The sequence below is a fragment of the Crassostrea angulata genome, chromosome 8 (genome assembly GCF_025612915.1).
Source record: "Crassostrea angulata isolate pt1a10 chromosome 8, ASM2561291v2, whole genome shotgun sequence".
Classification (NCBI taxonomy): domain Eukaryota; kingdom Metazoa; phylum Mollusca; class Bivalvia; order Ostreida; family Ostreidae; genus Magallana; species Magallana angulata.
Genome location: NC_069118.1, coordinates 19,758,601 through 19,902,779, shown reverse-complemented (window position 1 = coordinate 19,902,779; position 144,179 = coordinate 19,758,601). Strand labels below are relative to the sequence as shown.

Here is a 144,179-nt window from a genome sequence, read left to right as displayed (position 1 = left end):
AAATACTTTACCGTTCATACAACAAAAATGTCAGATATAATTTTTTACTCTTTATTTTGTACCCAAGAACACAGATTGAACAATGTAATATGCATTTTTTTGTTAGCTTGCTTTCTTGCAATATAATGAGCTGAGTGTTACATGTATTAATGTCCCTTAGGAAATTATACAGAACATAATCAACATAAATTTTTACTCTATAAAATGTTTATTTATTTACCCCTTTTTAAATGTAAAATAAAATGAAATATGAAAGCAGTATTATGACTCCCAAATCATTCAAGCAGATTTATTTTCAAGATTAGTGTAATTTTTAGAAAAGGTTCAATGTCAAGTGCCCATCAACACCTGCAAGCTTTATTCATATCATGGGTAAATCTTCTTTTTTGATATTCATATGACAAAAAATGAAGATTCATACATAAATTCTTAAGATATCACCTCCTTTAAAAGATTATTAAAGTTTATATAAAGGATTTTTAAATGTATATCAAAACCTGAATGTGGTTCCATCCTTTATAAAATTAGCAGTTAATTTCTTCTGCCCCCAGTGCTGCGACAATACGTTGTCTCCTATTCTCAGTTTGTAATCAGAAATATCAGACTGGTAGATGAGTGGAACCGATGATGGCTGTAGGTCTCCCACGCTGATTGAGATCTTGTCTACATATTTATTCTTCGAAGACAATAATTAATATATCATAATTTATTTCAACCATACGATCAAAATGAAATAAGTCCGAGAGATAAGTAATATCAAAGTCTAGAAAAATAGATGTTCAAATGTACAATAATAAGACTTGTTACCCAGTTATCGACTTTTAGATACTGAGGATTTGTTGTATTGCCAACTTTGGATCCATACACAACATCATTACGTTTCATATCAAGTGTTGTTGTAAAGCTTGTTTGACAATGATTTTTGTCTCTTATATAAAAAACGATAAAGAAAACAATTATTAGATCTCTTACATATTCTTCCTTACATATACAATAATTTGTAATGCATGTTAAGTTCATGATCTGTCGTCACGATTAAAAGCTAACAACAAGCGAATCAAATTCTAAGAACCAGCGCACGGAAGAAAGCTCGAGCTTAATTAATAGATTCGCCGAGGAAAAACTTTTCGTTAGCATCTTAGCTTTTTTTTAACTTCCGCAGTGCTATGCCTAAAAAAAGGCTGACCTTTCACTAGGATTTCATGGTTTCTTGAGGTATGTCAAATTATATAGAGTATCGAAAAAAGTCTCATTGACTTCGCCCATTTTTCCAAACTGTAGAGATGGATCACAATGCATCTGTACTGCAGTTTACGTGTTATAATTACGTGCTATATGAATTTAATCTGCTATCTCACGGTTAAATAGTTTTTGTTTTAATTTGTTTATGGCAAAGATAAGTTGCTTAAGTTTTCAAAAATTAAAAACAAATTCATGTAGAAGTTGCAAATTCATCTTAAAGTTGCAACTTTTTAATGAAAATTGATAAATGACACTCAAATAACACAAGGGAACAAACAAGGAACACTTATAAATATGAGAAAATTCACGTTTACGAATTTTACTGATCAAATTACTGAGTAAAAGACTGTTTTAAGGTACAGCAAGTCAATAGGATGTAGATGACAGGGATGCAAGATATCTGCAGTATTGTTGCGCTCGCCCCAATGGTCACAACGTACAACATATAACTATATAAATATTTTACTTGAGGCATACAGTAAGGACCGGTTTACACAGTTTTGTACAGTGTGTCCCATTTACACCCTGACAGCAGGCACCACCGTGGAGTCGTCCATCGCTTTTCACTTCATCAACGTGGATAAAGAAGGTTACGCTCCCTATTGCCACCTTAAATATAACTCTGTTGATGTACTATCATATCGTGTATGCAATAAAACTCTGTCTTTGATTGCTTTCAACTTTTAAAAAATGTGATAACCGGTCAAAGCTTTCGGTGGTATACCATATATCAGGGTTTTTTTTCCTGCGTGTATCCAATTTCCGCTTTGTTTGCGACGATTTCCGAATCACGGAAAATAAATCATCGTAAATTTAATACAAAGTTTTGTTCTTGTAATAGAGTTTTCTCTTTCCTTATTTATAAAGTAAACAGGTAAATTACGGTACGATAAACTGTGATCAGTTAGTTTATGTAGAGGCTGATATTGCGGCATGCGCCAGATAAGAGGTATGTAGACCTCGTTGTTTCTTTAAAATTCCATTGGCAAGCTAATTAAAACGGTCAATGTCCTTGCGTAAATCGACGTCTAATAACTGAGCTATTGGTATATGTAATGGTACATGATCTATGACTGTTTGCGTCTCTCAAAAAAATTATCGGTAATTATACTACATTAAGGAAATCGTGTAAATGGTTTTATTGTCTGAATTTTTCATTAATTAAGGATGACAATTTAGATACTTTTTTTACCTCTTACTTCACAGGTTTAAACAAACGTGAATTATATTTTCATTATGACCTTGTAATAGTGAAAATTTGATTATTTCATGTACCGTATAGTTTTGATTCGTGAAAAAAACATGACGCGAAAAAACCCCTGATATACGGTACATTTCGTGATAATAACAATTTTAGTTATCCTTTATGGATATTAGAACATATTTAAAACACGGAAATCTGAATTATTAATTGCAGTGTTTGCGTGACATTAGTTTTTAAATACAAGTTCTAAAACTCTGAGACACAATATAAACTTTCATCTTGATTTGGAGACAACTTAATGAATTTGAAAATAAAATTCTCGACTTTTTTAGATAATTTGTTTTATAAAAAAGTTGAAGTTTTCTTTATTTTGAAACTGTTTGCTGTATTTAACATTCTTTTACGATCATATACAATTTTATACGAGGACTTCAAAGTAATATTCAAATGTAATAGGTTTAATATTTGAATCATGTAGTCAAATCAATGTTACGATTAAAATAATTTAAGCAATGTTTCTAAATGCCTCTTTGAAAATATCAAAATTGTCTTACCTCAATTATTGCCGAGAAAAAGATCAGAGATGTAAATTTCAACCCAACCATAATGAAACGATGTGTGCACTATTTGTTATTCGATATATTGAAGACTTCATATGTTATCTGGGGAAATGATAACGACAAACAGTTATATTTGATCTGTTTGCTCTGCCAGTGTAATCCTTATGTCAATTTACCAGTTGATAAAGTTGTAAAATCACTGTGAAATCAAATTGAGACCAATTAAATTAATTTTTTTTAGTTTAATGGCTGCTTATATTCATAAAAACGGTGTACAAGACTAAAATTCTTTTTATCTTTTACTGCGTAAAAAAGTGTCAAATTGAAGAAAAATGACGTTGGCAGACTGTAAATCTCCGGATCGGTATCGATAATAATCTGTAAATTTTGCAGCAAAGAATGAGAGGCAAAATTAAATACCAATCGAAGTCTTTGTTATTCTATTAATTAAAACAAGGAAGCATGCTTGCAAATATTATGTTTTGAGTGTATATATCATATAGTATTCCCTTGTCAATTGGAGACCACTTCTTCAGACAATCCTGATTAGGTTAAATAATCTAGGAAGCAAACGTTATGCAAAAAAATACATTCAGTGTATGTTTCCGCGTATGTTTGCATTGAAATTTGAGACATTCAATGTCCTTTGAATAATTAGCTAATTCATGCACCATGAGCACAAATATTAACGTCCTCACGTGTTTTGAGTTCATTTGATATTTTATGACTGAAGAAAACGTTCAAACTACCTAACAAATTTGATATGAAATAATGGGCAAAAATTGTTAAATTATATCTAATCGTCATTAAAAAAGATTTGTTTAACAAAGTTTCTGGTACTATGTTTTTGTCGCTCTCGTTTACCAATATAAAATTAAGCTCAAACCAATAAAATGATTTCATGGTTTATCCAAAAATAAACCAAATCGTAACAGAAGTGAAAATGATAATAATTTAATCATAAAAGTTTTGACACAAAAACCATCTTATGTTTTGAAGTACAGTGTTGATAATTTAATAAATCTTAGAATTCACGATATCAAATTGCTTGTTGTAAAAATGACAATGAATGATTACTCTCGTTAAAAAATTTCGAAATTTTACGCAACAACAAGAAAGGAATTTACCTTCAATGCCTAACATCATTTAAAAATATTCTGTCAATTTTTACCCTAACGAAAGAACGTCAGAAATCTTCAATATCTTCTTTGGAATCATTGGCTGCATCTGCTTCTTTAATTTTGTATACATATTTCACTGTGATAATACTATAATGTATGTTTCCAGACTGCGAAAAACAATAATTACACCGATATTATTTTAGTTGCATTAAAATTAATATATTTGTAATGATGTTGAACTTAATGCACATATAAAAATTAACTTTGACTTCTAAAACATATGTGGCATTTGTTAATATGAATGTTTCCCAATAAATGTTGTTTTTTTTAAATCTGAAAAAATATATTAACGTTTTTAACTAATACGCTTCAATATTTCTTATTTTTTAGTGGAAAAATGCATTAAAAATTCCTACAGCCAAACAAATACCCATTAAACTTGTTATATATTTTTCATAATTTAAATATTTACATGTATATATTCCTAATATATGTATATCGAGCAGAAGAACGTGATCATGATTTTAATTCACTTGAATACTTTGTTCTAGTTATATTACGTCGACGACACATTTTCCCGTCTCTTCCATTTGAACTATGAAGACTTTGGACAGGATTAATCAATATTCTAATTCTTCGTCATTTATTTGAATGCTGCAAATTCCCTTATCCTTAAACGTTGCCTTCATTTTAAATTAGTGCACCTAGCTATTCGGAAAACGTTTCCTTAATTTTAATGTTTCAGGTATTTTAATGGATCACTTCTGATTTATAAAATGCCTTGTTTTAGTTTAATCAATTTTTGTCAATATCAAGCTATTGCAACAAATAGTTTTATGAAAAGTAAAATGTACTTCCACAGAATATATGTTGTAAAACTACCTCAATCAAAACCGAAATGGCAAAACTTATGTGACAACGTTTATTAATTTTTAGTATGTTTATTTTAAAAAAAAATATGCATATCTCATATCATAACTGACAAAATGTTGTAATAGAGAGGTTGAGATTTCAAACGTGTACGGGCACGTGTACGTGTACTAGGAGAATCACCAAAATTCTTCGCGTATTACGTCATCAGTTTTTGTGACAACAAAGTTTTTACACGTTTTCTAAAACTGTAGAGTAAGTACAAACTTGTAACTTTTACAACAAATATAATCTAATTGATGGGTAAATATATTCTTCTGATATATTACATAGATATTTAAACTTCATTTGCATGCACATTAATAAGAAATTCACCATTGATTTAGAGTTAATTAAGTAAATTCATGTAAAAAAAACTGCGTCGAAATTTACGTACACTTTTATATCCTACAAATTATGAAATATCAACTGATGAATTACAAAAACGTTTACTAGTACGTGCAGTTGTTACACACGTACGCGTACCCGTACTTGTTTTAAATCTCAATTGCAACCTCTCTATAATAGAGCATTTTTTACCTAATAATTAAATTACACAGAATGACATTGCTGCGAGAGATTCCTTCACCTTACACTAATAAAGTTTGATAGAGAATGACAGAAAATAGACCTAGGATGATGTGTAAATTTTTTTGTCTATTTTATATATATGTACTTAATAATAATGAATTGGGGTATGCATAAACACGATTCCAATGCAAACCTTTTATGCTACAAATTCAAAGCCCTGTGACTGGAATGCTTTCATATTCATAACATATAATTCAAATTGATTTAATGTACGGAAATAAATGATCATTGTTTAACTCAATTTTTGTTGTTGATTTCCTTGAGTACGTGTTTTAGCATTTCATGTCTATCTTGGCAAACTTTCGGACACACTTACAGAGTTGTGTTCCTTCTATTCTCTATTACATACTTTTGATTTATATTTGAATTAAATTTTAAAGTTGTGTTTTTAACTCATTGAATTTAGGCTAAGTTTTTACATGTATATTATTTGCGCTTGAATTAATATATTTACTGCTTTTCTGTTGCAATTTATTTGAGAATAGGCCAAAAATTAAATTTGAAAGATTGACTAGACTATTAAAACTTAAATTACAATGATTTTAGTTTACAACTATTGTTTTTATAATGTTATGAAAATGAAATGTTCTAACCCGTTTGTGGTTATTTGGCTCACAAATCATATTTTTCATTATCAATAGATATAAATTATTATCGTGTGTTCATTTATATTCATTGGCATTATGTTATCCCAAAAAGTACTGTGTAAACTGTTAATCAAATTCAATCAACGAATCGACAAAGATTATGCGACCTTGTTTAAAATTGATTCTTGATAAATATGACAATCATATTGTTTAACTGTTCTTCAGACAAGCAAAGCCAAGCATAAATTTACAAGTTAAATATCTAGAGAAAAACATGACAAACTGAGTCTTAGTCTATAATTCCACGGTGTCAAGTCATCATGCGAACTAGCAAGGATGAGCATGGCCGAAACATTGCAAATAATTATGAAATGAAATAAAATTCATGTAATATATTTCCCATTTAAATCTAGTGTTTATTAACATATTTTACCGTTTAACTTTCAATATTGACCTTACTAACCGTAAATATTATCATTTAGCCGATTCATTTTTCTTAAACCTTATCATTTGCAATCTGGTCGTTTTAATGAGTAAATGGGGATTGCTTTAATATTTCACTTTCATTAGCTTTAGAGAAAACACAATGTTATTTTAAATAATATGAGCATACTTGAAAGTATATCAATTCTGATCTTAATTATCAATTTGGACCACTTTGGTCATGTACTGTAATGTTTGAAATTTTATCGTGTGTTTTTTTAGTTTACATTAAGGCATAACAGATGTTAAATTTCCTAAAATGAAGCGTATTTATTGACTAACATTCGTTAGTAGATAATAAAAAAAAAGAAACAGCAACATGAAAACAAATTGTTACCTGAAGTAAAGCTTATTCATTTGGATATATTTTCGATGTTTCGGACATCCCAATCTTTGCTTCTTTGTATGATGTTTTGAACAGAAGAGGATGTTCTACGTTTCAAAACAGTTAGTTAAATGGAAATGATAAATATTCATTTGTCTTCCTTTTCATTTAAAAGTTTATATATTTTTTCAAATTACACAACATTGATTTTAACTTTATTTCAGAAAGCCTTGATGGGCTTTATAAAGTGTGAAATTTTGCGAGCTTAATCACTGATTCATGGCAAAATTAATGCAAACTCAAGCATGTTAACTATATATCTTATGTCAAATACGACACAACTGTGTAGTAATTGTTTAATATAAATAGATCACACTTATTAAATCTGTTTAAAAATATTAAATTCAAATTATTTTTGTAAATAAAAGTGGATTAGAAGGATACAACACTATGTCAAATTAGATACATTTACCACGCTTCATGCTAAATCGAATTATTGTGTTTTGAATAGAAACCTAACCAATCTAATGATTGATGTCATGACACACCATACATCTGTGCATGTTTAAAATGTTCTTCTGTATTATGAAATAGTTTTTCATCAATTTATCATCACATAACAAATGGATGATGGTTCAATTTCATTAGTTACTTTAATCATATCTTTTTATCAAAAATTGGTCTGCAATTGGTATGCTTTTCTTTGCACAGGATATGCAGCTTCTGAATTGTGATGTTTAAGATCGTTTAGATATTCTGAGGATTTAAAATTTAATCATATATCCAATCGATAACATTTCGTCAGTTTCTGTGGTTAAGAGGACTGGGTGGTCGTGTCCATTTTTAGACGTTTTTAATCTCTTAAGAAGAAAAGCTCTGTACAAAGATAAAGCAAATGTTGAAATTTGAAAAAAAAACTAATTTATTTTAAATTGTTTTTTACCTAATGATAGATTTTAGCAAAACAAATCATATCTGAAAATTTAAGAAAAAATTGGTGGTTAATTTGTTGACCATCAAACCTTCTTAACACATTGTTTTTTTCCTTCTTTTTTGTCACTAATATGTAAAAGAATCCAATAGATGAATTGGTGCACCTAGTTTAACAAGAGGTCCAAAGGCCACATCGCTCATATGAGCAACAGTAGCCTTGACTCTGATCAAATTAGCATTACAGTATCAAAAACAAAATATCTTGACAACTAAGTACAGAAGATTTTGTTCTTAAAATTAAAAATAAATCTGACAATTTTATTCACATTTTTATGGTAAATACCAAGCCCCTTTTGTTGTTGTACCTGTAAGAAGATTTTCCCTTTTCCTACATAAACCCCCTCCCTCGCTTTATAAACCACTTTTCTCTAGGGAATAATGGTTTTATCCAACTTTAATCTGCACAACCTGTGTTTTTAAACAAATTACTGCTTTTTGGACTGAATACAATTCAAAAATATTTTTTACGATTTTCTCTTTATATTCCTATATAAAAATTCATTTCCCCAGTGTGGCCCCATCCCTACCCCCAGGGACCATGATAAGAACAAACTTGAATCTACACTACCTGAGGATGCTCCATACAAGTTACAGCTTTCCTGACCCAATAGTTTTTAAGAATATTGTTAAAGATTTCTCATTTTATACCTATGTAATATTCATCCATCATTGTAGCCCCACACTGCCCCCGGTCCCCATTATTTTAACAAACTTCACTACCTGAGAAATACTCCACACAAGTTAAAAGTTACTTATGTAGCAATATACCTTCATCACCTGCATATGTTGTTTTTGCCTATCAGTTGATTTGATACGCAAGGGCGAGCTTTCCGTATGAACAGTTTCTTAAACGAAGCAAGCTACTGACAAACAAGTTGATAAAACAGTCTCGCTTGAAATCATCTTTTCGTAAGTTATATGGTCGATACAACGACCTTGTCAGCAAATACAATATTCCACTGGGTCGCATGCTGACTGACGATTTTCATACTAATTGTTAGACCATAATTAATTAATCCCCTAATTGTCTACGGACTTTTCCGATTTTTTCCCATTACGACAAACAGCACACAGCGGGTGTGACCGGTCAGCAGAGGATGCTCACTTCTCCTGGGCGCCTGATCCAAACTCTATCTATTTGGAGGTCCGTTTTGCTCTGCTTTGAATTTGTTTTCCGTTTTATGGATTTTTGAGATGGTTCACGGTTTGTTATTATCATTTAAAATATTTGACTCCATACACTTATATATACATAGAAAATTAGGCAAAGGTCCAAGGTACTTCGATTAAAACGTACAAAGGTTTTCGGAAAGTTTTAATAAAGGGTATCCCAGGATGGAACTCTATCATCTGATTGGCATAGTTATGCCATTCAGTCACAATTTCAGACTTCAGTTTATTGAATGAAAGATCATCATCTTGTGTATGATAAAGGATGAAAAAGGATAATAAAAGAGCAAAAAAAAATTTAATACGGGCGCCTCTGTTTATATCAAGAGTGCAAATATCCCGTATCTTATACGAAATATAAAATAAAGTACCATGTATAGATGATATCTTTACTCTTAACAAAATGATCATTTATTAGTAATTATTACATATTTTTTTGTTATTTGTAGCATTGTTTTCAAATGGACAAACTTTCCTTTAGAATCTTGAAGGTAGATATGTGTGCTGCTTGATTCAAAATCACACAAAATAATCATTCGAGTGTAGAAAAAATGCACAATCAAAGAATATCTTGACTATCGTTTTGAGGGATATTTCGTCCAGTGTAATTTTTCCCTTTCTACACTTATAAACACTTTTGCTCAATCTTTAATTCGTCAAGACATAATTATGTTTAAAGAAAGATAATATGGGACTTTAAGATTCGTTAAGTTTTGGATTCACCAAATGAAAACAAGTTGGTAAAGGTTAAAAGGGATGAAAATAAATGGGCGACTATTCCATTTATAAAGGAAATTATAACATATTATATACAATTGTATGACAAATAATTAAATTGAGAAAAAAAAACCCAAAAACTTAAAGCTGGCACAATGCGTTGTATTTTAGGTAAATGGCGTGTTATCTGCAAAAAAAAAATCAAATTCATCAAAACGTTAAGAGAAATATATCTAGTATCACAACAACGGAATTCAAAATGAATGTAAACCAAGTAATGTGTGTCCTTACCATGTCACAACTGTTAAACGCAGTGAATGTAACTCAAGTTTTCTGTTGCCTTTACAACCATTCAATTTTTGTTTTAACAGGCCCATAGTCAATACTGCTTTCATTCCATCAGACGTAAATGTAAGTTTGATAGTGTAAACCAATTTTCCTAAAATATACAAAACCATCTTTACAATGCATGAAATAATAAACTACTTGCATTTTCTTCATTTTTTATTTGTAATTTACATTGAGAAGTCATGAATATTGTTTCACGAAAGAGGTGATTAATAGATAAATGCAAACATAAGTACACACAATTTAGTAAGCTTCTTTTGCGACGGTTATCTTCCCAAACACATGTAAATCCACCAGCATTATTATAGCATACCGATCTTGTTGGGCATAAATTAAAAGCACATTCATCCATGTCGAGTTCATAGTTTTTCCCATCATATCCTGCATGGCAGTGGCAAATATATCCATCTGATTCTGAAGCACATGATCCGTTATTTTGGCATAGATTAGATACACAATGATCAGTTATGCTACAAGAGTTTCCCATGAAACCTTGATTGCAAAAACATACATATCCTGTATTGTTGTTAACACATACACCTTTATCGTTGCACGGATTAGTGAAGCAATAATCATACAATTTCTTTCTAACCATTGAGGTGGGCAAATACAAGAATAGGACGTGTTCGAATTGACACAGATGCCATTGTTTAAACACATCAAACTATTGCAATAATCACTTGTTTCACAATTCGAACCTGTCCATCAATATAGACAATCACATTTATAGTTACTTCCAGCAGTTTGACAGACCCCTCCATGTTGACATGGGTTTGAACTACGAAAGTCATATTTATCACACGTTGTACAATACCATTTATTAGAACAAAAACATTTGAAGGATGTATTCGTATTAAAGCATGTACCATTATTAAAACAGGTATCAAACAAAAAATAGCCTCTTTTTTCACAGTTTTTCCCTATCCATCCCATAGAACAATTGCAAAAGTAACTAAAGCCAGACTCAATGCATTGACCATTGTTTTGACACGGTGAGCTTATACAAGGGTGATACTCACAAGCATATGCTGTGGGTTTGTTGATGCAAATTTCTAGAGGACCACATGAATTATTTGAGCAAAAGTTTCTTTGCTTGCATGTAGAACCAATCCAGCTTTTTGAACAATTACATGTTGGTCCATCTATCGTATCAATGCACTGACCTTCATTTGCACACACAAATGTGCTACAGTCTTGACAGACACTACTGTAATGAAAAAACCCTGAGGAAACCCTGAGTGGCACTGAGAAAACCCTGAGAGACTCTGAGGTCGGCACTGAGAATACTGAGGAAACCCTGAGAGACCCTGAGGTCCGACACTGAGGGTACTGAGGAAGCCCTGAGAGACCTTGAGGTCACTTTAATAGAAAAAACTATCCAAATTATTCGATTAAAATAAAGTTATAAAAGCTAATATAATTAACTTTTATAATGATAACATTGTATTTATATTTTTATTTTGTCGAAATTTCTTTTTAGCAACTCTAAGAAAAAGAAATAATGTTCGGGTATGAGCCATGTTATATTGTCTGATTATATTAAGGCTTTATTTTCAAAAAGGACTTCTTTTATTTTACAATAAGCATGCATAAAAAATAATTTAAATAATGACATTTATTTCAATTGGACATCTGATTAAAATAGAACTTCCACTGTACCGTTTTTCTTAAACACTGCATATTACCTTCTACTTAAACCCCCGTTGTGTATATCAATTGTCAATTCTATTGTTTGCCCATGATCAGAAAAAACCACTGGCACTAACACAGAATATACAAGATATACACACGCCAGTTTACTGCATGTAAAGAACAGGTGCCCGAGGCAATGTTGGAAATATATTACAGCTGTGAAATTGTCGCGAATTGATTCAACAGCAAAAGTCAGTTGTGTATATTAATATATATTTACATTCTACTGTGTTTTTCCATTAAATTCCGTGATGTTTAAATGCCTCTAAATGCAACACCTATTCACTGCGTATGAATTTACATGTAATTTACATAAGTAGTTCTCAAACAGTGATTTCTATGTAATCGGTTAAAAAATGTATTTCATAAATGTTGTCAAAACACCATGTTTTATAATTATTCAACAAAACAGTTGACTTTATTGTTAAAAGCAACATTTCGATAGTTATTTTTCATGGATTATATTTTCATGCTCGTCGATCTCATCTCAACGGTCTCTGTGAAAACCAGTTTAAACCGGTATTACAAATCAGCTGTTCTTGCTGTTACTAATTTACTCCCTCCGTGGTCTTCACTTTATATCGATTTATTTCAGTAAACAATTGATTTCTTAAGTAAGGGAATGTAAATATAAACATTAAATGATTTATTTTTGACGTCGTCGTGCCAATAACTGCCGTCAGGTGAGCAGACAAATTATCATAACGCGCTAACGCGCGTTATTCAATTTGTCTGCTCACCTGACAGCAGTTATTGACACGACGACGTCAAAAATAAATCATTCAATGCTATAGTAAACAGTTCTTGTAAAAGAAAAACTTTAAATAGCAAACAATATCAAAGTTTTAACACAACAGATTGTTTCATGTAGTGCATGTAACAGGTGCCCGAGACAATGTTTGAAATATATCACAATTTTAAAATAAGATGTAGTTAATTTCATTTATATGCATTTAATGATACACATGTATCTATAAAGATAGATACATGCACACATTTAATGAAGTTTATTTGATAAAATGTGTTTGAGAAATTAGGATTATCTAGCTAAGCGATGGGGTTACTTAATATTGTATAGTTTTTGTGTAAATCAGTATCTCTATTTTGAAAATTGAAATTTGATATCAGTTTGAGATTTCTCTTAATTTACAAAGTTAAACCAACTTTTAAATAAAAAAAAACTACACTTATAACCGTGTTCGGTATTTTGATGTTGTAAAGTTAACCGGTCATTAGTTTGACACGTAGTCAAAGTCAACAACTTTCTGCCTCGTCTATATCACAGCACAAACAACAAAACTGAATTTTACAGATGATCTTAACTACCTACTGCAGGATTGTACATGTGTCAATTTCAGTCTAAGAAAGATGTTTGTGAAATGTAATGTCAAAGAAAATCTCCATAGTAGTAAGTTTTAAACACTGCTTCGTTCTACACACTAAGTTTTCGGCTTGTTCTTTCAACCTTAATTACTAATAAAGGCTACAAATTTGAGCATAATTTTTTCTATTACTGTACTCATTCATTTACAGGCTTAAACACGTTCATCCCAGGCAGGTAGCATCGATTTTTCTCTCAACAAACATTAAACTTGGATTACAGATGAATCAACATGCATATGGAGTCCCCTCCTCTTTTTAGGAGCACGTAAGAAATTGAAGTAAAATGAAAGAAATTAAGAAGGAAAATCTGCTATAAATACGCCCCCTCCCATACATAGCAATAAATATAATTTTCACGATTTTGAAAAGTTGCATTATTCTCCATATTGTCAAGATGTATTTGATAAGGTTGCCCCCCCCCCCCCCCCCCCCCAGTCTTTTCAAAAACGATGCAAGTAGAAATTCAATTTCAAAATGTTTAACTTTCCAAATTTAGAAATATTTTCCTCCCGATTGAATTTTGATATTTCTTGTTACCGGAAATGCCGAGGCAGTGGAAGGGAAATTCCGAGGTCTGTCTGTCTTGTATTAATAATTTTCATTAAAAGACCAGTTAAATAATTCAATTTTAACATAGCACGGGAATCACAGATATCAAATTTTGAATGTTTACAATGCACAACAGAAACTGATAAGTTGAATCAAGTTGAATCAAAATTGATGTTTATACATGAAAAAAAACAACTCCTCTAATGAAATGTGTGTGTCATCAAACGAAAACAAATCTGAAGTGCAATGATTTTGTTTTTTTTTCTTATAGTACCATCAATACAAATAAGTGCCAGTAATTCAAGGTAACATTAAATAAAGAAAAAAATTAGACACATCCTAAATAATCTTCATTTCAAGTCAAATTCGGTTCACAAAACCTCGGAAATAACAGACAAGGCTCAGACTATACACGCGACAGAGTGACCGCAGAGAGGTGTGAATATTGGCCACCTGTGTATATGTCTTGTAGTATCAAAATAAACAGCGGCAAACGACGGGGAATTACGGTTCACCGGAATTACACCGTTAAACTATAAAAAGTGATTTCGCCCGGGTCTGCATGGAAATCAAATCATAGTAAAGAATATGATTATTGAACAAGGACTACATTTATAAAGTGTTCGCTCAAAATTGGGATTTAGGAAATATGTATTATAATAGCGATCAAAATCAGTTTATTCCATAAGTATTCGGGTTTGTAAATGAAGTTCTATTTCGTTTTAACTTACCTACGAGAGAGAGAGAGAGAGAGAGAGAGAGAGAGAGAGAGAGAGAGAGAGAGAGAGAGAGAGAGAGAGAGAGAGAGAGAGAGAGTACATGGAGTTGTTTAACCAACTATTTCATTTCGGAAGAATACTTTAAATGTAATTTAGCGGGTTTTTTTAATTTTTAAATAATGAATTAATTAAAACATGGAGTCCCTCGCTTTTCGCATGTTAAACCAGTATACAATGTACATATAATAAGTACATAATACATACTTATCCTTTGTGTTTCTGTATTTATACCCGCACTTTCGAAAGAAAGTTCGGGTATATTGTTGTTACCCTGTTCCGTCCGTCCGTCCGTCCGTCCGTCCGTCTGTCACGTTTTACTTTCTCAAACTGCTCTTACATCTTATGAACCAGCAAACTGAACTCTTGGAGTTTGATTTGGGGTATCATGTTGTTTTGTAAAAAAGTTTCAAAAATTCTCTGTTAGTCCTGGGGGTCAAATAATTGGTAAAAAATGACGTTTTTTCACAAAAAACCTTCTTCCTCGAACTCCTCCTACATTTTCAAAAGTAGACAAATCATCTTTTGGAATATGTTTTAGGGTATCCTATAGATGCACAATAAGGTTTCGGAATTTTCAATTTTGTCCTGGGGGTCATTTAATGGCTAAAAAATGACGTTTTTTTTACAAAAAAACTGGTTTAAAAAACGTCATTTTTTTAAGCAGTGATCTTCTAGAATATGATTGGGGGTGTCATATTGAGGCATGATCAGGTTCCAGAATTTTTTTTTTAATTAAGGGGATCAGTGGGCAACAAAAAATGACGTTTTTTGGCAAAAAAAATATGGTTCCCAGAACTCCTCTTACAACTTTTGGAGTAGCTACATCATCTCATGGGATATAATTGGGGCTGTCCTATAGATGTGCAATAAGGTTTTAAAAAGTTAAATTTCATCCTGGGAGTCAAATAGTAGCAGAAAATTGACGTTTATCACTAAAAAATCAAACATTGATCCAAGAGCTCCTCTTATGATTTAATGGATAGACAATCATATCTTGGGATATGATAGGGACTGTTCTATAGATGTGCAGTAAGGTTTTCAAAATTTAAATTTCATCCAGGGAGTCAAAATGTAGCAGAAAATTGACGTTTATCACTTAAAAAAAAACATAGATCCTAGAACTCCTTTTATGATTTAATGGATAGACACATCATATCTTGGGATATGAAAGGAACTGTTCCATAGATGTGCATTACGGTTTTGAAAAATTAAATTTAACCCTGAGGCCCATTACCTACCGGTACATACCTTTTGATGCCCTTTAAGGATCAAGAATATATATGGTTAAGGGGTGGGGATCTCAACCGTTTTCGAGATATTCGTGCACTTCCTGTTCAAGGGGGGTCATGACAACCCCCGGGGCACATGACCTACATACCGTTTGATGCCCCTTGACACAAGGTACAAGAATATATATGGTTTAAGGGTGGGGATCTCAAGTGTTTTGAAGATATTAAGGGACTTGCTGTTTGAGGGCGTCAGGACCACCCACAGGGCCCATGACCTACATAACATTTGATGCCCCTTGACATCAGAAACATGAATATATATGGTTTAGGGGTCATGATTATAACAGTTTCTGAGATATATGGTAATTTCAAATTCCTGGGGGGTGGGGATGACCCCAGGGGTCAGATCTAATAAACCCTATATATTGCCAGTAACAGCCAATATATGATTATGAAAACCCTATATTATTATCTTTGTCCGTTTTCAAGTTACCATTTACAATAGAGTCTATGATTCTTTCTACAAGGTTCAATGTTAGACCCCACACCCTTTTGACACCCCCCTCCCCCCCCCCTCCCCCGAAAAGTGGTTGTCTAACCCAAAATGAGAAAAATCAAACCAGGGTGCACAACTAGATTTGTAGGCCTATCATATCCTAGAGTTTTGTACAATTATGTTCAGCCATCTCTGAGAAACAAGTTCAGAGCGGGAAAGAAGAAAAAGAAGATGAAGAATATATACATGTATTAAGAACCGTACAAAAACAATAAGTCTCCAAACTTCATTCAGGAGACTTAATAATTAATAAAGATTAAATAGAGATAGGATCATCAAACATCAATAATTTAAAGATAATTGACAATTTCTGATTCTAAGGGGGTCAGGATGACCCCTTAGGGTCATGACTTACATGCCATAATGATCTGATGCGCCTGCATGACCTAAGGAGGAATAATATCTTTGGATTAAGGTGGGGATCTCAATGGTTTTTATGATATTTGATAATTTCAGGAAGAGCACTTGGGATCATGGCCTACATACCATCTTAAATGCCTTGAACAAAGAAACAATAATATAATATGTACATGATATATGATTCAATTTAAGAACCCAGATATAGATCAATCATCTGTTTTGTAATACTTCCTATGTATATATACATGTACATGTATTAGTTTGTGTTTTGTTCTATACTATTCATGTTCATGACTGTAGTATGGCTTAGTCTTATTTTAAATTACATTAAAAAATTGTCAAATATATGACTTGGAACCCCCACTCCAAAACAAACTCAAATATAAACTGTTCTCTCTCTCCCCCCCCCTTTCCTTGTCGAATAATCTATTAAAATCATCAAAATATAATTTGGGTGTTTAAAAACTTTTATAAACTGGTAAAAAATGTTATTCTTAAAAAAAATTACATTACACCTTGCATAATTGACAAATGATCTATTGAGATACGATCAGAGGTCATATTTCTACCTTGGGATCAATAAGTAGTATTCATTGACAAGTTAAAATTAATTAATAGCAATAAATGATTCAAATTATAAATGTTTATACTCCACATTCATCCCCCCCCCAATCTAACCTGCTTATAAAGATTCAGTCTTCTTAATACATTTTTACATGTGTACAGTAGCAAATTTTAAATCATTTCTTGATTGCTTTTTCTCTCGTGATTCACATTAACATTTTGGAAATTGCTTAATTCAATTTTTAAGATTTATAAACAAAATGTTATATGCATCACTGCCATGTGTATTCACCTATTTGGGGCAATTGTAAAGTCTCCTAAACAAAGCAGTGACATCATTAGGCTAGGAATTACCCACATGGATCAAACACTACTGTATAACATATGAATAAGATAAAATACATTATTATTTCTAGTTCTAAAATGTCAGGGTGTCTCCAAGGGGGCATAATCTTACAATACAATTTTACGCGCAATGACACAAAGAGCAAAAATAAATTAAACGGTTTAGGGATGAGGATCTCAGATCTCAGAAGTTAACAAAATATACAGTGTATCATATCCCATTTCATAAAGGCGGGGGGGGGGGGGGTTAAAGACAACACCTGGGGGTCATTAATGTACTTTACACCAGTTGATGCATCATAATGACTTTAGAAGATATTTTGTATTTTCCTGTTTTGTGGGGTCAGAACAGTCCCATAAGGTCATGACCTACATTGTATTTGATGCATTAAAATACATTAAGAAAGAAATACTCCTTCCTTCCTATTATTACTCATATAAAAAATATAAGTGTCTTCACTTACTTACATATGAAATACACAAATTTAATAAGAAATTGTTTATACAGGGTCAATATGGGGTCAACTCAACAGTGCATGCAGTCTGACAAATGAAAAAAATAACTTTTGCAACTAAAATGACAGAAACTTTACAAATGCGATAGGATAGGTAACGATGATAAGCTTATTTAAATATTAAAAGATGATGATACAGTATGCTGTCAAAGGGAGATTACATTTAGAAAGTGAAAGTAGAACTTATATACATGTGTATGTATGCTGGCAGGAATCCCATGCTGGCATCTTATTATATTGTGCTACTGCTACTACATGTATTATGCTTACCTAAATTGGTCAACATCATAATGATAATCCAATTAAAACACAATAATGAATTCCTTTAGCTGATCTTAACTACCGTAATCCTTTTCACAGGGGCTTGGTTGTTGGATAGTGAATTTCCTAATTATTTGATCCCGAAGAAAAAATTGATTAAAATTGGTAATCTTATATGTATTTCTGTGTATTGCAATAAATAAGTTCACTGAAACCCCCCCCCAACCCCCCCCCCCCCCGTTTCAGTCATGTTATAAAAGTGTATTCAATGTACATTAAAAAAAGTACTTTTTTAAAGTACATTGAATACACTTTTTTAACATGACTGAAACGGGGGGTTTCAGTGAATTTATTTAATGCAATACACAGAAATACATCTAAGATTACCAATCTTAATCAATTTTTTCTTCGGGAACAAATAATTAAGAACTTAATTATCCAACAACCAAGCCCCTGTGATCCTTTTCTGCATTCGGAAAACACAGACATGTATGTATGGGTGTTGCTAAAACGCGGAACGGAAAACGGAACGGAATGGAAAATATCATCACGTTTATCCCTTAAAAAGGGTATAGACTGGCCAGAAACGATTTACTTTGTATCTTTTATTTATATCTAATGAATGATTATCAACATGTTGCTATCTTATTAATATTCATATGAATGTCTATCAATTATAGCATTGTATTCATTCGGCTTTAGTTGAGTACGAAACGGAAAAATCAAATGTATACGAATTGTGAAACATTAACATGATTAAACGAGCAAATTAGCTATAACTTTTTACTTATTTCTCTTATATGGTATTGCTGGCATATTAGCGTAACGTACGCAGTTAGTGAAAGCGTTTTATGCGTGTTTTGAGTATTTTTATATTATTTTCAAACATGATGCACATGTATATACTTACATCAAAATTGAATTTTCGGTGTTCTAGACGATCTTTTGTCATACAGACGATACAGTATCATTGAGATGGAAGAAAAAAACTGTAGGACTGACGACATTAAAAAATTAAAATACAGTAAACATTAAAATACCCGGTAATTTGTGAAACTAGTAATTTGTGAAACTAGTATTTTTAGCAATGCAATTTTGTTTACGTTTGCTTTACAAAGCATGCAGTTGTTTATTCCAGCAGCTATATACATATGATCCGAATAGAGAGCTCTAGACGTTGCCTGGTTTGATTTTCCGATTATATATTGGGACTATAGTCTGTCGATCCCAAAATATTCATGCAGCACATTTGGACGATTTATAATGGAAAATGTTGACATCTTTTCTCCATTTGGAAGTCACTCAGAAGACCTTGCACAATTTTTCAACACCATCATCCGGGTCTGTTAAAATGCAAAACCCCGTAGACTTCTTTATTTTTAGCCGTGTATTTATACCAGCTGAAAAGCTAGATAGGACGTTTTAAAGAAAGAATAATGAGAATGTTTAATGCTTCTAAAAGAGAATCGCTTGAACCCTGAGGTATATATAAATATACAGCAAAAAGTGAATCGAGGATATTTTGGGACAGAATATAGTGGTCAATGCATGTACTGTTAATTTTGAGGAAATAAATATTCTTGAATAAATAATCTAATATTGCTAATCTTTCAAAAAAAATTAAAAAGGTACATAAAGTATATCGTTTTAGCATACTTAACAAATCTATGAGGTAAATAACATTAGATAAGATTTTCCGTTTTCCTTCCGTTCCGTTTTCCGTTCCGCGTTTTAGCAACACCCATGTATGTATACACGTGAACCCATCTAATCGAAGAGCTGGGTAAAACTAGTACCCGCTAATGAGACATGCAAACCTGTGTTGTGTACGTAACTTCAGACAAAGATCAGTCATTTGTAACATGCATGTATTTTTATGACCTATTCTTCAAATCCACTTGCACTATTTTATTTAGTAAATAACAGCTTTAAGGTGGTGCAGGACACCTGCATATTGTGATGTACATGTATACTTCCTATTGAGATAAACAATAAAGTATGTTGACTATTGATTAAATATTTACCCCCCAAATAATGTTACCTAACATTGAAGCGCAATGGGTTAGAGCGTTTACATGTCTGTAAGAGTATTGGGGTCCAAGGTGTATTTTTGGTAATTTACGAATTTTCATGGGGAGGGGGGGTCTGGACCCCTCACTCCCACCCCTTCTCTAAATCTGTGCACACGATGATGTTCATGTAGGCACACAGAAGCAAATCTAAAACCGGCAACCGCCACGGGGAGGGGGCATAATTTAATTTTTAATTTTGTTTGTAATAATTATATAGACCATTATACTTCCTATGACATAAAATGTTAAGATTATTGATTAACTGAAAATTCACTGCAAACAGTTCTACCCCAAATTGCACATAAAGTGCTGCTCATGTCACGATGTGTATTATCATATGGGCAGGGATCTCATCCTTCAGTTATGAAAATTATAATTTTTAAATGTATTACCGGAGTTTGCATGTAGCCTTCATTTTTAATTAAACTGGTATAAAACAGTGTTATTTAGGGGCAAACACATGGTGCGGGTATTACTGTCTAATGACAGCATCTAGTTTCCCTTTACAATCAATTAAAAATGCTGTTTAAATGCGAAAGTCTGATCATATGCAATTACATCTGTAAAATAAATTTATACCAAATGAATGCAATGTTATTCATTTTTATATTTATATTTGAATATGACTACGCCAATTGTTGGATAATGAAGGATTTTTTAAATTTTCTCAAGGTCTCTCAGGGTGTCCTCAGTACCCTCAGCGCCGACCTCAGGGTCTCTCAGGGCTTCCTCAGTACCCTCAGTGCCGACCTCAGGGTCTCTCAGGGCTTCCTCAGTACACTCAGTGCCGACCTCAGGGTCTCTCAGGGCTTCCTCAGTACCCTCAGTGCCGACCTCAGGGTCTCTCAGGGTTTCCTCAGTACCCTCAGTGCAAACCTCAGGGTCTCTCAGGGTTTCATCCGTATTCTCAGTGCCGTCCTCGGGTCTCTCAGGTATTTTCAGTGCCTCATGGTTTTTTGATAGTCTCAGGGTTTTTTCATTACAGTAGTGAGAGAAAGCCATTTTATTTGTTAACGCATACTGTATTTTGAGGACACGGGTCCCTGGTGCATTCATTGACGTCAAGTTTGCCATGAAAACCAGTCGATTGCTCAGAGCATTTGCAGAAGTATGACCCATGAGTATTAAAGCAAGTGCCACTATTTTTACAGGGAGACAATAAACACTTATCAATATCAAGATCGCAATGTCGACCTTTAAATCTATTGTCACAATTACAGTAATATGTTTCCTCTAGGTCAATGCAAGTAGCGTTGTTTTTACATGGATTATAAGAACATGATTTGATATGACTTTCACAGTGTCGACCAGCCCACGAAGTTTCACATAAACACGAAAAGTTACCTTCACTATTCACACACGTCCCATACAATCCACATGGCGAGTACTTGCATTCATCAACATCTTTTTGACAAGAATCTCCTTCCCAGTGCTCTGAACATGAACAACTATAACCGTTTATCTTATCAACGCATGAACCATTGTTTTTGCAAGGGCCTGATATACATTCGTTGATATTTACCTCGCATTGTAACCCTTCCCATCCATGTTCGTAAAAACAAGTATAATTTCCTAGATAATTAAAACAAAGTCCATGTCCGTTGCACGTGTCTTTTATCAGACATTCGTCTACATCTATTTCGCATCGTGGCCCTGTCCACTCTTTGATACATTTACATTCAGCTGTAACTGACCCATTAATGATTTCAGTATCATGATTGTTAAATAACGCTAAACTGACTGAACTATTTGCATGGTTCAATATTAAAGGAAAACATTACCTCCATTTTCAAAAATGTTCGTTTGACAGGGATCTGGAATATCACAGTTATGACCAATCCATCCATCTGTACATTCACAGTGGTACGCCGAAGTTGACAAGTCCGCTGAACAGATTCCGTAGTGACTACAAGTGATATTTTCGCATGCATTGAGTTGACAAGTTTCCCCTAACCACTGCGTATCACAAATGCAATGATATGAACCAAGCCTGTTTTTACAAGCTCCATGCTTTCCACAAGGTGAACTGTAACAAAAATCTGGAATACTGCAAACTGAACCAATCCAACCAGATATACAAGAGCAGCTAACATTAGACTGAACAATGGAACAATTGCCGTGCTTATTTCAAGGGTTATCCAAAACACAAACGTTCCTTTCATTGCACTTGTGACCCGTCCACATGTGCATGCAGTTGCACTCATAACCATTTGAATGTGATATACATGTTCCATTATTTTCGCATGGATTTTCGAGACAAAAATCAATCTCTTCGCATTGATGTCCAATGTAACCGTCGTCACAAAAGCAGGTAAAGTTAAGAGGATTATTTTGACATAAACCTTGATGTCCGCATGGTGAACTAGAACAAAAATCAACCGATGAACAGTTGTCACCAGCCCAACCGACATCACATATGGATGTAAACCCGCTTTCTGTATTACTGCATTTTCCGTGCGCCCCACATGGACTTTGAGAGCAATAATTAACCTTAGTACAGTAGATACCATATAACCAAGTAGGGCAATCGCATGAGTATCCATTTAAGGTTTCTTTGCATAAACGAGGAAATGCACAAGTGATGTTTTTACAAGAATTAGTTATATTGCACGATTTTCCGAAACGGTCCTTTTCACAGAGGCAAAAATAATCGTATTTTCCAGAAAAACATGTCCCATGGTTGGAAAAGGTAATGTTATGACAGTAATCATAGTGTTCGCATTCTGAACCTAGCCATCCTTTCTCACATTCACTCAAATAACCCTTTGAATTGCTTTCTGGATAACATTTTTTTCGATGATTATTGCAAGAAGAGAATTTACATTGTTGTTTAATTAGTGACGTAGGGGTAAACGGAAAAAATGATGATGTCGGATAATAACCCACTGATTGACAAACGTTTCCAAAGAAACCTGGAAAACAAATACACGTATAATTAGATATTCCGTTTAGACACGTTGCGCCCTTCTGACAATTATTACTAGAACAAAAAGTATGTTCACAATTCGTTCCAGTATATCCTTGATTACATGTACAATTGTATGAATTGCGGTTATTGCGACATACGCCTTTATTAGAGCAGTTATTGGTGTAGCAATAATCCATTATTTCGCAGTTTTGACCGGTATAACCACCAATACAGACACATTTATAGCTGTTAATTTCGTTATGGCACCGACCATGATTTGAACAATGTTGATTATGGCAGTGATCTACTGCATTACAGATACGATCCGTGAATGCAATTGGACATGTACATTGGAAACCATTATGAGTATTTGTACAGTTTCCATGTGTACACGGGTTAATGTGACAAAAATTTCTGTTTTCACAGTTTTGTCCATAGTAATCTGGTAAACATTGACAAATATAATCATTTCTATTGTTAAAACATTTTCCATGACCGTTGCTATTGTGCCCATTTCAAAAATTACGTGTTCCACACAATACTCCGGTGTAATCTAAGGGACATGTACAAGTATAATTTAAAGATTCTGATACTACTTGACAAGTTGATCCATGCTGACTCTTGTTATTATAGCAGCTGTCGTGCTCCCAATTTTTTCCAGAGTAACCAGTTCTACAGTGGCACGAATAAGTATTCCCACCATTCTTACAAGTTCCTCGAGAATGACAATTTTGGTCGTGACAGTAATTACGTGTTTGACAGTGACTTCCAATGTATCTAGGATCACATTTACATGTATAGTTTGAATGACCATTTACACACGTGGCATTATTTTGACATTGGTTCGTATCACAGTAAGTAAGTTCGCAATCGTGTCCTGTATATCCAGCGTTGCAGTGACATGAGTAGTAATTTATTCCATTTTGACACAAACCTCGATTTGAACATGTTTGTTAAAACAGTAATCATGTTCACAGTCTTTGCCAGTGTATCCAGAGTGGCAATTGCATTTGTAAGTGTCGTTTTCATTCTGGCATGTTCCATGATGAGAGCAATTCCTATTATAGCAATGATTGATTGTCTCACAGTCTTTGCCAATAAAGTTAGCACGGCAATGGCACGTATAGCTATGAGTACCCCTGATACACGTTCATTGATTGTTACAGTGCTTACCAAAACAGAGATCTACAACATTACAGGCACGACCCATGTATTTGCCTTGGCATGTACAATTGAAACCATTGTGAGTATTTGCACAATTTCCATGAGTGCACGGATTACTGTGACAATAGTTTTTTAGTTCACAGTTTCTTCCTACGTATTCTGGTAAACATTGACAAGTATAGCCATTTTTATCGTTGGTACAATTTCCATGACCGTTGCAGGTTTGTCCATTGCAAAAATTATGTTTTTCACAGAAAGCTCCGAGGTAATCTGAGGGACATGTACAAGTATAGTTCGATGATCCTGATACTATTTGACAAGTTGATCCATGCTGACACTTGTTATTATAGCAGCTGTCATGCTCCCAATTTTTTCCAGAGTAACCAGTTCTACAGTGGCACGAATAAGTATTCCCACTATTCTAACAAGTCCTCGAGAATTGCAATTCTGGTCGTGACAGTAATTATGTGTTTGACAGCGATTTCCAATAAACCTAGGATCACATTTACATGTATAGCCTGAATGACGATTAACACATGTTGCACCTTTTTGACACGGGTTTGAATCACAGTAAGTGTGTTCACAACCGTGTCCTGTGTATCCAGCGTTGCAGTGACATGAGTAGGAGCTTCCCCTGTTTTGACACCTGCCATGACGAGAACAGGTTTTACCAAAACAATAATCATGCTCACAGTCTTTACCAGTATATCCAGAATGACAAGTACATTTATAGGTGTCGTTGATTACACGGCATGCTCCATGATTTGAGCAATCCTTTCTATAGCAATAATTTGTAGTTTCACAATTTTGGCCAATATACCGTGCATCACAATGACAAGTATATGTATTAGTGTCACTTGTGCAGTTTCCTTTGTTGTTACAGTTCTTTCCAAAACAATGATCTGTGAATTCACAGTCAGTGCCTTTGAATCCACCAATACAATTGCATCTATATCCATTGCTTAGTATCTTGCATGATCCATGGTTGCTACATTTATTTCCTGCACAGTAGTTAAAAGCTTTGCATGTTGGACCCATAAAATTATTTACGCAGTTGCATGAAAAGTTGGATGCAGTGTTTATACATATGCCTGAATTATGACATGGATTGCTGGCACAAAAATCATTTTGTTCACAAAATTGTCCATAAAATCCCTTCGGACAATAACATGTATAATTTGATTCCCCGATTACACATGTTGAATTATTTTTACATTGATTGTTTAAACAAAAATTGTTTACGGAACAATCCGATCCAGAGTAGCCATCGTTGCATTGGCACACTGGTTTTGTGTGTCTCACAATGCATTTACCATGATTACTACACGTGACACCATTGCAGCTGGTCCCAGTTAAATGTTCACAGTTTACCCCCCACGTTCCCTGTCGACAATGACATTGATAACTACCTATTTTGTTAACGCACTCTCCTCCATTACAAGGTTCTAATAGACACTCGTCTTCATCTAATTGACACTTTGGACCGTAGACAGATGCCGGACAGGTACAGTGAAAACTACCAGCAGTGTTTGTACAGGAACCAGCACTGCAGAAATGTCTTGTATTGCATTCATTGATATCCTGGTCACAGTTTCTACCTGTCCAACCTGTTAAAGTAAAATCAACTTTATTTTAAGATAATACAAAAGAGTAACAGAGGATAAAACTTGTTAGTTTCAATAAATAACGTACCCACTGTACAGTAGGTGTGTCCATTAACGACACATTTTCTTGGATTACCGGGACAATGAGCGCGACAATCTGATCCATAGTAACCTTCAGAACAGTAAGCCTTGTATGTGATCTGAATGCTGGAATACATACAATTAAAAATATGATGTACTTTTATTGAAAACATTATATTACAATTAATCGTAATGATACCTGTATGAACGAAGGGATAAAAAATCTTATAGAAAATGTTATTTGATCTTTCATGCTAAAGTGATAGAATAATTATTTTTCAATTTGTTCTGCATTTTATGTTTTGTATTTTTCATTTTAAAAACTGTTCGCTATCACCACATTTAATTAAATACCTTACCGCTCATACAATAAAAAATGTCAGATATTTTTTTACTCTTTATTTTGTTCCCAAGAACACAGATTAAACAATGTAATATGCATTTTTTTGTGAGCTTGCTTTCTTGCGATATAAAGAGCTGAGTGTTATATGTATTAATGTCCCTAAAGTAATTATACAGAACATAATCAACATAAATTTTTACTCTCCCAAATGTTTTGTTTTTACCCCTTTTTAAATGAAAATTATAATGCAAAATGAAAGCAGTATTATGACTCCCAAATCATTCAAGCAGATTAATATTCATCATTTTTAGAAAAGCTTCAAAGTCAAGTGCCGATCAAAACCTGCAAGCTTTATTCATAGCATAAGTAAATCTACTTTTTTGGTATTCATTTGACAAAAAATGAAGATTCAAGCATAAATAATTAAGATATCAGCTCCTTTAAAAGATTATTAAAGTAGAATGGGTTTTTAAATGTACATGTATATCGAAACCTGAATGTGGTTCCATCTTTCGTAAAATCAGCAGTTAATTTCTTCTGCCCCCAGTGCTGCGACAATACGTTGTCTCCTATTCTCAGTTTGTAATCAGAAATATCAGACTGGTAGATGAGTGGAACCGATGATGACTGTAAGTCTCCCACGCTGACTGATATCTTGTTTACATATTTATTCTTCGAAGACAATAATTAATATATAATAATTTATTTCAACCATACGATCAAAATGAAATACCTCCGACATATAAGTAAGTATTAATCTAAATAAATAGATATTTAATTGTACAATAATAAGACATGTTACCCAGTTATCGACTCTTAGATACTGAGGATTTGTTGTATTGCCAACTTTAGATCCATACACAACATCATTTCGTTTCATATCAAGTGTTGTTGTAAAGCTTGATTGACAATGGTGGTTGTCTCTAATATAAAAAACAATAAAGAAAACAATTATTAGATCTCTTACGTATTCTTCCTTATATATCCAGCAATATGTAATGCATGTTAAGTTCATGATCTGTCCTCACGATTAAAAGCTAACAACAAGCGAATCAAGTTCTAAGAACCAGCGCACGGAAGAAAGCTCGAACTTAATTCATAGATTTGCCGAAGAAAAACTTTTCGTTAGCATCTCAGCTTTTTTTAACTTCCGCAGTGCTATGCCAAAAAGGCTAACCTTTCACTAGGATTTCATGGTTTCTTGAGGTATGTCAACTTGTATAGAGTATCGCAAAAAGTCTCATTGACTTCGCCCATTTTTCCAAACTGTAGAGATGGATCACATTGCATCTGTACTGCAGTTTACGAGTTATAATTACTTGCTATATGAATTTAATCAGCGATCTCACGGTTAATTAGTTTTTGTTTTAATTTGTTTATGGCATAGATAATTTGTTTAAGCTTTCAAAAATTAAAAACAAATTCATGTCGAAGTTGCAAATTCATCTTAAAGTTGCAACATTTTAAATGAAAATTGATAAATAACACTCAAATAACACCAGGGAACAAACAAGGGACTCTCATAATAATGAGAAAATTCACGTTTACGGATATTACTGATCAAATCACTGAGTAAAAGACTGTTTTAAGGTACAGCAAGTCAATTGGATGTAGATGACAGGGATGCAAGATATCTGCAGTATTGTTGCGCTCGCCCCAATGGTCACAACGTACAACATATAACTATATAAATATTTTACTTGAGGCATACAGTAAGGACCGGTTTACACAGTTTTGTACAGTGTGTCCCATTTACACCCTGGCAGCAGGCACCACCGTGGAGTCGTCCATCGCTTTTCACTTCATCAACGTGGATAAAGAAGGTTATACTCCCTATTGCCACCTTAAATATAACTCTGTTGATGTACTATCATATCGTGAATGTAATTAAACTCTGTCTTTGATTGCTTTCAACTTTAAAAAATGTAATAACCGGTAAAAGCTTTCGGTGGTATACCGTATATCAGGTTTTTTTCCTGCGTGTATCCAATTTCCGCTCTGTTTGCGACGATTTCCGAATCGCGAAAAATAAATCATCGTGAATTTATTACAAAGTTTTGTTCTTGTAATAGAGTTTTCTCTTTCTTTATTTATAAAGTAAACAGGTAAATAACGGTACGATGAACTGTGTTCAGTTAGTTTAGTGAGAGGCAGATATTGCGGCATGCGCCAGATAAGAGGTATGTAGGTGTCGTTGTTTCTTTAAAATTCCATTGGCAAGCTAATTAAAACGGTCACTGTCCTTGCGTAAATCGATGTCTAATAATAACTGAGCTATTGGTATATGTAACAGTACATGATCTATGACTGTTTGGGTCTCTCAAAAAAATTATCGGTAACTATACCACATTAAGGAAATCGTGTAAATGGTTTTATTGTCTGAATTTTTCATTAATTTAGGATACCAATTTAGATACTTTTTTCCCCTCTTACTTCACAGGTTTTAAACAAACGTGAATTATATTTTCATTATGACTTTGAAATAGTGAAAATTTGATTTGCGTAAATTTCATGTACCGTTCTAGGTTTTGATTCGCGAAAAAAAAAACATGACGCGAAAAAACCCCTGATATACGGTATATTTCGTGATAATTGCATAACAATTTTAGTTATCCTTTAAGGATATTATAACATATTTAAAACATAGAATCCGAATAATTAATTGCAGTGTTTGCGTGACATTAGTTTTTAAATACAAGTTCTAAAACTCTGAGACACAATCTAAACTTTCATCTCGATTTGTAGACAACTTAATGAATTTGAAAATAAAATTCTCGATTTTTAAAAAAAATTGTTTTATACAAAAGTTGAAGTTTTCTTTATTTTGAAACTGTTTGCTGTATTTAACATTCTTTTACGATCATTTACATTTTTAAACGAGGACTTCAAAGTAATATTCAAATGTAATAGGTTTAATATTTGAATCATGTAGGCAAATCAATGTTACGATTAAAATAAATCAAGCAATGTTTCTCAATGCCTCTATGAAAATATCAAAATTGTCTTACCTCAATTATTGCCGAGAAAAAGATCAGACATGTAAATTTCAACCCAACCATAATGAAACGATATGTGCACTATTTGTTATTCGATGTATTGAAGACTTCATATGTTATCTGGGGAAATGATAACGTCAAACAGTTATATTTGATCTGTTTGCTCTGCCAGTGTAATCATCATGTCAGTTTACCAGTTGATAAAGTTGTAAAATCACTGTGAAAACAAATTGAGAACAATTAAATTAATTTATTCTAGTTTAATGGCTGTGTACTGACTACCATCAAGGAAGAGTCAACTTGTTGCTAATGCACATCTTTATTCAGTCATTGTATAACTAGAATGATGATTTACGACATGATGACGTGACTTGATGTAATGACACGTGATGTGACTAGATGTGATGATGTGATTAACTGGAAAAACAAAGAAAACATACATAAGTTTTGATGCTATGAATAAACAAGCAAAACACACTCAGCATATGACAAATATCACTCTAGTAAATATATATGCCCCTGCTCTTGTAAACAATACTTTCACTTATATATATGCTCTAGTAAATTAGCAAATATAACGAAACTCGTACTACTAGCAAATTACACAATTCAAAATGAATATATATGTACGCCTATGGTAGAGTGCACAAAACATCGCATCCAAACAATGTAACCTTAAATTCCGATATATCATACAATAGAAACATGCTACGATGATACTTATAGCTTTAAATTTATATAACATTCTAGATATATCCCTTATGCCAACATCTAACATGTTACTAAAAATATATCTTCACAGTTGAACGCTTTTGTTTACACATTTATATCTATCGTTTATACATAACTTTCTGCACAAAACAATACACAAGCAGATTTCATGCTAACTTACCAACTTAGAAGTTTTCTCTCGTAGAAACAAACATAGTAAACATGGTAAATGTAAATGGTGTTCAGCACAGGGACTAGGAAAAAATCTAAACTGCTCTAAACTGCTCGTGCCCCGCGAAAAATCATAATAAGAAAACCAAATCCGGAAATCCGAAATATTCTAAAACTCAATCCGGAAAAATATATAATGTTAAATTGGCTATAACAATCCAGCCCCCTAATTGTGGAACATTATGTGACACAATTATACAAATCATAATACTTGATATATAATCTAATTATACACATTGAAAAAGTACCCGTGTCAATAAAATGTCATAGGTTGCCTTAGATAAGCAATAAATATGAAAAAGCACAATGAATGTTTGATAACACATCACACAGAAGGTTCGTCCATTTCCAAACTAAGACACAGTTTATCTATTGGACGCATCAAAGTGTTCGTTGCTCTCTATACTTTAACTTCTTCCACCAGTCCAAAACGATCGGGAACAGTCTCTAATACCACACCCATGGGCCAGGAATTACGAGGAGAGTTCAAATCCACCACTAAAACCACATCACCGATTTTCAGGTTCCTCTTCACTTCGTGCCACTTTTGACGCTCTTGCAGTAATGGTAGGTATTCTTTCACCCATCGGTTCCAGAAGAGGTTGGCCATATATTGAACCTGCCTCCAACGACGTCTGCAGTAGTTGTCAGATTTCACACCTGGCGGTAAATTTGGCTATTGTCTCATTAACAAGAGATGATTTGGTGTCAAAGCCTCTAGGTCGTTGTGATGATCGGAATTCATGGTTATTGGTCTGTCATTGAGAATGGCCTCTATTTCACACATAAGTGTATTGAGTCCTTCATCGTCTAGGTTCTTTTCTCGAAGAACACTGTTCATCACATTTCTTATGGTCCTGATGATTCTCTCCCAGACACCTCCATGATGGGATCCTGCTGGGGGTTGAACTGCCAATCTATGTTTTTCTGTAGCATTGCTTCATGAATCTGTGACACATTCCAGTCGTTTATCGAGTTTCTAAGTTCACGATCAGCCCCAACAAAGTTTGTCCCATTGTCCGAGCGAATTTTCTTCACCTGACCTCTGCGTGCAATGAAACGACGTAAAGCATTGATGTAGGAATCTGTAGTCAAAGACGCAACTTCTAAATGCACAGCACGACTGGCAAGACATGTAAAGATAACACCATAACGTTTGACGTGACTTCTCTTCAATTTCACTTCAAAGGACAAAATAGTCCACGCCAACTCTAGTGAATGGTGGTTCATCAGGTATTAAACGATCCTCTGGTAATTGAGCCATTTTCTGTTCTCCAACTCTAGCTCTTTGGCGGCGACATACTATACACTTTGAAATCAACTTCCTGATAGAAGAAGGCGCATGTATTAACCAGTATTTTTGTCTTAACATAGAAAGCATATGATTTCTACCACTATGTTTCAGTTCACAATGGATCTGTCTCAATATCAGATTTGACACGTGGTGATCCTTAGGTAAGATGATTGGATGCTTTGTTTCTAACGGCATACTTGCTCTGTGCAATCGACCACCAACACGAATGAGTCCATCATCAAGAATAGGGTCTAATTTTCTGACATTGCTACTAAGTTTCACAGGATGTCCTTTCTTCAGCTCATCGATTTCTGATGCAAATGATTTGATTTTCTTTGAATGAATTTCAAAATAGCAACTTCAGCTTCCTGCAAGTCCTCAGCTGATAAACATGTCTCAGCTGCTTGATTTTCTAGTTGTGTTTTGCGTTGAGTTCTGAGAAACAGTTTTTTCTTTATTTTGAGAATCCATGCCACACTTTTCTTTAACTTGTACCATGAGGAATGATAGTTCAAGAGTCTTTCAACACTATCAACATGATTATCACTGGATTCACGTGTATGAATAACTGCCCTCACTGTGATCTTTTTTACCTCTGGATCGTCAACAGGTATCTCATCAGAAAGTTTCATTGGTTTTTCAGCCCAACTATCATTTTTTGCTAACAAGACTTCAGGTGCTGTTATCCAATGTTTTCCTTGAAGAATGTCATTAGCGGACATGCCTCTTGATGCAAGATCAGCAGGGTTTTGTTTGGTATTGATGTATCGCCATTCATCAGGTAAGGAGCCTTCGTGAATCACTGCAAGTCTATTTGCGACGAAAGCGTGAAATCTAGATGAGGAATTTCTTATATACCGAATAACTGCCATGCTGTCTGTCCAAAACACAGTTTCATCTATAGGTACATCTAACTCGGACTTCAACATCTTATCTGTGCGAACTGCTACTGTAGCCGCTGTCAATTCTAGTCGAGGAATTGTCGTCTGTTTTAATGGAGCGACACGTGACTTGCCTATAAAGAATGAGCAATGGACTGCACCATCAAAGTTCTCCTGTCTTAAATAGGATACAGTTCCATATCCACGTTCACTGGCATCTGCGAAATGATGTAGCTGTACGGACTTTATTTCTCCGAATCCAACAGGTTTATAACATCTTGACACTTTAAAGTCAGAGAGTCTCTCTAGATCTTGTAGCCATTCGTTCCACTGTAGTGCGAGATGTCCTGGTATCTTCTCATCCCATCCTAGCTGAAGTTTACAAAGTTCTTGTAGTAAACACTTTGCTTTTAGAGTGAACGGGGCCAAAAATCCCAGTGGGTCAAACACACTGCTCACCATGGATAAGATACCTCTTCTCGTTAAGGGTTGATCTTTAATGTCCATCTTTTGAAACAAAAAACATCATTTTCAACACACCACTGAACTCCCAGGGCTCTATCGATGGGAAGGGTATCATTTTCCAAATCCAAGTCTTTGACTTCCTTTGCTCTCCTTGAGACTGGAATATAGGTCATAACTTCTCGGCTATTACTAATCCATTTAGTAATATGAAATCCTCCTCTCATAAGAAGATCTTGCAAATCACACAACAGAGAAGATGCTTCAGTTACGGTTTTCACTGATTTCAAACAGTCATCCACATAAAAGTTTTTAAGAACAGTGTTGATGACTTCAGTGTTGTAAAGTCCTTTGTAATCTTGCGCTGTTTGCCTCAAAGCATAATTTGCACAACTTGGCGATGATGTCGCACCAAATAAATGTACTACCATTTGGAACTCAATTATGCGTTTTCTAGGATTTACATCCTCCCACCATAGGAATCTAAGGAAACTTGCATCCCCCTGTGGTACTTTCACTTGATAAAACATGCAATCGATGTCTCCCATGATCACTATCTCATCTTGTCTGAATCTTAAGAGTGTACCAATCAGAGTATTTGTGAGATTCGGTCCTTGTAACAGTTGTTCGTTTAATGAAGTTCCCTGATATCGAGCTGCACAATCGAACACAACTCTCAACTTCTTTTTCTTAGGATGGTATACTCTATGATGAGGTAGGTACCACACTTGTCCGTCATCTTGAATAACTTTCTCGTCTGGAACTTTGACAGCATATCCTTCTTCGAGAATCTTGTTCATGAATACACAGTATTCTTTGTGGAAGTTTTCATCACGACTAAATCGTTTCTGAAGTGAAGACAGTCTTTGTTCAACTTGTTTCCTGTTGTTAGGTAAACACGTTTTCTGACTTAAACGGAAGGCTTATAACGTAATGTCCGTCTTCAAAATTAATAGAATTTGACACACATTCTAGGAATTTTCTGTCTTCCTTTGAGGGTTCACACTTGTCATCAATAGTTCTTTCATTAAAGTCATGATTAAACTGATTGCGAATCTGTTCCTCCAAGTTGTTCATTAGTTTTGCATCTACACGATTAAAGGACACATATGTTTCATTCGAAGTCGCATGAATTTCGAGTGCTCCATTTATCACCCAGCCTAGCAAAGTTTTTACAGCGAACGGTCCATTATCAACACTGGGTATAACATCCCAAGGCTCCATTGCCCTAGGCACATTGACTCCAATCAGAATTCCAACATCACTGTCAATCCTGGGAGGTTCAATATCACTGAGATATGAATAGTTCTCAATATCCTCTGGAGAAATCACATTTGTCCTCGATGCAGGTAAAGTAGGTTGTGTGTAGACCGGAGGAAGTTCCAACACATTCATACCACTGATGTCGGATATTTCTAACCCGGAAATCACATGAGAAGTCTGAGTATGCTGTTGGCCCATTGTCGTAAGGTTGAGGTTCATCTTCCTTCCTTCCTTCCAGTTTTAACAATCTTGCAATGTCCTCAAACAGAATGTTTGCATTGCTTCCTGAGTCAAGGAAAGCATATGTTTCCAGGTATTTGTCACTGAACTTTGACTTGACTCTGACCGGCACAATAGGTAGCGCTTGTTTTCCAGCCCCCATATGAACTGTAGATGACATAGGGAACAAAGGGTTTTCACTGTCAGTATGTTCTCTTGAAGTTGAAGCTCCATTTGTTCCTTCATTCTGTCGAGGATCAACGTGAAGAATGGATGGATGATACTTCTTACAATGAGCACATGTCATTCTTTGTCGACAATTAGTTTTCACATGTCCATATCTCAAGCATGCAAAACACAGTCCATTTGTTTTCAAGAATGCATATATGTCTTTAAGAGGTAGAATAGTAATGCTCAAACACATGTCCAATGAATGGGCTCCATTACAGAATGTAAAATATTTGAAAACTGGTTTCATCTGTGTAGCACTGTTATCATAGAAAGATCTTGTGTTGGTTTTCACAGCAAAGTTTTCATGTGCTTCTGATTTCTTCTGGTCTTGAAAACGTTTGTTGGCTGAACTGCTCATAATTTCTCTTCCGTATATAGGATCTGTTGCTTTTTTGGCTTCTTTGCGAACAAAGTCAGCAAGATGGTGAAACTTCACAGCTTGTTTCTTCTCTTTCAGTTCATATACACAACTTCGCCATTTGTCGTGAAGGTAAAATGGTAATTTCTTCACTAACAGTTTCAAATTTTCTGAATATTCCAGTACACGACCGGTATCAATGTTTTAGACAGCATATTGACACTCACGCAAAAATATAGCAAACTGATCTAAAGTTTTTGCATTGTCCGGTTTTACTGGAGGCCAATCGAGAGCTTTCTTTACATATGCTTGCGCTATAATGTCAGGGTCTCCATAACGATCCTTCAACTCTTCCAGTGCTGCTTTGTAGCCACGTTCAGCATCCAGAAATGAATAACCAGAAACGATTCTTTGTGCTTCACCAACAGTAAACTGTAATAGATAGTTCAACCGTTCTTCATATGATTCCGTATTAGAACAAATTCTGGCATTGAATTGTCTGAGGAATCTTGTGTAATTCATAGGGTTTCCATCAAACTTCTGTAGATCAGCTTTTGGTTTGTTCAATTCACGAGCGACAGTCTGTATTTCACTGCTTGGTTCATATATGGGTGTTGACAATTCTGGTCTAACTAAACGTTGCACAGATCGATGAGGAATGCGCGGAGTAGAATTGTCATATGTGAACTCATTCTCACGATCAAGATCAAAAGTTACAATTCTGTCTATATTTTCATTGATGAGGGAGTTTTCTAGTTCTTGGTCACGGAGTTCAATTTTCTCTAATTCTTCCAATGATTTGGATCGTGCATCACTTATCTGAAGTTCAGTTTTAATCTTCAATTCTTCTTCTTTCATTTTCAGCTCCAGTTTAGCTGCTGCTAATTTTCGTTGTTCATCTAAAGCTGATGCTTTGGCCAACAGTTCTGCTTTTCGTTGACTTTCTTTTAATTTCTCGAGTGAAATTTGACTTGAAGTTTTCGATGCACTCGACAGTCTCGATTTCACATCAGATGATATTTTCTTTGGAGTAGGTTGCATTGAATGTTTTGCGAACCACTGTTCTACAGAATCTTTCACTTTATGAAATCGGGAATTCCTGTCCTGTCATCACTTTCTCCACTTCCGGTCAAAAGTTTCAATAAGCCCTGAAGACTTTCATGTGTAAATAAAAGTTCATCATAAACTTTCAGCCAATTCTTGTACAGTTCTTTGACTTCATTCACATCTGTTGATGTTGTCAATAATTCTTCGATATCCTCACTCAAAGACACCAATTTATTTTCACATCCCCGACGATACTCAGACTTACGATCGAGATGACATTCTGAACCTTTCTCGGTATGAGTTCTAGGTCTTGTCTCTCCTGTAGCACCATCCTCCATGACGAAGTACAGCTTCTTTAGGGACAAGAACTTCTAAGTTGTTAATGTTGTACTGACTACCATCAAGGAAGAGTCAACTTGTTGCTAATGCACATCTTTATTCAGTCATTGTATAACTAGAATGATGATTTACGACATGATGACGTGACTTGATGTAATGACACGTGATGTGACTAGATGTGATGATGTGATTAACTGGAAAAACAAAGAAAACATACATAAGTTTTGATGCTATGAATAAACAAACAAAACACACTCAGCATATGACAAATATCACTCTAGTAAATATATATGCCCCTGCTCTTGTAAACAATACTTTCACTTATATATATGCTCTAGTAAATTAGCAAATATAACGAAACTCGTACTACTAGCAAATTACACAATTCAAAATGAATATATATGTACGCCTATGGTAGAGTGCACAAAACATCGCATCCAAACAATGAAACCTTAAATTCCGATATATCATACAATAGAAACATGCTACGATGATACTTATAGCTTTAAATTTATATAACATTCTAGATATATCCCTTATGCCAACATCTAACATGTTACTAAAAATACATCTTCACAGTTGAACGCTTTTGTTTACACATTTATATCTATCGTTTATACATAACTTTCTGCACAAAACAATACACAAGCAGATTTCATGCTAACTTACCAACTTAGAAGTTTTCTCTCGTAGAAACAAACATAGTAAACATGGTAAATGTAAATGGTGTTCAGCACAGGGACTAGGAAAAAATCTAAACTGCTCTAAACTGCTCGTGCATCGCGAAAAATCATAATAACAAAACCAAATCCGGAAATCCGAAATATTCTAAAATTCAAACTCAATCCGGAAAAATATATATAGTTAAATTGGCTATAACAGGCTGCTTATATTCATTAAAACGGTTTACAAAACTGGAATCTTTTATCTTTTACTGCGTAAAAAAGTGTCAAATTGAAGAAAAATGACGTTGGTTTCTCGGCAGACTGTAAATTTCCTGATCGGTATCGATATTAATCTGGAAAGTTTACAGCAAAGAATAAAAGGCAAAAATAACTACAATTCGAAAGTCTTTGTTATTCTATTGATTAAAACAAGGAAGCATGCTTGCAAATATTATGGTTTGAGTGTATATATCATATAGTATTCCCTTGTCGATTTGAGACTTTTTTCCACTTCTTAAGACAATCCTGAGTAGGTTAAATATTCTAGGAAGCAAACGTTATGCAAAAAAAAAATACAGTGTATGTTTCCGCGTATGTTTGCATTGACATTTTCGACATTCAGTGTCCTTTGAATAAATTAACTAATTCATGCGCCATGAGCACAAATATAAACGTCATCATGTGTTTTGAGTGCATTTGATAATCTAAGATTGAAGAAAACGTTCAAACTACATAACATGAAATAATGGGCAAAAATTGTTAATTTATATCTAATCGTCATTAAAAAAGACTTGTTTAACAAAGTTTCTGGTTCTATGTTATTGTCGCTCTCGTTCAACAATATAAAATTAAGCTCAAACTAATAAAATGATTTCATGGTTTATCCAAAAAAAACAAACAAACCGTAACGGAAGTGAAAATGATAATGATTCAATCATAAAAGTTTTGACACAAAAACCATCTTATGTTTTTAATTACAGTGTCGATAATTTAATAAATCTTTGATTGCACGATATCAAATTGCATGTTGTAAAAATGAAAATGAATGATTACTCTTGTTAAACAATTTCGAAATTTTACGCAACAACAAGAAAGGAATTTATCTTCAATGCCTAACATCATTTTAAAATATTCTGTCAATTTTTACCCTAACAAAAGAACGTCAGAAATCTTCAATATCTTCTTTGGAATCATTGGCTGCATCTGCTTCTTTAATTTTGTAAACATATTTCACTGTGATAATACTATAATGTATGTTTCCAGACTGCGAAAAACAATAATTACACCGATATTATTTTAGTTGCATTAAAATTAATATATTTTTATGATGTCAAACTTCATGCACATATAAAAATCAACTATGACTTCTAAAACATATGTGGCATTTGTTAGTATGAATGTATCCCAATAAATGGTTTTTTTTAATCTGAAAAAAATATATTAACGTTTTTAACTAATACGCTTCGATATTTCTTATTTCTTAGTGGAAAAATGCATTTAAAATTCCTACAGCCAAAAAAACCCCATCAAACTTGTTATATATTTATTCATTATTTAAATATTTACATGTATATCTTCCTGATATATGTATATCGAGCAGAAGATCGTGATCATGATTTTAATTCACTTGAATACTTTGTTCTTCTTATATTACGTCGACGACACATTTTCCCGTCTCTTCCATTTGAACTATGGAGACTTTGGACAGAATTAATCAATATTCTAATTCTTCATCTTTTATTTGAATGCTACAAATTCCCTTATCCTTAAACGTTGCCTTCATAGTAAATTATTGCACCTAGTTATTCGGAACACGTTTCCTTAATTTTAATGTTTCAGGTATTTTAATGGATCACTTCTGATTTATAAAATGCCTTGTTTTAGTTAAATCAATTTTTGTCAATATCAAGCTATTGCAACAAATTGTTTTATGAAAAGTAATGATGAATTACAAAAACGTTTTGTCTAGCACGTGCAGTTGTTACACACCTACGCGTACCCGTACTTGTTTTAAATCTCAATTGCAACCTCTCTATTAAAGAGCATTTTTTACCTAATAATTAAATTACACAGAATGACATTGCTGCGAGAGATTCCTTCACCTTACAATAATAAAGTTTGATAGAGATTGACATAAAATATACTTAGGATGATGTGTAACAATTGTTGTCCATTTTATATATATGTATATATATATATATATGTACTTAATAATAACGAATTGGGGAATGCATCAACACGATTTCAATGCAAACATGTTTTAATGCTACAAATTCAAAGCCCTGTGATTGAAATGCTTTCATATTCAAAACATACAATTCAAATTGATTTAACGTGCGGAAATAAATGATCATTGTTTAACATTTTTTTTGATTTCCTTGATTACGTGTTTTAGCATTTCATGTCAATCTTAGCAAACTTTCGGACACACTTACAGAGTTGTGTTCCTTCTATTCTCTATTACATACTCTTGATCTTTTCTGTTGCAATTAATTTGAGAATAGGCCAAATATTAAATGTGATAGATTAACTAGGCTATTGAAACTCAAATTATAATGATTTTAGTTTACAACTAGTGTATTTTTAATGTTATGAAAATGAAATGTTCTAACTCTTTTGTGGTTATTTAGCTCATTAATCATATTTACTGTTATCAATTGATATAAATTATTATCGTGTGTTCATTTATATTCATTGGCATTATGTTATCCCAAAAAGTATTCTGTAAACTGTTAATCAAATTCAATCAAAGAATTGACAAAGATTATGCGACCTTGTATAAGATTGATTCTTGGTAAATATGACAATCATATTGTTTAACTGTTCTTCAGACAATTTTATAAGTAAAGCCACGCATAAATTTACAAGTTAAATATCTAAAGGAAAACATGACAAACTGAGTCCTAGTCTATGATTCCATGGTGTCAAGTCATCATGCGAACTAGCAAGGATGAGCATGGCTGAAACATTGCAAATAATTATGAAATAAAATAAAATTCATGTAATATATTTTCCATTTAAATCTAGTGTTTATTATCATATTTTACCGGTTAACTTTCAATATTGACCTGACTAACCTTAAATATCATCATTTAGCCGATTCATTTTTCTTTAACCTTATCATTGGCAATCTGATTATTTTATTGAGTAAATGGGGATCGCTTTAATATTTCACTTTCATTAACTTTAGAGGAAACACAATGTTATTTGAAATAATATGAGCATACTTGAAATTATATCAATTCTGATCTTAAGGTAACTCTGTACCTATAAAATTATGGGTTCAAATTTCAAAAACTTATTGGACTTGAATTTCATCAAAACATAAAGAAAATATATATGTATCCATACTATTTAAGATGTAAGGTAATAAAAACCAAAGGCTGAAATTATCATCTGAAAATCACACTTTTTCTTGTTTAAAAATTAAATAAAAGTTGATGGATACTTCTTTATATATTAAAATTTTATTACTTACTATGCCAGAAAACTAAAATTAATGAAAAAGAAAGAAAAAAATTGTTTACATTAGAAAAATTATAGCATTTAGATATATCACTTAGAGAAAAATAGAAAAGAGTTATTTACCTTTGTCATTATTGAATTATGTCAAATATAAGGATGAAAAACGCTTATAAAATATCTCGAAGTAAACACCGATTTGAGTTTTTGATGTGCACCTATAATAACTTAGAAATTACAAATCTACTTGCAAGAATTTTAATGAATTCATGGTTTATGTAAAATGTATGACGTCACAGAGGGTGGATTTACTTTAATTATCAATATGGACCACTTTGGTCATGTACTGTAATGTTTGAAATTCTATCGTGTGTTTTTTTTTAAATTTTACATTGAGGCATAACAGATGTTAAATTTCCTAAAATGAAGCGTATTTATTGACTAACATTCGTTAATAGATAAAAAAAAGAAACAGCAACATGAAAACAAATTATTACCTGAATTATTCATTATTCATTTGGATACATTTTCGATGTTTCGGACATACCAATCTTTGCTTCTTTGTATGATATTTTGAACAGAGAGAGGATGTTCTACGTTTCAAAACAGTTAGTTAAATGGAAATGATAACTATTCATTTGTCTCCCTTTTCATTTAAAAGTTTATATTCTTTTTCAAATTACACAAAATTGATTTTAACTTTATTACAGAAAACCTTAATGGGCTTTATAAAGTGTGAAATTCTGCGAGCTTAGTCACTGATTCATGGCAAAATTAATGCAAACTCAAGCTTGTTAACTATATTTTTTATGTCAAATACGACACAAGTGTGAAGTAATTATTTAAAATAAATAAATTGCACTTATTAAATCTGTTTAAAAACATTTTTTTTGTAAAAAAAAAAAAAGTGGATTAGATGGATACAACACTATGTCAAATTAGTTACATTTACCATGCTTCATGCTAAATCGAATTATTGTGTTTTGAACAGAAACCTAACCAATCTAACGGTTGATGTCATGACACACCATACATCTGTGCATGTTTAAAATGTTCTTCTGTATTATGAAATAGTTTTTCATCAATCTATCATCACATAACAATTGAATGATGGTTCAATTTCATTAGTTACTTTAATCATATCTCTTTATCAAAGATTGGTCTGCTTTTGTTTGCACAGGATATGCTGCTTCTGAATTGTGATGGTTAAGATCGTTTAGATATTCTGAGGATTTAAAATTTAATCATATACATGTATTCGATAATCGATAACATTTCGTCAGTTTCTGTGGTTAAGAGGGCTTGGTGGTCGTGGCCATTTTTAAACTTGTTTAATCTCTTAAGAAGAAAAGCTCTGTACAAAGATAAAGCAATCGTTGAAATTTGAAAAAAAACTAATTTATTTTAAATTATTTTTAACCTTATGATAGATTTTAGCACAACAAATCATATCTGAAAAATTAAGAAAAAATTGATGGTTAATTTGTTGACCATCAAGCCTTTTTAACACATAGTTTTTTTCCTTCTTTTTTATCACTGATATGTAAAAGAATCCAATGGATAAATTGGTGCACCTAGTTAAACAAGAGGCCATAGGACCACATCGCTCACTTGAGCAACAGTGGCCTTAACTCTGATCAAATTAGCATAACAGTATAAAAATCAAACTATATTGACAACTAAGTACAGCAGATTTTGCTCTTAAAAATTAAAAAAATCTGGCAATTTTATCCACTTTTTTGTAGGTAAATAACAAGCCCCTTTTGTTGTTGTACCTGTAAGGCGATTTTTCTCTTTTCCTATATAAACACCCTCCCTCGCTTTATGAACCACTTTTCTCTAAGGAATAATGGTTTTATCCAACTTTAATCTGCACAACCTGTGTTTTTAAACAAATTACTGCTCTTTGGACTGAAAACAATTCGAAAATATTTTTTACGATTTTCTCTTAATAATCCTATCTAAAATTCATTTCCCCAGTGTGGCCCCACCCCTACCCCCGGGGACCATGATTAGAACAAACTTGAATCTACACTACCTGAGGATGCTCCATACAAGTTACAGTTTTTCTGGTCTAATAGCTTTTAAGAATATTTTTTTAAAGATTTCTCACTATATACCTATGTAAAATTCATCCATCATTGTAGCCCCACACTGCCCCCGGTCCCCATTATTTGAACAAACTTCACTACCTGAAGAAGACTTCACACAAGTTAAAAGTTACTTATGTAGCAATATACCTTCATCACCTGCATATGTTGTTTTTGTCTATCAGTTAATTTGATACGCAAGGGCATGCTTTTCGTTTGAACAGTTCCTAAGACGAAGCAAGCTACTGACAAACAAGTTGATAAAACAGGACTATCAACAGTCTCGCTTGAAATAATCTTTTCGTAAGTAATATGGTCGATACAACGACCTTGCGAGCAAATACAATATTCCACTGGGTCGCATGCTGACTGTCGATTTTCATACTAATTGTTAGACCATAATTAATAACCGAATTGTCTACCAACATTTCCGATTTTTTCCCGATTAAGACAAAGAGCACACAGCTGGTGTGACCGGTCAGCAGAGGATGCTCACTTCTCCTAGGCGCCTGATCCTACCTCTAACTATTTGGAGGTCCGTTTTGCTCTGCTTTGAATTTGTTTTCCGTTTTATGGATTTTTGAGATGGTTCACGGTTTGTTATTATCATTTTTTATTTGACTGCATACACTTATATATGCATAGAAAATTAGGCAAAGGTCCAAGGTACTTCGATTTAAACGTACAAAGGTTTTAGGAAAAGTTGTAATAAAGGGTATCCGAGGATGGAGCTCTGTCATCTGATTGGCATAGTCATGCCATTCAGTCACCATTCCAGACTTCAGTTTATTGAATGGCAGATCATTATCTTGTGTATGATAAAGGATGGAAAAGGATAATAAAAGAGAAAAAAGTTTAAAGACGGGCGCCTCTGTTTATATCAAGGGTGCAAAGATCCCGTATCTTATACGAAATAAAAAATAAAGTAACATGTATAGATGATATCTTTACTCTTATCAATGATCATTTATAAATTATTTATTACATGTTTTTTTGTTATTTGTAGCATTGTTTTGAACACAGACAAACATTTCTTTAGTATCTTGAAGGTGGATTATGTATCCTGCTTGATTCAAAATCACACCAAATAATCATTCAAGTGCAGAAAAAATGCACAATCATAGAATATCTTGACTGCTGTTTTTATTGATATTTCGTTCAGTGTAATTTTCGCCCTTCTACACTTATAAACACTTTTGCTCCATCTTTAATTCGTTAAGACATAGTTATGTTTAAAAAAAAGATAATATGGGACATTAAAATTCGTTAAGTTTTGGATTCACCAAATGAAAACAAGTTGGTAAAGGTCAAAAGGGATGAAATTAAATAGGCGGCTACTCCATTTATAAAGGAAATAATAACATGTTATATACAATTGTATGACAAATGATTAAATTGAAAAAAAAACACCAAAACTTAAAGCTGGCACGATGCGTTGTATTTTAGGTAAATGGCGTTTTCCCTGCCAAAAAAAAATCAAATTCATCAAAACGTTAAGAGAAATATATCTAGTATCACAACAACGGAATTCAAAATGAATGTAAACCAAGCAATGTGTGTCCTTACCATGTCACAACCGTTAAACGCAGTGGATGTAACTCAAGTTTTCTGTTGCCTTTACAACCATTCAATTTTTGTTTTAACAGGCCCATATTCAATACTGCTTTCATTCCATTAGACGTAAATGGAAGTTTGATAGTGTAAACCAATTTTCCTAAAATATACAAAACCATCCTTACAATGCATGAAATAATAAACTACTTGCAATTTCTTTTTATTTGTAATTTACCTTGAGAAGTCATGAATATTGTTTCACGAAAGAGGTGTTTAATAGATAAATGCAAAAATAAGTACACACCATTTAATAAGCTTCTTTTGCGACGGTTATCTTCCCAAACACATGTAAATCCACCAGCATTATTATAGCATACCGATCTTGCTGGGCATAAATTAAAAGCACATTCATCCATGTCGAGTTCACAATTTTTTCCATCATATCCTGCATGGCAATGGCAAATATATCCATCTGATTCTAAAGCACATGATCCGTTATTTTGGCATGGATTAGATGCACAAGGATCAATTATGCTACAAGAGTTTCCCATGAAACCTTGATTGCAAAAACAAACATATCCTGTATTGTTGTTAACACATACACCTTTATCGTTGCACGGATTAGTGAAGCAATAATTATACAACTCACAATTTCTTCCTAACCATTGAGGTGGGCAATTACAAGAATAGGACGTGTTCGAATTGACACAGATGCCATTGTTTAAACACAGCGAACTATTACAATAATCACGTCTTTCACAATTCGACCCTGTCCATCCATGTAGACAATCACATTTATAGTTACTTCCAGCAGTTTGACAGACCCCTCCTTGTTGACATGGGTTTGAACTACAAAAATCATATTTATCACACGTTGTACCATACCATTTATCAGAACAGAAACATTGGAAGGATGTATCCGTATTAAAGCATGTACCATTATTAAAACAGGTATCAAACAAACAATAGTCTCTCTTTTCACAGTTTTTCCCTATCCATCCCATAGAACAATTGCAAAAGTAACTAAAGCCCGACTCAATGCATTGACCATTGTTTTGACACGGTGAGCTTATACAAGGGTGATACTCACAGGCATATGCTGTGGGTTTGTTGATGCAAATTTCTAGAGGGCCACATGAATTATTTGAGCAAAAGTTTCTTTGCTTGCATGTCGAACCAATCCAGCTTTTTGAACAATTACATGTTGGTCCATCTATCGTATCAATGCACTGACCTTCATTTGCACATACAAATGTGCTACAGTCTTGACAGAGAAAGCCATTTTCTTTGTTAACGCATACTTTATTTTGAGGACACGGGTCCCTGGTGCATTCATTGACGTCAAGTTCGCAATGAAAACCAGTCGTTTGCTCAGAGCATTTGCAGAAGTATAACCCATGAGTATTAAAGCAAGTGCCACCATTTTTACAGGGAGACAATAAACACTCATCAATATCAAGATCGCAATGTCGACCTTTAAATCTATTGTCACAATTACAGTAATATGTTTCCTCTAGGTCAATGCAAGTAGCGTTGTTTTTACATGGATTATAAGAACATGATTTGATATGACTTTCACAGTGTCGACCAGCCCACGAAGTTTCACATAAACACGAAAAGTTACCTTCCTTATTCACACACGTCCCATACAATCCACATGGCGAGTACTTGCATTCATCAACATCTTTTTGACAAGAATCTCCTTCCCAGTGCTCTGAACATGAACAACTATAACCGTTTATCTTATCAACGCATGTACCATTGTTTTTGCAAGGGCCTGATATACATTCGTTGATATTTACCTCGCATTGTAACCCTCCCCATCCATGTTCGCAAAAACAAGTATAATTTCCTAGATCATTGAAACAAAATCCATGTCCGTTGCACGTGTCTTTTATCAAACATTCGTCTACATCTATTTCGCATCGTGGCCCTGTCCACTCTTTGATACATTTACATTCAGCTGTAACTGACCCATTAATGATTTCAGTATGAAGATTGTTAAATAACGCTAAATTGACTACACTATTTGCATGGTTCAATATTAAAGGAAAACATGTCCCTCCATTTGCACAAATGTTCGTTTGACAGGGATCTGGAAAATCACAGTTATGACCAATCCATCCATCTGTACATTCACAGTGGTACGCCGAAGTTGACAAGTCCGCTGAACAGATTCCGTGGTGACTACAAGTGATATTTTCGCATGCATTGACTTGACAAGTTTCCCCTAACCACTGCGTATCACAAATGCAATGATATGAACCAAGCCTGTTTTTACAAGTTCCATGCTTTCCACAAGGTGAACTGTAACAAAAATCTGGAATACTGCAAAATGAACCAGTCCAACCAGATATACAAGAGCAGCTAACATTAGACTGAACCATGGAACAATTGCCGTGCGAATTACAAGGGTTATCCAAAACACAAACGTTCCTTTCATTACACTTGTGACCCGTCCACATGTGCATGCAGTTGCACTCGTAACCATTTGAATGTGATATACATGTTCCATTATTTTCGCATGGATTTTCGAAACAAAAATCATACTTTTTGCATTGATGTCCAATGTAACCGTCGTCACAAAAGCAGGTAAAGTTAAGAGGATTATTTTGACATAAACCGTGATGTCCGCATGGTGAACTAGAACAAAAATCAACTGATGAGCAGTTGTCACCAGCCCAACCAACATCACAAATGCATGTAAACCCTCTTTCTGTATTACTGCATTTTCCGTGCCCCCCACATGGACTTTGAGAGCAATAATTAACCTTAGTACAGTAGATACCATATAACCCAGTAGGGCAATCGCATGAGTATCCATTTAAGGTTTCTATGCATAAACGAGGAAATGCACAAGTGATGTTTTTACAAAAATTAGTTATATTGCACGATTTTCCGAAACGGTCCTTTTCACAGAGACAAAAATAATCGTTTTTTCCAGAAAAGCATGTCCCATGGTTGGAACAGGTAATATCATGACAGTAATCATAGTGTTCGCATTCTGAACCTAGCCATCCTTTCTCACATTCACACAAATAACCCTTTGAATTGCTTTCTGGATAACATTTTCCATGATTATTGCAAGAAGATGATTTACATTGTTGTTTAATTAGTGACGTAGGGGTAAACGGAAAAAATGATGATGTCGGATAATAACCCACTGATTGACAAACGTTTCCAAAGAAACCTGGTAAACAAATACACGTATAGTTAGATATTCCATTTAGACACGTTGCGCCATTCTGACAATTATGACTAGAACAAAAAGTATGTTCACAATTCGTTCCAGTATATCCTAGATTACATGTACAATTGTATGAATTGCGGTTATTGTGACATACGCCTTCATTAGAGCAGTTATTGGTGTAGCAATAATCCATTATTTCGCAGTTTTGACCGGTATAACCACCAATACAGACACATTTATAGCTGTTAACTTCGTTATGGCACCGACCATGGTTTGAACAATGTTGATTATGGCAGTGATCTACTGCATTACAGATACCACCCGTGAATCCAATTGGACATGTACAATTGAAACCATTTTGGATGTTTGTACAGTTTCCATGTGTGCACGGATTACTGTGACAATAGTTTTTTAGTTCACAGTTTCTTCCTAGGTATTCTGATAAACATTGACAGATATAGCCATTTTTATCGTTGGTACAATTTCCATGACCGTTGCAGTTTTGTCCATTGCAAAAATTCTGTTTTTCACAGAAAGCTCCGATGTAATTTGAGGGACACGTACAAGTATGGTTTAATGATCCTGATACTGATTTACAAGTTGATCCATGCTGACACTTGTGATTATAGCAGCTGTCGTGCTCGCAATCTTTTCCAGAGTAACCGGTTCTACAGTGGCACGAATAAGTATTCCCACCATTCTGACAAATTCCTCGAGAATTGCAATTCTGGCCGTGACAGTAATTACGTGTTTGACAGTGATTCCCAATAAACCTAGGATCACATTTACATGTATAGCCTGAATGACCATTAACACATGTTGCACCATTTTGACATTGGTTTAAATCACAGTACGTGTGTTCACAATCGTGTCCTGTGTATCCAGCGTTGCAGTGACATGAGTAAGAGCTTTCCCTGTTTTGACACCTGCCATGACGAGAACAGGTTTCACCAAAGCAATAATCATGCTCACAGTCTTTACCAGTATATCCAGAATGACAAGTACATTTATAGCTGTCGTTGATTACACGGCATGTTCCATGATTTGTGCAATCGTTCCCATAGCAATAATTTGTAGTTTCACAATTTTGGCCAATATATCGTGCATCACAATGACAAGAATATGTATTATTGTCACTTGTACAGTTTCCTATATTGTTACAGTTCTTTCCAAAACAATGATCTGTAAATTCACAGTCAGTGCCTTTGAATCCACCAATACAATTGCATCTATATCCATTACTTAGTATCTTGCATGATCCATGGTTGCTACATTCATTTCCTGCACAGTAGTTAAAAGCTTTGCATGTTGGACCCATAAAATTATTTACGCAGTTGCATGAAAAGTTGGATGCAGTGTTTATACATATGCCTGAATTATGACATGGATTGCTAGCACAAAAATCATTTTGTTCACAAAATTGTCCATAAAATCCCTTTGGACAATAACATGTATAATTTGATTCCCCGATTACACATGTTGAATTATTTTTACATTGATTGTTTAAACAAAAATTGTTTACGGAACAATCCGTTCCAGAGTAGCCATTGTTGCATTGGCACATTGGTTTTCTGTGTCTCACAATGCATTTACCATGATTACCACACGTGACACCATTGCAGCTGGTCCCAGTTAAATGTTCACAGTTTTCTCCCGACGTTCCCCGTCGACAATTACATTGATAACTACCTATTTTGTTAACGCACTCTCCTCCATTACAAGGCTCTAACAGACACTCATCTTCATCTAATTGACACTTTAGACCGTAGACAGATGCTTGACAGGTACAGTGAAAACTACCAGCAGTGTTTGTACAGTTACCGCGGCTGCAGAAACTTTTTGTATTGCATTCATTGATATCATGGTCACAGTTTCTACCTGTCCAACCTGTTAAGGTAAAATCAACTTTATTTTAAGATAATACGAAAGAGTAACAGAGGATAAAACTTGTTAGTTTCAATAAATAACGTACCCATTGCACAGTAGGTGTGTCCATTAACGACACATTTTCTTGGATTACCGGGACAATGAGCGCGACAATCTGATCCATAGTAACCTTCAGAACAGTAAGCCTTGTATGAGATCTGAATGCTGGAATACAAACAATTAAAAATATGATGTACTTTCATTAGTTTTATTGAAAACATTATATAACAATTAATCATAATGATACTTGTATGAACGAAGGGATAAAAAAATCTTATAAGAAATGTTATTTGATCTTTCATGCTAAAGTGATAGAATAATTATTTTTCAATTTGTTCTGCATTTTATGTTTTGTATTTTTCATTGGACTTTTTTAAAACTGTTCGCTATCACCACATTTCATTAAATACTTTACCGTTCATACAATAAAAATGTCAGATATAATTTTTTACTCTTTATTTTGTACCCAAGAACACAGATTGAACAATGTAATATGCATTTTTTTGTTAGCTTGCTTTCTTGCAATATAATGAGCTGAGTGTTACATGTATTAATGTCCCTGAAGAAATTATACAGAACATAATCAACATAAATTTTTACTCTCCAAAATGTTTATTTATTTACCCCTTTTTAAATGTAAAATTAAATGAAATATGAAAGCAGTATTATGACTCCCAAATCATTCAAGCAGATTTATTTTCAAGATTAGTGTAATTTTTAGAAAAGGTTCAAAGTCAAGTGCCGATCAACACCTGCAAGCTTTATTCATATCATGGGTAAATCTTCTTTTTTGATATTCATTTGACAAAAAATGAAGATTCATACATAAATTCTTAAGATATCACCTCCTTTAAAAGATAATTAAAGTTTATATAAAGGATTTTTAAATGTATATCAAAACCTGAATGTGGTTCCATCCTTTATAAAATTAGCAGTAAATTTCTTCTGCCCCCAGTGCTGCGACAATACGTTGTCTCCTATTCTCAGTTTGTAATCAGAAATATCAGACTGGTAGATGAGTGGAACTGATGATGGCTGTAGGTCTCCCACGCTGATTGAGATCTTGTCTACATATTTATTCTTCGAAGACAATAATTAATATATAATAATTTATTTCAACCATACGATCAAAATGAAATACGTCCGACAGATAAGTAATATCAAAGTCTAGAAAAATAGATGTTCAAATGTACAATAATAAGACATGTTACCCAGTTATCGACTTTTAGATACTGAGGATTTGTTGAGTTGCCAACTTTGGATCCATACACAACATCATTACGTTTCATATCAAGTGTTGTTGTAAAGCTTGTTTGACAATTTGTTTTGTCTCTAATATAAAAAACGAATAAGAAAAACATTATTAGATCTGTTACATATTCTTCCTTACATATCCAATAATTTGTAATGCATGTTAAGTTCATGATCTGTCCTCACGATTAAAAGCTAACAACAAGCGAATCAAGCTCTAAGAACCAGCGCACGGAAGAAAGCTCGAGCTTAATTCATAGATTCGCCGAGGAAAAACTTTTCCTTAGCATCTCAGCTTTTTTTAACTTCCGCAGTGCTATGCCAAAAAGGCTGACCTTTCACTAGGATTTCATGGTTTCTTGAGGTATCTCAACTTGTATAGAGTATCGCAAAAAGTCTCATTGACTTCGCCCATTTTCCTAAACTGTAGAGATGGACCACAATGCATCTGCACTGCAGTTTACGTGTTATAATTACTTGCTATATGAATTTGATATACGATCGCACGGTTAAATAGTTTTTGTTTTAATTTGTTTATGGCATAGATAAGTTGTTTAAGCTTTCAAAAATTAAAAACAAATTCATGTAGAAGTTGCAAATTCATCTTAAAGTTGCAACTTTTCAATGAAAATTGATAAATAACACTCAAATAACACAAGGGAACAAACAAGGAATACTCATAACTATGAGAAAATTCACGTTTACGGATTTTACTGATCAAATTACTGAGTAAAAGACTGTTTTAAGGTGCAGCAAGTCAATTGGATTTAGATGACAATGGTGCAAAATATTTGCAGTCCTGTTGCGCTCGCCCCAATGGTCACAACGTACAACATATAACTATATAAATATTTTACTTGAGGCATACAGTAAGGACCGGTTTACACAGTTTTGTACAGTGTGTCCCATTTACACCCTGACAGCAGCCACCACCGTGGAGTCGTCCATCGCTTTTCACTTCATCAACGTGGATAAAGAAGGTTATGCTCCCTATTGCCACCTTAAATATAACTCTGTTGATGTACTATCATATCGTGAATGCAATAAAACTCTGTCTTTGATTGCTTTCAACTTAAAAAAATGTAATAACCGGTTAAAGCTTTCGGTGGTATACCGTATATCAGGTTTTTTTCCTGCGTGGATCCAATTTCCGCTTTGTTTGCGACGATTTCAGAATCGCGGAAAATAAATCATCGTAAATTTAATACAAAGTTTTGTTCTTGTAATAGAGTTTTCTCTTTCCTTATCAATAAAGTAAACAGGTAAATTACGGTACGATGAACTGTGTTCAGTTAGTTTAGTTAGAGGCAGATATTGCGGCATGCGCCAGATAAGAGGTATGTAAGTCTCGTTGTTTCTTTAAAATTCCATTGGCAAGCTAATTAAAACGGTCACTGTCCTTGCGTAAATCGATGTCTAATAATAACTGAGCTATTGGTACATGTATATGTAACGGTACATGATCTGTGACTGTTTGCGTCTCTCCAAAAAATATCGGTAATTATACCACATTAAGGAAATCGTGTAAATGGTTTTATTGTCTGAATTTTTCATTAATTAAGGATGACAATTTAGATACTTTTTTTACCTCTTACTTCACAGATTTAAACAAACGTGAATTATATTTTCATTATGACTTTGAAATAGTGAAAATTTGATTTGCGTAAATTTCATGTACCGTTCTAGGTTTTGATTTGCGAAAAAAAAACATGACGCGAAAAAAAAACCCGGATAAACGGTATATTTCGTGATAATTGCATAACAATTTTAGTTATCCTTTATGGATATTAGAACATATTTAAAACACGAAAATCCTAATTATTTATTGCAGTGTTTGCGTGACATTAGTTTTTAAATACAAGTTCTAAAACTCTGAGACACAATCTAAACTTTCATCTGGATTTGTAGACAACTTAATGAATTTGAAAATAAAATTCTCGACTTTTTTGAATAATTTGTTTTATAAAAAAGTTGAAGTTTTCTTTATTTTGAAACTGTTTGCTGTATTTAACATTCTTTTATGATCATATACATTTTTATACGAGGACTTCAAATGTAATAGATTTAATATTTGAATCAAGTAGTCAAATCAGTGTTACGATTAAAATAATTTAAGCAATGTTTCTAAATGCCTCTATGAAAATATCAAAATTGTCTTACCTCAATTATTGCCGAGAAAAAGATCAGACATGTAAATTTCAACCCAACCATAATGAAACGATATGTGCACTATTTGTTATTCAATATATTGAAGACTTCATATGTTATCTGGGGAAATGATAACGACAAACGGTTATATTTGATCTGTTTGCTCTGCCAGTGTAATCTTCGTGTTAGTTTACCAGTTGATAAAGTTGTAAAATCACTGTGAAAACAAATTGAGAACAATTAAATTAATTTTTTCTAGTTTAATGGCTGCTTATATTCATGAAAACGGTTTACAAGACTAGAATTCTTTTTATCTTTTACTGCGTAAAAAGTGTCAAATTGAAGATAAATGACGTTGGTTTCTCGGCAGACTGGAAATCACCGGATCAGTATCGATATTAATCTGGAAATTTTGCAGCAAAGAATGAAAGGCAAAAATAATTACAATTCGAAAGTCTTTGTTATTCTATTGATTAAAACAAGAAAGCATGCTTGCAAATATTCGTTTGAGTGTATATATCATAAAGTATTCCCTTGTCAATTGGGGACCACTTCTTCAGACAATCCTGATTAGGTTAAATAATCTAGAAAGCAAACGTTATGCTAAAAAATTTACATTCAGTGTATGTTTCCGCGTATGTTTGCATTGAAATTTGTGACATTCAATGTCCTTTGAATAAATTAGCTAATTCATGCACCATAAGCACAAATATAAACGTTATCACGTGTTTTGAGTTCATATGATATTTTAAGATTGAAGAAAATGTTCAAACTACCTAACAAAGATATGAAATAATGGGCAAAAATTGTTAAATTATATCTAATCGTCATTAAAAAAGATTTGTTGAACAAAGTTTCTGGTACTATGTTTTTGTCGCTCTCGTTTAACAATATAAAATTAAGCTCAAACCAATAAAATGATTTCATGGTTTATCCAAAAATAAACCAAAGCGTAACAGAAGTGAAAATGATGATAATTCAATCATAAAAGTTTTGACCCAAATTAAAAACCATCTTATGTTTTTAAGTACAGTGTTGATAATTCAATAAATCTTTGATTGCATGATATCAAATTGCATGTTGTAAAAATGACAATGAATGATTACTCTTGTTAAAAAATTTCGAAATTTTACGCAACAACAAGAAAGGAATTTATCTTCAATGCCTAACATCATTTAAAAATATTCTGTCAATTTTTACCCTAACGAAAGAACGTCAGAAATCTTCAATATCTTCTTTGGAATCATTGGCTGCATCTGCTTGTTTAATTTTGTATACATATTTCACTGTGATAATACTATAATGTATGTTTCCAGACTGCGAAAAACAATAATTACACCGATATTATTTTAGTTGCATTAAAATTAATATATTTTTTATGATGTTAAACTTCATGCACATATAAAAAATCACTATGACTTCTAAAACATATGTGGCATTTGTTAGTATGAATGTTTACCAATAAATGTTTTTTTTTAATCTGAAATAATATATTAACGTTTTTAACTAATACGCTTCAATATTTCTTATTTTTTAGTGGAAAAATGCATCAAAATTTCCTACATTTGCATGCACATTAATAAGAAATTCATCATTGATTTAATTAAGTAAATTCATGTCAAAAAACTGCGTCGAAATTTACGTACACTTTTATATCCTACAAGTTATGAAATCTCAACTGATGAATTACAAAAACGTTTACTAGTACGTGCAGTTGTTACACACGTACGCGTACCCGTACTTGTTTTAAATTTCAATTGCAACCTCTCTATTATAGAGCATTTTTTACTTAATGATTAAATTACACAGAATGACATTGCTGCGAGAGATTCCTTCACCTTACAATAATAAAGTTTGATAGAGAATGACAGAAAATAGACCTAGGGTGATGTGTAAAAATGTTTGTCTATTTTATATATATATGTACTTATTAATAATGAATTGGGGTATGCATAAACACGATTCCAATGCAAACCTTTTTATGCTACAAATTCAAAGCCCTGTGATTAGAATGCTTTCATATTCAAAACATATAATTCAAATTGATTTAATGTACGGAAATAAATGATCATTGTTTAACTCAATTTTCTTTTTGATTTCCTTGATTACGTGTTTTAGCATTTCATGTCTATTTTGGCAAACTTTCGGACACACTTACAGAGTTGTGTTCCTTCTATTCTCTATTACATACTTTTGATTTATATTTGAATTAAATGTTAAAGTTGTGTTTTTAACTCATTGAATTTAAGCTAAGTTTTTACAAGTATATTATTTGCGCTTGAATTAATATATTTACTGCTAAATCTTTTCTGTTGCAATTTATTTGAGAATAGGCCAAAAATTAAATTTGAAAGATTGACTAGGTTATTAAAACTCAAATTATAATGATTTCAGTTTACACCCCTAGTGTTTTTATAATGTTATGAAAATGAAATGTTCTAACCCTTTTGTGGTTATTTGGCTCACAAATCATATTTTTCATTATCAATTGATATAAGTTATTATCGTGTGTTCATTAATATTCATTGGCATTATGTTATCCCAAAAAGTACTGTGTAAACTGTTAATCAAATTCAATCAACGAATCGACAAAGATTATGCGACCTTGATTAAGATTGATTCTTGATAAATATGACAATCATATTGTTTAACTGTTCTTCAGACAAGCAAAGCCAAGCATAAATTTACAAGTTAAATATCTAGAGGAAAACATGACAAACTGACTCTTAGTCTATAATTCCACGGTGTCAAGTCATCATGCGAACTAGCAAGGATGAGCATGGCCGAAACATTGCAAATAGTTATGAAATAAAATAAAATTCATGTAATATATTTCCCATTTAAATCTAGTGTTTATTAACATATTTTACCGGTTAACTTTCAATATTGACCTGACTAACCTTAAATATTATCATTTAGCCGATTCATTTTTCTTAAACCTTATCATTTGCAATCTAGTCGTTTTAATGAGTAAATGGGGATTGCTTTAATATTTCACTTTCATAAGCTTTAGAGAAAACACAATGTTATTTTAAATAATATGAGCATACTTGAAAGTATATCAATTCTGATCTTAATGATCAATTTGGACCACTTTGGTCATGTACTGTAATGTTTGAAATTTTATCGTGTTTTTATTTAATTTTACATTGAGGCATAACAGATGTTAAATTTCCTAAAATGAAGCGTATTTATTGCCTTACATTCGTTAGTAGATAATAAAAAAAAGAAACAGCAACATGAAAACAAATTATTACCTGAAGTAAAGCTTATTCATTTGGATATATTTTCGATGTTTCGGACATCCCAATCTGTGCTTCTTTGTATGATGTTTTGAACAGAGAGAGAGGATGTTCTACGTTTCAAAACAGTTAGTTAAAAGGAAATGATAAATATTCATTTGTCTTCCTTTTCATTTAAAATTTATATTTTTTTTTTTCAAATTACACAAAATTAATTTTAACTTTATTTCAGGAAGCCTTGACGGGCTTTATAAAGTGTGAAATTCTGCGAGCTTAGTCACTGATTCATGGCAAAATTAATGCAAACTCAAGCATGTTAACTATATATCTTATGTTAAATACGACACAACTGTGAAGTAATTGTTTAATATAAATAAATCACACTTATTAAATCTGTTTAAAAATATTGAATTCAAATTATTTTTGTAAATAAAAGTGGATTAGAAGGATACAACACTATGTCAAATTAGATACATTTACCACGCTTCATGCTAAATCGAATTATTGTGTTTTGAATAGAAACCTAACCAATCTAACGGTTGATGTCAAGGCACACCATACATCTGTGCATGTTTAAAATGTTCTTCTGTTTTATGAAATAGTTTTTCATCAATTTATCATCACATAACAATTGAATGATGGTTCAATTTCATTAGTTACTTTAATCATATCTTTTTATAATTTAATTCTAGTTGTCACGCGTTTTCTGATTGGCTAAAAAATTATTAGGGTCTTCCGTTTCCAACGGAAGACCCTCTTGTTTTTCTTCGGTTTCTTTTTATTATTATTTTATTTTTTATTTTTTTTCTGACTCCTTCTCGGCTTTATATCTCAAAAAGTTTTCATCCGATTTCAATGAAATTTTCAGAGCTTTTGTAAACTTACCGTGCCTCAAAGATGTTAAAGTTTCAGCATTTACGTCACTTCCGTTCAAATTTGGCGGCCATTTTTTAATTTAAAAAAAGTGATTTTGTCCGGAAGAGATCTCCGTTAACTTTAAAGATATCGCTTTGAATTTTTTACTGATGATAGATGTATCAATTCTATAATGTACTGGGGGGTTTAAAATTTTGTTCATCAATTTTGCTCAAAACCGGAAGCAGTTCCAATTTTTGGAAATTTTCATTTTTTTGAACAAAATAAAACAATACTACAGTGTTATAGAACTTGCCATGGTGAATTCAAATCTGAAATCCGTTTGAAAATCAAACAAAGCATTACAGAGATGTCGGGGTTTAAAAATTGATTTTTCCGGAAATTTTGATTCCGCGTCCTTGGTTTAAGGAATAGCGTAATGTTCAAAGTAAAATTAATTTGTACCAAAAATAATTGTTAAGTCGTGCTTGAACACATTCGGATTTTTTTTTGTCAAGTCGTTCTTGAAATCAGAAAGGTTTTTGTTAATTCATACTTAAAATCATTCGGATTTTGTTAAGTCGTACCAGGAAGAATTCGATTTTTTCATCTTTTTGTTTTAGTTACTCTTGTTGTTGATTTAAGAGCTCTGCTTCTTACAGGAACTTCCTGCTTTACTTCCGACATTACCGGAAGACCCACTCGTTGCTTTGCAACGAGCTTTGCTCTAGTTTTATATCGTATAAAGAATGTTGCCTACGTCATAGTAAGAATAACGTCAAAAACGTATCAATACGCCTGACGTTATGTTTGAATTTTGTACAATTTTACATCATTTTAAAGGTCAAATGACCGTTTTTATCTACAATGAAAAGTTAAAAAAATTAAATTATAAGCAATGAATTTAATATTTATTAGTTTTATACGATATAAAATGGTTTGAAACAGTTTACGCTTTTTTATAAACCGCTTCGCGGTTTATAAAGCATAAACTGTCCCAAACCATTTTATATCGTATAAAACAAATAAATATTGAATTCATTCCTTAAATCAAAAATTGGTCTGCCATTGGTATGCTTTTGTTTGCACAGGATATGCAGCTTCTGAATTTTGATGTTTAAGATCGTTTAGATATTCTGAGGATTTAAAATTTAATCATATATCCAATCGATAACATTTCGTCAATTTTAGGAAGAAAAGCTCTGTACAAAGATAAAGCAAATGTTGAAATTTGAAGAAAAAAGCTAATTTTTTAAAATTTTTTTTTACCTAATGATAGATTTTAGCAAAACAAATCATATTTGAAAATTTAAGAAAAAAATGATGGTTAATTTGTTGACCATCAAACCTTCTTAACACATTTTTTTTTCTTTCCTTTTTGTCACTTATATGTAAAAGTTTGTCACTAATATGTAAAAGAATCCAATGGATGAATTGGTGCACCTAGTTAAACAAGAGGTCCAAAGGCCACATCGCTCATATGAGCAACAGTAGCCTTAATTCTGATCAAATTAGCATTACAATATCAAAATCAAAATATCTTGACAACTAAGTACAGAAGATTTTGCTCTTAAAATTAAAAAAAATCTGGCAATTTTATTCACATTTTTATGGTAAATACCAAGCTCCTTTGTTGTTTTACCTGTAAGAAGATTTTTCCCATTTCCTACATAAACCCCCTACCTCGCTTTATAAACCACTTTTCCCTAGGGAATAATGGTTTTATCCAACTTTAATCTGCACAACCTGTGTTTTTAAACAAATTACTGCTTTTTGGACTGAATACAATTCGAAAATATTTTTAACGATTTTCTCTATACATTCCTATCTAAAAATTCATTTCCCCAGTGTGGCCCCACCCCTACCCCCGGGGACCAACTTATGTAAAATTCACCCATCATTGTAGCCCCACACTGCCCCCGGTCCCCATTATTTGAACAAACTTCACTACCTGAGAAAGACTCCACACAAGGTAAAAGTTACTTATGTAGCAATATACCTTCATCACCTGCATATGTTGTTTTTGCCTAACAGTTGATTTGATACGCAAGGGCGTGCTTTTCGTATGAACAGTTTCTAAGACGAAGAAACCTACTGACAAACAAGTTGATAAAACAGTCTCGCTTGAAATCATCTTTTCGTAAGTTATATGGTCGATACAACGACCTTGTCAGCAAATATAATATTCCACTGGGTGGCATGCTGACTGACGATTTTCATACTAATTGTTAGACCATAATTAATTATTCCCCTAATTGTCTACGGACTTTTCCGATTTTTTCCCATTACGACAAAGAGCACACATCGGGTGTGACCGGTCAGCAAAGGATGCTGAATTCTCCTAGGCGCCTGATCCTACCTCTATCTATTTGGAGGTCCGTTTTGCTCTGCTTTGAATTTGTTTTCCGTTTTATGGAGTTTTGAGATGGTTCACAGTTTGTTACTATCATTTTTGATATTTGACTCCATACACTTATATATACATAGAAAATTAGGCGAAGTTCCAATGTACTTCGATTAAAACGTACAAAGGTTTTAGGAAAAGTTGTAATAGTAGGGTATCCCGGGATGGAACTCTATCATCTGATTGGCATAGTTATGATATTCAGTCACCATTCCAGACTTCAGTTTATTGAATGGAAGATCATCATCTTGTGTAGGATAAAGGATGAAAAAGGATAATAAAAGAGAAAAAAATTAAATACGGGCGCCTTGGTTATATCAAGAGTGCAAAGTAACATGTATAGATGATATCTTTACTCTTAACAAAATGATCATTAATTAGTTATTTATTACATAGTTTTTTGTTATTTGTATCATTGTTTTCAAACATACAAACTTTCCTTTAGAATCTTGAAGGTAGATTGTGTATGCTGCTTGATTCAAAATCACACATAATAATTATTCGAGTGTAGAACAATGCTCAATCATAGAATATCTTGCCTGTTGTTTTAGGGATATTTCGTCCAGTGTAATATTTGCCCTTTTACACTTCTAAACACTTACTTTTGCCCCATCTTTAATTCGTCAAGACATAGTTATGTTTAAAAAAAGATAATATGGGACATTAGAATTCGTTTTGGATTCACCAAATGAAAACAAGTTGGTAAAGGTCAAAAGGGATGAGAATAAATGGGCGACTTCTCCATTTATAAAAGAAATTATAACATGTTATATACAATTGTATGACAAATGATTAAATTGAGAAGAAAAAAAAACCAAATCTTAAAGCTGGCACAATGCCTTGTAATTTAGGTAAATGGAGTGTTCCCTGCAAAAAAAATCAAATTCATCAAAACGTTAAGAGAAATATATCTACTATCACAACTACGGAATTCAAAATGAATGTAAACCAAGCAATGCGTGTCCTTACCGTGTCACAACTGTTAAACGCAGTGGATGTAACTCAAGTTTTCTGTTGCCTTTACAACCATTCAATTTTTGTTTTAACAGGCCCATATTCAACACTGCTTTCATTCCATAAGACGTAAATGGAAGTTTGAAGGTGTAAACCAATTTTCCTAAAATATACAAAACCACCTTTACAATGCATGAAATAATAAACTAATTGCATTTTCTTCATTTTTTATTTGTAATTTACATTGAGAAGTTATGAATATTGTTTCAGGAAAGAGGTGATTAATAGATAAATGCAAAAATAAGTACACACCATTTAATAAGCTTCTTTTGCGACAGTTATCTTCCCAAACACATGCAAATCCACCAGCATTATTATAGCATACCGATATTGCTGGGCATAAATTAAAAGCACATTCATCCATGTCGAGTTAACAATTTTTTCCATCATATCCTGCATGGCAATGGCAAATATATCCATCTGATTCTAAAGCACATGATCCGTTATTTTGGCATGGATTAGATGCACAATGATCAATTATGATACAAGATTTTCCCATGAAACCTTGATTGCAAAAACAAACAAATCCTGTATTGTTGGTAACACATACACCTTTATCGTTGCACGGATTAGTGAAGCAATAATTATACAACTCACAATTCCTTCCTAACCATTGAGGTGGGCAAGTACAAGAATAGGACGTGTCCGAATTGACACAGATGCCATTGTTTAAACACAGCGAACTATTGCAATAATCACGTGTTTGACAATTCGACCCTGTCCATCCATGTAGACAATCACATATATAGTTACCTCCAGCAGTTTGACAGACCCCTCCATGTTGACATGGGTTTGAACTACAAAAGTCATATTTTTCACACGTTGTACCATACCATTTATCAGAACAAAAACATTGGAAGGATGTATTCGTATTAAAGCATGTACCATTATTAAAACAGGTATCACACAAACAATAGTCTCTCTTTTCACAGTTTTTCCCTATCCATCCCATAGAACAATTGCAATAGTAACTAAAGCCAGACACAGTGCATTGACCATTGTTTTGACACGGTGAGCTTATACAAGGGTGATACTCAAAGGCATACGCTGTGGGTTTGTTGATGCAAATTTCTAGAGGACCACATGCATTATTTGAACAAAAGTTTCTTTGCTTGCATTTCGAACCAATCCAGCTTTTTGAACAATTACATGTTGGTCCATCTATCGTATCAATGCACTGACCTTCATTTGCACATACAAATGTGCTACAGTCTTGACAGAGAAAACCATTTTCTTTGTTAACGCACACTGTATTTTGAGGACACGGGTCCCTGGTGCATTCATTGACGTCAAGTTCGCAATGAAAACCAGTCGTTTGCTCAAAGCATTTGCAGAAGTATGACCCATGAGTATTAAAGCAAGTGCCACCATTTTTACAGGGAGACAATAAACACTCATCAATATCAAGATCGCAATGTCGACCTTTAAATCTATTGTCACAATTACAGTAATATGTTTCCAGTAGGTCAATGCAAGTAGCGTTGTTTTTACATGGATTATAAGAACATGATTTGATATGACTTTCACAGTCTCGACCAGCCCACGAAGATTCACATAAACACGAAAAGTTACCTTCAATATTCACACACGTCCCATACAACCCACATGGCAAGTACTTGCATTCATCAACATCTTTTTGACATGAATCTCCTTCCCAGTGCTCTGAACATGAACAACTATAACCGTTTATCTTATCAACGCATGAACCATTGTTTTTGCAAGGGCCAGATATACATTCGTTGATATTTACCTCGCATTGTAACCCTCCCCATCCATGTTCGCAAAAACAAGTATAATGTCAGATGTATCTGACCCATTAATGATTTCAGTATGAAGATTGTTAAATAACGCTAAATTGACTAAACTATTTGCATGGTTCAATATTAAAGGAAAACATGTCCCTCCATTTGCACAAATGTTCGTTTGACAGGGATCTGGAATATCACAGTTATGACCAATCCATCCATCTGTACATTCACAGTGGTACGCCGAAGTTGACAAGTCCGCTGAACAGATTCCGTGGTGACTACAAGTAATATTTTCGCATGCATTGACTTGACAAGTTTCCCCTAACCACTGCGTATCACAAATGCAATGATATGAACCAAGCCTGTTTTTACAAGTTCCATGCTTTCCACAAGGTGAACTGTAACAAAAATCTTGAATACTGCAAAATGAACCAATCCAAACAGATATACAAGAGCAGCTAACATTAGACTGAACCATGGAACAAATGCCGTGCCAATTACAAGGGTTATCCAAAACACAAACGTTCCTTTCATTACACTTGTGACCCGTCCACATGTGCATGCAGTTGCACTCGTAACCATTTGAATGTGATATACATGTTCCATTATTTTCGCATGGATTTTCGAAACAAAAATTATACTTTTCGCATTGATATCCGATGTAACCGTCGTCACAAAAGCAGGTAAAGTTAAGAGGATTATTTTGACATAAACCGTGATGTCCGCATGGTGAACTAGAACAAAAATCAACCGATGAGCAGTTGTCACCAGCCCAACCAACATCACATATGCATGTAAACCCGCTTTCTGTATTACTGCATTTTCCGTGCCCCCCACATGGACTTTGAGAGCAATAATTAACCTTAGTACAGTAGATACCATATAACCCAGTAGGGCAATCGCATGAGTATCCATTTAAGGTTTCTATGCATAAACGAGGAAATGCACAAGTGATGTTTTTACAAAAATTAGTTATATTGCACGATTTACCGAAACGGTCCTTTTCACAGAGGCAAAAATAATCGTATTTTCCAGAAAAGCATGTCCCATGGTTGGAACAGGTAATATCATGACAGTAATCATAGTGTTCGCATTCTGAACCTAGCCATCCTTTCTCACATTCACACAAATAACCCTTTGAATTGCTTTCTGGATAACATTTTCCATGATTATTGCAAGAAGATAATTTACATTGTTGTTTAATTAGTGACGTGGGGGTAAACGGAAAATATGATGATGTCGGATAATAACCCACTGATTGACAAAGGTTTCCAAAGAAACCTGGTAAACAAATACACGTATAGTTAGATATTCCATTTAGACACGTTGCGCCATTCTGACAATTATTACTAGAACCAAAAGTATGTTCACAATTCGTTCCAGTATATCCTAGATTACATGTACAATTGTATGAATTGCGGTTATTGCGACATACGCCTTTATAAGAGCAGTTATTGGTGTAGCAATAATCCATTATTTCGCAGTTTTGACCGGTATAACCACCACTACAGACACATGTATAGCTGTTAACTTCGTAATGGCACCGACCATGATTTGAACAATGTTGATTGTGGCAGTGATCTACTGCATTACAGATACGACCCGTGAATCCAATTGGACATGTACATTGGAAACCATTATGAGTATTTGTACAGTTTCCATGTGTACACGGGTTAATGTGACAAACATTTCTGTTTTCACAGTTTTGTCCATAGTAATCTGGTAAACATTGACAAATATAATCATTTCTATTGTTAATAAAAACATTTTCCATGGCCGTTGCAATTTTGCCCATTACAAAAATTACGTTTTTCACACAATACTCCGGTGTAATCTATGGGACACGTACAGGTATAGTTTAATGATTCTGATACTACTTGACAAGTTGATCCATGCTGACACTTGTGATTATAGCAGCTGTCGTGCTCACAATCTTTTCCAGAGTAACCAGTTCTACAGTGGCACGAATAAGTATTCCCACCATTCTGACAAGTTCCTCGCGAATGGCAATTCTGGCCGTGATAGTAATTACGTGTTTGACAGTGATTTTCAATAAACCTAGGATCACATTTACATGTATAGTCTGAATGACCATTAACACATGTTGCATTATTTTGACATTGGTTTGAATGACAGTAAGTGTGTTCACAATCGTGTCCTGTGTAACCAGCGTTGCTGTGACATGAGTAAGAGCTTTCCCTGTTTTGACACCTGCCATGATGAAAACAGGTTTTACCAAAACAATAATCATGCTCACAGTCTTTACCAGTATATCCAGAATGACAAGTACATTTATAGGTGTCGTTGATTACACGGCATGTTCCATGATTTGAGCAATTCTTCGTATAGCAATAATTTGTAGTTTCACAATTTTGGCCAGTATATTGTGCATCACAATGACAAGTATATGTATTAGTGTCACTTGTACAGTTTCCTTTGTTGTTACAGTTCTTTACAGTCAGTGCCTTTGAATCCACCAATACAATTGCATCTATATCCATTACTTAGTATCTTGCATGATCCATGGTTGCTACATTCATTTCCTGCACAGTAGTTAAAAGCTTTGCATGTTGGACCCATAAAATTATTTACGCAGTTGCATGAAAAGTTGGATGCAGTGTTTATACATATGCCTGAATTATGACATGGATTGCTAGCACAAAAATCATTTTGTTCACAAAATTGTCCATAAAATCCCTTTGGACAATAACATTTATAATTTGATTCCCCGATTACACATGTTGAATTATTTTTACATTGATTGTTTAAACAAAATTGTTTACGGAACAATCCGTTCCAGAGTAGCCATTGTTGCATTGGCACATTGGTTTTCTGTGTCTCACAATGCATTTACCATGATTACCACACGTGACACCATTGCAGCTGGTCCCAGTTAAATGTTCACAGTTTACCCCCCACGTTCCCCGTCGACAATTACAGTGATAACTACCTATTGTGTTAACGCACTCTCCTCCATTACAAGGCTCTAACAGACACTCATCTTCATCTAATTGACACTTTCGACCGTAGACAGATGCCGGACAGGTACAATAAAAACTACCAGCAGTGTTTGTACAGTTACCGCGGCTGCAGAAACTTTTTGTATTGCATTCATTGATATCATGGTCACAGTTTCTACCTGTCCAACCTGTTAAGGTAAAATCAACTTTATTTTAAGATAATACGAAAGAGTAACAGAGGATAAAACATGATTAGTTTCAATAAATAACGTACCCATTGCACAGTAGGTGTGTCCATTAACGACACATTTTCTTGGATTACCGGGACAATGAGCGCGACAATCTGATCCATAGTAACCTTCTGAACAGTAAGCCTTGTATGTGATCTGAATGCTGGAATACATACAATTAAACATATGTAGGTACTTTCAATAGTTTTATTGAAAACATTATATTACAATTAAACATAACGACGATACTTCTATGAACGTAGGGACAGAAAAAAAATCTTATAAGTATGATAGTATCAAACATATTTCTATATTTATACATTATATAACAATTAAACATAATGATACTTTTATGAAAATAGAGATGAAAAAATCTTATAAAAATGTTATTTGATCTTTCATGCTTAAGTGATAGAATAATTATTTTCAATTTGTTCCTCATTTTATGAGGATTGAAAGATTATCAAAAAAGTTTACAAAATAAAATTACAACAGCCTCGATTGAATTAATCATTTTGTGAGTTCGATACGGAGACCTTGCCAGCAAAAACAATATTCCCCTAGTCGAATACACTTATACTTATTGTTAGATCATTATCAACCAACAAAGTGCCTATTGACTTTTCCGTTTTCCTGACTTCAACTAAGAGCACCCGGCGGGTGTGAGCAGTCAGCAAAAGATGCTAATTCCTCCATGGTACCTGCCCCTACCTCTAATTCTTGCAAAGGTCCTTGCTTCCTCTGCACATGTTTTGTATTTTTCTTTGGACTTTTTTTTTACATTGTTCGCTATCATCACATTTCATTAAATACTTTACCGTCTATACTATAAAAAAATGTCAGATATTTTACAATTTATTTTGTTTCTAAGAACACTGATTAAACATCAATTCTTAAGATATTAGTTCTTTTAAAAGATTATTAAAGTTTATATAAAGGGATTTTAAATGTATATCAAAACCTGAATGTAGTTACATCCTTCGTAAAATCAGCCATTAATTTCTTCTGTTCCCAGTACTGCGACAATACGTTGTCTCCTATATATTCTCAGTTTGTAATCAGAAATATCAGACTGGTGGATGAGTGGAACTGATGATGGCTGTAGGTCTCCCACGCTGATTAAAATCCTGTCTACATATTTATTCTTCGAAGACAACAATTAATATATAATAATTTATTTCAACCATACGATCAAAATGAAACACGTCCGACAGATAAGTATTATCAAAACCTAAAAAAAAATAGATATTCAAATGTACAATAATAAGACATGTTACCCATTAGTCGACGTTTAGATACTGAGGATTTGTTGAGTTGCCAACTTTGGATCCATACACAACATCATTTCGTTTCATATCAAGTGTTGTGGTAAGGCTGGTTTGACAATGATTTTTGTCTCTAGTATAAAACAAAAGATAAAGAATAAATAATTAGAGCTCCTACACATTCTTTTTTACATATCCAATAGTACATGTATGTAATACATGTTAAGTTTATTATATGTCCTTATGATTAAAAGCTTACAGCAAGCAGTGGCTAAAGAAGCAAATTCTAAAATCGGTGCGCGGAAGGAAGATCATGCTTAATTCATAGATTGCGAAGAGAAAGAAAAGCCTTTTTGTGAGCATCACGGCATTTTTTTCAATTTCCGTTGTGCTCTGCCAAAAACTGGCTGACCTTCACTCGGATATTATGGTTTCTTGAGGTTTGTTAACTTCCGTAGGATTTCGTAGAAAGTCACATTGACATGTTTCTTAAATGTAGAGATGTATCATTATACATCTGTACTGCGTGCAGCGTGTAATGATTACTTGCTATTCAAATGTAATCTGCGATCCATCGGCTAAATAGTTTTTATTTTAATTTGTTTAAGGCATAAATAACTTCAAATTCAAGCATTTAAATGTTAAAATTTATCCATGTGGTAGTTGCAAATCCAAAAATTTGGATCAATAATTACAAGCAAATTATCGTTTACTGATTTTAATAATCAAATTTCAAAGTAAAAGACTGTTTAAATGTGGGGCAAGTCAATTGGATGTAAATGACAATGGTGCAAAAATATATGCAGTCCTGTTGCGCTCGCCCCAATGGTCACACGTGGACCGGTTTACACAGTTTGGTACAGTGTGTACCAGAAACACCCTGACAGCAGTCGTCCATCGCTCCTCACTTCATTGACGTGGAAAAAGAAGGTCATCTTCCCTAATGCAACCTTGAAAAAAAAATTATTGGTGTACAATTATAAAGTGAATGCAATAAAACGCTGAAAGTTTTTTTAGTAAAAATTGTATTAACCGGTAAACCTTTTCGGGAGTGTATATTTCGTTATAATTGTTTAACAATTTTTGTTATACTTTATGGATATTATACCATATTTAAAACACGGAAATCTGAATTATTAATTGCAGTGTTTGCATGACATTTATTTCTCTGAGACAGGTACTAAAACTCTGAGACAGCATCTGGCGAACTTTTATCCCCATTTGTAGACAATTTAATGATTTTGAAAAAAAAAAATTCTCGATATTTTTAAAAGTAGGTATTTTTTTGGATGGGGGTTACTTGTATATATAAGAAAAGAGTTTAAATTTTCTGTATTTTGAAACTGTTTGCAATAGTTAACATTCTTTTACGATGTTTTACAATTTCATCTGAGGACTTCAAAGAGATATTAAAATGCAATAGGGTAAATAATTAATCATGTACTCCAAACAATGTTATGATTAGAATAATTCAAGCTATGTTAAGCCCCTTTCACAATTGGCGCACGAGCAGAAGCGATTGAATATTCGTGCGATCGATAAAATTAGATATGAATCGTAAACTGTTGCCGAAATAATTGCATTTGAAAAAAGTATTCGTACGAAATTCGCACGATCTAAGCGAGCGTTGTGCGATATGAACGCATTAAATCTTGCGATATATCTTGCGTCTATATGCGACTGTTGAACAATGAAAGCGATTGTTGAAAGACAATGCGATAGGATCGCGCGAGAGACATGCGCCAATGCGATTGGACGTGCGATCATGCGTTCCATGGTACGAATGCTCGTGCGAGTCAGAAGGGGTATATATACCGCCCATTTCCGACGCTCTTTAGTATACATAGTTGAAAGCGAGAGAACATGCCGCCCAAGAAGAAACAGAGATGCAGCAGCATTTATTAGTATACCTAAATATGAGTATTCTATTATATTTGATTGGTCTAGATAGTCACGTGCACGTGACAGGGCGATTTCATAGGAATAAAAAAGCCGATATGAGCACAAGATGTAGACAAGTATGATTAAATCAAAACTGTTTAATCGTTATGATTCTCTATATATCACAAAACCAACTTAACTATCTATGATTCGAAATTATGAAAGAAAATTGAGAGTAACAGAGGAAATCAAACAATATTTAGAAATCAACGTATTTTGTATAATCATATGTTGTTCGTTTATTGCATTAATGTTCAGGGAATATGAAGATTTTTTCCCCAAGAAATAACTAATTTCCCGCGGGCGATGAGGAAATATGATTTTTTTTTTTTGAGAAATAAATCTTCATATTTCCCCCATCATCATGCAATAAATGTATATTGTTGAATTGTGGTCTGAAACAGAGATGCTTATACAGGGTATATAAACTAGTGGCAAAGCATGGCATACATGTATTACAGATAAGTCGTGCAATGACAGTAAAACGTTGCAAGATAACACGAGACATGTTGAGCAACAGTCTCATGGTCGTACAATACACGCATTAACGACTGCGATTCATCTTACGACCTTTAAAAATCGTGCATCACTCTTGCGAATACACAAAACGTTGTAACACGTTCGTACTGAATAGTGTGCATGTCCAATATTTTGAGGAGACTTGATGCGATCACTAAAACGCATGCAACGAATGCGAGAGGTCGTGCAACGTATGCGAGAGCTCGTACTACGTATGAGAGAGCTCGTGCGAATCTAAAAAATTCCGGTTGCAAAGTGTTGTAAAGTGTTCGTGCGCCAATTGTGAAAGGGGCTTTACATATTCTAAATACCTCTATGAAATTACGAAAAATTTATTTCTAACCTTAGTTACAATTGTCGAGAAGATAATAAGACACATAAATTTCAACCCAATCATAATGAAACGAAGTGTGCAGTATTTTCTATTCAATATATAGAATACTTCATATGTTATCTGGGAAAATGATAACATAACGATAAACAATTATATTTGATCTGTTTGCTTAGCCAGTGTGATCTTCATGTCAGCTTACTAGTTGATAAAATTGTTAAATCACTGGAAAAACTGAGAACAAGTTAATCAATTTATTCTAGTTTAATGGCCGTTTATATTCATAAAAAAGTTTACAAGGCTAGTATTTATTTGACGTTTTACTGCGTGAAAAATTACATCAAATTGAAGAAAAATGGCGTTCGTTTCTCTGCTGACTGTAAATCTCCGGATTGGTATCGATATTAAACTAAATATTTTGTAGTAAAGCATACAATCCAGATTGGGTCTAAATTGTAAATATATTGTATATTGACTAGACGTATAACAAGGAATTTTATAGTGTGTGCATTAAAATTCATTGTCATTTTATAATCAAAAAACACTCTCTACTCTCTACGACGTTTTTCAATGCACGAGTCGACGTAGCTTGTGTGATCTTGTACAATATTGATTCTTGATAAACATGATAATCACATCCGACAATGGCACTTCAGACATGTTCATAAGTAACGCTAAGTATAAGTCTTTAAATTACATATAGTATCTACAGGAAAACGCAGCATTTTTAAGGCTTACTGTGAAAATATCAACGGATTTAAACGTTGAGAAAACGATGGATCTGTTATTACAAAATCTATATGCAAATTTATTTTATTAAATGAAACAGCATGATAAATGCCACTTTGCATGACATTTAGTGTGGTACAACTAAGCAAACCTTAAAAGTGCTACGAACATTACAAAATTGGCTCTCAATCTATGATTCCTATAATTACTGTACATGGTGTGAAGCATAATGCGAACCAGCAAAGATAGCTTGACCGAAACATTGCAAATAATTAAAAATAAATCCACAAAGTTTGGGCCATTTTTCTTCCATTCAAATCGGGTGTTTATTGGAAAATTTACTGGTTAACTCTCAATATTTTGAATTTACCTAAAAATTAATAACAAGCCGAATCATCCTTCATAAATCCTGTTATTGGCAATTTGATTGGTCGTGGGTGAGGTTTTGTTGGCGATCACTTATATATTTTACTTTCACGAGCTGTAGATAAAGCACAAGCTATATTTGATATAATACGAGAATATCTAATAAGATATCAATTTGGATCTTTATGAAATCGAACCACCTTGATCTAGTACTGTCTGCTACAGCAATGCTTTGAAATCTTATTGAATTATTTTTTTTTAATTTTCACTTTTAGGCATAAAGCATGTCTCTGTCAATTTTCCTGAAATAATTGTATTTTTGGCTAACATTCATTGATTGATTAACAAATGAAACAACAACAATCTATATTTATAAACACGTAATGTCAAATAAAAATAAATTATTTCCTGGACTTTAGTTTATTTATCAACAAATATTTTCGATGTTTTGATCATGTCCATATTTGCCAGTTTATTTAATGTCTTGAATAGAGAGAGGGTGGTCTAAGTTTCAAAACATTTAGTTAAAAAGAAATAGAATATACATTTTGACTTCATTTGCATCCAAATGTTTGTATGTTTTTTCAAATTAAACAAAACTGAATTTGATCTTTATGTCATAAAATCTTTATAAGCTTTATGATATGTGAAATTCTGCAAGCGTAGTCACTAATTTATTGCAAATGTTAACTCAACCATGTAAAATATAGTTAATGTCAAATAACGACACAAATGAATAGTAATTGTGTAATGTTCATTCTGCAAACATGCTTCCTTATTTGAACTTATAAGAAAACGCAATAATTCTGTGTAAAAACATCGTTATATATTTATGATTCTGAACGACTTGTCATTCCCATTTAAAGGGTATCACAAGATAAAGCTATCTTATTGGCATAGTCATGCCATTCCGTGACCTTTTTAGATCTTTGAATTGAAACGCAGTTGATTAAACGGCCAATGTTTATCCTGTGTATTATAAAGGATGAAAAAGGGTAATGATGAAGAATATATATATATATATATATATATATATATATATATATATATATATATATATATATATATATATATATATATATATATATATATATATAAAGCGTTTGCTATATCAGGAGTGCTTAAATCCCGTATCTTATACTTATATTAAAATAACGTAACAGGTATGGATGATATCTTTACTCTTAACAGAATGTTTTCAAACAGATAATCTTTCTTTTAAAATCATTAAGATAGATTATAAGTTACTTTTGTTTTGTTTAATTTTTGTCCTGCCGAGACAAAGTTGTGTAGTTGTCTCAGTTGGGATGATATTCATTAAAATTCATCAAGTCTTAGATTCACTCACTGAAGAAATGTCAAGGGGATGGAAACAAAACGGGGCAAATACTATCTTTTTAACATTACAGTGTAACAGAATTTGATGAAAAATAATTCGACTGACAAAAAATTTAGAATGGCACAACGCGTTGTATTTAGATAATTGGCACGTTCCCTGCAAACGAAAATAGAATAAAATTTGTTAAAACGTAAATGAAAATATGTGGTATCAAAACGCCAAAAATGAAATCAAAAGTACATCAAGCAATGAGTTACTCTTCCATGTTACGACTGTTAAACTCAATGGATGTAATGCAAGTTTTCTATTGCCTGTACAACCATATATTTTTGTGTTAGCATGTTCATATTCCACACCGTTTTTATTCCATCGGATGTAAATGGAAGTTATAAATCATTTTTTTCCCCAAAATTAAACAAATCCATCTTTACAATGCATGATAAAATTAACAGCATTTTAATCGGGTTTTTTCTGCTATTTGCATTGAGGAATTGTAATATCATTTCACAAAAGAGGCAATTGATAAATAAATTGCATGAATATATTTCCCAAACACACGTAAATCCATCAGTACAAATGTGGTATAGTCTTGACAGAGAAAGCCATTTACTTTGTTAACGCATGACGTATTTTTGGGACATGGGTCCCTGGTGCTCTCATTGACGTCAAGTTCGCAATGAAAATCAGTGGTTGCTCGGATACTACAATGCCAAAAAATTACGGACATTTCCATGTTGTACTGATAAACTAAGACATTTAATGACAATGTATTAACATTACTGATGAACTCAGAAAAGGACTGACGTTTTTACTGTCGGTACTTATAAACTTAGAAAATTACTGATAAAACTAAGACACTACTAAAAGACATTTACTGATACATTTTACTGACGGAACTGAGAAAATGAGATAAGTACTGACAAGTGCTAGTAAGTACTGAGCCTATTTATTTTGCTTTTACTGAGTTGGAAAATTGTTCTTGAGTTTGTTTTACCTTGAGCGTTAAATTTCACAAAGATCTGACTACATATCTAAAATTGTTTTACATGAATTAATGGAAAGTTAAGATATAGTTTTATTCTGGATACTGGTTTATTTTACTAGTTGCATCTAATTCTTTTTATTCTATTTTAAAAAACAGCATTCGTATATTCTATCTATGTATGATAAGCATGAAATTGCTTAAATTAGTTTAAGTCATCTGAAGCTAAGGAATGTAACAGTAGTTGATTAATGTATTGTCGAATATGAAAGAGGTATGTTATGAAAGAGGGGTTGTTAACTGTACGTGTACGTTTGTGTTCACTCTCGGACTTCATTTTTTTTTATATTCTGTGTTTAATTATTTTTCTCTAAATATGAAAGAATTGCCAATTTTTATGCTTTCTTTAAGTCAATGTCAGTGTGTTTGTTTGCATTGATCATAAGAACATAATTTTATATAACGCTTACAGAGTCCTTCAGTCCACGAAATGTCACATAGGAGCGAAAAGTTACCTTCACTGATCACACACGTCCCTTGCAATCCACATAGAGAGTACTTGCATCCAACAACATCTTTCTGACAATAGGCAATAGTTCCTTCCCAGTGCTGGGAACATGAACAACTATAACCTTTTATCTTATCAACGCATGAACAATTATTTTTGCAAGGGCTTGATAGACATTCGTTTTTATTTACCTCGCATTATAACCCTTGCCATCCTTAAAATTTTTTTTTTATTATTAACATAAAACCATTATTTGTTACACGTGTCTTTTATCAAACATTCGTCTACGTCTTTCTCGCATTGCTGCCCTTTTACACTCTCATACATTAACATTCAGCTGTAACTGGTCCATTAATGATTTAATTTAAAAAAAAAAAGTGAATTGATTAAATTATTTACATGGTTCAATATCAAAGGGGAACATGTTCCTCAATTTTCACAAATGTGAGATCTGATATATCACTTGTTACGACCAATCCATCCATCTGTACATTCACAGTGGTACATTGAAGTGGACAAATCCACTAAACAGATTCCACGGTAACTATAGCTGATATTTTCGCATGCATTGAATTGATCAGAGTTATGCACTAAATAATGTGTATCACAAATGCAATGATATAATTTAAGGATGTTTTTACAAGCTCTATGTTTTCCACAAGGTCAACTGTAACAAAATCTGGAATATTGCAAAATGAACCAACCCAACAAAATATAAAAAGACAACTAAAAATCGACTAAAACGTGAAACAATTTCCATGCAAATTGCCAAAACTTTTTGTTCTTTACACTTCTAGCCCGTTCACATTCGCTTGCAGCTGCACTCGTAACCATTAAAATATGAAATACATGTTCCATTATTTTAGCATGGATTTCCATACAAAAATACAAATATGTAATAACGCAAAACACAAAAATTTTACTCTTTGCATTGATCACGTATGAAACCGTCGTCACACAAACAAGTAATATTATGAGGATTATTTTGACAAATGCCATGCTCTCCACATGGTAAATTAGAACATAAATCAGTTGATGAACAGTTGGCACTAACCCAATCAATATCAAAGATTCACATAAATCTGCTTTCCGTATTTCTGCATGTTCCGTGGACCCCACATTGACTATGAAACCAATGATTAACTTCTTTACAGTGAATACCATATAAACCAACTGTAGAATTGCATGAATATCCATTTAAAGCTTTTATGCACATAATTTTGAGGAAATGCACAAGTGATACATTCACAAAAATTAGTTAGATTGCGTATTTTCCTACATGGTCCTTTTCTTTTTGACAATAAAAAATAAAAAATATCTATATGTGAAATAAGGGATTTTTTATAATCTTCTAAATTCTTTCATCTGTAAATCTGACTAAATACGATGTGTCATATACCAACAACTGTGCTTAACGTCTACATATAACTTCATATTAAAACTGGGTAACATGGTTAATTAAAGTATTAATGTATTCACGCAAAATATGCAAAATAGTGTCAAATGGGAATTACTCGTCTGTGATTTGTTCAATCTTCCTGTAGAAACATAGTTATTTTCCATTAAAAGGATAAGTCAAACCAAGAAAGTATTTTAACATACAAAACTAAAAATGATACGTCGATAATATACGTACGTTCACTTTTAAACATGACTCGTCCTTGATCCTTGAAAACATGATTCTTAATTGGATTACGAATGGGTTCCTATGTCATATTTATATTATATATATAGAGAGAGAGAAAGAGAGAGAGAGAGATAAGCCAATTGACATGTCAAATATTTTACAATTAAAAACACTGCATTAGTTGTTTGGTCACCCTAATTCATGTAAGATACCTTCTAGTTACAGGATTTGGCAGGTTAAATGAGAAAAAAATGGGTACTTGGAATCAGCAGGATTATAATAAAAAGCACGAAAAGCACTCTTTATTATAGTAAACAAGTCTCGAAAAGCAATGATGAAGAATACTACTTATGATTTCAATGCTTGCATGACCAGTATGTGACCTCAATTATGACTGTGTAACGTTAAATATTTACATATTCACTGTATTTCCCTTATTACATAGATTGACCAAAAAATGCTAATAGTTCATATAAGCTTGGTACAACTTAAAACTTAAAGTGCACCTTCTATTATTTTCTATAAATGCGTTAAAAGTAGCTCATCCTTCTAATTAAAATCGTTTAACGGATTTGCATAAGATGATTGTGCATAAGATGATAAATCATTATTATTTACTATAGTTTCATAACATAATAACACGATACCATGTTATATACGCACTAGCATAGACGAGTATTGTTTAAATGATAAAGTATTTTTAATAATGCTTTGTAATTATATGCACTGGTGATTGATTTTCAGTTGTAAAGATTTTTATTAAAATTCGCTACTTAATCATTGTTTTGTAATTTTTTGTGTATTTTTGAATTTATAAATAGATAATTTTCACCCTCTTATTTTAATATATTTCCAAATACAATGATAATAAAAAGAGATGAATACCATTGGAAATTGTCTAGTACATGTGTACGTTATTCTATCATCATATTTTTAATGCAAAACATTTAATAAAACAAAAAAAATATTTGATCTTGATATTCTTCGTTTTCGATGACTTTGGACTGCTCTTTAATTTAAAACGAACAATCCAGGGGAAAACAGTAGATTACAACACAGAGCAAAATCGTAAAGTTTATCGGATTGACCCAGAAAACACCATCGTTATATTAAACATTCTAGGGTAAGGTTCACATGGAAATCAATTTGTATGATAACGGTTATTTGCACATGTAGATAAAACTTCGGTGTTTTTCTCTTAATATAAGTCTAGTACATTTAATATTGTGTTGTGTATTTTATTTAATGTATATTCATTCTTTAGTGATTAAATCGGTTACTACAAAAATAAATAAGTCATACTCAGCTCAACGTGTTACGTTTTCGTGCAATGAAACAATATATTTTTTTTTTTGTGGGCTTGTATTTTGCTTTTAACAGAGCTGATTGTAATAGATGTCCCTTAAGTTCAGTAGGTAGAATATGATCAATGTAGATTTGTATTCTTCAAAACATTAGTTTAGTTACCCTTGCATCTTCAGGTAAAACGTGTATTTTACATGTTGCGAACATGTTCTTTGGTTTCAGCTTGTTAGTAAATTAACATTATTTTTCTTAATTCTCGTCAAAATTCCTCCGGACTGTGATCTGATAGTAAATTAATGTTTATCAAACGCTATAAATGTAACAAAGAAATAGAACATTAAAGTAATCAAGTGTAGATATATTCTTATTAGAAAGGCAGGATTGAAGGACTATGGTTTCAGGTAATAAGTGAGTTTGAAATTAATGTAGTTAATGTAATTACATAGCAATAGCTGTTTAACGCAGGTGAATGAATGGGCCTTTACCTGGTCGATGGTCGGTTAAGGAAAAATCATATTATACGCCTTATATATGCTATATGAGTTAGAGATTGACAGTCAAAATACATGTACAAGTCGTCCGTCTAATCCGTCACGTTTTTGCCTCCCTGTCATATGTAGGTTGATATTAACTTCAAATTATCAATAAGGACTTTCCCCTTTTTAACGTGTACAGAGTTGAGAGTATCTGTTTATATTTTTTTGTTACAAACTGGAATAAATGTGCTAAATATAGCAAGTGTTGAGCTACATGTAATTCCCTAGTAATCGCCCGAAGAGAAAAATACCGAAGAAGTTAAAAACTCGGCGGTTATACTTTTTTAAAACGTTAATAAAAATAAATTAAAATGGAAGTTGTTAATTGTTTATGTTTCCAAAATTATTAAAGCACATTCATTTTGGAAAAAAGAGTTAAATTTGTACAAAAACCGGGTCATGAAGATGCGTTATACAACAAGTTTTTTTTAAAGGAAGTGTCGATCAATACCTGCGATACAGTACATTAAAAAATTAGCGGAAAATTCTTTTTATGTAACCATTTTTCTTGTACTTTTCCCAAAGGTATTTGTCAAAACTGAAGGACTCTTCAATCCATTGGAAATACATAACAATAACAGTCCTTATCAAGGAACTTTATTTTAGAATGTAAACGTAAACATTTTGTCACCAAAAGATTTAGCTTTTAACGTTTAACTTAACCAGTTCTTTGAAGTACGTTGTCGTCTATCATTAGAGTGTAGAATTTCGGGTTGATGGTCTTTTAGTTGAAGGGAAGATGTCTGTACGTCTCCCACAGCAATTCAGAACAACTCTTTTTAGACATAATTAATACACGTTGGTATAACAGTTTAACTATTCCTATATTAATAAACAGGTAGGGGGCCACGTAGACATGTACATGATACATGTATAAATTTAGGCCAGCATTTTTTTATTTTTAGGTTTATAAACCCGCCGCTCGGTTTTCTGAGTTTTTAGAAAAAAAATAAAATTACAAAAAAGATCCTTTTTTTCCCCCGACAGCCAATTTTTCCTAGTAGGAAAAGTGTATCGTCATTGTTATCACAGAGGCATTAAATCTGCTTTTTTTGTGTCATGATAGCCTAAAAATTTCTTAGGCATCTTTTTCTCGTGCTACATTCTTCAGAGAAGCTTACTCTGCTGTAAGTTTCATACTTTGAAGTTTTACCGACAGTGTTGACCAGTGCGACGTGGCTAGACGAGATAGTCACACCTCACTGAACATGGCTTCGATAGTTACCTGTGCAGCTGTTTTCAAGTACATCAATGTAAAATGATTCCCTTTCTTTTTGTGTTGAATTGGCATATGTATTCATTGGCTTTTTTTTTTTAAATTTATTTTACAGAGAGAGAGAGAGAGAGAGAGAGAGAGAGAGAGAGAGAGAGAGAGAGAGAGAGAGAGAGAGAGAGAGAGATGTATTAGAGATATTCTGCAGTAACTATTCTCATGAACACATTTTAAAGTGACCTGCCTAGTGAATTTAAAAAAAAATCATATTTTTGTTTGTGCATTTTCCGTTATTTTCAATTAAAATGTACCATTACATAATTAATTGCATAGTTGTACTTTGTACATGGAAATTCAACAGGATAAAATACATGCACACATATAGTTGCAGTGATTCTATAGAGTCTGTTCACATTCACAATGTTATGTTTGAGTTTTCTCACATATAAACACCCAAACCAATTTTGTAAAAAAAAAAATGTGAGAGATCAATGAAGTTGAATATTTTTTAACTGCAGAAAACATGAAAGTAATAAACATTTTGTATATTAATAATTAAATACTAGTATCATACAGGAGAAAACATTATTACTTTATGTACATAAAATTTAGGTTGTTTTTTTTTTAAATGAAATGTTGACATGTCCGACAATAGTTTGACTGGTAACTTTGAATCTTGGGCTAGTAACTTTGTGGCCAAATTTTGTAATTGCACACCCCTGACATTGCTATATGTACATGTAATATCAAAGCTGTATGTCTAATATTCTATTGTACTATTTCAGAGATATGTTACACAGATGACATACTTTTCACATGCTACACTTGATGCAGTTACACACCACTATCATGAAGTTGTCATTCATTTATATTAATATTAGAATAAAGATGATGTCATAAAAGTTTTTTTTTCTCCTACAGAACTTTACAATTTTGTGGTTCGTAAACCTAAAAGTAAAAAAATTGTAGGTCAAAAGAGATTTTTTTTTTTTTATTTCCTCCTCCTACGGAACTTTATCATTTTGTGGTTCGTAAACCTAAAAATAAAAAAATGCTGGCCTTATCATCAAAATGCATAAAACTAAATGTGCTAAATATGTAATAATCTGACATGTAAGGCAGGTGTGATTTTATTGTACATTTATATGCCTTTTATCAAGTGTTGTGGTAAAGATAACTAAAAGGATAACGTCTTTTCCCAAAAAAAAATCAAAATGAATTTTGAATGCAAGTGAGTTTCTTCGTTACACATCCATTGATTACGAGAGTGGAACTGTAAGTTTCTTATGGTTTTATTTAAAGAATAAGATCTCTTATGTATGAATATACACATGTACTACCTCAGATATACAGAGATGATCGGTTAAGTATAAATTTTCTTAGTCTTACAGCCAAAAACATTGAAGCCAAAGAAGCGGATCGGCGGACGTGCTACCGACATCAGAAAAAAATAGAAATGGCCTTTTGGAGGCCAACAGAGATCAAATTTTCTCTCTCCAAGAACATCGCATTGTCCGTATTTTCATACGAATGTTGGAGATGGAAGTTTACCACGACACTAGAAAAGAGGATTGACATCTGTCAGACCAACTGCCTCAGAGGGATTTTTAAGCTCAGATGGCAGCACCATTTTCCAAACAAGACAGGTCTGGAAATGATAGGAGCAGAAAATATCAGTAGCAAGAAAAAGGTGGGGATGATGGACTGGTCGGCCATGTGTTGAAGGTAGATCCGAAAGATGATTGTAATGTGGTCTTGGGGGAAGATAGGAAAGTGGGGTGACGTATGAGGTTAGAAAATAGCAAAATCACCCTAAGACGACATAACGTGTGGTGGAGGTTGAGCGCAGCGATGCAAGCTGAAGCTCTAAAGGACCATCGAGACGTTCCTCAATTTTATATAACTAGACTTTGACCCGTGCATGTACGGGTTGACGTTGCATATGATATAGGAAATTTACAAAATAGATTCAATATCATCGATACACCGTATTGTTGACATTAACGTAATCAAGCTTTAAGCCTAAAATAATGCTTTAATTTCACTACTCTCTGCTTAGTTAGATTAATCTGTGTTTCGGGACAGGCCTTCACCACCCCCGTTATGTAGCAAAGAATTGCAGAATCGCTCGGAAGCGATTTTGGAGAAAATTAATGAAGCTGCAATGAAAATTATGGTTAATTTATTCGTAAAAAAAAACATTTTGAGGCTGTAAAACCCCTTCTTCTAAAAATTTAATTCATATAAATAAAGAATTCAACACTTTTTTACCACCGTTTTTTACTCGCTACAATATTTACACACCATGTTGACATTCGGAACTCTCGGGATTTTTCATATTAACTGCACTGAGTTAGAGTTATCTCCCGTATTTTCTTTGTTGACAGAATACGCTTTATAGTAAATTTTCAATAAAAATTTACATGTATTTGTGTTAACGTTTCTGAGTTTATCAAAGCAAATGTGATATTAGGGAAACATAAACAATAGAGCCTCCCTTAATTCAGCGTGAATGTAATGTGCATGCGCAAGATTGTAAAATCCAAAAAATCCACATTATTTCCGGATTTTTGTTAGGAATTTTCGTTGATTATTAATGAGCGAAGCTTGATTGCGAAAAATAAAAACAAATTGGCACCATTGATGTTTTGAAATATATTTAACAAAACACAGTACTCTTCCGTTTTTCCGTAATAAGGCTAAAAAATTCGAGTCTCTCATTTTAATTTAGTAGTATAGATTTTCCTTGATACATTAATCCTTTTTTATTTGCATTTAAACTTATTAATTCCCAGAAATTTAGGATTTTAAAATAGCATGCAGAATGCATTTGAATGCTTATAAATAAAGCCATAGTATGTATATCAATGAAACACTTTTTATCTATGTTTTAAAAAATATCATATACAGTACCGATCAGTCCCAATCGAACAGAAAGTTAACCCCAGATTTCCTTTTGGCTTTACTCTGGGTTTACTCTGGGTTTACTAGAGGGGATCCAGAGTAAACCAAGAGTAAACACAAAGTAAACCCAGAGTGGTCACGCAGAATAAACCCCGATCAGAAGTATACCCCTAAAAGCATACGCTACAAATATATTCGGAATATACAAGAGGCAAGAATTACAGACAGTAAGATGGTAAGACAAATGATGGGTCTGCTTCACACTTCAGTGCACACAGTTGACCCCAAAAGCAATTCCCGAGTAAACCAAAAGTAAACCCCAAGACAAAAATTTTCAAAAAGCAGACCATGAGTAAACCCCAAATAAATCCAAAACGATATGATCCGTACTGTAACATGAAACTATAATTATGGAATCACTTAGTAGAAATTTCCACATTGTAGAGATATGAAATAGAAAATTATGGAAGATAGGTCGCGTCTGACCTTAAAACGAGGCACGACGTTCAGCCAAAGAACAGGCCTAGTGGGAAAAAATGTTCGAGCCACGTGTGCCTTTTGGCATAGAAAAAAAAATCAAATGAGTACATTAAATTTAATAATGTAAAAGTCCTTAGGAAGAAGCGACATTATTCATGTCATAACAGACAATTTTGATTATTATTTTTAGGCATTTTTTCCCCAAATTGCTAACAGCATTGTCCATCGGTCATTTGTCAATAAATTAATTGACTTCTTTTCTTTCGATGACCCTTTACAGCGTATATACCAATCTATCCACCACCATCCCTGCCTGTTCTCCAGGTACGCCATAGTAGTGCCAAACTGGTTCAGCACTCTTATTGATATCACTTTATTGTTGTTACCATTTCCCCATCCAGCATTTATAAACAGTTCACATTTGCATTGTTTACAATTCTTGGCAGAGTTTACAACTCCCATTTTAGCCGCACATCTGTGCTGGAAAATTCTACCACGTAGATATACCAACTATATCTGGCTCGATTCAATACAACAACAACACCTGTTGTGGCAATGTCCCTTACATCGGGAAGATTCTACCACGTGGATTCTTTAAAATTGGTAGCCTTTAACATCTTATGACTGACATTATCTGGCCCAATCCTTTGTTCACGGGAAGAATAGAAATAAAGTCAATAATATCTTGTTCTATGATAACAATTTTATCAAAAATTACAAAATAAAATAAATTTTAGTAATGTTGGTTCCTCATGAGTAAATGAAATTGGTGCAAAATATATATAATATCATTATAGGGTATTTTTAAAACACCAACTTGAACATTTTGTAGTGGTAGTATTTCGGTCCTACCTTTACATTTTATGGAATTTTTGGAACTTTTGATACTAGCGTTCATAAGATAAATTTCGATATTGCTATAATAGTTTGATATCGCTTTTATTAATATTGTTTACTTTATTATGTAGCTTTTGCACTTGTTTAAATGTAAAGCGTTTTATGGATTATGTCCTCTAGATTTCCAAATTCGTCTGATTACCTCAAGAAAAATCATTATAAGAACAAAGTTTTGAAAAACTAACGCATAAATAACGATTTCTTTATTAACCAAATAACATGATATATATAATGTTTCCCAGTTTTAATAATTTCTAGATAATATAATAACTTTCTTAGATGTGGGAAAATAGATGTACATAAAATTTTAGAATCAATTTCTTTTATCAAAAGTTTGTTTGTTGTGTCTAAACACACGCACGGTTATGTTCTTTTTCGGGAAAAAAATTGTGCATACAGGTTATATACTCATCTGTTGATCACAATTGATAAAATTGCCGTAAAGTAAATACACTTCGTTGGTAAAGGAAGCTCAATGATGCTCAATAGAAAGCTCAACATTCATTAAAATTATATTCGTTACACATTCGTAAAAACAGCTTAGGGAAATCAATCAAAGACCAATAAGCTGTTCTTTACGCTTTCATTCTGCCACCTTTAAGTAACTTAGTCAAAGGTGACTCGAAGCTCGTTTTTCCGTTAAGCCTCTTAAAGCTACATTTAAGGCGAACTTAAAGATAGTCATTCATTCTGTGCTCGCAATGAAAACCAGTCACTTGATCAGAGCATTTGCAGATGTATGACCCATATGTATTCAAACAAGTGCCACCATTTTTACAAGGAGACGATAAACACTCATCAATATCGAGATCGCAATGCCGACCTTTGAATCTATTGTCACAGATACAGTTATATGTGTCCTCTAGGTCAATGCAAGTAGCGTTATTTTTGCATGGCATAAAAGAGCATAATTTGACACGATACTCACAGTGTCTGCCTGTCCACAAAGTGTCACATAAACACGAAAAGTTGCCTTCACTGTTCACACAAGTTCCATAAAATCCACATGGAAGGTACCTACATTCGTTAACATCATTCTGACAAGAGTCGCCTTCCCAATATTTGGAACACGAACAACTATAACCATTAATCTTGTCAACGCATGTTCCGTTATTCTTGCAAGGACTTGAGAGACATTCGTTGATATTTTCTTCGCATTGCAACCCTTTCCAACCCTTTTCACATAGACATGCATTATTGCCTTTAATATTTACACAAGTTCCATGTCCGTTACACATATCAATAGAACAATTATTCCGTGTTTGACAATAATTTCCAACAAAACCATTGTCACATTTACATGTATAGGTTGAATTTCCATTGACACACGTTGCACCATTTTGACATTGATTTTCAAAACAGTGGATGTTGTCACAATCACGGCCCATATAACCAACGTCACACTGACATCTGTAGGAATTTTGTCCATTTTGACATTTGCCATGGTGGGAACATGTTGCATTGAAACAGTAATCATGTTCACAGTCTTTGCCAGTATATCCAGAGTGACAACTACATTTGTAAGCGGTAATTTCATTATGACATGTTCCATGATGAGAACAATTCTTCTTATAGCAATGATTTCTTATCTCACAGTTTTTGCCAATAAAGTCAGCACTGCAATTGCACGTATAGCCCTGAGTTCCTCTTATACAATTTCCATGGTTGTTACAATGTTTACCAAAACAATAATCAATGATTTCGCAACTTTGACCGATATAACCACTATCACAGACACATTTATAACTATTAACTTCGTTATGGCACCGACCACGATTTGAGCAATGTTGATTATAGCAGTGATCTATCGCATTACAGGTAGGACCCGTGTATCCGCCTTGACAGAAACATTGAAAACCATATCGAGCATTATTTGTACAGTTTCCATGTGTGCACGGGTTACTATGACAGAAGTTTTTTAGTTCGCAGTTTCTTCCCAGGTATTTTGGTAAACACAGACAGGTATAATCATTTTTGTCGTTGGTACAATTTCCATGACCGTTGCAATTTTGTCCATTGCAAAAGTTACGTAATTCACAAAATGCTCCTATGTAGCCTAAGGGACATGAACAAGTATAGTTTGATGATCCTGACACTATTTTACAAGTTGATCCATGCTGACACTTATTATAATAGCAGCTGTCGTGCTCGCAGTCTTTTCCAGAGTAACCAGTTCTGCAATGACACGAATAAGTATTTCTACCATTCTGACAAGTTCCTCGAGAATGACAATTCTGGCCGTGACAGTAATTACGTGTTTGACAGTGACTTCCAATGTATCTAGGATCACATTTACATGTATAGCCTGAATGACTATTTACACACGTAGCAGCATTTTGACATTGGTTTGTATCACAGTAAGTGTGTTCACAATCGTGTCCAGTGTATCCAGCATTGCAGTGGCATGAGTAGGATTGTTGTCCAATATGACATGCACCACGATTAGAACATGTTTTATTATAACAGTAATCATGTTCACAGTCTTTACCAATATATCCAGAGAGACAATTACATTTGTAAGAGTTGTGTTCATTCTGGCATGTTCCATGATGAAAACAGTCCTTATTGTAGCAATAATTGACTGTCTCGCAGTTTTTGCCCAAAAAGTCAGCACTGCAATTGCACGTATAGCCCCGAATCCCGTTTATACAGTTTCCATGGTTGTTACAATGCTTGCCAGAGCAGTAATCAATAGTTTCGCAATTTTTACCAATATAACCACCATTACAAACACATTTATAACTATTACCTTCATTATGGCACCGACCATGATTTGAGCAATGTTGATTATAGCAGTGATCTACGGCATTACAGGTAGGACCCGTATATCCGCCTTGACATGTACAGTTGAAACTGTTGCGAGTATTTGTACAATTTCCATGCATGCATGTGTTACTGTGACAGTAATTTGTTTGTTCACAGTTTGTTCCTAGGTATTCTGGAAAACATTGACAGGTATAATCATTTTTGTCGTTTGAACATTTTCCACGACCGTTGCAATTTTGACCATTGCAAAAATTACGTGTTTCACAGAAAGTTCCTAGGTAATCTGAGGGACATGTACAAGTATAGTTTGATGTTCCTGATATTACTTGACAAGTTGATCCATGCTGACACTTGTTATTATAGCAGCTATCGTGCTCGCAATCTTTTCCAGAGTAACCAGTTCTACAATGGCACAAATAAGCATTTTCACCATTTTGGCAAGATCCTCGAGAATGACAATTCTGACCGTGACAGTAGTTACGTGTTTGACAGTGATCTCCAATGTATCTAGAATCACATTTACATGTATAGCCTGAATGACCATATACACACGTAGCATTATTTTGACATTGGTTTGTATCACAGTAAGTGTGTTCACAATCGTGTCCAGTGTATCCAGCGTTGCAGTGGCATGAGTAGGATTGTTGTCCACTATGACATGTACCACGATTAGAACATGTTTTGTTAAAACAGTAATCATGTTCACAGTCTTTACCAATAAATCCAGAGAGACAATTACATTTGTAAGAGTTGTGTTCTTTCTGGCATGTTCCATGATGAAAACAGTCCTTATTGTAGCAATAATTGACTGTCTCGCAGTTTTTGCCCAAAAAGTCAGCACTGCAATTGCACGTATAGCCCCGAATCCCGTTTATACAGTTTCCATGGTTGTTACAATGCTTGCCAGAGCAGTAATCAATAGTTTCGCAATTTTTACCAATATAACCACCATTACAAACACATTTATAACTATTACTTTCATTATGGCACCGACCACGACTTGAGCAATGTTGGTTATAGCAGTGATCTACTGCATTGCAGGTAAGACCCGTGTATCCCCCCGGACATGCACAACTGAAACTATTATGACTATTTGTACAATTTCCATGCATGCACGGGTTACTGTGGCAGTAATTTCTTTGTTCACAGTTATGTCCATTGTATCCCGGTGAACATTGACAAGTATAGCTATTTTTGTCGCTTCTGCAGTTTCCATGACCATTGCAATTGTGGCCATTGCAAAAATTACGTGTTTCACAATGATTTCCAGTAAACCTAGGATCACATTTACATGTATAGCCTGAATGACCATTTACACACGTAGCATTATTTTGACATTGGTTTGTATCACAGTAAGTGTGTTCACAATCGTGTCCTGTGTAACCAGTGTTGCATTGGCATGAGTAGGAGTGTTGTCCACTATGACATGTACCATGGTGAGAACATGTTCTGTTAAAACAGTAATCATGTTCACAGTCTTTGCCAATATATCCAGGTTGACAATTACATTTATAGGCGTTGTTTTCGATATGACATGTTCCACGATGAGAGCAGTCCTTCCTATAGCAATAATTAGTTGTCTCACAGTCTCTGCCGATAAACATTGCACTGCAATGACACGTATAACTATTCACCCCACTTGTGCAGTTTCCATTTTTACTACAATCTTTTCCAAAACAAAAATCATTAAGTTGACAGTCTCTACCTTTGAATCCACCATTACAACTGCATATATACCCAGTGTTATTTAGCTTGCATCTTCCGTGGTTGCTACAGTTTTTCCCTGCACAGTAGTCGAAATCTTTGCATGTTGGACCCATAAAATTATTAACGCATTTACATGAAAAATTTGAAGCAGTGTTTGTACATATTCCAGAATTTTTACAAGGATCATTGGCACAAAAGTCAACCAATTCACAAAGTTGCCCATAAAAACCCTTGGGACAATGACATGTGTAATTTGATTCACCATTAACACATGTTGAACTATGGTCACATTGATTGTTTAAACAAAAATCTGTAGTAGAACAGTCTGTTCCAGAGTAGCCGTGATTGCAATTACACACAGGTTTTCCTTTACTAATGGTACATCTGCCATGATTGCTACACGAAATCCCGTCACAGGAAGTACCAATCAATGATTCACAGGTTTTCCCCGATGTACCATTTCGACAAAGACAATCATAACTACCGATTTTGTTGACACACTCTCCTCCATTACAAGGCTCCAACAGACACTCATCTTCATCTAATTGACATTTCAGACCGTACACAGAAGGTGGGCAGTTACAATGAAAACTACCAATAGTATTTGTACATGTTCCGTGACTACAGAACGTTTTACTAACGCATTCATCAACATCTTGGTCACAGTTTCTACCTGTCAATCCTGTGAAATACAACCAACGATAATTTTAGATTAACCTATATAGTAACGACAAATGCAACAATACCATTATTATAAGAAAAGTACATACCCATTTTACAGTAGGTGTGTCCATTAACAACACATTTGTTTGGATTACCGGGACAGTAAGCTGAGCAGTCTGATCCATAGTAACCTTCAGAACAGTAAGCCTTGTATGTGATCTGAATGCTGGAATACAGGATAGGACGTACTTGTATATTTGTATTAAAATAACAAATTACGATGAAACCTAACCAGATGTACATGTTAGTAGGGTACATATATTAGTGGATCTTTATTGCTAAAGTAACGCGATAATTATTTAAAGTACATTAAGATTCTTATTGTTGATTTACCAGTAATAGAAGACTTCAGACATTGCCCACCTTGGCTTTTTCAAAATAATGATTAGCTGGATTAGTTATTTGTCATATTAGCAAACATTAAGAAGTTAAACAATGTTATTTGGTTTTGTGTGTTTTTGTGTGTTTTGCTTACTTTACTAAGAAGAATTTTTAATATACAAAACATAAACAATTTTGATTTATACCCTATGCAACATTTCACTTTCCTCGACACACCAAAATTTTATTTTATGGATCGATAGAGAATCTTTTTTGAAACATGATTCCACAAAACAGAGATCAATATCGGCTTTCAGTTATTTTATACGAATTTTTTTGTATTTTTTCAGTGAAATAGGAAAAACTGTTTTGCAGACAAACAGAATATATTAAAGCTTAAAACTTGTGGTCAATTAATGTGTAATATAATTATAAATAAATTAATGCCAAAGATCGTTTGGTCAAGTGTTTAATTTTTTAATTAAAAAAATATTTCTGAAAATAAAAATTGTGATTCTTTAATATCTTTTTAATCTATGGATAAAATTTTAAAAATAACATATAGTCACATAAACTATTTACTAAACAATGATATTTTACAAAGAAATTGAAATGAAAATGCGAAATTTTGGAAAAATTGCTATTTATCAAATTTTAACCGATCCCGATTGAAAAAAAACTGATCCCGATCAGAATTATTTTAACATTGAAATTTTACAAATAAACTGCAGTTTTTCTCTAAGTAATTGATATAAATTATAAAGTTAGCAAATGACGAAACCATTTTACAGCTAAACAACCTGAAATTTTTGCAAAATTCTGATTCATTATAACTTTATGTGATTTCGTTCGGGATCAGTTTAATTACAATAGGGATCGGTTCGATTTTAAAATTTTCCATTTATTCTTTAATTTCACTATTTGGTTTCAATTTCTTGTTGAAATATGATTGTACAGCAATTGTTAAATGCGAGTAACAGTTTATCTGCAGTTTTTATCCATAGATTTAAAAAATATCTACAATCCTTTTTTTCATTTTCATAAATATTTTTTTTACAAAAATATTTCAAAGTTTATCTGACCGTTTTTGATATGTATTTATAGATAATTGTATTGTGCATTAATTGATAACAAATTTTTAGCTCTAATATATCTTGTTCGCAGCTAAAACGATGTTTCCGGTTTCTATAAAACAATACAAAAAAATTCATATAAAATAATCAGAGGCCGATATAGGTGTCATTTTTGAATAATCATTTCTCAAAGAGAATTCTTCATTGATCCATCAAATAATGCATTGGTGTGTCGAGCCACCTTAATGCATGAATACATAATTTAAAATTATGATGAAGCTGATATAAATCAAACACTGGAGTGAAATAACGCTAAGATTTTTGTGATCAAAGTTGAATATATTAAACATAAAACATAATACTAGTAGTTGTTCATGGGCTACCTTGATGAATCCAGGAAATTCAAATGTTATTTCTGTAGTCATTCCCAAAAATTAAATTCATATAGAAGTCTGTATGACTATTTGGTATAAATACATTAAATGTAAATAGAAATGCACCCAAATGAGTTTTTGTCTCTAATATAGTTGGCTGCTAGCTTCTGCTGTTTCCAATTCTGTGACAATATATTTTGTCCTATATTCAAATTGTATTCAGAGAACTCTGTCTGGAAGATGAGGGGCAGAGAGGATGTCTGTTGATCTCTCACGCTAACTGCTATTTTGCCTGTATATTTATTCTTCAAAGAAAATATTTGTTACATGGTTATATATAGTTTAATATTTCAAAACGTTTCAAGTATGTGATGTACATAGTCTTGCTACAAGTGCATCATCAAAATGCATGTATATAAAATGACAAGTATTAATTCACCACGTTACCCAGGTATCGACATCAAGAAATTGAGGGTTTGTTGTATTGCCCACTTTGGATCCAAAAAACACTTGTTTTCGTCTTATATCAAGAGTCGTGGTAAAGCTGGTTATACAGGGATGATCTCTGGTCCTATCATAAAACGTAACGAAATTAATCATAAAACCACTTGTTCGTCGTCACTTATGCAATGATGAAGAAAATCAAACTTTTCGAAAAAAAAGTTTTAGTACAATATTTAAGCTTATATCAAATAGATTTATTACTTGAGGCATACAGTGAGGACCGGTTTACACAGTTTTGTACACTTCGTCCCAGATACACCCTGACAGCAGGCACCACCATGGATTTTTCCATCGGTCGTTACTTCATCAACATGGATAAAGAAGGTTATTTTCCCTAATGCAACCTTTAACATAATTCGAATGATTTACTTTTACTTTTGCACTACTAGTATATATATATATATATATATATATATATATATATATATATATATATATATATATATATATATATATATATATATTTATATATATATATATATATATATATATATATATATATATATATATATATATATATATATATATATATATATATATATATAAACTGGTTTCTGGTATACATAATTTAGAAAATTTAATGCTGCAAAAATGAGGTCGCGGCGCACGTTCAAAACTTTTGTTATGCCAACAATAAACCATATAATGTCGAAAATAATATTTATATAAACTGGACTTAAAACGAAAAAATATTGTAACGTCAAAATAAGTATTGTCTTGCTATTTTATGTACAAAATAATGACGAGATAAATTCTTTCGTTTAATAGAAATAAGTTACTAAAGGCTTTAAATCGACTAAAAACGTTAGCGTCGTCGACGTCACGGCGCAACGAGAGAAACAAACAGTATGGATTTAACTCTGAAAAAAGCCAATACAAATTGTGTATTTGCTCAATGCATGTAAACTCGGACAAATACCGGTCCAGGGCTCCCGATGGGTTTTTGCCTATGACGTATATCTCAGCTATTTTAGGACCCATCAACTTGAAAGTCGGCATGAGTGTATTTCACACAACACTTTTCTGAAAACTACATGCATATTGCGAATGTTGCTAAAATAAATTGATTTATTAGGCTTTTGAAGCAAGCTGGTTGATTTTATTTGGGTCAGAGTATAATTCCAACAGTGTTTTGACACCATTGCCTAACTAAACACCCCCTTTTCATGGACCAGTGAACTTGGAAAACAGATGCTCATATCATATTAAACCATTCCATGCTTCTGAGCAGGCAAGGATTCAGACGATGACATTTTTTATTAAGGTAATATACATGTAGAAAGAACCAGATTTTAGGAAAAGACACAGCTGGCGATTGAATAACTTTATTTTAGACTTTCAAAGTGAAAGACAAAATCAGAATTATGTCATAAAGTACATGTATCAGAAGTTGATTTGTTAAAGACATTTGAAAAGACTGCCAGATACACAATATTTTATAAATATTAAAACCAATGAAAAGGTTCATCCACGAGGGTTTGTTTATGAAAGAGGTTTTTGTGATTCCAAATCTATTAAAATTAGAAAAGGATCGAGATAATTCTGTTGAAATTACATTTCTAGTTTTATTAAATAATTGTATGCATGACAATATTCTATTGGAATTTGTAATTCTTTTGTGTGTTGGAAATACACACTTCAACGTTTTGTCTTATTTTGCTGTATGTTTGAATATATTTGAATATCCAACTATATTTTAACACTACGAATCGATTTTGTAACATACAGTCAAATACATTTCATCAATTACTGATGTAGCATTTAATCGTCGGAAAAGTCTAATATCTTAAATTTGCATGAATGATAAATATTGCTCAGACCCCAACCCCCGGAAGACATCAACACTTTTTTTTACTCTTTTGAAATAATTTTGGGGTCCGCGCATTTTACATTTTAGTAAATTAATGCGCTTTGTTTCCCTATACTTTTGATCGCGGTAAGCTCAAAGCGCTTGGGACAGAGACCGAACGTATTTATCAGTTAATTTGTCTTTGTGAAATAATACAAATCTAGAACTAAACTCTATCGATCCACATTGAAACTTGAGGAGTCTAGTTTTTATCTAAACATCTGACTCAACATTGACACAAATCAAGTTAGACTTGTATACCGATAGACCGCTTTCGAGGTTAGTGTGATTATTAATAAGGTTAGACCGGTTGTATGAGACTTTTACTTTTTCGCATAGTGCATTGTCCAGTTTAGTAATTCATAGGCATCATTGTATAAAATTGACTTCATACAGGTACATTTAAAGCAAAGATACAATTTTATAAATGAATAATGCATGATTGAACACAAAAGCCAGTAACGGGTAACGTAAATACACACATGCATGATTTTGAAACAATGGTTTTGGGTTTAAGATTAGAGAAAAATTGTACATTTATTTAAATTTTATTTGAAAAAAGAAGATGAAATATAAGAGAGCAATTAAGTTTTAATATCACTGTGTCGAATAATGTTCCGAATTAAAAACTCTTCCTTTTAATGTTTGAAATTCTTAAAACTGATAAATCGAAATTTTCAAATTCTGTTTTTTTTACTTGAAAAACTGGGGGGAAAGTATAAAGGGATGTTAAAACAACATATTGCATTATTGTTTATCAGTACCGAGCATTCAGATCTTAGGATGTGTGTATATACAAGTACACCTGTGTCTGTCACCTTATTGTTCCCAATCTCGCTACCGTGCGCAACAAATTGTCAAGAAGGGCTGAATACAGTAGCTATTGTATAATCACTTACTGGCCATTCATATCTTAGGAAGTGTGTGTATATATACATGTGCACATGTGTCTGTCACCTCATTGTTCCAAATATCGCTACCGTGCACTGCAAATTGTCAAGAAGGGCTGTGTAAAGTACCTATTATATAACCACTGACCGAGTGAAAAAAATATGTCAACATCTTCTCCTTTAAAAACTGTTAAACATGTGTTTCAGGTTATTTGATCTGGTGTAAAATAAAACATGGATGGATAAAAGATTAAATTAGCCGCTCTAAGTTAATCTTAATAATTTTGCATTGTACGAGGGTCAATCAAAAAATACGAAGACAATATGTCTCTCTATCACATATTTTTCGTGAAAGTCATATCTAACAGATAAATATGTTCACCAACACTTATTTTTTTTTCATATTCAAAGTTTAAGACGATTTGATAAAACGGTCTCTTTGTTACCTCTTTTTATAAATAACATGTTTTGTCACCACGGCGCACGGTAACGTTCAAAACATGACGTCAAGCTAAAATACGCAAAGTTTATAAATATACCCCATCTTTAATCACGCTTAGTCTCTTGTGTCTTAAACCTTTCAATTCAAAATGGCACTGTGCCACTAAACATCCTATTTACACACATTTGTTCAAGAATCATACATTAGTTCTCCAACGTCTGCGTATCTCTTTGTTTACATTAAGGATAACCCTAAACTTCGGTTGACGTTACTTATTTATTTTTTTTTACTAAATATTCTACTCTCTTTCGGACTCTTTGATTTTCAAAATACAATTACTACCCCCCCCCCCCCCCCACACACACACACACACATGTATTTCAGTTAAACACAAACTTGCAAATAATAGTTGACTTATATTTTGCACCATTAAACATTTTCAAAGTTTGTGTCGGCTTTTCCCCCAAGTTAAATGAGTTCTGTTTTTACTTTGCGTTGCGCCGTGACGTCCGCAGACGTCAATGTTTTTAGTCAATTCTAAAGAGGACTATCTGTCTTTAGTTACTAATATCTGTTGAACAAAACAATATATCCCGTCATTATTTGGTACACAGAATACCATGACTGTACTAAATTTGAGGTTTCAAAATTATTTGGTTTTAAGCCCAATTTATAGAGATATTTCTTTCAACATTATTTTGTTTTATTGTTAACATAATACAAACTTTGCCCGTGCACCGTGGCCTCATTTTTGCATTATAAGATTCTAAACAACTCTTAGAAATAAGGGAAAATATTAACTTTTTTCTTGCTAATGTTTAAAACTATGACTAAATTATGTATCTCAAATTTAGTAATGATTTGACGTTAACTAACATAGCTATGACAAAAGTCTTCGTATTTTTTTATTCACCCTCGTAAGTAAAGAAAATTAATTCGGATTGCATGTCAACTTATTGAGAAATCAATTTCCGGGTAGACTATTAGTAACTTTTAATTCAAAATCAATGCAAACTCTCTCTCTCTCTCCTCTCTCTCTCTTTCTCTCTCTCTCCTCTCTCTCTTTCTCTCTCCCCCTCTATCTCTCTCTGAAGTCTATTTAAGCTCATACATATAGAAAACACTAGTACTACATTTGCACATTTTTATGTCTTACCAGGGCCGCGGAATGATAAAGAATTGGTAATGAAATTAGGACTGCAAGTTAACTTATCAGGAAATAGATTCCCGTGTAAACTATAAGAAAATTTAATTCAAAATCAACACAAAATCTCTCTCTCTCTCTCTCTCTCTCTCTCTCTCTCTCTCTCTCTCTCTCTCTCTCTCTCTCTCTCTCTCTCTCTCTTGTCCGACAAACTGTACAAATGTTAGTATAAAGTTAACACGACTTCTTTACCATGTCATCATACACCTTGTTATAGTTGATCTTTTTTTTTAGCGCGGTAGGTCTTACTACCGGTTATATAGCCTTACATTGTATCCCGCATCACATTTTATATACAAATTGTTTTCTTACATGTGATTATCTGCATATGGCAAACCATATTGAATTAAAACATTAAGATGTTTTACGACTAAAAAAAACCGTGGCATTCTGAGTCATTCGCATCCAACATCCACCTCCAATTCCACCCCCTTATTAATTGTATGACACAGTTTTATGTTTAACAAGAAAGTCCCATATTAGATTTTTTTTATTATGACAATTTTTCGTATCATAATGTTTTGTTAACATTAAACATATTAAATATAACAAACCCAGTTAATACTTTGAAATTAATATCAGTTTATATAAACTTTTCACTGTATCTAGGTACCTTATTTAATTAATGGTGAAAAATTATATAAAAGAAAAAAGATCGGGTAAAATTTCATTCAGTAAGAGTAAGAACTTATTAGTACTTAGCTCAATTTTTCCTTCACTTATAAAATTACATATAGAATTGACATTTTCTTTCAAGGAATATGTTATTAATAAGTTTTTTCCAGTACCGTCAGTAAAAAGTGTCAGTACTTTTCTAAGTTTATCAGAACTGTCTAAATTTGTCAGTACTTTTCTTAGTTTCCCAGTACCGTAAAAAAAACGCCATTACTTTTCTAAGTTTATCAGTAATGTCAGTCATTGTCAAAAGATGCCTAAGTTTATCAGTAAAGAATGGAATGTCAGTACTTTTTTTTTACTTAGTAGTGTGATTAAGAATGTTGTCTACTATCAAATATAATTTAATCATGGGATAGTAAGGAAATATTCAAATGAGGCATGTTAAAAAAAAATTAAAGATGTAGCACAAAATACGAAATTTACATACTGTACATGCAAATGCAAAAAATTCTATGTTTATAGTTATTTCTTACCTTAGTTACAAGTATCCAAATGAGTATAAACTTCAGCCCAACCATAGTGAAACGGTATGTGCACCATTTGTTATTAGATAACTTTATTAACTGATATGTTATCTGGAGATATGATATCAACAAACATTAATATTCACCCTGTTTGCTACGGCAGTGTAAATCAGATTACAAACTTTATGTCTGCATGATAGTTAATAAAATTAATTTAAATTGCAAAGAAAAAAGGGGAAAAAAAGAATAAATGACATTATGGTTGAATCAATGTTTTCATGTATTTACTTTTTCGTCCTGATCTAACTTATTCTTTCATTAACAAACTCTTAATAGATTAGGGTGTAAACATACAGGTACATGGTGTCATAAAGCAGTCAACTATCTAATAGCCGCTGCTATCTAATAAATCACACCGCTGCGAATGTTATTGTCATTTAAATTTCGACCTCGTGGTTTTGTAGTTTCGCAGGAAAAATCGTGCCTAGTGTTTAAAGTATAATTCCTAGAATCGAGCTACTTGTAGTCAAATATAAAATCTAGACGTTTATTGATTTTAAACTTTATTTCCATTAAATCGTGCCTAGTGTTTAAAGTATAATTCCTAGAATCTAGCTACTTGTAGTCAAATATAAAATCTAGACGTTTATTGATTTTAAACTTTATTTCCATTAAATGATGAATAAAATGAGTTCTAGTAATAAATGTGACAATAGAAAAAATATTTTTTTCTCCTCTTGCAACAATTAACATGCTTAGCAGCGACTCCCTCCCCCTGAGGATTAATATTCGATCCGCGCCTGACCTAGTATTAGCATCAATAGTGAAGCAGACTATACTATACAAATATTGACTGGGGTTTAGGACAACATTATGTTAGCCCCCGAGGGATGAAATATTGCCCGACGCAAAGCGGAGGGTAATATGTTCGTGCCAAGGATCTAATATAACCAATGGTGCCCGAAAACACAGTCAACATTTGTTTTGTTATATGATAAAAAAACACCAAAATTGAAGATATTATTTGAAAACAGATCGCCGGAATTTTCTCAGCTTAACAAAGAATTCACGAATTCAATTTTGTGCAAAGTTCATTTCCAAAATATCCTCAGTATTAAACTGTCACCGGTGATATTTCGCTGCCCGTAACAATTAACATACCGATGTTCTACATGATTGAACTCTAAGTACTTTGCAAATCCTTATATCCATTATGATAGCAAACCGTTACATTGCTTGTCCGTTGTTTACTTGCCTTGACTGACTATCTATTATGACGCCACCTTGTTTTGGAGTCGTGAAGAGTTATTACCGTCATCGTTTACGAATCAACAAATTAACAAAGAAGCGATTAATTGAAACAGAGGGAGCATTCTTTAGATATTGTTCCAAGTCAGTCAATATTAACAATATATTGACAGGTCAATATTTTTCGGACGATATAATATTACAAATATTGACTTTTCGTCTATATACAGATATATAGTGAGAATATACTACTGAATATAACAATATTTTATGCAGAATGTTCCTTGAAATTGCTCGATATACTTAGTTTTAATTCAAAACAGGACACCCATTCATTTTTTAAAAAGCATGGTAATGCACCTTAAGGCATCAAACATGGCTATGATTTTATTAAGCAACCCAATGTTTATATTTTCAACCACGTGTAGAGTGGTTGAACACAAACAATAACTCTGTTTTGAATATCATAGTTTAGTTTAAGTAACCGCTTAATGATGAGGGAAGACATATATCTTAATACATTTCTATGTTTTAACATAAATCAAAGTAAAATATGATATGAAAAACGACCAGTACTTACGTATTTAGAGAATATTATCCGAACACACATGCATGTACTTCCGCTCGAAATTTCACAGGAACTTAACGAATCTCGGGAAAGTCTCGTGAACTTTCATTCGAGCACCTCTGGATTCATTACATACTTGATGACAACGAAAAAGAAAACATTCTGAACATATTCACAGGGGTGAATCAGATTACACGACTTTCAATGTTTTAACAGTGTCACTGCGTAATAATTTAAATATAACCAAAGTGGTAAGACTTTTACCTCTCTGTTTGAAATTAAGCTAATCAGTGGCAATATCAATCCGGAAATATTCAGACAAAAAAAAAGAATAATGCAATAAAGCATTTACTATCACATTTAAAAAATATGTCTGCATGGTGGTAGTTTTAGGGATAACTTTATCGTTTTTTGACATAGACTTCTATGGAGTATAAGATAATGCTTAAATATTACAGCTAATATATTAGAATATTCTCCTTACAAAAATTTAGTTTATGGCCAAGAATATCATGTTTAAAAGTTTAAAGGAAACGCATTAGATATTTTGTTAACTATCAACCCTCCTTTAATGCTTTCTCTAATGTTAAATGTCGGAAACAAAATAGCAGTTAAATCGCGAAAGTCTGGGATTTAGTGTTTTCAGTGTAGCAAAGTTTTCGATAGAGCACGAAATAATTAACCATTGTCAACGTTGGATAAGAATACATAATTCTATTGAATTTAGATTTTTTTGTCATAGTAAAACAATATCATACATTTTCATTTGTCATTTATAATCTAAAGAGAGATATGCATCATGTAATTCTAGATCTTTTTTTTTATTGAAATATTACATTAAAACATTCTGCGCTGGTTCACAAGGTATTTTAAACCTCTGTTTGGGTATTTAAAGAGTTGATTGCCATGTCAAATCCCGACTGTTTAATGTCACCTAGCTGGCTATGTTGCGACCACTATTGAAATAAAACCACTATTGAAATAAATTATTTCAATACTGGTTGGGAATGCATTTCATTAGAAAAATCACTTTGCAACCACTATTGAAATAAAACCACTACTGAAATAAATTATTTCAATACTGGTTGGGAATGTATTTCATTTGAAGAATTACTTTACAACCACTATTGAAATACAACCACTATTAAAATAAAATATTTAAATAGTGTTCAGGGATGTATTCCATTTTGAAAATCAATTTACTGACACTGTTGAAGTACAACAGTTACTACAATTAAAATTATTTTTTCAATCGTAGCTTAGAATGAATTTCTTTATCATATTTCTTTGAAATTTTTTATTTTTTCTTTAGATTTCTCTTTCTACAAACATATCATGTCCTATGATATTTTTGTGAACATCTTGTAAATTGCCGGAGCTTCTATTTAAACTCCCTGTATATTGAATAATTATTTATTGATAAATATTATTATAAATATCACTATTAATATATTTTTTTCAATAGGGGTTGGGGGTGTACTTGACTACGACCACTATTGAAATATATTATTTCAATAGTGGTTAAGGATGCGATTCATTTCAACCACTATTGAAATAATTTATTTCAATAGTGGTTGGGAATACCTTTCATTTCAACCACTATTGAAATAAAGTGTTTCAATATATAGTGGTTGATTGTTGCAACCACTATTGAAATAAAACCACTATTGAAATAAATTATTTCAATACTGGTTGGGAATGCATTTCATTAGAAAAATCACTTTGCAACCACTATTGAAATAAAACCACTACTGAAATAAATTATTTCAATACTGGTTGGGAATGTATTTCATTTGAAGAATTACTTTACAACCACTATTGAAATACAACCACTATTAAAATAAAATATTTAAATAGTGTTCAGGGATGTATTCCATTTTGAAAATCAATTTACTGACACTGTTGAAGTACAACAGTTACTACAATTAAAATTATTTTTTCAATCGTAGCTTAGAATGAATTTCTTTATCATATTTCTTTGAAATTTTTTATTTTTTCTTTAGATTTCTCTTTCTACAAACATATCATGTCCTATGATATTTTTGTGAACATCTTGTAAATTGCCGGAGCTTCTATTTAAACTCCCTGTATATTGAATAATTATTTATTGATAAATATTATTATAAATATCACTATTAATATATTTTTTTCAATAGGGGTTGGGGGTGTACTTGACTACGACCACTATTGAAATATATTTTTTCAATAGTGGTTAAGGATGCGATTCATTTCAACCACTATTGAAATAATTTATTTCAATAGTGGTTGGGAATACCTTTCATTTCAACCACTATTGAAATAAAGTGTTTCAATATATAGTGGTTGATTGTTGCAACCACTATTGAAATAAAGCCACTATTGAAATAAATTATTTCAATAGTGGTTGAGAATGTATTTCATTTGAAGAATCACTTTGCAACCACTATTGAAATACAACCACTATTGAAATAATATATTCAAATAGTGTTCCGGGATGTATTCCATTTTGAATATCAATTTACAGACACTGTTGAAGTACAACTACTATTAAAATTATTTTTTCAATCGTAGCTTAGAATGACTTTCTTTATTAATATTTCTTTGACAATTTATATTTTTTTCTTTACATTTCTCTTTCTAGAAACATATCATGTCCTATGATATTGTATATTATTTGCACAATAGTGAACATCTTGTAAATTGCCAAAACTTCTATTCAAACCCCCTGTGTATTGAATAATTTCTTATTGATGATTATTATTATAAAATTAATATGACTATTAATATAAATTATTTCAATAGCGGTTGGGGGTGTAGTTCACTACGACCACTATTGAAATATATTATTTCAATAGTGGTTAAGGATGCAATTCATTTCAACCACTATTGAAATAATTTATTTCAATAGTGGTTGGGGATACCTTTCATTTCAACCACTATTGAAATAAAGTATGTCTGTTTGTAACACTTTCCTTTCTGCTAGGGGAGTTTCTTAAGAAAAGAAGTATGTCTTATGAGATGATGAATTCAATTTTGATTATAACATTTACGTTCTTTGATTTACCTCTATATGGTCATGTTTCCCATACCATCTGTCATCTGGAACCGAAAGTGTTATGCACAGTCGGAATAATAGGCATTAAAATAACATCCTACCACAATTGAACTATTTTATTTCGATAATGGTTGTAATGAACCGCATCCTTAACCACAATTGAAATAAACTATTTCAATAGTGGTTGTTATGAAATGCAAACCTAACCACTATTGAAATAATTTATTTCAATAGTGGTTATAATGAAACGTATACCCAACCACTATTGAAATAATTTATTTCATTCAATATTGGTCTTAATGAAGTACATCCTCAACCATTATTGAAAATATCTATGTTAATAGAGATGTTCATTATTACATAGATGTATAATGATATTTAAGCTATAAATTATTTTTTAATATGCAGGGGTTTTGAATAGAAGTTCTGGCAATTTACAACGTTGTCTTCTAGTACAAATAATTTACAATTTCCATAAAACATGATATATCTCTAGAAAGAGAAAGGTAAAGAAAAGATATAAACACAATTTCATATGTTTATCTGCGAGGATTGGTTATTTCTGCACAACAGTGAACATCCTAAAATTAGTACATTTATATCACATATCGATTACTATTACCGTAAAATATGCAAGTCTTTAGTACCTTAATTGTGTATTTGAATTAGTTGTTAGATAAAAACAAATGTATATGCATGTTTATCTGCAAGAATTGGTTATTTACTTCTACACAGCAGTGAAACTTGTAACATAATTGTGTATTTGATATTATTCGTTAGATTACTTGCATTTCAAAATAGTTTGCAAATATGATTTACAACTTCTTTCTTACCAAATGTGTTACAATAGTGATTACATAGTTATATTATTTTATAAAGTAATTCATTCCCATCAACGATAAAAACAATAAATTTAATAGTAGTTGAACTTTAATGGTGTCAGTAAAAAAGTTTTTATCATGAAATACATCCGCAACCTCTATTAAAATCATAACTTCAATAGTGGTTGTATTTCAACAGTGGTTGCAAAGTGATTTTTCTAATGAAATAAGTCCCCAACCACTATTTAAATAACTTAAATTTATTTCAATAGTGGTTGTAAGGTGATTTTTCTAATGAAATACATTCCCAACCAATATTGAAATAATTTATTTCAATAGTGGTTTTATTTCAATAGTGGTTGCAACAAATAGAGTTTAATATCGCTGACGGAAATATGGTGGTATATACATGTATATGATTCATTTTGAAAAATAAATTGTGTTCTTTTTTTGATATAGTGCATGTTTCTTGCGTTTAATTGTTTACAATTTCTATTTACTAACCATATTTGAGTGTTAAGCTTCGAATTATAAGCAAGATGCAGAGATTTGCTCACATTTCTATTTTTGAGCTCATCTTGTTTATAACTCTACGATTGACGCGGAAATTTTGGTTGATCATTAGAAATTCTATATGAATTAGAGTATGTTAAATACTTGTACACAAAAAAATAAAGAATGATATGCTGTATATAACTACTCTCTGGGGCCCCCTCTTTATACAATGAATAATGTGAAATGTGAGTAAATAAAAACGACATCGTTAAAAAAGTTTCCATAGTTCTGACACATTTCTGTTGCGGGGATAAAAGAATTATCGCTATTCCTTAGAAAATATTACAGCGGAAAATTATCCTGGTTTGTAGCCATTTGTTATTTTTGAATAAAAATGAAAATAATGGGTGGGCCATAGTAAATTAGAGTGATGTGCCTGTCAATACGGTTCCATTGATTTTTATAGCTCTTTAACATGTCACGTGACAACATTTTCATTCCAGTGTATTCATCAGTCAAGTGTGAATAAAGTTATAAAAGTCACGAGTTTACGCGAGGTAAACAACAGTCATTTAATTATAACGGAGAAGACAAATTAAATTGTTGAATATTTTTAATTTGAGAAATTGAGCGCATTGATGTGCAATTTTCTTCTTCACATATATACATGTAGGATTTTTTTGATAAAATACAATAACTATTATATTTAAAAAAAAACAATAACTAGTAAGTAGCTCTCATATATTTTGATCGTTTTATTGAGTAGGGGAGGGGGCAGAACGAAAATACAGGGAATTAGAAGTTATATAACAGTGTACTCTTACCAAATATCTAGTTCTATACCTTGCGTAGATTTTCTTATTCTGTGTAAAAACATTATTTCATGAAGGTACAATGTCAAAGATTACGTATATGCAAAAATAAGTGTAAAATTCGAATACTTTACAATATTTTTTTTGTTATTCTACCGAGGGCCATATGGCACAATATCTTTTGAACGCCCATTGTTGCTCAGGTGAGCGATGTGGCCCCATGGGCCTCTTGTTTATATTTACAGGTTCATGTTATCGGGTGTAAATTTAATGAATAATTCAAGATTACAGTTGGACTTTATGATCATCAAAGTTTTATCTTGTCGGGTTGAAATCTTTCTAGCTGTATTGAATAAACGTTCTACAGAAGCAGTTTATGCTAAGACTGAAAGATTCTGTTTGGAAATCATAATCTTAGAATATATTAAGTGTTCAGGCAATTATATAAAGAAAAACAAACGATTCTTGTATTCCCTACCAGTACAAACTTAAATACTTAATATGCAATAGTAATTATTTTCAAATGGGCAAATAGTAGAAGTGATTTTAAGCCTACAGAGAGACATTGTATTTATTTTTGCTTTTAAAAGTGCATGTCTATCCTCTATTTTATTTGAACGCTGTCAATAGAAGGATATTGGGGTGTTTAGCACTTCTTAAAACAATAAATTGTTTTGATACTTAATATATATCCTGAGGGCATTTTGTGTTGTTGACACATTCTTTACTGTAAAGAATCAGTTGAATGCACAACTAATTGGAGTAAACTTTCCAAACGATTTCAAACTCTCAATAACAACACTCTGAAAATGCCATTAAATTGTGTTGTTATAGCTTATAATATTGACAATTTAAAAAAGGATTTGAAATAATAAATAACACAATTCAAACATTTGAATTTTAAGAATTTTTTTTTCTTCTTTAAAAAAAATTACAATTAAATACAATTTCAGGTATACAATTCATCATGATTTCAAGAATGAACATGCATAAATAATCATGGCAATGAAAAAATAATGCCTTGTTATGCCGGCATTACACTGAATTTTTGAAAGCAATGCATTATATTACGGTAACCATTACTTGTAATGCTAAATTTGTGGGAATACACATTACTAGCATTACTTTGAAAACATGTAATGCATTGCAATACATTACCATTACGTTTGGCATTACCGCAAGCCCATATCCGCGAAGTTTAACATTGAGTTCCTATAATTGTTTCAGGTATTGAGAATAAGATATAAAAAATAATTCTATTGATTCCAATGTAAAACTTCCATCCACCCCTCTTTGTAGCCCCGCCCAGGGATCGTGATTTGAACAAATTTGAAACTACGAGTAATCACCTTTTGACGATTCCACTCTCGACTTTCCACCACCTACATTCTCGCTAATTGGTTTTTGAAAAGATTTTAAACACAGTTCTGACTATATATCTATGTAAAAACTCGACCCTTATTGTGACTTCACCATAGCCCTGGGATCATGATATCAACAAACTTAAATATCATCACAGGAGGATGCTTTCACACAAGTCACAGACATTCTGTCTAATTGGTTTATGAGAGGAAGATCTGTTCAATATTTGCTGTAGAAATTTGACCCTTTATGGTAGCCAAAACCTACCCCCAGGCATCATGATTTGAAAAAAAAAGTGAATTTTACATTACCTGAGTTACGGATTGTCTGGCCATCGATATTTGAGTAGACGATTTTAAATATTTTCTATACATACAAGGTTTTCGATATAAAATTCGCCCCCGCCATTGTGGCCCCACCTATCCCTATAGACCAAGGTTTGAACTAACTTGAAATTATTAATTCCTGAGGATGGTTCCACACATGTTACAAATTTTGTGGCCAGATTTTTTTTTGAGAAATTAATTTTTGAAACATTTTTCTCTATAATTTCAATGTAAAAATTCGACACACATTGTGGCTGCTGGACCATGATTTGATTAAACATTAATCTGCACCACCTGAGGTTACAGCTTTATTGGCCAATTGGATTTTAAGAAAAAGATTTCTTTAGACATTGTATATTCCTATGTAAAAGGTTGACCCCCATCATTGTGGCCCCTATTCCCGGGGATAACGATTTGTTCAAAATTAAATCCACTCTAAATCTACACAGAGAATGCCTCCAAACAACTTTCAGCCTTTTTAGCTAAAACGTTTTTGAGACGATTAATGAAAAATACTAACAAATATTCAAAAATTCTAAAAAAAAATTTCCTTTTATTTCATTTTTTTCATTTGCACAAACCTAAAATTTGTCTCCCAAAGATGTTTTGCGCTAAGTTTGATTAAAACTGGTCCAGTGATTCTAGAAGAGAAAGTAAAAATGTAAAAGGTTTACAACTACAACGACAGACAACGGACAAATTTTGATCAGAAAAGCTCACTTGAACGCTTCATCATAGGTATGAAGATCATTTTAAAATGTTTTTCTTATTAAGCCGTTTATAAACCAAACCAAAATTTAATATAAAAAAAAAACTTGAAGTATTTTAGGTATAACTAGGTAATATTGAAAAATTTTGAATAAACCAAAATTTTAAAAGTGTAACAAGGGACTCTGGAATAATTTTGAATAATTTAAAGCCTATGGTTTTAAAAAAAAGATAAGTGAGCTTGCGTTTCAGCCATTCTTATACGCATAAGGTTTTTTGGCCTGATTACACAGTCAATGCTTTTTGCTTTAGTTTGTGAATCGGCGTAATTTTTCCCGCGTGAAAGTCATTTCTTTGCTTGTTTTTATACGTCTATATAATAGACGCAAGCAAAATTGACAAGTAAGAATGATCTTTGTTGTTCCTCTTAAATCTCTGGGTTTTTTTTAAACGGGCTTTTTCGTCAAAATGGAAAAATGAAAAAAAAAAGATATTATATCAGTGTGGTATTGAATTGTAATAATTGCTTCTGGTCTTTTCCACATGCTGGGGATTTTTCTTCGGAAGGGGGAGGGGGTTCTGGGCTTCCCGGAATTATCTACTTAGGTTGTATTACTGAAAAGAAACTAATCAAAGGAACGAGGTCACGATTTTGGTCAAATTCTTTTTTTCTGTTTTTATTATTTACAATGCTTTAGAAATACATCTCTAAGGATCAAATTCAATTTGAAAGTCATTCTTGGAGTTATAAGCAAAATACAGGGCTCACAATTTGTTGTTTTTGTTTACAAAGGTTCAATATATACATACCAATACAAAATCATATTCAATTATGTCTTAATTGGAATTTTCGCTTCAACATTCAAAATGTAACAAACGCTTTGTTTCCAGAGCAAAGAATTTTAAGCTCTGTAACTTGCTTATAATTCAACGAATTACACTCAAATTTTGGTTGCCTATTAAAAATGCCTTATTTTAACATTGTAAAGATTAAAATCGGAAACACAATTTGATCAAAATCTTATCAGAATCTTGACCATGCCCCTTCAAAGTTTTCCCAACTGATCTCTACAATCTTGACATTAGATGAAAGAAGTTTTTCTTGTACTTCTGGTTAAACTATGACTTAGGAAACTTCTAAATTTGGATCATATCTATTTTTTATGACAAAACTAAATTGTCATCTACAATAGTTTCCCTGTCGAGATACCTATCCCAGAAATATAGATTAACATAGCTATAGTCGCTAGAGTAATGGTGCGCTAGCAAAAATAATTTATTGTGCATTGCTGAATTACAACATGTTTCTGTACCTAAGACCTTCTTGAAGATTTCTGAACCTTTGATGAGAAGAATAATACTTTTATTTCATATGTTAGAGAGAGAGAGAGAGAGAGAGAGAGAGAGAGAGAGAGAGAGAGAGAGAGAGAGAGAGAGAGAGAGAGAGAGAGCAGCACTTTTCAGAATCAACTAAATAAAATTTTAAATTTAATTCTCATTTAAATTTTCACTTCAAATAAGCGTGTGCCCTTGTTATATTGAAATTGGTTTGTGACCTCCATTCAGGAGAATCGCCAACACATATGACGTGATTGTCCATTCAGGGGACCACAATAAGTGTCATTCTAAGTGGCATTTACTATGCTGTTTCATTTGATATCAAATTTATATCATGATAAAATAACTTTACGTAAATATTTTTTTTAAAAATAGATGGATCGTTTTATGAACGTTTAAATTCGTTGATATTTTCATAGTCAGTCTTTACAGTGCTGCAAAAATTCTCAGCTTGGTTGTGGATATTGTCAACAGATGTCAACAAGTAGAAATTGTCTGCCATCATTTATTTGACTGGTAACTCCAAATTTAGACGAACATGAATTTATTTTTTTTTAAACATCACGAATACAGCACAATTATTTAGCTGTAAAAAGAACTCTGAATGGTGTTACCCTTTGATTCTGGTCATTTTTAACATTTAATATTGAATCCAAATGTGTTGAATCAAGATCGGCGTGTATACGTATTAGAAAAGTTAGCAGCATCGTGGTTTTGTTTTGTGTACACCGCGTTTGAATTGAACAACGTAAAAACGGTTAATAATGAATAAATATTAAAAGAATAAAAGCTGTCATTTATTCATTAAACTGTACTAGTTTTAAACTTGTTTTTAGCTTGACATGTTTACATAAACGTCATCAATTTTGTTCAGTTGATTACTTGAACAACAAAGAGACATGAACCAGCTTTTAGATCAAGGCGAATTACTGTGTATATTTATACCGGAATACAAGTAGATTATGTGGCGTCAAAATAATTGATGATTTTATTTTGATGTTCAATACAAAAGAGTTCTACATCATGTCAGCCTACAGTACGGATTTCAATGTCTGTATTTCAACCGTGCATTAAGTCTTAGTTATATATTAATCTTCAATCATTTAAACCAGTAAATTAGCTTAAATATAAAAAAAAACCCTACTAAACAAAATTGTTCAATTAAAGCATGCATCAATTAAGCCATCTTATTAGATATGAATTAAATTTTGGCTGCTGATCATAAATTCATAAATGGAACTTGCAGATTTAAGAAGAAATTTCAGTCCTTTCCTCGATCTAATGTATATACATGTTTATCACTTCAAATTAAATTACTTCATTAATTTAAATTATTTTAGGAACGTACATATATCAAAAAATGCATGTCAGCTTGAAAGCAAAAGGAAAAACATTCAAATTTTAAATTGTATTTCAAAATATATTGAAAGATTTTTATGTTATTTTCAGCCTTAGGAAAAAGGAAAGGATATCCAAGCGCATAGAATAATATTTTTTTGGAAATTGTGTGAGGGCAGCTGCATCAAAAAAGATTTTGACAAGCAATTAAAAAAAGGTGATTTCTCAAAATCATGAAGAGAAAATCCTTAATGTAAATTCAAATCAATTACAATCCCTCTTTTTGCCAAAAAAGGGGGATACACACAAGGATGTATACACACGATGTGCTCTTAAGTGTTATCATGATCCTATCAAGGACTGGTTCACTAATCGGCGCGCGTAACCTATGACTGAGACATATAATAATGCAAAGCCCTGCTTTACCATTAACGCAACGGCTATGACATATGATAGATTGAATGAACTCATCTATTGGCGTTGATCCCTGGGGAAGGGGTCAACTGAATTTTTTGATGGTTGTTTTGTAACAACTACATACATTATACTTTGGATCGAATGTTTTGGAAGAAATATATAGAATTAACAGACTCAATTAACTAGTTATTGTTTAATGTACATTTAGCAAGACATACGAGTTATGTACCCTTTTCAAGATGAATGAAATCGCCCTACTGATCAAAAATCAGGTCACATCCCGCTTCGGCGATTTAGCTCCTCCAGTGAATATTCCAGCTACATCTACGTGAATATATATTTGTTTTAATCCAAACTGATGATTCTGTGGTAATGATGATAATCCAACACCAATTATTACTTACATTGTAACGTAATAGACAATATGTAAAAACGTGTTGTGATGGCCCCTCCCCCCATGTTCACCGTTCAAATAAGGGCTAATTTAATTTTAAATCAGGATTACTTGCTCACTGTTTGCTTATTAAAATTTAATATGACATGTTCATCTATTGTGAATGTATGCTGACATATCAAACAATACATGCATCGGTTAATTTTGATAATGATTGCTCCCATTGTCTGCACTGTTTCGGAATAAGGAACTTTCAAGCCATAGATATGTCTGACGTCATGACGTCAGACAATTACTTTTCTTCACCCTTGATTTTTCAACAATAATTGCTACTTTAATAGTAAGCATGGGTTATCAAAGATAAAATTTGTTTGTATTTGCATCTTTCTTTTTAATAAAAAAGAAAGTTGATTTAACTGTAAAAAGAAAATGAAAGTACATCAACTATTAATTATATAGATCTGGACGTTAGAGAGAAGAAATAGCTAATAGTTATGTAACCTGAGAATTTGAGTCTGATTTTTTCGTGCGGTCCATTATTTTCTTGGATTCTTAACGAGGCCGGGTCTAATTTGTTATGCCCTAGATTTTTGAATGAAATTGTTTGCATGAATTTCTACGGATATAGTTATTATTTGTAGACAAAAAAAATAAGGCATTTACCACACAGTTTCTTTAAGGGGCCATCTCAAAGTTTGTTAATTCTTAACATAGGACCCTATGGGATTTTGCTTGAAATGTATCAATTTTGCACATTTTTTACATTTTTTTCAAACTATTGCCTTAGGGATTTCTTTTTCTGTTCTACATATTAAAGTTATTGCTAAAAGGCATCAAATTGTCAAAAAAAAAAACCATTTTACCTCCTGGTTTGTTCCAGTGGTATTATCAAAGTTGTTTTTTGTATGCCCAATTTCCCAGGTTGTCAGATTATGGCTATTTTTTATTTGACAGAGACGGAAATTGTGATCTTAATAGCATTATTAAAACATTCAGAAATATTTGAATAATAAATAAATATATAACATCACATATTAAGCCTTAGGGTCATTAATATAAAATACATGGTAACTGTCTTGAAATATATGAATTAAGCTATATTTAGGCGGGTTAAGCAAACGTGACAGAGGGCTAGGCTTGCTGGACCATCTTCACGTTTTCCACCCGAGCCCAAATATAGTTTATACTTCGAGACATTTATGTTTATTCCACAATATATTATCAATTTTACGCATCAAACGAGCTATTTTCAACCAGTTTCGCTGAATATCTGCAGTTGAAACTATCATGCCATGGCGTCAACAAAGCGAAAAGATGACGTCACAATACAAATGAAACGCTGTGCGAAAGCGTGCGTACTCGTTCTGTACTCGGCCTCGTTAAGTGTCGATCGGTTAGATTGATTGATTGGTTAGAACTAGATTGTTTATATTTCAGTTCTGTCTATTTCTATAGAACTATGAATCACAATTTGTTTTCTTAGGAAATAGAGGAGAAAATACTCGGTACCTGTAAAGATAACAAAATAATTTTCATATATAATATTTAATTAACTTAATAACTTACTTTTATGTTTTAGCATTGTTTTCAACCTAAAAATGTATATTACTGTATATTTAATGGTAAAGAAAAGAATCATGTAAACTTAGAAAAAATTATAAGCAACAGATGTGTTGATTACAATGTTACATGTTATATAAATTATATAACAATAAATCTAACAACAAATGTAAGCTATCTGAAAAGTTATAGAAAACGTCACTTCTGTTTGCAAATTTTTCTAATGAAATACTGGATGCAGATTACCAGATGTCTTGACAACAATGTTAGAGCTGGCATAGTGCGCTGTATCTTAGATAAATGGAGTGTTCCCTGCAAACAAACCATAAAATATATAAGCTGTTGAAAAAAAAAAATTTAGTATCAAAACAAAGAAATTCAAAACAAAAATAAACTTCGTAATGGATTACCGTGTCACAACTGTTAAACGTAATGGACGTAATACAAGTTTTCTTTTGCCTGTACATTTATTTATTTTTTCTCTTAACAAGTCTGTATTCCACATTGCTTTCATTCCATCGGACGTGAATGGAAGTTTGATTGTGTAAACCAGTTTTTCTAAAATTATAAAATGATAAAACACTTTAATTAAACATGGTGAAAAAATTACTTGAATTTGTGATATATCTTTCGGAAATAGGGTTAAATGAAGGAATAAGTACTCACCATTCAATAAACTTCGTCGTCGTCGGTTATCTTTCCAAACACATGTAAATCCACCAGCATTATCATAGCATACCGATCTTGCTGGGCATAAATTGAATGCACATTCATCCATGTCGCGTTCACAATTTTTCCCATCGTAGCCTGCATGGCAATGACAAATATATCCTTCCTGTTCTGAAGCACATGACCCGTTATTTTGGCATGGTTCAGCTGCACAGTAATCAATCATACTACAAGATCTTCCCATAAACCCTTGATTGCAAAAACATACATATCCCGTATTGTTATTAATACATACACCTCTATTGTTACATGGATTGGTGTGGCAATAGTTATACAACTCACAATATCTTCCTAGCCATTGAGGTGGACAATTACAGGAATAGGATGTGTTCGAATTGACACAGATACCATTGTTTGAACACTGTGAACTTTTACAGTAATCTCGTGTTTCACATTTAGATCCTGTCCATCCTTGTACACAATCACATTTAAAATTAGTTTCTTTATTTATACAGATCCCTCCATTTTTGCATGGGTTTGAAATACAATAGTCATATTTATCACAGGTTGTACCATACCATTTATCAGAACAAAGACATTGGAAGGATGCTTTTGCATTTGAACACGTACCATTATTGAAACAGGTATTAAACAAACAGTAATCTCGCTTTTCACAGTTTTTCCCTGTCCATCCAATAGAACAATTGCAAAAGTACCTAAAGCCAGACTCAATACACTGCCCATTGTTTCGACAAGGTGAGCTAATACAAGGGTGATATTCACAAGCGTATGCAGTGTGTTTGTTAATGCAATTTTCTAAAGGACCACATGGATTATTTAAGCAAAAGTTTTTTTGCTTGCATGTCGAACCAGTCCAGCTCTTTGAACAATTGCACTTTGGTCCACCTACCGTATCAATGCACTGACCTTCATTTGCACAGACAAAGGTGGTACAGTCTTGACAAAGAAAGCCATTTTCTTTGTTAACGCATGACGTATTTTGGGGACATGGGTCCCTGGTGCATTCATTGACGTCTAGTTCGCAATGAAATCCAGTCGTTTGCTCGGAGCATTTGCAGAAGTATGACCCATGCGTATTTATACAACTGCCACCATTTTTACATGGATACAATAAACACTCATCTATATCAATGTCGCAGTGTCGACCTTTAAATTTTTTGTCACAATTACAGTAATATGTTTCCTCTAGGTCAATGCAAGTAGCGTTATTTTTGCATGGATCATAAAGACATGATTTGATATGACTCTCACAGTGTCGTCCAGTCCACGAACTTTCACATTGACACGAAAAGTTACCTTCACTATTCACACACGTTCCATACAATCCACATGGGAAGTATTTGCATTCATCAACATCTTTCTGACAATAATCTCCTTCCCAGTGTTCAGAACATAAACAACTATAACCGTTTATCTTATCAACACATGAACCGTTATTCTTGCAAGGGTTCGATAGACATTCGTTAATATTTACCTCGCATTGTAACCCTTCCCATCCGTGTTCGCACAAACATGTAAAATTTCCTATATCATTAACACAAAATCCATGTCCCTTACACGCGTCTTTTATCAAACATTCGTCTACATCTTTTTCGCATCGTGGTCCTGCCCACTCTTTCATACATTTACATTCAGCTGTAATTGACCCATTAATGATTCCATTGTCAAGATTGTTAAATAAAGCTAAATTCACTAAACTATTTGCATGACTCAACAGCAATGGAAAACATGTACCTCCATTTTCACAAATCTTTGTTTGACAGGGATCTGGAATATCACAATTATGACCAATCCATCCATCTGTACATTCACAGTGGTACGACGAAGTGGACAAGTCCGCTGAACAGATTCCGTGGTTACTACAAGAGATATTATCGCATGCATTCACTTGACAATTTTTTCCTAACCACTGCGTATCACAAATGCAATTATATGAACCAAGTCTGTTTTTACAAGCTCCATGTTTTCCACAAGGTGAACTGTAACAAAAATCTGGAATACTGCAAAATGAACCAGTCCAACCAGATATACAAGAGCAGCTTACATTAGACTGAACCATGGAACAATTGCCGTGCGAATTACAAGGATTATCCAAAACACAAACGTTCCTTTCATTACACTTCTGACCGGTCCACATGTGCATGCAGTTGCACTCGTAACCATTTAAATGTGATATACAAGTTCCATTATTTTCGCAGGGACTTTCGAGACAAAAATCAATCTCTTCGCATTGATGTCCAATGTAACCGTCGTCACAAAAGCAGGTAAAGTTAAGATGATTATTTTGACATAAACCGTGATGTCCGCATGGTGAACTAGAACAAAAATCAACCGATGAGCAGTTGTCACCAGCCCAACCGACATCACACATGCATATAAACCCGCTTTCTGTATTACTGCATTTTCCGTGCCCCCCACATGGACTTTGAGAACAATAATTAACCTTAGTACAGTAGATACCATATAACCCAGTAGGGCAATCGCATGAGTATCCATTTAAGGTTTCTATGCATAAACGAGGAAATGCACAAGTGATGTTTTCGCAAAAATTAGTTACATTGCACAATTTTCCGAAATGGTCCTTTTCACAGAGGCAAAAATAATCGTTTTTTCCCGAAAAGCATGTTCCATGGTTGGAACAGGTAATGTTACGGCAGTAATCATAGTGTTCACATTCTGAACCTAACCATCCTCTCTCACATTCACACAAATAACCCTTTGAATTGCTTTCTGGATAACATTTTCCATGATTATTGCAAGAGGATAAGTTACATTGTTGTTTACTTAGTGACGTAGTGGTAAATGTAAAAATTGATGATGTCGGATAATAACCCTTTGATTGACAAACGTTTCCTAAGAAACCAGGTAAACAAATACATGAATAGTTAGAGATTCCGTTTATACACGTTGCGCCATTCTGACAGTTATTATTAGAACAAAAAGTATGTTCACAGTTTGTTCCGGTATATCCTAGATTACATGTACACTTGTATGAATTGCGGTTGCTGAGACATACGCCTTTATTAGAACAGTTATTGTTGAAGCAATAATCTATTATTTCGCAGTTTTGACCGGTATAACCACCAATACAGACACATTTATAACTGTTAACTTCGTTATGGCACTGACCATGATTTGAGCAATGTTGATTATAGCAGTGATCTACTGCATTACAAGTAGGACCCCTATATCCGCCCTTACATGTACAATTAAAACCATTGTGAGTATTTGTACACTTCCCATGTGTGCATGGGTTACTGTGACAGTAATTTCTTTGTTCACAGTTATGTCCATTGTATTCCGGTGAACATTGACAAGTATAGCCATTTTTGTCGTTTCTACAGTTTCCATGACCGTTGCAATTGTGGCCATTGCAAAAATTACGTCTTTCACAATGATTTCCAGTAAACCTAGGATCACATTTACATGTATAGCCTGAATGACCATTTACACACGTAGCATTATTTTGACATTGGTTTGTATCACAGTAAGTGTGTTCACAATTTTGTCCTGTGTAACCAGTGTTGCATTGGCATGAGTAGGAGTGGTGTCCACTATGACATGTACCACGATTAGAACATGTTTTGTTAAAACAGTAATCATGTTCACAGTCTTTGCCAATATATCCAGGTTGACAATTACATTTATAGGCGTTGTTTTCGATATGACATGTTCCACGATGAGAGCAGTCCTTCCTATAGCAATGATTAGTTGTCTCACAGTCTTTGCCGATAAACATTGCACTGCAATTACACATATAACTATTCACCCCACTTGTGCAGTTTCCATTTTTACTACAATCTTTTCCAAAATAAAAATCATTAAGTTGACAGTCTCTACCTTTGAATCCACCATTACAATTGCATATATACCCAAAGTTATTTAGCTTGCATGTTCCGTGGTTGCTACAGTTTTTCCCTGCGCAGTAGTCAAAATCTTTGCATGTTGGACCAATGAAATTATTAACGCATTTACATGAAAAATTTGAAGCAGTGTTTGTACATATTCCAGAATTTTTACAAGGATCATTGGCACAAAAGTCAACCAATTCACAAAGTTGCCCATAAAGACCCTTGGGACACTGACATGTGTAATTTGATTCACCATTAACACATGTTGAACTATGGTCACATTGATTGTTTAAACAAAAATCTGTAATAGAACAGTCTGTTCCAGAGTAGCCGTGATTGCAATAACACACAGGTTTTCCTTTACTAATGGTACATCTGCCATGTTTGCTACACGAAATCCCGTCACAGGAAGTACCAGTCAATGATTCACAGGTTTTCCCCGATGTACCATTTCGACAAAGACAATCATAACTACCGATTTTGTTGACACACTCTCCTCCATTACAAGGCTCCAACAGACACTCATCTTCATCTAATTGACATTTCAGACCGTACACAGAAGGTGGGCAGGTACAGTGAAAACTACCAGGAGTGTTTGTACATGTTCCGTGATTACAGAACGTTTTACTAACGCATTCATCAACATCGTGGTCACAGTTTCTACCTGTCAATCCTGTGAAATACAACCAACTATAATTTTAGTTTAACCGATATAGTAACGACAAATGCAACAATACCATTATTATAAGAAAAGTACATACCCATTTTACAGTAGGTGTGTTCATTAACAATACATTTTTTTGGATTACCGGGACAGTAAGCTGAGCAGTCTGATCCATAGTAACCTTCAGAACAGTAAGCCTTGTATGTGATCTGAATGCTGGAAAACAGGATAGGACGTACTTGTATATTTGTATTAAAATAACAGATTACGATAAAACCTAACCAGATGTACATGTTAGTGGGGTACATATATTAGTGGATCTTTATTGCTAAAGTAACGGGATAATTATTTAATGTATATTAAGATTCTTATTGTTGATTTACCAGTAATAGCAGAATTAAGACATTGCCCACCTTAACTTTTTCAAAATAATGATTAGCTGGATTAGTTATCTGTCATATTAGCAAACATTAAGAAGTTAAAAAATGTTATTTGGTTTTGTGTGTTTTTGTGTGTTTTGCTAACTTTCAAGAAGAATTTTTGATATACAAAACATAAACAATTTTGATTTACACCCTATGCAACATTTCACTTTTTCCATCTAAAGATAAAAGCTGGAATGATATATACTAATATAAATGGGAAGGAAGCATGGGACCTTTAATTAGTTTTTAAAAACTTTTCTCCAAATGCATAACAGCGAAATTACCAGAATATTTGAGAAATAAAGTAACTGATTACCCTTTGTCAAGAAGAGATGATACAAAAGATGATACAAAAGAAATCTGCGATTTCTATATACTAAGTAGCAGAAAAAGTAATTTATTTAATGCATGAATACATAATTTAAAATTATGATGACGCTGACATGAATCAAACACTGGAGTGAAATAACGCTAAGATTTTTGTGATCAAAGTTGAATATATTAAACATAAAACATGATACTAGTAGTTGTTCATGGGCTACCTTGATGAACCCAGGGAATTCAAATGTATTTCTGTAGTCATTCCCGAAAATTAAATTCATATAGAAGTCTGTATGACTATTTGGTATATATACATTGAATGTAAATAGAAATGCACCCAAATGAGTTTTTGTCTCTTATAAAGTTGGCTGCTAGCTTCTGCTGTCTCCAATTCTGTGACAATATATTGTGTCCTATCTTTAAATTGTAATCAGAGAACTCTGTCTGGTAGATGAGGGGCAGAGAGGATGTCTGTTGATCTCCCACGCTAACTGCTATTTTGCCTGTATATTTATTCTTCAAAGAAAACATTTGTTACATGGTTATTTATGGTTTAATATTTGAAAACGTTTCAAGTATGTGAGGTACATTATCTTGATACAAGTGCACCATCAAGATGCATGAACATAAAATGACAAGTATTAATTCACCACGTTACCCAGGTATCGACATCAAGAAATTGAGGGTTTGTTGTATTGCCCACTTTGGATCCAAAAAAAACTTGTTTTCGTCTTATATCAGTAGTCGTGGTAAAGCTGGTTATACAGGGTTGATTTCTGGCCCTATCATAAAAAGTAACGAAATTAATCATAAAACCACTTGTTCGTCGTCACTTATGCAATGATCAAGAAAATCAAACTTTTCGAAAAAAAAGTTTTAGTACAATATTTAAGCTTATATCAAATTTATTTATTACTTGAGGCATACAGTGAGGACCGGTTTACACAGTTTTGTACACTTCGTCCCAGATACACCCTGACAGCAGGCACCACCATGGATTTTTCCATCGGTCGTTACTTCATCAACGTGGATAAAGAAGGTTATTTTCCCTAATGCAACCTTCAACATAGTTCAAATGATTTACTTCTGCACTACTACTGTATATATATATATGTAAACTGGTTTCTGGTAGACATAATTTTAGAAATAGTTTCAAATAGTTTTAAATAAAACAAAATTATATATTTCTTTATTTCGAAGATCGATTCAAAATTTAATGCTGCAAAAATGAGGTCGCGGCGCACGTTCAAAACTTTTGTTATGTCAACAATAAACCATATAATGTCGAAAATAATATTTATATAAACTGGACTTAAAACCAAAAAATATTGTAACGTCAAATTAAGTATTGTCTTGCTATTTTATGTACCAAATAATGACGAGATAAATTCTTTCGTTTAATAGAAGTCAGTTACTAAAGGCAGTTATTCCTCTTTAAATCGACTAAAAACGTTAGCGTCGTCGACGTCATGTCGCAACGAGCGATACAAACAATATGGATTTAACTCTGAAAAAAGCCAATACAAATTGTGTATTTGCTCAATGCATGTAATATACTCGGACAATTTCCGGTCCAGGGCTCCCGATGGGTTTTTGCCTATGACGTATATCTCCGCTATTTTAAGACCCATCAACTTGAAAGTCGGCATGAGTGAATTTCACACATCACTGTTCTAAAAACTACATGCATATTGCGAATGTTGTTAAAATAAATTCATTTATTAGGCTTTTGAAGCAAGCTGGTAGATTTTATTTGGGTCAGAGTATAATTCCAACAGTGTTTTGACACCATTGCCTAACTAAACACCCCCTTTTTAATGCACCAGTGAACTTGGAAAACAGATGCTCATATCATGTCAAACCATTTCATGCTTCTGAGCAGGCAAGGATTCAGACGTTGAAATTTTTTTTAAGGTAATATACATGTAGAAAGAACCAGATTTTAGGAAAAGACACAGCTGGCGATTGAAGAACTTTATTTTAGACTTTCAAGGTGAAAGTACATGTATGCATGACAAGATTCTATATCATGAATTGGAATTTTTGATTCTTTTGTGTGTTGGAAAAACACACTTTAACGTTTTGTCTTTTTGTGCTGTATGTTTGAATATATTTGAATATCCAACTATATTTTAACACTACGAATCGATTTTGTAACGTACAGTCAAATACATTTCATCAATTACTGATATAGCAGTATCGTCGGAAAAGTCTAATATCTTAAATTTGCATAAATGATAAATACTGCTCAGACCCCAACCCCCAGGAAGACATCAACAATATTTTTACTCTTTTGAAAAAAATTTGGGTTCCGTGCATTTTACATTTTAGTAAATTAATGCGCTTTGTTTCCCTATACTTTTGATCGCGGTAAGCTCAAAGCGCTTGGGACATACACCGAACGTATTTTTCAGTTAATTTGTCTTTGTGAAATAATACAAATCTAGAAATAAACCCTATCCATCCACATTGAAACATGAGGAGTCTAGTTTTTATCTAAACATCTGACTCAACATTGACACAAATCAAGTTAGACTTGTATACCGATACACCGCTTTCGAGGTTAGGGTGATTAATAATGAGATTAGACCGGTTGTTTGACACTTTTACTTATTCGCATGGTGCATTGTCCAGTTTAGTAATTTATAGTCATCATTGTATAAAATTGACTTCATACAGGTACATATAAAGCAAAGATACAATTTCATAAATGAATAATGCATGATTAAACACAAAAGCCAGTAACGGGTAACCTAAATACACACATGCATGATTTTAAAACAATGGTTTTGGGTTTAAGATTAGAGAAAAATCGTACTTTTATTTGAATTTTATTTGAAAAATGAAGATGAATTGTAAGAGAGCAATTTAGTTTTAATATCATTGTGTCAAATAATGTTCCGAATTAAAAACTCTTCCTTTTAATGTTTGAAATTCTTAGAACTGATAAATCAATATTTTCAAATTCTGTTTTCTTTACTTGAAAAACTGGGGGGAAAGTATAAAGGGACGTTAAAACAACATATTGCATTATTGTTTATCAGTACCGAGCATTCAGATCTTAGGATGTGTGTATATACAAGTACACCTGTGTCTGTCACCTTATTGTTCCCAATCTCGCTACCGTGCGCAGCAAATTGTGGCTGTATACGGTAGCTATTGAATAATCACTTACTGGCCATTCAGATCTTAGGAAGTGGTGTATATATACATGTACACATGTGTCTGTCACCTCATTGTTCCAAATATCGCTACCGTGCACTGCAAATTGTCAAGAAGGGCTGTGTACAGTACCTATTATATAACCACTGACCAAGTGAAAAAATATGTCAACATCTTCTCCTTTAGTTAGTTAATCTAAATAATTATGCATTGTACGAGGGTCAATCAAAAATACGAAGGCAATATGTCTCTCCATCACATATTTTTCGTGAAAGTCATATCTAACAGATAAATATGTACACCAACACTTATTTTTTTTATATTCAAAGTTTAAGCCGATTTGATAAAACGGTATCTTTGTTACCTCTTTGTATAAATAACATGTTTTGTCACCACGGCGCACGGTAACGTTCAAAACATGACGTCAAGCTAAAACACGCAAAGTTTATAAATATACCCCATCTTTATATCATGCTTAGTCTCTTGTGTCTTAAACCTTTCAATTTAAAATGGCACTGTGTCACTAAACATCCTATTTACACAAATTTGTTCAAGAATCATAAGTTAGTTCTCCAACGTCCGCGTATCTCTTTGTTTACAGTAAGGATAACCCTAAACTTCGGTTGACGTTACTTATTTTTTTACTTAATATTCTACTCTCTATCGGACTCTTTGATTTTCAAAATACAATTACTACCCCCCCCCCCCCCCACCATGTATTTCAGTTAAGCACAAACTTGCAAATAATAGTTGACTTATATTTTGCACCATTAAACATTTTCAAAGTTTGTGTCGGCTTTCCCCCAAGTTAAATGAGTTCTGTTTTTACTTCGCGGTGCGCCGTGACGTCCGGCGACATCAATGTTTTTAGTCAATTTTAAAGAGGACTATCTGTCTTTAGTTACTAATATCTGTTCAACAAAACAATATCTCCCGTCATTATTTGGTACACAGAATACCATGACTGTACTAAATTTGAGGTTTCAACATTATTTTGTTTTAAGCCCAATTTATAAAGATATTTCTTTCAACATTATTTTGCTTTATTGTTAACATAATACAAATTTTGATCGTGCGCCGTGGCCTCATTTTTGCATTATAAGATTCTAAACAACTCTTAGAAATAAGGGAAAATATTAACTTTTTTCTTGCAAATTGTTTAAAACTATGGCTAAATTATGTATATCAAATTAAGTACTGATTTGACGTTAACTAACATAGCTATGACAAAAGTCTTCGTATTTTTTCATTTGGTAATGAAATTAGGACTGCGAGTTAACTTATCAGGAAATAAATTCCCGTGTAAACTATAAGGAAATCTAATTCAAATTCAACACAAAATATCTCTCTCTTTCTCTCTCTCTCTCTCTCTCTCTCTCTCTCTCTCTCTCTCTCTCTCTCTCTCTCTTGTCCGACAAACTGTACAAATGTTGGTATAAAGTTAACATGGCTTCTTTACCATGACACCATACACCTTGTAATAGTTGATCTTTTTTTTTTAGCACGGTCGGTCTTACTTCCGGTTATATAGCCTTACATTGTATCCCGCATCACATTTTATATACAAATGGTTTTCTTACATGTGATTATCTGCATATGGCAAACCATATTGAATAAAAACATTAAGATGTTTTACGACTAAAATAACAAAAAAACCGTGGCATTCTGAGTCATTCGCATCCAACATCCACCTCCAATTCCACCCCCTTCTTATTTGCACAACACAGTTTTATGTTTAACAAGAAAGTCCCATATTAGATTTTTTTTATTATGACAATTTTTCTTATCATAATGTTTTGTTAACATTAAACAAATTAAATATAACAAACCCAGTTAATACTCTAAAATTAATATTAGTCTATCTAAACTTTACACTGTATCTAGGTACCTTATTTATTAATGGTGAAAAATGATATAAAAGAAAAAAGATCAGGTAAAATTTCATTCAGTAAGAGTAAGAACAATAGGGTCAGTACTTATCAGTACTTGGCTCAATTTCTCCTTCACTTAAAAAAATACATATAGAATTGACATTTTCATTTTAATAAGTTTTTCAGTACCGTCAGTAAAAAGTGTCAGTACTTTTCTTAGTTTATCAGAACTGTCTAAATTTGCCAGTACTTTTCTTAGTTTCCCAGTACCGTCAATAAAAACGCCATTACTTTTCTAAGTTTATCAGTAATGTCAGTAATTGTCAGTAGATGCCTAAGTTTATCAGTAAAAAATGGAATGTCAGTATTTTTTTGACTTATTAGTGTGATTTAGAATGTTGTCTACTATCAAATATAATTTAATCATGGGATAGAAAGGAAATATTCAAATGAGGTATGTTTTAATAAAAATTAAAGATGTAGCACAAAATATAAAATTTACATGCTGTACATACAAATGCAAAAAATTCTATGTTTATAGTTATTTCTTACCTTAATTACAAGTATCCAAATGAGTATAAACTTCAGCCCAACCATAGTGAAACGGTATGTGCACCATTTGTTATTAGATAACTTTATTAACTGATATGTTATCTGGAGATATGATATCAACAAACTTAATAATCACCCTGTTTGCTACGTCAGTGTAAATCAGATTACAAACTTTATGTCTGCATGATAGTTAATAAAATTAATTTAAATTGCAAAGTAAAAAGGGGAAAAAAAGAATAATGACATTATGGTTGAATCAATGTTTTCATGTATTTACTTTTTCGTCCTGATTTAACTTATTCTTTCATAAACAAACTCTCAATAGATTAGGATGTAAACATACAGGTACACCATGGTGTCATAAAGCAGTCAACTATTCTAATAGCCGCTTATATCTAATAAATCACACCACTGCGAATGTTATTGTCATTTAAATTTCGACCACGTTGTTTTGTAGTTTCGCAGGAAAAATCGTGCCTAGTGTTTAAAGTATAATTCCTAGAATCTAACTACTTGTAGTCAAATAAAAAAATCTAGACGTTTATTGATTTTAAACTTTATTTCCATTAAATCGTGCCTAGTATAATCTTTAAAGTATAATTCCTAGAATCTAGCTACTTGTAGTCAAATATAATTATTTCCATTAAATAATGGATAAAATGGGTTCTAGTAATAAATGTGACAATAGAAAATATAATTGTTTCTGCTCTTGCAACAATTAACATGCTTAGTAGCGAACCCCTCCCCCTGAGGATTAATATTCGATCCGCGCCTGACCTAGTATTAGCATCAATAGTGAAGCAGACTATACTATACAAATAGTGACTGGGGTTTAGGACAACATTGATTATATTAGCCCCCGAGGGACGAAATATTGCCCGACGCAAAGCGGAGGGTAATATGTTCGTACCAAGGGTCTAATATAACCAATGGTGCCCGAAAACACAGTCAACATTTGTTTTGTTATATGAAGAAAAAAAAACACACCAAAAATTGAAGATATTATTTGAAAACAGATCGCCAGAATTTTCTTAGCTTAACAAAGAATTCACGAATTCAATTTTGTGCAAAGTTCATTTCCAAAATATCCTCAGCATTAAACTGTCACCGGTGATATTTCGCTGCCCGTAACAATTAACATACCGATGTTCTACATGATTTAACTTCACAATACTTTGCAAATCCTTATATCCATTATGATAGCAAACCGTCACATTGCTTGTCCGTTGTTTACTTCCTTTGACGGACTATCTATTATGACGCCACCTTGTTTTGGAGTCGTGAAGAGTTATTAACGTCATCGTTTACGAATCAACAAATCAACAAAGAAGCGATTAATTGAAATAGAGGGATCATTCTTTAGATACTGTTCCAAGCCGGTCAATATTAACAATATATTGACCGGTCAATATTTTTAGGACGATATGATATTACAAATATTGACTTTTCGTCTATATACAGATATATAGTGAGAATATACTACTGAATATAACAATATTTTATGCAGAATGTTCCTTGAAATTGCTCGATATACTAAGTTTTAATTCAAAACAGGACACCCATTCATTTTTTAAAAAGCATGGTAATGCACCTTAAGGCATCAAACATGGCTATGATTTTATTAAGCAACCCAATGTTTATATTTTCAACCACGTGTAGAGTGGTTGAACACGAACAATAACTCTGTTTTGAATATCATAGTTTAGTTTAAGTAACCGCTTAAAGATGAGGGAAGACATATATCTTAATACATTTTTATGTTTTACATAAATCAAAATAAAATATGATATGAAAAACGACCAGTACTTACGTATTTAGAGAATATTATCCGAACACACATACATGACTTCCGCTCGAAATTTCACAGGAACTTAACGAATCTCGGGAAAGTCTCGTGAACTTTCATTCGAGCAATTCTGGATTCATTTCATACTTGATGACAACGATAAAGAAAACATTCTGAACATATTCACAGGGGTGAATCAGATTACACGACTTTCAATGTTTTAACAGTGTCACTGCGTAATAATTTAAATATAACCAAAGTGGTAAGACTTTTACCTCTCTGTTTGAAATTAAGCTAATCAGTGGCAATATCAATCCGGAAATATTCAGGCAAAAAAAAAAGAATAATGCAATAAAGCACTTACTATCACATTTAAAAAATATGGCTGCATGGTGGTAGTCTTAGGGATAACTTTATCGTTTTATGATATAGACTTCTATGGACTATAAGATAATGCTTAAATATTACAGCTAATATATTAGAATATTCTCCTTACAAAAATTTAGTTTATGGCCAAAAATATCTTGTTTAAAAGATTGAAGGAAATGCATTAGATATTTTGTTAACTATCAACCCTCCTTTAATGCTTTCTATAATGTTAAATTTCGGAAACAAAATAGCAGATAAATCGCGAAAGTCTGGGATTTAGTATTTTCAATGTAGCAAAGTTTTCGATCGAGCACAAAATAATTAACCATTGTTAACGTTGGATAAGAACAAAATTCTATTGAATTTAGATTTCTTGTCATAGTAAAGCAATATCATACATTTTCATTTGTCATTTATAATCTAAAGAGAGATATGCAGCATGTGATTCTTTTTTTTTATTGAAATATTACATTAAAACATTCTGCGCTGGTTCACAAGGTATTTAAAACCTCTGTTTGGGAATTTAAAGAGTTGATTGCCATGTCAAATCCCGACTGTTTAATGTCACCTAGCTGGCTATAAATATACTGTAATCAGTGTGTCTAAACATCTCAAGGATATTGAAGAGGTACACAGGCCACATCGTTCACCTGAACCATAATAGCCATCACAGGTCAGAAAAGCTTAACCGAATTAGAGTTAAAAAACAGAATTTATCTAAACAACTAAGTACAGTAAAGCTTGCTTATAAAATTTTCCTCTTTTTTCTCCTAATAATTTCAACTCGGATATGTTAAATCTGTGTGAGGCCTATATAATATCGGAAACGATACTGTTTTAATTACCGATAAAAAAACGTTTTCTTGGAGATTTAAGACTTTATTACATAATTTAAAAGCGATATAGAACACTATATACATGTATTTAATGCATTTTTGTAAAGCCATCTGTACTTCTTTATCACGTGACATGCGTCTTCTACTACATAAACTGATCTATAAAAATTGCATCGGCGCAAGTGATTAATGACATTAAATTGAAAATATTTTTTAGGAAAAAATCCTTTGATATGCCATCTTTTTTGTAGGTCTTGCTGGGGTTCATGAATATATTTGGTTTATTAAAATTATTACCAAAACCTCAAAATTAAGCACATAAGCGCGATTTACAAACCATCTGGGGAATTGGTAAGTTTTCGTCTAGCTTTATTCACACTGATACTTACTTTTTCTCCCAATTTCAATCAAAATATATTAAGATTTTATTGATCTTTCACATGTGCCAAATGCTGTTTTGGGGGGCTTTTTTAAAATTCATTAATATCTCTCCATTCATTTGTTTATACATAACAAGAGAGACTCAAAAGAACTAGTTTATAAAATTGCCTTACACGAAGCGTTAAAGCTGTCGATAATTTGATACCCAATATTTATAAAATAAAATTTAGTATCACTAGTATCATCGACAACATAATAACATGTAAAGGAAACAAGCTGTTTTCTTACGGTTTAGTTTTAACGGTACCTCAGAACAGGCTTTGGACAAATTGCATTTTAAAGTAATGCTTTACATTCCCATTACTTCATGCATTTGGGCATTAAATTATCATCATTTAATTTTCTTGAGGTATTGCTCTACATTGCCATTACAAGAGTAAAGTTATGCATTACCATTACCATTACATTGTAAAAATTGAAGTCAATAATAATTCTTTTTCAAAGTAAAGCAATATAAAGAGTATCTGCAAATGTACACTTTTTAGCTCACCTGAGCTGAAAGCTCAAGTGAGCTATTCTGATCACATTTTGTCCGTCGTCCGTCTGTCCGTCCGTCTGTCTATCTGTCCGTCCGTCTGTCTGTCTGTCTGTCTGTAAACTTTTCACATTGTGAACTTCTTCTCTAAAACCACTTAACCAAATTCAACCAAATTTGGCTCAAAGCATTCTTATGGAAAAATGAAAATAAATTGCAGAAATGTAAGAAAAATTTTCATTGAAAGCGGAGAAAACCTCAAAACTGTAAAAAAAAAAAAAAGAAAAGGGGGGTGCATTTAAAAAAATCTTCTTCTTAGGAACTACTGAGGCAAATTCAAGAGAGAGAGAGAGAGAGAGAGAGAGAGAGAGAGAGAGAGAGAGAGAGAGAGAGAGAGAGTAATTGTTTTCAAATGGGCAAATAGTAGAAGGGATTTCAAGCCTACAGAGATAGTTTTTAGACATTGTATTTATTTTTGCTTTTAAAAGTGTATGTCTGTCCTCTATTTTATTTGAACGCTGTCAATAGAAGGATGTTGGAGTGTTTAGCACTTCTTAAAACAATAAATTGTTTTGATACTTAATATATATCCTGATGGCATTTTGTGTTGTTGTTGTTCTTCACTGTAAAGAATCATTTGAATGCACAATTAATTGGAGTAAACTTTCCAAACGATTTCAAACTCTCAATAACAACCCTCTGGAAATGCTATTAAAATGTGTTGTTATAGCTAATAATATTGACAATTTAAAAAGGGATTTTAAAAAATTAATAACAAAATTCAAACATTTGAATTTTAAGAATTTTTTCTTTCTTCTTTAAAAAAAATTCCAATTAAATACAATTTCAGATATACAATTCATCATGATTTTAAGAATGAACATGCATAAATAATCATGGCAATGAAAAAATAATGCCTTGTTATGCCGGCATTACACTGGATTTTGGAAAGTAATGCATTATATTACGGTAACCATTACTTGTAAAGCTAAATTTGTGGGAATACACATTACTAGCGTTACTTTGAAAACATATAATGCTTTGCAATACATTACCATTACGTTTGGCATTACCGCAAGCCTACCTTAGAACTATCGAAATAAATGCAGATCGTGACGTCAAAGTTGATTATGACCTCATTTCATATGAAGTGACTTTCTACACATCTTTTTGAAATATAATGGGAAGCCTTACCATATCCACGAAGTTTAACATTGAGTTCCTGTAATTGTTTCAGGTATTGAGAATAAGATATATTAAAAAAATTCTATTGATTCCAATGTAAAAGTTCCATCCACCCCTTATTGTGGCCCCATCCAGGGATCGTGATTTGAACAAATTTGAAACAACGAGTAATCACCATTTGACGATTCCACTCTCTACTTTCCACCACCTACATTCTCGCTAATTGGTTTTTGAAAAGAAGATTTTAAACATAGTTCTGACTATATATCTATGTAAAAACTCGACCCTTATTGTGACTTCACCATAACCCTGGGATCATCATATCAACAAACTTGAATATCATCACAGGAGGATGCTTTCACACAAGTCACAGATATTCTGGCTAATTGGTTTATGAGAGGAAGATTTGCTATACCCGCACTTTCTAAAGAAAGTTCGGGTATATTGTTGTTACTCTGTTCCGTCCGTCCGTCCGTCCGTCCGTCTGTCACGTTTTACTTTCTCAAACTGCTCTTACATCTTATAAACCAGCAAACTGGACTCTTGGAGTTTGATTTAGGGTATCATGTTGTTTTGTAAAAAGGTTTCAAAAATTCTCTGTTAGTCCTGGGGGTCAAATAATTGGTAAAAAATGACGTTTTTTCACAAGAAACCTTCTTCCTCGAACTCCTTTTACATTTTCAACAGTAGACAAATCATCTCTTGGAATATGTTTTAGGGTATCCTATAGATGCGCAATAAGGTTTCAGAATTTTCAATTTTGTCCTGGGGGTCATTTAATGGCTGAAAAATGACGTTTTGGGGTGTTTTTTTTAACAAAAAAAAACTGGTTTCAAAAACGTCATTTTTTTTATCAGTAGCCAAATGATCTTCTAGAATATGATTGGGGGTGTCATATGGAAGTGCGATAAGGTTCCAGAATTTTTTTTTATTAAGGGGATCAGTGGGCAACAAAAAATGACGTTTTTTTGCAAAAAAAGTATTGTTCCTAGAACTCCTCTTACAACTTTTGGAGTAGCCCCGTCATATCTTGGGATATAATTGAGACTGTCCTATAGATGTGCAATAAGGTTTTAAAAATTTAAATTTCATCCAGGGAGTCAAATAGTAGCAGAAAATTGACGTTTATCACTAAAAAAAAACATAGATCCTAGAACTCCTCTTATGATTTAATGGATAGACACATCATATCTTAGGATATGATAGGGACTGTCCTTTAGATGTGCAGTAAGGTTTTGAAAATTTAAATTTCATCCAGGGAGTCAAATAGTAGCAGAAAATTGACGTTATCACTAAAAAAAAAACATAGATCCAAGAGCTCCTCTTATGATTTAATGGATAGACACATTAATATCTTTGGATATGATAGGGACTATTCTACAGATGTGAATTACGGTTTTGAAAAATTAAATTTAACCCTGAGGCCCATTACCTACATACCTTTTGATGCCCTTTAATTGAGGATCAAGACTATATATATATATAGTTAAGGGGTGGTGATCTCAACCGTTTTCGAGATATTCGTGCACTTCCTGATCAAGGGGGGTCACGACCACCCCCGGGGCCCATGACCTACATACTGTTTGATGCCCCTTGACACAAGGAACAAGAATATATATGGTTTGACGCAGGGGTGTTAAGGAAGCATATGGACAATTTAGGGTCTTATTTTGACTGTTATATTCAAAATCGTGAAATTAAATAAATATTTTGAATAAGATCAAAAACTTAGTATTATCCTTTAAAACAGATGTCCGTGCAATAAAATCGGGTAGTACATTACTGCCACATTGGTGCATTATCACGTGACAACTATAAATAGCTTACGTATATTCCTTAACGTAAAATGTGATAGAACAACACTACCCCGCGGTTTCTAAGATAAAATAAACATACCAAGTGAAGGCAAATTATCTCAGTTTAATCAAAACCGCTGCTAGAATTCTATGTTCTTCTTAATTAAATAGTTATTCATCCGGCTCTCGTAAAACCTTCCCAACTTTTATTAAGTTTGCACGGAAAACGGTACGTTCCATCAAAACAACACAAAACATGGGATTCTAGCAGCACTTTTCAAATAAAGCATTGATCAAACTAACGATGCGTATAAAATTTCAAGTTCAATATATACGGGGTAGTGTTGTTCTAGGCGGATTTTTATATCGTAAACAACGACAGAGGAAAGCCTGGCCGATAAATAAAAGCAAATTTACATACCTTTTAGCGAATGATTGATAAAACTAACTTCTTTCCCAGTATTCTTATGTTCAATTCTCAATAAATCACACCACAATACTTTATAAGAGTTCTTAGATTAGTTACATTTTGACTCTGTTTACAATGCTTTCCGATCAAATTCACACGACATTCAACTTTTAGTCATGACGTCATCAATGTGTAAATCTACGTAATACAAACTAATTTCTGAAAAAAAATTGCCTTCAGTATTTTTTATTAGTTTTTGGTCTACGTTTCGTTGCTTAGATATTTGAATATGTACATAATTAGTAAGATTTGTGATTTCACGGAATAACATGTAACTCAGATTCCATATGCTTCCTTAACACCCCCGCGTGAGGGTGGGGATCTCAACTGTTTTGAAGATATTAAGGGACTTGCTATTCGAGGGGGTCAGTACTACCCACAGGGCCCATGACCTGTATATGCATGTGTATTCACCTATTTTGGGCAATTGTAAAGTCTCCGAAACAAAGCAGTACACGTGTCATCATTAGGCTAGGAATTACCGACATGGATCAAACACTACATATGAAGAAGATAAACTACCTAATTATTTCTAGTTCTAGAATGTCAGTGTCTCCAAAGGGGCAAACCTATATACAATTTGACGCGCAATGACACAAAGAGCAAGAATGAATTATATGGTTTAGGGATGAGGATCTTAGAAGTTAACAAAATATACAGTGTATCAACATTTCCTATTTCATGAAGGGGGGGGGGGTGTTAAAGACGATACCTGGGGGTCATTAATGTACTTTACACCATATTTTCCCGTTTCGTAGGGTCAGAACAGTCCCATAAGGTCATGACCAACATTGTATTTGATGCATTATAATACATTATATAAGAAATACTCCTTCCTTCCTATTATAACTCATATAAAAATGATAAGTGTCTATACACTTACTTACATGTAATACACAAATTTAATACGAAATTGTTTATACAGGGATAATATGGGGTCAACTAAATAGTGTAAGTCTGACAAATAAAAAAAAATAACTTTTGCAATTAAAATGACAGAAACTTTACAAATGCGATAGGATAGGTAACAATGATAAGCTTATTTAAATATTAAAAGATGATGATACAGTATGCTGTCAAAGGGAGATCACATTTAGAAAGTGAAAGTAAAACTTATGTGTGCTGGCATCTCATTATATTGTGCTACTGCTACTACATGTATAATGCTTACCTATATTGGTCAACATCATTATGATAATCCAATTAAAGCACAATAATGAATTCCTTTACCTGATCTTAACTTATCCTTTTCTGCATATGGAAAACACATACATGTATGACCATCTAATCGAAGAGCTGGGTAAAACTAGTACCCGCTAATGAGACCTGCAGACCTGTGTTGTGTACGTAACTTCAGACAAAGATCATTAATTTGTAACATGCATGTATTTTATGACCTATTCTCCAAAACCTCTTGCACTATTTTATTAGGTAAATAACAGCTTTAAGGTGGTGCAGGACACCTGCATATTGTGATGTATACTTCCTATCGAGATAAACAATAAAGTATAGATATTAATTAAATATTTACCCAAAAATAATGTTACCTAAAATTGAAGCGCAATGGGTTAGAGCGTTTACATGTCTGTAAGAGCATTGGGGTTCAAGGTGTATTTTTGGTAATTTTACTATTGATATAAGTGAATTTTCATGGGGGGGGGGGGGTCTTGACACCTCACTCCCACCCCTTCTCTAAATCTGTGCACACGATGATGTACATGTAGGCACACAGAAGCAAATCTAAAACCGGCAATCGCCAAGGGGAGGGGGCATAATTTAATTTCTAATTTTGTTTGTAATAATTATATAGACCATTATACTTTATATGACATGAAATGTTAAGATTATTGATTAACTGAAAATTCACTGCTCAACCCAAAGTTCAACCCCAAATTGTACATAAAGTGCTGCTCATGTGTATTACTAGTATTTTTTAAATGTATTACCGGAGCTTGCATGTGGCCTTCATTTTTAATTAAACTGGTACACAACAGTGTTATTTAGGGGCAAACACTTGGTGCGGGTATTACTGTCTAATGACAGCATCTAGTTTGGAGGTTTTTAAAGGTAAAACCCCTGTTTACGAGATATCTATACTTACCTGTATCAATTTTTTGCGTTTTCCCCGAGCTGCCTACGATCATGCCTGAACTTTTGAGACCACCCCTGTGGTATCATCTAGTGTTTACCCATAATGCACAAGCATACTTCCGTTTCAGTTTTGTGAGGGCCTACACAACTAGGACCCAATGAACAGGGGTAGGTGATGCAGGTAAGTATAGATATCTCGTAAACAGGGGTTTTACCTTTAAAAACCTCCAGTTTACATCAATATCTATACTTACCTGCATCAACTTTTTGCAGAATTTGTAGCAGAAATATTGGGCGGGAGATTACAATCACTATCATATAATAGTAAAATAAAGAATACACTCACCCAAAAAGACACTCTATATTTGTTCTTTTTCTTTTGCCCATCTTGATGTATCAAGGACTGATGACTTGGCAAAGCGAGCTTCTCCTTGAGGAACATCTCTCATATAGAATGAAGTAAAGGTGTTTTCTGTTGCCAAATGAGCTGTCTGTAGAATTTCTTCTAGAGTTGCACCATTGAAAAGGGCCCATGAAGTTGCCAATCGTCTTGTATCATGTGCACGCACATGAGATATAAAGTCGCACTGTCATGTTCATACACAAACTTTACTAGTGACACAATCCATCTTGAAATTGAATTCTTGGATGCTGGTGTTTGTGAGTCCGATTTGTAAGTCAAGAATAAACATTTTTCATCACCACGAGAAGACTCTGTCCTTTTTAGGTACATTTTAAGTGCTCTACAAGGACACAAAAGCAAGTCCCTACTGTCTGTTGCAAACTTATTAAACTCTGCTATTAATATTGGTTTCCATGGCTTTCCTAATCTCTGAGTTTTTGCTAAAAACTGTATATTTGGTAATAAACGTATTCCATTCTGCTCAAGACGTAAATGTGACTCTCCAATTGAAAGAGCTCGAATTTCGCTTACTCTTGATGCTGTTGCCAGAGCTACAAGGAACACTGTCTTCCATGTAAGGTACTTCATATCGCATGAATTCATGGGTTCAAATGGGGAGTCACACAACTTCCAAAGGACAGTCGGCAAATCCCAATTTGAAGTAATGGTCGTACATTAGGTTCAGAATTGTATATTCCTTTTATTAACTTTGACAGATCAGTGTTGTTACTGACAGAACTATTGCTCCAACCCTTATGCATAGATGCTATCGCTGACCTATAACCCATTAACGTATTCGGCTTACAATTACGTTCTTCATGCAAATAGATGAAGAAGTCTGCTAAATCAGCTACAGTGGCCTCAACTGAATCCTTTTGGTTCTTGGCACACCATTCCTTGTAGATTCGTATTCTAGCATCATACATTTTTTCTTGTTGACTGTCTTCGGGAGTTGAAGATAAATGACTTAGCTTTCTTAGAAAATCTATTCTCTGTTCTTTGTTGTTTGAAATTTTCCAAACCGCCAGATGCAGACTTTCTGGACTTGGATTTATGAACTACCCTCTTCTTTGAGTCAACATGTCTCTTATAATCGGAAGTTCCCTTGGAATGTCGACCAATAGATGTAGTAGGTCTGGAAACCATGACTGTCTTGGTGAAAACGGAGCGATGAGGAGAAGAACACACGACTCCTGTTCCACTTTCCTGAGTACTTTCGAAATTAATATGGGAGGAGGAAATGCATATGCAAACATTCCTGTCCAATCTACAGCTAGCGCATCGCATTCCCATGCCAAGGGGTCTGGACACGGAGAACAAAACACTGTTAGTTTCCGGTTTTCCCTTGTTGCGAATAAATCTATGTTTGGAGTAGGAAAAACTCGAAAAATCTGCTAAACTATTTCTTGGTTGAGACTCCATTCTGTCATCTTTGGAACTTGTCGCCCTCTGGACAACTGATCGCTATTACATTCCTTTTCCCTGGAATATGAGCTGCTTTGAGCTGTATCCCGAGAAGGTGACACCAATGCAGAATCCTCCATGTCATCACGCATAGGGCTGCAGACTTTGTCCCCCCTTGACGATTGATGTAAGACACTACTGTTGAATTGTCTGTCCTCAGCAAGACTTGCCTGTGTTTGACATTGTCCCTGAAGTGATGAAGTGCATTCTCCACTGCACTGAGTTCAAACAGATTTATATGTGATGACTGTTCTATCACTGTCCATTTCCCTGACGCATTGCGATCCTCTAGGTGGGCTCCCCACCCGTAAGTTGATGCATCCGTCAACAAGGTTAGGTCTGCTCTGAAGCTCAGAATAGACGTCCCTGCCAGAACATTCCCTCTCTCTATCCACCAGAGAAGATGTGGGATGAGGAAACTGTCGATTTGAATCATATGATCCAGTTCGTCCACATGTGGACGCCACTGAGACAGAAGGCAGAACTGAATGGGACGCATCTTGAGTCTGGCAAGAGGTACCAAATCTATACAGGCTGCCATTAAACCAAGGACTCTGAGGAACGTACGTGCTGGGATAAAAGATTCCATAACCATGGTAGAAATTGCCCCACGCAGACTGAGAAAACGGTCCAAACTGGGGTAGACCATACCCTGTTGGAGGTTGAATAGTGCTCCAAGATACTAGTAAGTTATCTGTTGCGTTGGTTGCAGAATTGACTTGGATTGATTTATTACCAGGCCCAAGTCCATCAGCAGAAACAAAGTTCTCCTTAGTTGATGAACTAATGTCATTCGATCTGCAATTTTGAGAAACCAATCGTCCAGGTACATATAAATGGAAATCTGTTGACTTCTTAGATGTGCACCTATTGCCCCCATTAATTTCGTAAACACTCTTGGGGCTGTTGCTGGACCGAAGGTCATTGACCTGAATTGATAATAGATATTCTCTATGCAAAACCTGAGGTATTTCCTGTCTTCTGGATAAATTGGAACATGTAGATATGCATCCTTTAGATCTATTGATGCCACCCAATCTCCTACATTCAGAGCCTGCATTATTGACCTTAGAGATTCCATCTTGAAATGTTGATTTTGGAGAAATATATTTAACGGTTTCAAATTGAGAATCAGACGGTAACCTCCTTCTCGTTTTGGAACAACAAAAAAGGTGCTGTAAAACCCCTGACCTTCCTGGGTCTAGGGAACAATCTCTATGGCATGTTTTCCTAATAAACTTTCTATTTCTTCTAAAATACATTGTCTTTGGACGACATCTTGTACATTTGTTATTCTTACTCCTGCATTTGGAAGATGTTTTATGAACACAAGTTTGAGTCCTTCCTGGACTATTTTTAAAATCCAATCGTCCGATGTAATTTTCATCCACTCCCTGTGGTACGAAATGATCCGACAGCCTACTTTTGCTGATTTCTGCAACTCGAGTCGAGTCTTTAATTGATCCGTCAAAATTACTTTGGGGGGCGAAACCCCAAACGATCTTGTGCAGAGCCACGAGTTTGACTTCTGAACGAACCTTTCGAATTGAAATTTCGTCCTCTTCCTATAGTAGTCTTTTGATTCTTTTCTGCAGCAAACTTCCCCTTCTTTGCAAAGGATGACTGCTGTTCTTTCGGTTCCGAGGTGTCCATTGAATCATCTCTCTTTCTTTTCCCTGCAGAACTGAGGGCTGAACCATCTCTCTGCTTTGAACCCCTCAGGTGCTGTGTTTCTTTAGCATCGCACATACTTTCTGCACTTGCGTGAAGAATATCAAAATACTTCCCACAAAAGAGCTTAGGATTCAGAGTTGTCTGTACTAGTAGTTTGTTTTCAGTTGCTTTGTTTTTAAAAGCCAAATCCTCAATGTGAATGGCTCTGCGGGCTGCAACTGCACCCACTAATATGCGGGAAGTAACATCAGCCATTGACTTGAACACCTGCATGAGTGCTTGTAGGGCCTCTGTTTTGTCCTCATCAGATACAACGTTATCAACGTAGGACGTAATTAGAGAGGCGTATGTCAACTCTCTAAGAAGAAGTCGAGATCCTTTATCTATCTTCCATAACTCATTGTTGCGTGAATGCAACATAGGGTTGCGAAAACGGTAAGAATTTTTGTTTCCTTTTCTCCCTGTTGTAAAACTGCTGTCCTCAATGTTGTCATCAAGGCGCGGCGTTGTGCAATACTTGTCAAAGTCGGAGGAAGTGACTCTGTATTTTTCATCATCTGATGTTTTATAAGTCCGAATTGCACCTTTTCGCTGGAATTCTTCATCAACATCTGTTAATGTGTTCAAAATGTACCCATCTATAGGCAAATACTGTTGTTGGGTAGATGATTTTGTCCAAATCAAACGATCTGACATGTATGATTTGAAGTCTCGGCTCTGAGTTTCAGAGGCATCAACTGAGTTGATGTTCAGTTCTGTAGACACTTTTTTAACAAAAATTTTCCAGTATACCATGCATGAACCATTAGAGTCTGTGTCATGTGTATGTACTGAACCCAAGACAGAGTTATCAAACTCTGAACGATTGTCCTCGTGAACATCAATAACATCATCAAGTGAATTGCTTAAGACTTGACCAGTTTCACCTCTGTGGCTTACCAGATCATCGTCATCCGACTCTCTGGAGCGTTGATCATCTGACGGTCGAAATCTATCGAACCTGTTACACGCCCTGTCTGAACGAACGTCAGACGTAATATCAATAGTTGGTTGTTTATTCGAATCCTGGACCAACTCTTTAATTCTGACGTCAATCAACCTTTTCATGCAATTCTCTTGATATTGCTGCCATTGGGCTTCGAAATTTCCCAACATGAAAGGCGGAAAAATACCTACTTGAGGTGGGACTGAACCCTGTGTCAAGTTGCCGCCATTTTGACTCGTTTCTGTCGGAGCAAGATTATCAGAACGATTGCCACTATTCCCCACAGAGGGAACTTCTGGATTTTTCAATGTAGCTGACTTTCTCCCCGCTTCAGTTTTCTTTCGCTCGATCATCTTTCTGATCAACGTCCGTTTTTCCTCTGACCACTTACTGCAAACTTCGCATGGAAACGCTTCGTTGCAAACTCTGTGTCTATAGCACTCTGAGTGGTCATCCAAAACGGTCATTTCTCTATTACATTTTAGGCAAATTTTAAATGAATCAGACATTTTAAGACCGCAGGCTTAAGAAATTTTAATCGAAGAAAAGCACGCGGCTTTTCTTCTCGAATGCCCGAACAAAACTGAAACGGAAGTATGCTTGTGCATTATGGGTAAACACTAGATGATACCACAGGGGTGGTCTCAAAAGTTCAGGCATGATCGGGGAAAATGCAAAAAGTTGATGCAGGTAAGAATAGATATTGATGTAAACTAATATTTGCTGTAGAAATTTGACCCTTTATGGTCGCCACAACCTACCCCGGGCATCATGATTTGAAAAAAAATTGATTTTACATTACCTGAGTTACGGATTGTTTGGCCAATCGGTATTTGAGTAGTAAATATTTTCTATACATGTTGTACATACAACGTTTTCGATATAAAATTCCCCCCCGCCATTGTGGGCCCACCTATACCTATAGACCAAGGTTTGAACTAACTTGAAATTATTAATTCCTGAGGATGGTTCCACACATGTTACAAATTTTGTGGCCAGATTTTTTTTTGAGAAATTAATTTTTGAAACAATTTTCTCTATAATTTCAATATAAAAATTCGACACACATTGTGGCTGCTGGACCATGATTTGAATAAACATTAATCTGCACCACCTGAGGTTGTTTTTACCAAGTTACAGCTTTATTGGCCGATTGGATTCTAAGAAAAAGATTTCTATAGACATTGTATATTCCTATGTAAAAGGTTGACCCCCATCATTGTGGCCCCTATCCCCGGGGATAACGATTTGTTCAAAATTAAATCCACTCAAAATCTACAGCGAGGATGCCTCCAAACAACTTTCAGCCCTTTTGGCCAACACGTTTTTGAGAAGATTAATGAAAAATACTAACAAATATTCAAAAATTCTAAACTATTTCCCTTTTATTTCATTTTTTTCATTTGCACAAACCTAAAATTTGTCACCCAAAGATGTTTTGCGCTAAGTTTGATTAAAACTGGTCCAGTGATTCTAGAAGAAAAAGTAAAAATGTAAAAGGTTTACAATTACAACGACAGACAACGGACAAATTTTGATCAGAAAAGCTCACTTGAACGCTTCATCATAGGTATGAAGATCATTTTAAAATGTTTTTCTTATTAAGCCTTTTATAAACCAAGCCAAAATTGAATAAAAAAAAACTTAAAGTATTTTAGGTATAACTAGGTAATATTGAACAATTTTGAATAAACCAAAATTTCAAAAGTGTAACAAGGGACTCTGGAACAATTTTGAATAATTTAAAGCCTATGTTTTTAAAAAAAAGATAAGTGAGCTGGCGTTTCAGCCATTCTTATACGCATAAGGTTTTTGGCCTGATTACACAGCCAATGCTCTTTGCTTTAGTTTGTGATTCGGCGTAATTTTCCCCGCGTGAACGTCATTTCTTTGCTTGGATTTTTAGGTCTATATAATAGACGCAAGCAAAATTACCAAGTTAAAATTATCTTTGTCGTTTCTCTTAAATCTCTGGGGTTTTTTAACGGGCTTTTTTGTCAAAATGGAAAAATAAAAAATAAAGATATTATATCAGTGTGGTATTGAAATGTAATAATTGCTTCTGGTCATTTCGACATCCTGGGGATTTTTCTTTGGAAGGGGGGGGGGGGGTTCTGGGCTTGCCAGAATTATCTACTTAGGTTGTATAACTGAAAAGAAACTAATCAAAGGGACGAGGTCACGATTTTGGTCAAATTCTTTTTTCTGTTTTCAATTTTTACAATGCTTTAGAAAGTTCTTGAAGATTTCTTAACCTTTGATGAGAAGAAGAATACTTTTATTTCATACGTTAGAGAGAGAGAGAGAGAGAGAGAGAGAGAGAGAGAGAGAGAGAGAGAGCAGCAACACTTTTCAGAATCTACTAAATAAAATTTTTAATTTAATTCTCATTTAAATTTTCAATTCAAATAAGCGTGTGCCCTTGTTATATTGAAATTGGTTTGTGACCTCAATTCAGGAGAATCACCAACACATATGACGTGACTGTCCATTCAGGGGACCACACCAAGTGTCATTCTAAGTGGCATTTACTATGCTGTTTCATTTGATATCAAATTTATATCATGATAAAATAACTTTACGTAAATATTTTTTTAAAATAGATGGATCGTTTTATGGACGTTTAAATTCGTTGATATTTTCATAGTCAGTCTTTACAGTGCTGCAAAAATTCTCAGCTTGGTTGTGGATATTGTCAACAGATGTCAACAGGTAGAAATTGTCTACCATCATTTATTTGACCGGTAACTCCAAATTTAGAGGAACATGAATAATTTTTTTTTAAACATCACGAATACAGCACAATTATTTAGCTGTAAAAGAATGGTGTTACCCTTTGATTCTGGTCATTTTCAACATTAATATTGAATCCAAATGTGTTGAATCAAGATCGGCGTGTATACGTACTAGAAAAGTTAGCAGCATCGTGGTTTTGTTTTGTGTACACCAGGTTTGAATTGAACAACGTAAAAACGGTTAATAATGAATAAATATTAAAAGAATAAAAGCTGTCATTTATTCATTAAACTGTACTAGTTTTAAACTTGTTTTTAGCTTGACATGTTTACATAAACGTCATCAATTTTGTTCAGTTGATTACTTGAACAACAAAGAGACATGAACCAGCTTTTAGATCAAGGCGAATTACTGTGTATATTTATACCCGAATACAAGTAGATTATGTGGCGTCAAAATAATTGATGATTTCATTTTGATGTTCAATACAAAAGAGTTCTACATCATGTCAGCCTACAGTACGGATTTCAATGTCTGTATTTCAACCGTGCATTAAGTCTTAGTTATATATTAATCTTCAATCATTTAAACCAGTAAATTAGTTTAAATATAAAAACTCTACTAAACAAAATTGTTCAATTAAAGCATGCATCAATTAGGCCATCTTATTAGAAATGAATTTAAATTTCGCTGCTGATCATAAATTCATAAATGGAACTTGAAGACTTAAGAAGAAATTTCAGTCTTTTCCTTTATCTAATGTATATACATGTTTATCACTTCAAATTAAATTACGTCATTAATTTTAATAATTTTAGGAACGTACATATATCAAAAAATGCATGTCAGCTTGAAAGCAAAAAGAAAATCATTCAAATCTTAAATTGTTTTTGTAATATTAAAATTCAAAATCTATTGAAAGATTTTTATGTTATTTTCAACCTTAGGAAAAAGGAAAGGATATCCAAGCGCATAGAATAATATTGTTTTGGAAATTGTGTGAGGGCAGCTGCATCAAAAAAGATCTTGACAAGCAATAAAAATTGTGATTTCTCAAAATCATGTATAGAAAATCCTTAATGTTATTTCAAAGCAATTACAATTCCTCTTTTTACAAAAAAGGGGGATACACACAAGGATGTATACACACGATGTGCTCTTAAGTATTATCATGATCCCATAAAGGACTGGTTCACTAATCGGCGCGCTTAACCTATGACTGAGACATATAATAATGCAAAACCCTGCTTTACCATTAACACAACGGCTATGACATATGATATATTGAATGAACTCATCTATTGGCTTTGATCCCTGGGGAAGGGGTCAACTGAATTTTTTGATGTTTGTTTTGTAACAACTACATACATTATACTTTAGATCGAATGTTTTGGAAGACATTTGTAGAATTAACACACACAATTAACTAGTTATTGTTTAATGTACATTTAGTAAGACATGCGAGTTATGTATCCTTTTCAAGATGAATGAAGTCGCCCTACTGATCAAAACTCAGGTCACATCCCGCTTCGGCGATTTAGCTCCTCCAGTAAATATTCCAGCTACATCTACGTGAATATATATTAATTATATAGATCTGGACGTTAGAGAGAAGAAATAGCTAATAGTTATGTAACCTGAGAATTTGAATCTGATTTTTTCGTGCGGTCCATTATTTTATTGGATTCTTAAGTTTCGGTCGGTTAGATTGATTGATTGGTTAGAACTATATTGTGTATATTTCAGTTTTGTCTATTTCTATAGAACTATGAATCACAATTTGTTTTCTTAGGAAATAGAGGAGAAAATACTCGATAGCTGTAAAGATAACAAAATAATTTTCATATGTAATACAATAATATTTAATTAAGTGAATAACTTACTTTTATGTTTTAGCATTGTTTTCAACCTAAAAATGTATATCACTGTATATTTAATGGTAAAGAAAAGAATCATATAAACTTAGAAAAAATGATAAGCAACAGATGTGTTGATTACAATGTTACATGTTATATAAATTATATAACAATAAATCTAACTACAAATGTAAGCTATCTGAAAAGTTATAGAAAACGTCACTTCTGTTTGCAAATTTTTCTAATGAAATACTGGATGCAGATTACCAGATGTCTTGACAACAATGTTAGAGCTGGCACAGTGCGCTGTATCTTAGATAAATGGAGTGTTCCCTGCAAACAAACCATAAAATATATAAGCTGTTGAAACAAAAAAAAATTAGTATAAAAACAAAAAAATTCAAAACAAAAATCTTCGTAATGGATTACCGTGTCACAACTGTTAAGCGTAATGGACGTAATACAAGTTTTCTTTTGCCTGTACATTTATTTAATTTTTCTCTTAACAAGTCTGTATTCCACATTGCTTTCATTCCATCGGACGTGAATGGAAGTTTGATTGTGTAAACCAGTTTTTCTAAAATTATAAAATGATTAAAACACTTTTACTAAACATGGTGAAAAAAATTACTTGAATTTGTAATATATCTTTCTGAAATAGGGTTAAATGAAGAAATAAGTACTCACCATTCAATAAACTTCGTCGTCGTCGGTTATCTTTCCAAACACATGTAAATCCACCAGCATTATCATAGCATACCGATCTTGCTGGGCATAAATTGAATGCACATTCATCCATGTCGCGTTCACAATTTTTCCCATCGTAGCCTGCATGGCAATGACAAATATATCCTTCCTGTTCTGAAGCACATGATCCGTTATTTTGGCATGGTTCAGCTGCACAGTAATCAGTCATACTACAAGATCTTCCCATAAACCCGTGATCGCAAAAACATACATATCCCGTATTGTTATTAATACATACACCTTTATTGTTACATGGATTAGTGTGGCAATAGTTATACAACTCACAATATCTTCCTAACCATTGAGGTGGGCAATTACAGGAATAGGATGTGTTCGAATTGACACAGATACCATTGTTTGAACACTGTGAACTTTTACAGTAATCTTGTGTTTCACATTTAGATCCTGTCCATCCTTGTACACAATCACATTTAAAATTAGTTTCAGTATTTTGACAGATCCCTCCATTTTTGCATGGGTTTGAAATACAATAGTCATATTTATCACAGGTTGTACCATACCATTTATCAGAACAAAGACATTGGAAGGATGTTTTCGCATTTGAGCACGTACCATTATTGAAACAGGTATTAAATAAACAGTAATCTCGCTTTTCACAGTTTGTTCCTGTCCATCCAATAGAACAATTGCAAAAGTACCTAAAGCCAGACTTAATGCACTGCCCATTGTTTCGACACGGTGAGCTTATACAAGGGTGATATTCACAAGCGTATGCAGTGTGTTTGTTAATGCAATTTTCTAAAGGACCACATGGATTATTTAAGCAAAAGTTTTTTTGCTTGCATGTCGAACCAGTCCAGCTCTTTGAACAATTACACTTTGGTCCATCTACCGTATCAATGCACTGACCTTCATTTGCACAAACAAAGGTGGTACAGTCTTGACAAAGAAAGCCATTTTCTTTGTTAACGCATGACGTATTTTGGGGACATGGGTTCCTGGTGCATTCATTGACGTCTAGTTCGCAATGAAATCCAGTCGTTTGCTCGGAGCATTTGCAGAAGTATGACCCATGCGTATTTATACAACTGCCACCATTTTTACATGGATACAATAAACACCCATCTATATCAATGTCGCAGTGTCGACCTTTAAATTTTTTGTCACAATTACAGTAATATGTTTCCTCTAGGTCAATGCAAGTAGCATTATTTTTGCATGGATCATAAAGACATGATTTGATATGACTTTCACAGTGTCGTCCAGTCCACGAACTTTCACATTGACACGAAAAGTTACCTTCACTATTCACACACGTTCCGTACAATCCACATGGGGAGTATTTGCATTCATCAACATCTTTCTGACAATAATCTCCTTCCCAGTGTTCAGAACATAAACAACTATAACCGTTTATCTTATCAACACATGAACCGTTATTCTTGCAAGGGTTTGACAGACATTCGTTAATATTTACCTCGCATTGTAACCCTTCCCATCCGTGTTCGCACAAACATGTATAATTTCCTATATCATTAACACAAAATCCATGTCCCTTACACGTGTCTTTTATCAAACATTCGTCTACATCTTTTTCGCATCGTGGCCCTGTCCACTCTTTTATACATTTACATTCAGCTGTAACTGACCCATTAATGATTCCATTGTCAAGATTGTTAAATAAAGCTAAATTCACTAAACTATTTGCATGACTCACCAGCAATGGAAAACATGTACCTCCATTTTCACAAATCTTCGTTTGACAGGGATCTGGAATATCACAGTTATGACCAATCCATCCATCTGTACATTCACAGTGGTACGACGAAGTGGACAAGTCCGCTGAACAGTTTCCGTGGTTACTACAAGAGATATTATCACATGCATTCACTTGACAATTTTCCCCTAACCACTGCGTATCACAAATGCAATGATATGAACCAAGTCTGTTTTTACAAGCTCCATGTTTTCCACAAGGTGAACTGTAACAAAAATCTGGAATACTGCAAAATGAACCAGTCCAACCAGATATACAAGAGCAGCTTACATTAGACTGAACCATGGAACAATTGCCGTGCGAATTACAAGGATTATCCAAAACACAAACGTTCCTTTCATTACACTTCTGACCGGTCCACATGTGCATGCAGTTGCACTCGTAACCATTTAAATGTGATATACATGTTCCATCATTTTTGCATGGATTTTCGAGACAAAAATCAATCTCTTCGCATTGATGTCCAATGTAACCGTCGTCACAAAAGCAGGTAAAGTTAAGAGGATTATTTTGACATAAACCGTGATGTCCGCATGGTGAACTAGAACAAAAATCAACCGATGAGCAGTTGTCACCAGCCCAACCGACATCACACATGCATATAAACCCGCTTTCTGTATTACTGCATTTTCCGTGCCCCCCACATGGACTTTGAGAACAATAATTAATCTTAGTACAGTAGATACCATATAACCCAGTAGGGCAATCGCATGAGTATCCATTTAAGGTTTCTATGCATAAACGAGGAAATGCACAAGTGATGTTTTTGCAAAAATTAGTTACATTGCACAATTTTCCGAAATGGTCCTTTTCACACAGGCAAAAATAATCGTATTTTCCCGAAAAGCATGTTCCATGGTTGGAACAGGTAATGTTATGGCAGTAATCATAGTGTTGACATTCTGAACCTAACCATCCTCTCTCACATTCACACAAATAACCCTTTGAATTGCTTTCTGGATAACATTTTCCATGATTATTGCAAGAGGATAAGTTACATTGTTGTTTAATTAGTGACGTAGTGGTAAATGTAAAAATTGATGATGTCGGAAAATAACCCTTTGATTGACAAACGTTTCCTAAGAAACCAGGTAAACAAATACATGAATAGTTAGAGATTCCGTTTATACACGTTGCGCCATTCTGACAATTATTATTAGAACAAAAAGTTTGTTCACAGTTTGTTCCGATATATCCTAGATTACATGTACAATTGTATGAATCGCGGTTGCTGAGACATACGCCTTGATTAGAACAGTTATTGTTCAAGCAATAATCTATTATTTCGCAGTTTTGACCGGTATAACCACCAATACAGACACATTTATAACTGTTAACTTTGTTATGGCACTGACCATGATTTGAGCAATGTTGATTATAACAGTGATCTACTGCATTACAAGTAGGACCCATATATCCGCCCTTACATATACAATTAAAACCTTTCTGAGTATTTGTACAGTTTCCATATGTGCATGGGTTACTGTGGCAATAATTTCTATGTTCACAGTTAGTTCCATTGTATTCTGTTGAACATTGACAAGTATAGCCATTTTTATCGTTTCTGCAGTTTCCATGACCGCTGCAATTGTGACCATTGCAAAAATTATGTGTTTCACAATGATTTCCAGTAAATCTAGGATCACATTTACATGAATAGCCTGAATTGCCATTCACACATGTGGCATTATTTTGACATCGATTTGTATCACAGAAAGTGTGCTCACAGTCGTATCCTGTGTAACCAGTGTTGCAGATGCATAAGTAGGAGTGTTGTCCATTATGACATGTACCATGGTGAGAACATG

General features: G+C 33.3%; 5 protein-coding genes and 6 pseudogenes across 5 annotated transcripts; all 11 read right to left on the bottom strand.

Annotated features, from left to right (window-relative positions):
• Positions 1-3,051, bottom strand: part of LOC128160767 (fibropellin-1-like) — a 5,707-nt pseudogene extending 2,656 nt beyond the window's left edge.
• Positions 3,052-10,189: 7,138 nt separating this feature from the next.
• On the bottom strand, positions 10,190-22,103 carry LOC128160766 (fibropellin-1-like; annotated as a pseudogene).
• Positions 22,104-24,184: 2,081 nt separating this feature from the next.
• On the bottom strand, positions 24,185-28,692 carry LOC128160765 (neurogenic locus notch homolog protein 1-like; annotated as a pseudogene).
• Positions 28,693-35,505: 6,813 nt separating this feature from the next.
• LOC128160763 (uncharacterized) lies at positions 35,506-36,342 on the bottom strand. Its single transcript, XM_052824100.1, has one exon. The coding sequence runs from the start codon at positions 36,340-36,342 to the stop codon at positions 35,506-35,508; it is 837 nt and encodes a 278-aa protein (XP_052680060.1).
• A 7,773-nt stretch (positions 36,343-44,115) lies between these two features.
• On the bottom strand, positions 44,116-62,264 carry LOC128160762 (neurogenic locus Notch protein-like). The gene is made up of 8 exons (XM_052824099.1): positions 62,239-62,264; positions 51,683-51,838; positions 50,786-50,906; positions 50,476-50,654; positions 49,621-49,739; positions 44,763-49,535; positions 44,471-44,618; positions 44,116-44,366 (listed from the first exon to the last, which is right to left on the bottom strand). The coding sequence occupies exons 1-8, from the start codon at positions 62,262-62,264 to the stop codon at positions 44,321-44,323; spliced, it is 5,568 nt and encodes a 1,855-aa protein (XP_052680059.1). The 3' UTR covers positions 44,116-44,320.
• Positions 62,265-62,557: 293 nt separating this feature from the next.
• Positions 62,558-83,812, bottom strand: LOC128160761 (adhesive plaque matrix protein 2-like; annotated as a pseudogene).
• Positions 83,813-84,495: 683 nt separating this feature from the next.
• Positions 84,496-86,242, bottom strand: LOC128160760 (protein crumbs homolog 1-like; annotated as a pseudogene).
• A 2,959-nt stretch (positions 86,243-89,201) lies between these two features.
• LOC128159725 (uncharacterized) lies at positions 89,202-95,430 on the bottom strand. Its single transcript, XM_052822909.1, has 4 exons — positions 95,373-95,430; positions 90,038-90,180; positions 89,780-89,903; positions 89,202-89,637 (listed from the first exon to the last, which is right to left on the bottom strand). Exons 1-4 carry the CDS (start codon positions 95,415-95,417, stop codon positions 89,437-89,439), a joined length of 513 nt encoding a protein of 170 aa, XP_052678869.1. The 5' UTR covers positions 95,418-95,430; the 3' UTR covers positions 89,202-89,436.
• Positions 95,431-109,795: 14,365 nt separating this feature from the next.
• LOC128159719 (fibropellin-1-like) lies at positions 109,796-121,370 on the bottom strand. The gene is made up of 11 exons (XM_052822903.1): positions 121,321-121,370; positions 116,652-116,794; positions 116,394-116,517; positions 116,073-116,251; positions 115,087-115,205; positions 114,621-114,998; positions 113,739-114,086; positions 113,565-113,578; positions 110,451-113,307; positions 110,195-110,342; positions 109,796-110,096 (listed from the first exon to the last, which is right to left on the bottom strand). The coding sequence occupies exons 1-11, from the start codon at positions 121,363-121,365 to the stop codon at positions 110,051-110,053; spliced, it is 4,401 nt and encodes a 1,466-aa protein (XP_052678863.1). The 5' UTR covers positions 121,366-121,370; the 3' UTR covers positions 109,796-110,050.
• A 12,738-nt stretch (positions 121,371-134,108) lies between these two features.
• On the bottom strand, positions 134,109-135,761 carry LOC128160759 (uncharacterized). Its single transcript, XM_052824098.1, has one exon. The coding sequence runs from the start codon at positions 135,759-135,761 to the stop codon at positions 134,109-134,111; it is 1,653 nt and encodes a 550-aa protein (XP_052680058.1).
• A 4,164-nt stretch (positions 135,762-139,925) lies between these two features.
• LOC128159720 (neurogenic locus Notch protein-like) overlaps positions 139,926-144,179 on the bottom strand; it is a 4,683-nt pseudogene continuing 429 nt past the window's right edge.

Bases quoted from the DNA above. Each gene is read 5' to 3' on its own strand.
- LOC128160763 (XM_052824100.1), bottom strand. From the start codon at position 36,342: ATGCAACCTACTCCAAAGAAAATATCATCTGATGTGAAATCGAGACTG.
- LOC128160762 (XM_052824099.1), bottom strand. From the start codon at position 62,264: ATGGATGGGGAGGGTTACAATGCGAG. The intron at 50,655-50,785 runs GTAACATGTCTT...TTGTCTTCGAAG, and splicing joins ATCTAAAAGTCGATAACTGG to AATAAATATGTAGACAAGAT. The intron at 44,619-44,762 runs GTGTGTACTTAT...TGTATATTTTAG, and splicing joins CAAAAGAAGCTTATTAAATG to GAAAATTGGTTTACACTATC.
- LOC128159725 (XM_052822909.1), bottom strand. From the start codon at position 95,417: ATGGTTGGGCTGAAGTTTATACTCATTTGGATACTTGTAACTAAG. The intron at 90,181-95,372 runs GTAAGAAATAAC...ATTATGTTAAAG, and splicing joins TTTGGATACTTGTAACTAAG to GTTGCATTAGGGAAAATAAC. The intron at 89,638-89,779 runs GTAACGTGGTGA...TTTTCTTTGAAG, and splicing joins TTCTTGATGTCGATACCTGG to AATAAATATACAGGCAAAAT.
- LOC128159719 (XM_052822903.1), bottom strand. From the start codon at position 121,365: ATGGTTGGGCTGAAGTTTATACTCATTTGGATACTTGTAATTAAG. The intron at 116,518-116,651 runs GTAATAAATAAA...TTTTTATGATAG, and splicing joins GTCCTCACTGTATGCCTCAA to GGCCAGAAATCAACCCTGTA. The intron at 110,343-110,450 runs GTGAGTACTTAT...TTATAATTTTAG, and splicing joins ACGACGAAGTTTATTGAATG to AAAAACTGGTTTACACAATC.
- LOC128160759 (XM_052824098.1), bottom strand. From the start codon at position 135,761: ATGACCGTTTTGGATGACCACTCAGAGTGCTATAGACACAGAGTTTGC.